The 144,179-nt window shown below is 47.1% G+C and overlaps 4 protein-coding genes and 4 pseudogenes across 9 annotated transcripts; 5 read left to right on the top strand and 3 right to left on the bottom strand.

Moving 5' to 3' along the window:
* The first annotated feature begins 36,586 nt into the window (after nucleotides 1-36,586).
* On the top strand, nucleotides 36,587-38,160 carry LOC136523046 (cysteine synthase-like; annotated as a pseudogene).
* A 217-nt stretch (nucleotides 38,161-38,377) lies between these two features.
* On the bottom strand, nucleotides 38,378-51,424 carry LOC136523045 (diacylglycerol O-acyltransferase 1-2-like). Of its 4 annotated transcripts, none has more exons than XM_066516827.1 (16): nucleotides 50,838-51,424; nucleotides 49,386-49,466; nucleotides 49,165-49,238; nucleotides 49,003-49,078; nucleotides 48,761-48,828; nucleotides 42,182-42,305; nucleotides 41,463-41,561; nucleotides 41,233-41,334; nucleotides 41,017-41,153; nucleotides 40,787-40,868; nucleotides 40,648-40,668; nucleotides 40,349-40,411; nucleotides 39,700-39,747; nucleotides 39,444-39,506; nucleotides 39,048-39,171; nucleotides 38,378-38,980 (listed from the first exon to the last, which is right to left on the bottom strand). In XM_066516827.1, the coding sequence occupies exons 1-16, from the start codon at nucleotides 51,111-51,113 to the stop codon at nucleotides 38,907-38,909; spliced, it is 1,512 nt and encodes a 503-aa protein (XP_066372924.1). In that variant the 5' UTR covers nucleotides 51,114-51,424; the 3' UTR covers nucleotides 38,378-38,906. The 4 variants fall into 4 exon arrangements, 3 of the variants coding, with proteins under 3 accessions (XP_066372924.1, XP_066372927.1, XP_066372926.1); XM_066516829.1 differs by having other exon boundaries at nucleotides 38,382-38,980; nucleotides 39,048-39,101; nucleotides 50,838-51,418; XM_066516830.1 differs by lacking the exon at nucleotides 39,444-39,506 and having other exon boundaries at nucleotides 38,380-38,980; nucleotides 39,048-39,101; nucleotides 50,838-51,421.
* On the top strand, nucleotides 42,957-45,296 carry LOC136521122 (uncharacterized). Its single transcript, XM_066514829.1, has 2 exons — nucleotides 42,957-44,892; nucleotides 45,126-45,296. Exons 1-2 carry the CDS (start codon nucleotides 42,957-42,959, stop codon nucleotides 45,158-45,160), a joined length of 1,971 nt encoding a protein of 656 aa, XP_066370926.1. The 3' UTR covers nucleotides 45,161-45,296.
* LOC136524122 (uncharacterized) lies at nucleotides 51,288-55,952 on the top strand (annotated as a pseudogene).
* Nucleotides 55,953-63,807: 7,855 nt separating this feature from the next.
* Nucleotides 63,808-75,155, bottom strand: LOC136519653 (uncharacterized; annotated as a pseudogene).
* LOC136521121 (uncharacterized) lies at nucleotides 66,740-67,891 on the top strand (annotated as a pseudogene).
* Nucleotides 69,891-71,050, top strand: LOC136521118 (uncharacterized). Its single transcript, XM_066514827.1, has 3 exons — nucleotides 69,891-70,765; nucleotides 70,842-70,928; nucleotides 71,010-71,050. Exons 1-3 carry the CDS (start codon nucleotides 69,891-69,893, stop codon nucleotides 71,014-71,016), a joined length of 969 nt encoding a protein of 322 aa, XP_066370924.1. The 3' UTR covers nucleotides 71,017-71,050.
* Nucleotides 75,156-110,149: 34,994 nt separating the features above from the next.
* Nucleotides 110,150-117,997, bottom strand: LOC136520730 (diacylglycerol O-acyltransferase 1-2-like). Of its 3 annotated transcripts, none has more exons than XM_066514379.1 (13): nucleotides 117,414-117,996; nucleotides 115,962-116,042; nucleotides 115,741-115,814; nucleotides 115,579-115,654; nucleotides 115,337-115,404; nucleotides 114,407-114,530; nucleotides 113,688-113,786; nucleotides 113,458-113,559; nucleotides 113,242-113,378; nucleotides 113,012-113,093; nucleotides 112,873-112,893; nucleotides 112,574-112,636; nucleotides 110,150-112,029 (listed from the first exon to the last, which is right to left on the bottom strand). In XM_066514379.1, exons 1-13 carry the CDS (start codon nucleotides 117,687-117,689, stop codon nucleotides 112,024-112,026), a joined length of 1,209 nt encoding a protein of 402 aa, XP_066370476.1. In that variant the 5' UTR covers nucleotides 117,690-117,996; the 3' UTR covers nucleotides 110,150-112,023. The 3 variants fall into 3 exon arrangements, with proteins under 3 accessions (XP_066370476.1, XP_066370474.1, XP_066370475.1); XM_066514377.1 differs by having other exon boundaries at nucleotides 110,152-111,972; nucleotides 117,414-117,997; XM_066514378.1 differs by having other exon boundaries at nucleotides 110,152-111,938.
* Nucleotides 117,998-144,179: the final 26,182 nt, after the last annotated feature.

Below are 144,179 nucleotides of genomic sequence, written 5' to 3'. Positions count from 1 at the left end.
GAATAGTTATAGAAAAGTAAATACAAAATTCATAATAGTTCATAGTAACATCTACCACGTCCCTCACTGTCTCCTACTCTTGCCCCTACCCTTGTGACCCAGAGCGCTGGTGCCTGGAGTGTAAGGGTCACGCGGACGGCGTCGCCTAGTGCCTAGAGGCGGTGTAGGATGAGTCGATGGAGCATCATGGAGTTGAGAGGGCCCAAGCTCATCGTGCCTCTTGTCCATGTCATCGGCCTCCTCGTCCTCGTCCCTGTCCCCTGTAGCTGCTTGACTAGAGGAACCCAAGGCTCCTCTTCCTACGGAAGGATCGTACATGTCATGCGTCGTGTTTGTCCTGCAACCACAACGACCAGCCGCACGGCGTAGACGACGTGACAGCCTCTGTTGTACAAAACTATGTTAACTAAAAGAATATAACGTATTAATGATTTGTTTGAAAGAATATTTTTAATCTTACATCTAGGAAGCCAAGTATGTAGTCATCATTGACTCTCGGCCAAACACGCTCGATCTCTTCAACTGAGCTTCTCAGTGTATTGCCCTGCAACAAAGTTTTCAATAATAAGACTTCTAAACAGATAGCGTTTAGTTTTGTTTTCTTTTGTACAAGAATGTAACTTATTATAAGGGTTATATGGCTCGAAGGTTGCAATAACTACAATAGATAACTCCTAATGTCGGTCCAAGAACGCCTAATGTATTGTTATGTAACTAAACGTAACAAAATAAGGCGATTAGCTTACCACTCTATCCAAGATCGGTCCTACCTCCACCTGCCTTCCTACACGAGTGGACCGGTCGTACATCATGTCTTCATCGTCAGAGGACTCGATGTCAGCATAGTCAGTTTTGGTCCACTGTAGCTTGAGTCTGTACCGTGTCGAACGCTGGTACCAAGCTTGGTACCGCCTGAACTCACGGTTCATGTGCGGCTCGTTGTTGTCGTCCAGGTTGTCGTGCATCTCCTCCCATTCCTCAATGTAGGACTGGTGGTGCCTCTCCCAGTCAAAAATCTTCTTGTTCCTCTAACGATCCAACCTGCACGTATGTCATCGTTACATTAATCCACGTACGTGGCACCATATTATAAGAAATGGATCATCATCATGAGACATTTGAAATATCAAAACACTTACTTGTGTAAGTCAACACCAGTCGAGAACAGAGGCATAGGCCAAAGCTGTCTCACTCCAAATTGGTATGCAACCCTATCTGGCAGGTGGTACTCGACAGCATAGAAGCATATTAGAGGGCACCTCATCCTATAGAAGTAGTCGTTGGCCCCATAGACGTTGCTCGGCTGAAAAGGAAGTGCGTCATCTCCACCATACGGCTCCCACTCCACCTGCAACATGTCCAAACAAGATGTTAGATGGTATACTAATCCTTTTAAAAGCAGCATGGAAAATAAAAATTACTTATACTAGACGCCATCAGCGAATCTAGCTCGTTCGTGTACTCAATGTACGCCCAGTCTATCCTTGTGTGCGGAACCCTGACCTGGTCCCAAAGGTACACCCACGTCGGCTGGCGACTTGGAGGCTGACCTTGGAACCACTCACGACAAGCCAGTACCTCTGGACGACTAACTAGAAAACGAGCCCACATCCACAGCTATAACAGGTACACGCATCCACCAAGTGATGGGTTCACCGTAGACCAATGACACCCCTCGCACAGCTGCCAGTATAGAAAACACAAGACTACAGAGCCCTAGCTGTACTGACCTACCTAGTCTTAGTCACTAAGGCAGTGGATCCACATCCAGGACGCATTGTCACCCGTCGCATCGGGAAAGAGAACGCAAGCAAAAAGGTGTAGGATCCACGCCCGGCAGTAGTATCCAACTGTCTCCTCATCTGCCTCCTCGGGGCACTGTGCAAACTCTGTACGTAGCCATGAGATGGGAACTCCAGAAGTGCGAGCCCCTTGCTCGCCAACCTCATGCCCAAGGAAGGCCTCCACTCGTGCTCTCCAGCCCTCTGACATGCACTGCCCGGTGACTGGGTTCCCATGAATCCTTAGGCCTAGCATCTTCTAACAGTCCTGAAGCGAGACTGTCATCTCCCCGAAAGGTAGGTGGAAGCTGTGAGTCTCCGGCTGCCACCTATATTTAAGACCAAGCAAGATTACTTGTCAAAAAGTCAATCGCATGAACAAATGGCCATGAATGGAGGCAATGATTCACTTTAATACCTGTCTACCAACGTAGTTATCGCCGCTGAGTTGAACTTGGGCAACCCACGATGAACCTGAAAGAAGATGACATCCAGGCCAGCTCTTTGCAGGAAAGGAGTGTACCTATCGTCGTACCGAATGTCCAAGAACCCACTGTGGGTCCTAGAACGAAGGTGCGGAAGGTCCTGCATCGAATATAACATAGTCACATGTTACTTCATGAACACATGTATGAATAAAACTTATAGATTATTACCTGCCCCAGTGCAACGAGACGTCCTCGGTGGGTCTCCTCGTACGTCGGGTCGAGCAGATGGGATTGCTCCATCCTACAAAAAAAGTGAATGAATTAGAATTGCAATGTACAATGAAACATGAACTTATAAATGTATAAGTAATTGACACAAATACAAGCATAAATTGAGACATGCATAATTAAATATATGATAAGACAAATATAAAATAATACTATAAACCAATAGTCCTACCTCACTAATCTGCCAACGGCAACTTCGTGAGTTGTGGCCAAGTCTACCGCACTCGTACCGCTCGAGATCAGTAACAAATGGAGTTCCTCTCCCACGCCTAGTTCTTCCGGGTATCTGATCCATAACCATCCTATGCCTCATCCTCTGCCTTGATCCACGCTTGTTCCAACGGTAAGCTGGATCCGCAATGTACTTCGGCCCATCATATGGAGGCCACTCTCCAGGGTCCCGGAAAGGCATGAAGCGGGGGCTCCATGTGTTCACAAGCGTGTTGACACTGAACTCATGAGGTATCCTCCTCTCGATATTATAGTTGCGATGCCTAGCTGCTGCCACCAAATATGAACATACAAAGTGGTATTGCCTTGGTTTACCACAAGTGCACTTGAAATCTTGGAGGACAACCACATGTATCCTCGACTCTCGGACCTCGCCGTCGGATGCTGTACTGCCCATATGCTTGACCTGATAAGTCCCTATGGCGTGGTCAAAGCATGCAACCTCATGTGTGCCAGCCCTTTCTCTTGCCTTCTCTAGGTGTGCCTTTGGTTTCAGAGCCATATCTCTCCATCACTCCTCAACTACAATGCATGGGTGTGTCTATCGTTGAACCATGCAACAAGCTTATAGAAGGTGAATTGAACAATTGCATTCATGGGTATACCACGTATCCCCAATAGCAACTTATTGAATGACTCTGCCATGTTACTGCACTGAAACTCGTACCTCCAGCCACCGCCGTCATGAGCTCTCGTCCATTTCTCCAAATCCCTCATCAAACCTATGAGCCATTGTCTACCTTCTGCATTTGATGCGGTTCTGACCTGCTCTAACTTTTCCCTAAAGTACTTGTCCTCAAGCTGTCGAGCAGCCTCCTAGAATAGATCAAAGTTTTTCTTAACACCGTCCTTCCGTAGTAGATTCTCGGCAAGGTGTCGAGTACACCAACGATGGTGCAAAGGTGCATACCCCTCTAACTGCTCTTGCATGGCATTAAGTATGCCCTGATGCCTATCAGATATGATGCCAACCTCCCTGCCAGGGCCAACCACGTGTATCTGGACTAGCATCAAGAACCATCCCCAACTATCATTGTTCTCCTTCTCAACCAAAGCAAATGCCAAAGGAACCAACTTATTGTTTGCGTCACAGGTGTCGGGTACCTTAGAATGGGGTACCCTAAGCAAAACATCAAATGGGTTGCCAAAGTCCCATCTAAAAATAATAAAAGCAAGAAGGTAAGTCGTGGGCCCCTCACCTGCCACGACCGAGCCCACTGGGTTCTCCCCCTCCTCGCCTCGAGCCTCAAGCAGGAGGTCTCGGCACCCTGACGCAAACTTCGCTTCGTGCAAGGCTCCCTAGGGAAGGCCTCGGTAGGGAACGCCGTCTCCGCCTCGCCCAAGACCCCCCACGGAAGGCCTCGGCAGGAGGCATGTTCTCCATATCGCGCGAGGCCTTTCGCGTAAGGCCTCGGTAAGGAGCCTGATCTCCGTCTCACACGAGGCCTCATTCTCCGTGTCGCTCGAGGCCGGCTCATCCACGGTCCATCGCCCCCCGCCTCGGCCGACCCTCCCGACAGCGTGTCATGTCTCATTAATGCTTCAACCACTCCCGCAATCTCAGCCGGACGGCGATTCAATGCCACAAAATGGCCGACGCGACCCGAGGTCGCATCAGCGCCATACCGGCCGGGACAGGGCATGGCGGGGATTACCGGCCACTGTGTCCTACCACTGTGCCCATGATCAGCGCCATACCGGCTAGGACAGGGTACGACGGGGATTACTGGCCACTGGGTCCTAATGTTGTACCATGATCGGCTGCCCGCCCAAGGCCTCAGCACTGTACACCAGGGCCTCGGCGATCTTGGGGTTCGTGCCTGCCAAGACCCCCCACCGTAGTGCAAGCCTCGGCACCGACCAAATCTCGGCCTCGCGTACAGTCCGTCCACAGTGGCTTGCACGCTCGCCGTCGCATCCACTCCGAGGCATTCCCAGGGCTCCCACGACGCACAGGATCTGATGGGACGACCACGCCGCCCTAGTACTCCAAGGATGGACCATTCCGACAACCACGCCGCCACAGGAACAGGCCATAGGGCTTGGACATGCCGTCCCTGTCGTCATGATGCCGCATAGTAATACATGTACTGTCCTTGTCCTCCCTTCAACTATAAAAGGAGAAGACTTGGGCCACTTAGAGGAGAGGACACCGGGTAACGCACACACACACGCACACATTCTAGCCGCTTGAGAGCAACGCCTCAGACGGCCCACATGACACCCTACCGAGACCTGGGACTAGTTCCCTCTCTCCCTTAGCTTGTAACCCCCTACTACAAGCACTTTGGTGCAAGGAATACAAGTTTGATCTCTCAGACTAGACGTAGGGCACCGATTGCCTGAACCAGTATAAATCTTGTGTCTCTTTGTATCACCATCCAGAATCGGGAGCACGCAGAACAAATTCACTAGTCGGTTGAGGACCCCCCCCCCCGATCTGAAACACCGACAGTTGGCACACCAGGTAGGGGCCTCTGCGTATCAGTTTCGTCATCCCAGCAGGTGCCGAATGGCAGACCCCGTACGACCATTGCATCTTGGCACCGTGGTTTGGTTTGGGAGCCTAGAGTTCATGTCCCTAGGGCATGAGTACGACATGGTACTCCTCACTCCTCGAGCCCCACCGTCCGACAATGAAGTTACGCACCGGCAGCCCAGGCGCAGGCGGCGCCCGGGCGGCTGCTCTCACCGCCGACATCCTACGACCAGCTGTTGGTACGGGGTCCCTGGCTGGGGACCTGTCTGGCCTGAGCTTGGACAAAGGAAAATCACTGGTGGCCCACGGCGATGCCCAGTCGTCTAGCTCCGCTCCACCACTCCCTGAAGAACCGACCCCGGCGGAGCAGAATCTGGCGACGGCACCATCCCCATACCCCTTTGGGTTGAGAAACGCCGCCGCTTCTTACGCTGCCGCTCACGAGGATCCCTCAGAGCGCTGCCAGCGCTTCGGTCTTGACCTAGACACCCACGCCGACTCCTCGGATGAGGATGAGGCATGGCCCAGAGTGGATTTCTCTGGGCTCCATGACCCTGGGGCTTTGCGCCAGTTCTTGACCGCAAGCGACTACTGCTTCGGTTACTCCGACTCCGACGATGAAGGCACTTACGACCCCACTCGTGAGTGTTTCCACGTCGGGCTCGGGATGCCGAGGGTAGGCGAAGAGGACGAGGTGGCAGGTAGCCGCTCCCCGCTTCACCCAGGGGCGGGCGCCACCACACCCCCACTTAATGTCTAGCCGGCCGCATGAAACGAGAACGTCACTCTTGCACGACCTCAGCGCCTAGACCTAGAGCAGCTCCGTGAACTCCAAGCCAAGGTCGAACAAGACCAACTCCTTCTGCAGCAGCTTTGAGACTCTCTCGAACAAGAGCAGCGAGGCCGCGGCGAAGGTGGAGGAGCCCGACGGAGGGCCCGTGATGTGCATCACCGCATCCATGACGACGAAGGGAGCGAGCAACCCCCGTTCTTCAATCGCGCTAGCCAGAATGTCACGACTACGGCAATGCTGGTCCGCGCAATGCCCGAGCCTTCTACCACGGAGGGGCGGCGGGTCCACGGTGAGCTCCGGGATCTCCTAGAGACCACCGCGGTTCAGCAGGCCGAGAGTTCCGCCTCCCGACGGCACGGGGGCGCATTGAACCTGCCCACGGCACCGCCTCGGTAGGACAGGGAAGCCCCGGCTCGTCCCGAGCCCGACTGAGCGCCAATAGCCCACAGGGTCCCCGTGCTCCTAGACTGCCTCGGCAACCGACATGAGGTGCAGGGAGACCATGAGGTGGTCAGTAGGCGACGACGCCACGACAACGAGGGGCCCACTCGGGGCTACCACCCACACCGAGGCTATCGCTACGATAGCGGGGAAGACCGCAGTCCTTCCCCTGAACTGCTAGGCCCTCGGGTCTTCAGCAGGGCCATCCGCGCTGCTCTTTTCCCCGCCCAGTTTCGGCAACCAGCCAATCTCGCAAAGTACAGCGGCGAGACCAACCCGGAGCTTTGGCTTGCCGATTACCGCCTAGCCTGCCAGCTGGGTGGTGCGGACGATGACCTGCTCATCATCCACAATCTCCCCTTGCTCCTATCGGACTCGGCGCGAGCCTGGCTCGAGCACCTTCCTCCCTCGCAAATCCACGACTAGCGCGACTTGGTTAGGATCTTCGTCGGGAACTTCCAGGGCACATACGTGCGCCCTGGGAACTCCTGGGACCTTAAGAACTGTCGCCAGAAGCCGGACGAGTCTCTCTGAGACTTCATCCGGTGCTTCTCCAAATAGTGCACCGAGTTGCCCAGCGTCGGCGATTCGGAGATCGTCCAAGCTTTCCTCTCCGGCACCACTTGTCGGGACTTGGTCCGAGAGTTAGGTCAGAATGTGCCGTGCTCTGCTGCCGTGCTTCTCGACATCGCCACTAGCTTTGCCTCGGGTGAAGAGGCTGTCGAAGCCATCTTCCCCGACACCGACACCAAGGGTAAGTGGAGGGACGAGGCCCCCGAGGCCTCAGCCTCCCACCTCCCTAAGAGAAAGAAAAAGGGGCGCCTAGGGAAGCAGGAGGTCCTGGAGGCTGATCTAGTCGCAGCCGCTGAACGCAAGAACCCCTGAGGCTTCAAAGGCCCCAGGCCCTTTGACGACATGCTCAAGAAACCCTGCCCTTACCACCAGGGCCCAGTCAAGCATGCTCTCGAGGATTGCACCATGCTGCGGCGTTACTACGCCAAGCTCAGGCTCCCCGACGATGACGCCAAGTAGAAGGGCGCTGGCGGCCGGGACGAAGACAAGGACGATGGGTTCCCCGAGGTACGCAACGCCTTCATGATCTTTGGTGGGCCCTTGGCCTGCCTTACGGCACGGCAGCGCAAGAGGGAACGCCAAGAAGTCTTCTTGGTCAAGGTGGCCACCCCCCAGTACCTCGACTGGTCTTGAGAGGCGATCACCTTCGATCGAGATGACCACCCTGACCATATTTTGAATCCCGAGCAGTACCCACTGGTCGTCGACCCGATCATTGGCAACACCCGACTCTCCAAAGTATTGATGGACGGAGGCAGCGGCCTCAACATCCTCTACGCCAACACCCTAGAGCTCTTGGAGATCGACCGGTCGAGGCTCCGAGGCGACGTCGCACCCTTCCACGGCATCGTGCCAGGGAAGCACACGCGACCCCTCGGGCGTATCGACCTTCCTGTCTGCTTTGGCACCCCCTCCAACTACCGCAAGGAAGTCCTCACCTTCGAGGTAGTCAGGTTCGGGGGAGCCTACCATGCCATTTTGGGGTGGCCGTGCTACGCCAGGTTCATGGCAGTGCCCAACTATACCTACCTCAAGCTCAAGATGCCAGGCCCTAGCAGTGTCATCACAATTGAGTCCACGTACGAACATGCATACGACTGCGACGTCGAATGCATCGAGTATGCCGAGGCTCTTCTAGAGGCCGAGACCCTCATCGCCCACCTTGACCAACTCAGTGGCGAGGTGCCTAACTCCAAGCGACGCGCGGGGGCATTTGAGCCCGCGGAAACCATCAAACTCATCCCGGTCGACCCCGCCTGCCCCGATGACCGAGCGCTTAGGATCAGCACCTCCCTCGACATCAAATAGGAAGCCATGCTCGTCGACTTTCTCCGTGCGAACACCGACATATTCGCATGGAGTCCCTCAGACATGCCGGGCATACCAAGGGAGGTCGCCGAGCACGCCCTAGACATCTGGGCCAGATCTAGACCCGCGAGACAACGCCTACGCTGCTTCGACGAGGAAAAGCGTAGGGCCATCAGTGAGGAGATACAGAAACTCTTGGCGGCCGGGTTCATCAATGAAGTGTCCCACCCAGAGTGGTTGGCTAACCCCGTGTTAGTCAAGAAGAAAAATGGGAAATGGAGGATGTGTGTAGACTACACCGGTCTGAACAAAGCCTATCCAAAGGTCCCCTTCCCATTACCTCGAATCGATCAAATTGTTGATTCCACTGCAGGGTGCGAGATGCTATCTTTCCTTGATGCGTACTCCGGTTACCATCAGATCAAAATGAAAGAGTCCGACCAGCTCGCGACTTCTTTCATCACGCCATTCGGCATGTACTGCTACGTGACGATGCCCTTTGGTCTTAGAAATGCAGGTGCCATGTACCAGCAGTGCATGACCCAGGTCTTCGAATACAACATCGGGTGGACCATCGAGGCCTACATAGACGACATTGTGGTCAAGACCAGAAAGGCCGAAGGTCTCATCGACGACTTGAGGATAACCTTCAAATGCCTTAGAGAGAAAGGCATCAAGCTCAACCCCGAGAAGTGTGTGTTCGGGGTCCCCCGAGGCATGCTCTTGGTATTCATAGTCTCGGAACGCGGCATTGAAGCCAACCCAGAGAAGGTCTCGGCCATAACCAGCATGGGACCAATTAGAGACCTCAAGGGAGTACAGAGGGTCATGGGATGCCTTGCGGCCCTGAGCCGCTTCATCTCGCGCCTCGGCGAAAAAGGTTTGCCTCTGTACCGACTCTTGAGAAAGTCTGAGCGCTTTTCTTGGACCCCCAAGGCCGAGGAAGCCCTCGACAGACTCAAGAGGTTGCTCACCAATCCTCTCGTCCTGATACCCTCGGCCATGGACGAGGTCCTCCTACTCTACGTTGCCGTAACAACCCAAGTGGTCAGCGCCGCCGTAGTGGTAGAGAGGCAGGAAGAAGGGCATACTCTACCCACCCAACGAACTGTTTATTTCATCAGCGAGGTGCTCTCCGAGACCAAAGCACATTACCCCCACATCCAGAAACTGGTCTACGCCGTGGTCCTGGCCTGGCACAAACTGCGCCACTACTTCGAGTCGCACCCAGTGACTGTGGTATCATCCTTCCCCTGGGCGAGATAGTTCATAACCGGGAGGCCTCGGGCAGGATAGCCAAGTGGGTTGTCGAGCTTATGGGGGAAACCTTGACCTTTGCGCCTCGAAAAGCGATCAAGTCTCAGGTCTTGGCTGATTTCGTGGCTGAATGGATAGATACCCAACTGCCACCTGCTCAAATTCAGATGGAGTGCTGGACCCTATACTTCGACGGATCCCTGATGAAGACCGGGGCAGGCGTAGGTCTGCTCTTCATTTCGCCCCTCAGAGTACACATGCACTACATGGTGCGGCTCCACTTCGCCGCCTCCAACAACATGGCCGAATACGAGGCCCTCATCAATGGCTTACAAGTCGCCATCGAGCTTGGGGCACGGTGCCTCGATGTCCGAGGCGACTTGATGAGGACATCGCCACGCTGGACACACCGACGCCATGGTCTTCCCCAAGTTGCAATTCGTTTCCAACTCAGCTGCCACGTCGTCCTCGGATTCAGCAGACACGTCGTTACTGTTTCGGTCATAACTTCCTCATACGACATCGAAACGGGCCGTTCTTGGATGCGTTGGAAAGGGGACGACGATGTCGTCGTTTTGGATCTGGTCCCAGCTCCAGAAGGTCCGTGGATCATTCTGTGTGACCACGGCAAGGTGCTGTGTCACCTATTTGGGCCAACTTGGCCATGTATCGTGTCGGGCCTTAAGCCCAAGTTGTGGGCGCCCAACCCCTGGCCGTCCCCAACCCTAGGTCGAGTCTTAGACTATAAACACAGCCGCCGCCGCTGCTACACAATTGGGTTTTGTTTAGAGTTTAGTTTTCCATCGAGAAACTGAATCGTTCATTGTAACTGTGGTGACAAATCCTTTTACAGTGATCCAGGGCCCCCATTCTTGATCTCCTCCACTGTGTCGATTAGTCCTTTGGAACCGAGTTCTTGAACCCTCTATTCATATTCGCGTCATTCATATTTGTAATTTCAGATTGCGTGTTTTACCTTCTTGCTTGTGCTCTTCGATTCGCTTGTAGGAAAAGCCTTCTTGGTGAGGTCAATCAAGTTGTGCTTGGTTGATAACCAACGGAGCAGTGGTGTAATGGTTGCAGGGTTCGAATCGTGTCTGATTTGAAGCTGGATCGCCAACGTCGAGATCTCCACCAATCGAACTTACCGGCTACCTCTCGGAAGATCGGGATTGTACTCATCAATTGGTATCAGATATTTTAGGTTTACCGTGAGGTATAATCTCGTTTGCCTTAGATTCATATTTGTTCATTACCTAGAGTCCACAAAAAGCCCAAAAATATTTCAATTTCCGCTGTCCTATCGCCCTTTGTGCCTTTGCAATTTCGTTTCAGATTCGTGTTGTTGAGTTTGTGTCCGTGGTCGAGTCTTGTTGCTGGTTTAGGATTGTGTTCGTGGTCGTAGTTCAATCGCCCGTTGCTGTGATTTTGTTTTCCGCCGCTATCCCATCCACCGTTCCCAAACAACAAGTCGAAGCCACCACATTACTCGATTTGCCCCGCTAGCCGCCTTGTGTAACTTCTCGCCGCCGCGCAAACCCTAGATAGGTTGCCAGCCGCTCTTATTTTGCCTGCATCGCAGCCCTCCTTACATCATCAGGCGAATACCTACTGCTGTGATCGGTGTTAGAGTTTAGGGACGCTTTTCCCTAACTGCCGCCGCCGTGTTGTGCCTCCCGGAAAACATACCTTGAGATACCTTCGGTAAAACAGGCATAACTTTTCGCTCGTTTATCAGAAAAATCTAAAATTTTTTGAGCAGCTTCTTGACACCATTTGGACCCGACCCAAACTCGGCTTCACCCTGTTTGGTTTCATCAGAATTGCCAAAAAAATTCGGGAAAATATAGAAAAAAATTGTCAAAGTTTTTTCACGCTTTTCAGAGAACGTGCTGAATTTCTGTAGACCACATCCCACCTCAGTTGTAGGTGCCAATTTTTGTGGTTGCATCTTTTGTGATCCTTGTTCAGAGAAAAGTATAAAAAAAATAGTAAAAAAAAAATTTGTTTCCTACTAGTGCCTTTTGGAAAAATCCGGGAAAAAATCAGGAAAAAGGAGAAATTCGGGTTATTTGCTTGTTCTGTGAGTTCTTTCGATCGTCCTTTGTTTTCACCTTGTTGCGCTACGTCTCAACACGTCTTAGCCAGCAACTGTGATTTGTACTTTGGATCCAGATTGAACAATCGCTACTCTGCACTCGTTAATTGCTAATCCTTGCTGTCATATTGTGTGCCTACCCATAGCTCCACATATTCTTCTGTCAGCACAGGTTCATCTTGCAACTGTTACCCACGCTCAACAACAGATTGCTTTGCCACTTTGGTTTTGCTCCTGTTTGGCGTTGGTAAGAATACAGGCAAGACGGTGGTAAGCCGCTTGTGATTTTGCATTCCACTTTCACCACCACCACTTGTTTCCTTTTAGTTGATAGGGATAATACTTTGGTGTTGTCTTTTTCTATCTTCTAACCATGGCAGGAACTCATGGCTCGTCATAGATCAAGTGATGAAGGAGTCAAACTGCCTCGACCCTAAAATGGAGGCTTACTGCAAGATGGTATGACACCTAGAAGACAAGTTCGACGGTCTCGAACTAAATCATGTTGCGCGAAAGTACAACGAGGCCATTGACGAGCTGGCAAAGATGGCCTCGGCACGAGCCCTAGTCCCCCCGAATGTCTTCGCCAGAGACCTCCACAAACCTTCCATCGGTTGCACCTCGACAACAGAGGAGGGCCAACCTATGGAACCCATGGCAAAGCCCAATGCCCCCTCTGCTGCCGAGACCCCCTCGATCGAGCCTAAGGTCATGGCAAAGCCCAACGCCCCCTCCGCAGACTGATCAGGACGTGGATTGGCGAGTCCCGTTCCTCGATTGGCTTGATCGGGGGGAGCTTCCGGACGACAGAACCAAAGCGTGATGGCTCGCGCGCCGAGCCAAGACCTACGCCCTCTACAATGACGAATTGTATAGGTGAAGTCCCTTAGGTGTCCTCCAACGCTGTATCAGTGCCAAGGCGGGCCGGGCCCTACTTTGGGACTTACATGCAGACGCCTGTGGGCACCATGCAGCGCCTCGGACTACTACAGTCGGCCAAGTATCAGTAGAGCCTGTGGCGCTATCAGGCCCGACACGTCTGAGGCCGAGACCTGAAAGTAGGCGACCTGGTGTTGAGGCTAGCATAGAGCAACAAGGGCCGCCACAAGCTGACCCCGCCATGGGAAGGACCGTACATCATCGCCCAAGTACTGAAGCCCGGGACCTACAAGCTGGCCAACGAGAAGGGCGAAATCTTCACCAACGCTTGGAACATAGAACAGCTACGTCGCTTTTATCCCTAAAATTCCAAGCATTGTATATGTCGTTTCTCAAAATACAATTAAAAAGCGTTCTTTAGTTGGTCTTATTTTTCGAGAAACCCCCCGAGCCCACCGTAGGTCTCGGCAGTACAATAACACGACAAGGGAGACCCGGCTCTACCCTAGCAGAACCTAGCCTCCCTCGGGGGCTAGATGGGGGACTCCCCCCAGGTCCCATGCACCATTCTTTAGTTGCTTTTCGCAAAAATTCCTACGCCAAGACTCTAGCAGGCTCTGACGAATCATTTGTGAAGACTCCTCGGACTAAGGTCTGTTTCCTAAGCAAGAGGCCGGTAGAGTCACGAGATGGCCTACGCCACCGGGCTATGGCACTCCCTCACTACCTCTCGCTCAAGGAACGGCTTAGGCCCCAAAGGGGTGCTTCGCAAACGAAATCTGATCAGAAGCAACAGAGGGCAAAGGCTCAGAAACATGAGAAAAACAACTAAGAAACACAAATACTTCAGAAATAAAGGCCTCAACGGCCACAAATGTTATGATACAAAAATAACCCCAATTCTATCTTTACATAGCCCTCGGGGCCTAGGTCAAGGCTCAGGGCCTTCAGCACCGGCAGATGGTAGGAGGGCACCACCTCCTCTTCGAAGAGCGTCGCCAGCGCCGTGCTAGGGCCTTCTGCCACCTCCATCAGCTTCGCAACCGCCACGTCGACCTCCTCGTCATCATCAGGCAGAACGTAGCCATCACTGACGGATGGGAGGTCGACACCAAGGTAGTGAGAGGAGATGACGGCCATCGCCCACTTGACACCCATGTGCAGCGCCCCTTGGAGCCGCTCGCGCATTTGGCTGCTCAGCACAATCAAGCGGCTCCCAAGGGAGCTGCCTGACTGAACCCCCTTGACCTCCAAGGCCTCGCAGGCAGAAAGGGCGGCACGTTTCAGCGCCTCGTGCTCCTTGATCTCGGTATCGAGCACTGTCTGCACCGTGCTGGAAGCCTCGGTGGCCCGGGTGAACTCCGCCTCTGACTCTGCACCGCAGAAAATGTAATGAGGTCGAGCCAGAGAAAAAACAACCTAAGTTAGGGATGGAAGCCCATGGAACTCACCCTTGGCCTTCAGCTCCTAGCGTCGGGTCTCGACCTGACAGTCCTCGGCCTTCTCCTTCAAACGCTAGGCCTCGACCCAAGAGGCCTCGGCCGCCCTGGAAGCTTCACTCCCCAGCTCTGCGTCATACAAGGAAGTTAGGAAGTGAACATAAGGAGAAGAAAACAAAACAAAGGGACTCAAACTCACCCTCGACCGTCCCCCTCAAAACCACAGCCTCGATTTGCGAGGCCTCAACCATAGCAAGGGCCTCGTTTAGAGCGCCTTTGGTCAGCCGGTGCGCACTCTCCTCTACCCCCAGCTGCTCGGTGAGGGCCTTGCCCGAGGCCATTGCTTCTTTAGCCCAGGATCTAAAGGCATCCCGATCGCTGACGGCGTGGGTAAGCTCCTCCTCCAGCTCCTTGATCTGCGCCGCCAAGGGGGCGAGCTGTGTCTGGGCTGCGGCCACCTCGACCTTTGCATCGGCACAGCGAAAGGCAGAGGTCCTCCACCTTCGCACTTTGTGCCGACAGAAGCTCGTTAGCATCGGCAAGAAGGCCCCTCTGCCGCTGAAGCTGGTCCCAGATTCCCCTCTCCCGCCAGAGGAAGACCGACTTCCTGAGGGACCGGGTCTCGAGCTCCTGAGGGGGCAGAGCAGAGGTCATGGACTACGACAAAATCAAGAAAAGAACAACGTCATGCGAGAAAGGAAAACACGAACCTAGGCGACTCTGGGCAGTTCGTCGGCCACCATGGACAGCGCCGTCCGTAGCAACCGCTCCACCAGCTCGCGGTACTGCTCGAAGGTACACCAGCGCCCGCCCTTGGCCATGTCCTCGAGGGTGAACAGGGGCTCCCCCTTAGGATCGTCCCGACTCCGCCATAGTACCCGCAGGTGATCCCACCCACGGGGCTCGAGTCGCACCCACATGAGGGCTGAGCTTCCCTCGTCCAAGAGCGGCGTCGGCTGCTCCACGGCATCGGTCTCCTCGGTGTCGACCACATCCTGCGCTCGGGAAGCATCGTCGGAGGAGATCGGATAGACCTCCGTCTCTCGGGCGCTCTCCCACAACAACAGCGGGCCCTGAGCCAAGGGCACGGCCGAGGCCTTCGCCGCTTGCACCTCCGCCTCTTGCATAGACGGCCTCGCCGCCATCATGATGGCCGTGGTGACCTCGGGGGCTCCGGCCTCTGCAATCACGGCCGCGGCGGTCTCGGGGGCTCTGGCCTCCGCCATTGTGGCCTCGGCAGACGCAGAAACACCGACCGTGGACACTGCGGTCTCAGTAGTCGTGGGCGCCGGGGCCTCCATCGCCTCAGCCCAGGAGGCCCTGGGAGCCTCGACAACAAAGGGCACGACAACCCTATTCGACCGTGCAAGGGCCGCCTCGGCAACCCCTCCTTGGGTGGCCGGTTCCTTTGGGTCGACCCTCGCCGACGCCGCGCCATGTTGGATGGCGGCTTGTGCCTCCGCCACCCAGTGGGCGGAGGAGCCGAGGCTCGCCTTAAGCGCCTTGAGGGGCGCCAAGGGGAGGTCGTCCGCAGGCCGCTTCCGACTAAAGAAAATTAACCTACAGGGTCAGCGCGAGACCAAAAAAGCAAACGGAAGACACTACGACCCTACCAAAAATACACTTACTTAGAACGGGGCGGCCCCCGCTTTGCCACGGCAAACCGCATCCGCAACGGCGGAGGCAGCGGTAGTGGCGTCGCATCCGTATCCATCGGCGCCGGTCGGTCCTTAGCGGACCCCGGCGCCCCTTCGGTCCTCTGTAGGGGCGGTGGCGTCGCCTCCACCACCACCTGCTCCACCGCGGTCGTCGAGCTTACTGGGCTAATGGTGCGTTTGCCTAACGCCCCGCGCCTCAGGTGTGTCGGCCTCGACCCCGGAGCGGGCAACCACCGGCCCCGGGTCTGCTTCTCCTCCCCTTCCCGGGGGTGTCGGGCTGCTTACCGACGCCCTGGGCACCACCTCCTCGACGTCAGGAAGGTGGTCTAGGGGACCTCACCCTCCCTCGCCCTTGTCATTCCCCTCCGAGGCCTCCGTCGACAACGACGTCAACGGGGATTCCTCCGACGGGAGACCATCCTTCCATTGCTGATGGCGGCGCTTATCCAATGCCTCGTGCGCAAGGATGTACTTCATGCACTTCGCCGCCTTAGCGTCCTTTCGCTTCTTCTATGCGTCGGCGTGAGCGCGGTTGATCGCCCACTGCCCCGCGTCCTCGGGAACGGGTGGCGGGGAGGAGCGCACGTCCCTCATCCCCTGAAGGAACGACAAACACGCATAAGGAAACAAGGGATAAAGGGAGATTGAGGAGGCTCAGAGGCTACAGCGGCACTTGACTTACCAGCGAAAGGAACCCCCGTGACGGTCGCATCGTGAAGGGGGTCAGGTTGCTGCCCCTCAACTTCGCATCTACCGTCTCCCCCACCCGACGGTGAATTTCCTCGTTGGAGAGGGCGGAGGAAGACATCCGGGTGCCTTCGACGAGCTCACCCGGCCTCATCTCGAACAGCCACCGCCGCCGAGCCATCAGTGGCAGCACCCTCCGGTGGTGGAAGGCGGCCATGACCACAGCGACGGTGAGGCCATGGCTCCGTAGCCTCGCCAGCCCCTCCAGGAGCGGCTCCAGCTTGGGCTGGTCGACCTTTGGGACACCCCACTTCCATTTCTCCAGGCAACTCCCCACAATCCGCCCAGTATAAGGGGGAAGTCCTCCGTCATCGTTGCGGAGGTAAAACCAACTCGTGTACCACCGGCAGTTGGAGGACGCGAGTTGGGCTGGGATGTAGAGGTGCAGGCAGTCCTGACGCACTTGGAGAGTGCAGCCTTCGGCCCTCGATGCCTTCCTCTTACCCGACGTGCCCGTCGGCTTGGTAGTATGCCCCGCCCGGAACAGGTGGAGCCACAAATCCCAATGGGGAGCGATCCCCAAATACCCCTCACAGACGGCAACGAAGATAGCTGCCTGAGCGATGGAGTTGGGATTAAAATTGTGGAGCTCCATGCCATAGTAGTGCGGGAGCGCTCGCATGAACTGGTCCGCTGGGACACTGAGGCCACGCTCGTGGAAGGAGACGAAGCTCACGACGTAGCTGTCGTGGGGCCTCGGCTCCAGCTCGCCGTATGGAGCAATCCACTTCGGCCTACTAGGGTCTGTCACCGGGCGGAGGAGCCCGCCGTCGACAAGCGACTGGAGCATCTCCTCGGTAACGTCCGATGGATCCCAAGGGTCTGCCTCAACAACGACGATGTTGCCAGCCATGGGTGCGATGGAGGAATCAGGCGCGGCGGTGAGTTTTTCTCTCTGCCTCCCATGCTCTCACTTTTTTCTCGCTTTCTCCCTAGGTTCACTCTTCTCTCCTCTTCTTCCCGGCACCCGCTGCTCTGGCGATGGCTCGGCGGAGGTGGCAGGCAAGGTAAGACAAGAAGGGGTGAGATTCCTTGGGTATTTATGTAGGGAGGAGGTGAAACGAGCGGGTGATGAAATCGGGGAGGTTTTTCCCCCGTCCGGCGCGGTTAACCACGAGCCGATTTTGGCGGCCCACGCACCCACGTCTCCCACATTAAATGCGAGGACAGTTACGTCCCGTCCATCACGTCGTGCCCGGCCACTACGGCAGCAGGCGTCGTTTCGCCTCCCCATGAAACCGCCTCAAAAGGCGTGCCACCCGTGGCTGAGCCGATAGGGAAGATATTTCCCGCGGCCTATTCCTTTCATAGGAAGGAACCAGGCTCTGAGCCTATTACAATCCAGGGGTTCGAAGGCTGGGCCCCAAAGGGTTTCGACAGCTACCCCAGGATAACAGAGTCAGGGGCGACTGTGGGCGAGCCTATACGGGGCCGAGACCCAAGCGAGCGAAACGCTTGGGACGCCCAAAGTTGTGTCCGAGACCGGCAGGAAAGTATCCGAATGGGATCCCACCGTAGGGAGGCACCGAGCCACTGAGGCCCAACGAACGGCCTCGGCACCCACTAGAGAAATCCTCTGGTACTCTTGGAGTGTGTCTCTAGACCGCTAGCCGTCCCCTAACGAATGGGGTTCGGGCCTCCACTCGGACTACCCGATAATAGCTCACCGGAAGTGCCACCGCTCGTGCCCATCGAGGGTAGCGAGGCACATTCCACCCCTCCTTCCGAGCGAAAAAGGAAGCACGAGGGTCGCATAAAAAGTTAGGGGAACCCCTGATGGCCTTCTCGCCCTATGCAGAGGCTAGGGGGCTCCTCCTGCAAATCTGCTAAGACCCCACGACCCGGGCTCGCGCCCAAAGGGGCCTCGGCAAACAAACCCTCACGCGCGAGGGGCGTATAAAAAGTCAAGAGAACTCCCGATGGCCCTCTCACGCAGAGGCTAGGGGCTCTTCCTGCAACCTTGACGAGACCAGAATGGGCTTGGCAAACTAACCCTTCGTCCAAACGAAAAGGACATGTGAAGATCAGATGAAAGGGCCAGAACACCCAAGACAAAGACAAACAGTCCAAAACCGCGCTAGAAGTTTCGCTACAAACACGATAAAAGGGCACCAAGCCCGTTACGGTCCAGGGGTTCGAAGGCTGGGCCTCCAAAAGGTTTCGACAGCCACCCCAGGGCAACAGAGTCAGGGACGACATTAGGGCGAGCCTACGAATGGCCCAGGCCCGAGCGAACGGTCGCTCAAGGCATCCTAAGTCGTGTCCGAGACTGGCGGAGAAGTATCCGAATGGGATCCCACCATAGGGAGGCACCGAGCCACCGAGGCCCACGAACGGCCTCGGCACCCACTAGAGAAACCCCCTGGTACTCTTGGAGTGCGTCTCTGGACCACTAGCTGTCCCCCAGCGAACGGGGCTCGGGCCTCCACTCGGACTACCCGCTAACAGCTCACCGGAAGTGTCCACGCTCGCGCCCATCGAGGGTAGCCTGGCATATTCCACCCCTCCTTCCGAGCGAAAGGAAGCGTGAGGATCATACCCAAAGTCAGGGGACCCCTGATGAACCTCTCGCTCCATGTGGAGGCTAGAGGGCTTCTTCCTGCAGCCTCGCTGAGACCCCCGTAACCTGAACTTACGCTTGGGGGCTCAGCAAATGCAATAAGAACTACTCGTTCAGACACGAAAATGAAGAAAGCCCCTAGAGGAGTAACTCCACTCCTTCGGGGGCTCAGGGGCTACACCCGACGGGTGCGCTCGCGCGCACCCACCGGAACCTCAAAAAACAAACCCCAATTCCTACGGGGCAGGCATAAACCAAGCCTCGGCGAACCCTCAGGGGGAGTGCACGCACTCCCCCTGAGGCCCGGGGGCTACTGTCGGGTACCTTAGAATGGAGTACCCCAAGTAAAACATCAAATGGGTTGCCAAAGTCCCATCTAAAAATAATAAAAGCAAGAAGGTAAGTCGTGGGCCCCTCACCCGCCACGACCGAGCCCACTAGGTTCTCCCCCTCCTTGCCTCGAGCCTCGAGTAGGAGGTCTCGGCACCCTGACGCAAACTTCGCTTCATGCGAGGCTCCCCAGGGAAGGCCTCGGCAGGGAACGCCGTCTCCGCCTCACCCGAGACCCCCCACGGAAGGCCTCGGTAGGAGGCGCATTCTCCGTATCGCGTGAGGCCTTTCGCACAAGGCCTCGGCAAGGAGCCTGATCTCCGTCTCGCGTGAGGCCTCATTCTCCATGTCGCTCGAGGCCAGCTCGTCCGCGGTCCGTCGCCCCCCGCCTCGGCAGACCCTCCCGACAGCGTGTCATGTCTCATTAATGCTTCAACCACTCCCGCAATCTCAATCGGACGGCGATTCAACGCCACAGAATGGCCGACGTGACCCGAGGTCGCATCAGCGCCATACCGGCCAAGACAGGGCACGGCAGGGATTACCGGCCACTGTGTCCTACCACTGTGCCCATGATCAGCGCCATACTGGCTGGGACAGGGTACGACGGGGATTACCGGCCACTGTGTCCTAACGCTGTACCCATGATCGGCCGCCCGCCCAAGGCCTCGACACTGTACACCAGGGCCTCGGCGATCTTGGGGTTCGTGCCTGCCAAGACCCCCACCACAGTGCAAGCCTCGGCACCGACCAAATCTCGGCCTCACGTACAGTCCGTCCACAGTGGCTTGCACGCTCGCCGCTGCGTCCACTCTGAGGCCCACGGCGCACAGGATCTGATGGGACGACCACGCCGCCCCAGTACTCCAAGGATGGACCACTCCAACAACCACGCCGCCACAGGAACAGGCCACAGGGCTCGGACATGCTGTCCCTGTCGTCATGACGCCGCATAGTAATATATGTACTGTCCTTGTCCTCCCTTCAACTATAAAAGGAGAAGACTTGGGCCACTTAGAGGAGAGGACACTGGGTAACGCACACATTCTAGCCGCTTGAGAGCAATGCCTTAGACGACCCACATGACACCCTGCCGAGACCTGGGACTAGTTCCCTCTCTCCCTTAGCTTATAACCCCCTACTACGAGCACTTCGGTGCAAGGAATACAAGTTCGATCTCTCAGACTGGACGTAGGGCACCGATTGCCTGAACCAGTATAAATCTTGTGTCTCTTTGCATCACCATCTGGAATCAGGAGCACGCAGAACAAATTCACTAGTCGGTTGAGGACCCCCCCCCCCCCGGTCTAAAACACCGACAATAGGATATGGCTATAAGAAGTGTGCCCTGGTATTTGCCAATCAAGAACGTACCATCAATAGAGAAGACGGGACGACAGTGCCTAAAGGCCTCGACACATTGAGGAAAGCACCAGAAGGCATGGAAAAATATCTACCTCCCATCCTTCCATGCATTAGGTTTTGGGATGTACTCATAATGCATGCCTGGATTCACCGCTTTGATTGCATTGAAAAGAACTGGCAGCTGCTCATACCCATCCTCCCAGTCCCCATATATCATCTTCCACACTCGCTGCTTAGCCCTCCATGCTTTACCATAAGTTATCACATATCCTCCATACAACGCCTCAACGGTCCTGATAATTGTTCTCACCTTCATGTTAGGTTCTCCCTACAAAATTCCCATCAACCGCTTGGCAATGAGGGTAGATGTCAACTACCAATGCCTCAGTGTCAGCTCATGGTCAGCATAATTGTGTGGCCCAACAACTTTTGTGATCTAACATTTTCCGGTCACCTATTGCTTCCTTGCACAAACCCTCCATGGGCAACATTCCTTGTCACACACAACTGTGTAACGATGCTCCACATATAAATGCAATACCCTGTAAGGCCTCTTTCGTATCACTGCAAAAGCCTGCAACCACCTCTTCAAAGCAGGGAGGTCATTGAACACCCTCCCCTCCTCAATTACCATATTAGGACCGGCCTCAGGAGCTTCTAGGAGCTCATCATCACGTCCTTCTACAAACACCAGATCGGAATGAGCAAGATCACTGAACTCATGAACTCTAGGATCACGGCGGTCGGGAAAGATACGCCTCATCATCTCAACATCACTCTCCGTCAGCTCTCCAATAGGACAATCATCATCAGAATCAAGAGCCCTAGCCATCTCATATGGCTTCAAATCATTCATAATTTTAACACTATTGGAGCCACGAAATCCATCTCCAAAGTGCACTTGCGTAGCAACATGGGGCACATCCATATTCTCAGGAATGTCTCCTGCAACGTCATTACAGAAATGAGGAAAGAATAAAAGAAATAGATGTAAGGAACGGGATAAGCTCACAAAAACCATGCGGTTAAGACACTTACTCGGATGATTCTGTGTCAAAGGGATCTCATAAGGAGGATCTGCCACGAAAACATGAGTATGACAACCATCTCCAAATAACGCATTGGGGGTAGATTGAGCATCAGGAACCATAGACGCAATCTGCACATGCAGGTAAGGTTCTGAAATGGGAGGGTTGATGTGTGCCGGATGACCCATTGCTAGGGTAAACCCATGAGGGATTGGATCAACTAACACCCGATGCACAACCACGTCCAAACATTGCAGCTGGCTCTTCATAGCCGATCTCACATAGTTGTCCCACTGATCCACACAACCAATTGAGATCATTCGCCTGAAGATGTTCGGAGGACAACCTAGGTGTAGTACACCATCAACTGCAATGTCATCATCTCCAAAGCAATGCAGCTCCTCTCGAGCCCTTGCAACCATCTCACTAAATGAAGGCCTATCATTGAATAGCACAGGCACGCTTTGCATGTCAAGAAACTCAACATATCCATAGCGATCGCTTTCAACCGTGCCTCCATGATATATGGTCACTAGGTTGTCCATTTATTTCAAAAACGTAACGAAACACATGTCCTTTAGTCCAAATTAGACGATAGATAGTACCTAACAAGTACTTTCTAACTACAAACTAAGTAATCAAGATAATAACTACGTATATATTTATAGTGTACTCACTAAATAGCTAGATCATATATAGTTAACTACAAATATAACTACATATCTAAGTAGCTATCTAACTATCTATTTACCAATGTATCTATGTTTCTATCTATCTACATATATATCTCACTAAATCAACTAACTAAGTCATCACAGTATAACTAGTAAATAACAAACACCAACTAAATAGGTACATTGCATATTCATATTTTTTACCTTTCCGGGTCAATGGACGATGGGCGTAGGTCAAGGCAAAGATCTGGGCCCGCGGTGGCGCGGCCAACGACAGAGGTGGCGCACGGCGGTCGCGGGGTGCCCGGCGCTCCGCGCGGTGAGACCGGCTCGACGGGCGCGGGAGGCGGGGTGAGGCGAGGGCGGTGGTGGACGTCGGCAAGGCGGGGCGAGGCCGGTGGTGGAGGGGGCAAGGCAGGGCGAGGTCGAGGCCGCCGGTGGAGACCAAGGCGAGGCTAAGGCGAGGACGACGGTGGAGGGCGTGGTGGCGCGGCGCTGCAGCCAACCACGGGCAACAGCGCGAGGGCACGGCGGCGCGGTGTGGGCTCAGGCGAGGGACCGGCGGCGGCGGCGTGGCGCGGCGAGGCCGCCGGAGCAGCAGAGACGATGCGGCGCGGCGAGGGCGTGGGCTCGGCCACCGGAGCAGCAGCGGCGCAGGCGGGCACGGCGTAGAGTGGCGCGAGCAGGCGTGGCATGGGCTCGGCGTGGGCGGGCGTGGCGCGGGCAGGCAGGCATGGTGGCGTGGGCGGGCGCGGGCGCGGCGGTGGAGCGGCGACGGCACGGGCAGGGGCGAGATGTAGAAGAAGAAAGGCCGGGGCAGCAGATATTTAGGGGGCTTGGCGCCATTCACTCTAGCGCCGAGCTCGGCGTCATTCACTCTAGCGCCGAGCCCCCTGGTAGGCCATTTCCTCGTGCCTAGGAGCTCGGCGCCAGTGACCGTGGTGCCGAGCTCGGCGCCACTCACTCTGGCGCCGATCCAAGGGTCCATTTCTGGAATTCTTTCCGCCAGGGGTCCATTTGTGAGAAACTTTCAAAAAAAGGGCCAAATAGTAAAAATTCGGCTTCCTGTAGGACGACGAGTTCAGGGCACATTTCCTGCAGGCCTACATCCAAGCGGCCCTCGGGTCTGTCAGGAGCGGGTTGGACGTGCACGGCTACTTCGTGTGGTCCTTCATGGACGTGTTCGAGTATCTGTTCGCCTATAGGTTCTACTTCGGCCTCTATGGTGTCGACTTCGCCGCCGAGGACCGCACCAGGTACGCTCGGAGCTCCGCGCGATGGTACGCTGGCTTCCTCCGCGGCGGCGACCTCACTCCGACGCCACCTCTGGGAGGCGGACACGGCTCCACCTGGTCGCCACCGCCGCCTCTGGGAGACGGACAAGGCTCCACCTATTTGGAGTGAAAGTCGACCGTGTGCGTGCGTGTGTGCCCACACGGAACATCCGGAACAGCCCTCCTTACAATATACATAGATTTGTCGCAAGAAAATTGGCTTATAAATCGTACTTTTTCAGCCAATGAATATTATAGCCATGCAGCCCGAGCCCGTCGACCCGGCATGAGGCCCATTTTTTTGGCCCGGACTAAGCACGCCTGGTCCGGTGGCGAGCACGCCCGGGCTGGCACGGCCCGAGGGAGCAGGCCATGCCTCGGCCGCTGCTCAGGCCCGTGGGCTAGCACGGCACGGCCTGGCCTTCAATGAGCGGCCCAGCCTCCCCCTCCCCCTCCTCACCTCCCCTCCCCACGGCTCAGCGCGGCCCACGCGCTCCCCGCCGTCCCCGGCCCGCCTCCCCCCTCATATATAAGCCGAAGCCGGCGCCGCGGACGCCCCCTCCCCTTCCCTCACGTCCGCAGCGGCTCTCCCTCACCCCGAACCCTAGAGCCGGCGCTGTGGACGCCCGCCCCCTCCCCTTCCCTCACGCCCGCAGCAGCTCTCCCTCTCCCTCACCCCGAACCCTAGAGCAGGCGCCGCAGACGCCCCCTCCCTTTCCTTCACGTCGGGCGAGGCGAGCGAGAGTGGACGCGGGACCGGGAGTCTAGGATGCCTCCTCCCTCTCCTTGGCGTCCTCGCATGACCTCTCCTCTCCTCGCAGCGTCGACGGCCGAACGCGGACGCGGACGCCCCCTGCCCCTCCCTCTCCTCGAGCGATGCCACTGCGGGAGCGAGCGCGCCGGCCCCGAGCTCCACCCCGACACAGATCTGGTGCCAAGACAAGCTCGCCGGCGGGCGGCGTGCACTACCATCTCCGGCCTCGCGCTGCCTCCTTCCTCGATCCCGCCACCACTAGATCTGCCCACGCTGGGTCTTCTCCACCGCGGATCCGGCTCCCCACCCTTGCCTCGACGCTGGCGCGGCGCCTCCTCCCCGTCCCTACCTCCCTCCCTCCCTCACTCTCCCTCGGCGACGCGTGGCTAGGAGCGCGCGGACGGACAGATCCAGCGGCCACCACCTCGCCTCCCCACGCGGCCGCGGCGCACGCTTCGGCCTCGAGCACGCCGGCAGACGCCCTCCTCCCCCAAGGCCCTCACGCGGTGGCTGGCCTCGAGCCCCCCGCCGCTCCTCCACGACCCCTGCGTCCTGGCGACGGTGACCCTACCTACTCCCAGCGACTCAAGTGGGCCTTGAGCTAGCACGGCCTGTGAAAATGGTCGTGCTCCTCGGGCTGGCCCGGCACGGAAATCGGCCCACAGGACCGTGCCTGGGCCGAAGGCTAGGCCCGTGGCCCTGTGAGGCACGGCCCGGGAGACACGACGTGCCGTGCCGGCCCGTTGGCTATCGGGCCGTGTCGGCATGGGCCCGTGCCGTGTTGGCACGGGCCCGTGCCGTGTTGGGCCAGGCCAGCTCATTGGCCATCTATGCTAACGAAAAATATTTTTCTCTCACAACAAATCAGCCAATAATACTTTCAGCCATGGCTTATCAACCAAGTAAACATGGCACATGTCCTTGTGCAGCCTTCCCATCAATTGTGTATTTATTTGGATTAGATTGGAGGAATAAATGTCAGCGCCGTCCCCGGCCCGCCTCCCCCCTCATATATAAGCCGAAGCCGGCGCCGCGGACGCCCCCTCCCCTTCCCTCACGTCCGCAGCGGCTCTCCCTCACCCCGAACCCTAGAGCCGGCGCTGTGGACGCCCGCCCCCTCCCCTTCCCTCACGCCCGCAGCAGCTCTCCCTCTCCCTCACCCCGAACCCTAGAGCAGGCGCCGCAGACGCCCCCTCCCTTTCCTTCACGTCGGGCGAGGCGAGCGAGAGTGGACGCGGGACCGGGAGTCTAGGATGCCTCCTCCCTCTCCTTGGCGTCCTCGCATGACCTCTCCTCTCCTCGCAGCGTCGACGGCCGAACGCGGACGCGGACGCCCCCTGCCCCTCCCTCTCCTCGAGCGATGCCACTGCGGGAGCGAGCGCGCCGGCCCCCGAGCTCCACCCCGACACAGATCTGGTGCCAAGACAAGCTCGCCGGCGGGCGGCGTGCACTACCATCTCCGGCCTCGCGCTGCCTCCTTCCTCGATCCCGCCACCACTAGATCTGCCCACGCTGGGTCTTCTCCACCGCGGATCCGGCTCCCCACCCTTGCCTCGACGCTGGCGCGGCGCCTCCTCCCCGTCCCTACCTCCCTCCCTCCCTCACTCTCCCTCGGCGACGCGTGGCTAGGAGCGCGCGGACGGACAGATCCAGCGGCCACCACCTCGCCTCCCCACGCGGCCGCGGCGCACGCTTCGGCCTCGAGCACGCCGGCAGACGCCCTCCTCCCCCAAGGCCCTCACGCGGTGGCTGGCCTCGAGCCCCCGCCGCTCCTCCACGACCCCTGCGTCCTGGCGACGGTGACCCTACCTACTCCCAGCGACTCAGTGGGCCTTGAGCTAGCACGGCCTGTGAAAATGGTCGTGCTCCTCGGGCTGGCCCGGCACGGAAATCGGCCCACAGGACCGTGCCTGGGCCGAAGGCTAGGCCCGTGGCCCTGTGAGGCACGGCCCGGGAGACACGACGTGCCGTGCCGGCCCGTTGGCTATCGGGCCGTGTCGGCATGGGCCCGTGCCGTGTTGGCACGGGCCCGTGCCGTGTTGGGCCAGGCCAGCTCATTGGCCATCTATGCTAACGAAAAATATTTTTCTCTCACAACAAATCAGCCAATAATACTTTCAGCCATGGCTTATCAACCAAGTAAACATGGCACATGTCCTTGTGCAGCCTTCCCATCAATTGTGTATTTATTTGGATTAGATTGGAGGAATAAATTCAGTATTATAGTACGTAAAGAAGCAGGAGGCTGATTTCCTCCTCGGCTAGAAATCAGTGCAAGTTTAAACGGGAATGCTCGGCCACGCGCTTCGTCTCGTGTGGACACGGCTCTCAGTTCATAACCACTTCTACAACATAGAGATACAGTAACACCTTGTTATTATAGGTTAAAAAAAGTGTTACTAGCTCTCTTAGTAGCACATTCTTTTTTTTTTTTGTGTTCTAATTCGTCATGTTACTATACACTGGTTTATTGTGACACGTTTACTTGTTTATAGGAACACTTGTCTAGTGTTACAATGATCGGCCTCTTAAAAAATCCGCACCCTCACGGTTTGGCTGCTCATCCGATCGCCCCGTTGTGGCCCCTTCCCCAACCACGCCTCAGTCCCCATTCATGTCGTGCCCTTTCCCCCACCACGCTGCATCCCATGGAGGACCGCTCCGCATCCCATCCCTCGGGATCAGACGACCTGGACGATTGCGGCCGAGCGAGCAGCAGTGCTAGAGTAGCAGCAATAGTGTCGCCGCCCATGGGCGTGAGCCTAGGCCATGAGCAGCACTGGGGAATCGCGGGAGGGCCGCACCATTGCTGCACCGGCGAGCTTCATGCGTCGTCACCGACCTCTGCGCCGGCGTCGAGTTCCACAATGACAAGCGTCAATTCGTCTAAGCAGCAAGGTAACATTTTACCGAAAGCGCATGTTGCAAGCATATGTTTCAGATGCGTTATCTGTATGCTGCAAGTGTTTCATCTGGATGTTGCAAAAGTAGATTGGGATGTTGCAAGTGTTTCAAAGGTACGTTGCAAGCGTATGTTTCCCATGTTTCATGATGTCACATATGTTTCACACATATGTTGCGAGTGTCTTATTTGTATGTTGCGTATGTTTTGCAATAGTTTTCAATTGTTTTTAGGTGTTTTTGCAAGTGTTTTAGACGCATGTTTTAAGTGTTTCATCTGTCTTCTTTGGTATGTTGCAAGTGTTACATCTGAATGTTTCAAAGTAGATCTGGATGTTACATATGTGTGCACGACATCAAGGGTACGTCAGGGATGGGTCACGACAAAGCAGGCACGAAGGTGAACGGGGGGGCGGCGGGGGACGGAACACGGTGGGGGATGGCATCGTGGCAGGGACGGGCCGCTGTGAGTGACGTGCGCGCTCCGTTCCATTACACGGAGACAGACACCCTCACTTGAATCGTTTTTCAGTTGCGGACCGGTTTCATCGTTTTTCAGTTGCGGACCGGTTCATGGGATGGGTGGAATCACAGGCTGCGTCCTAGCGCCGAACGTCCAGGAGCTACCTGTTCCCAAGTTTAAACGAACCTGCTAGATTTTGCACGTGAGACGTGACAATGCACACGTCTCTTTTTCTCCAAATAATGTTTAAGACAGTATATAATCCAAATGATTGTGTGGAAAGTGTATTCGTGTACTGAGCCATCTAGGTTTTGATTGTCTGGAAATCGTATTCAAGTACTCAACCATCTTGGTTCGACTTTTCTTCAATTTAAATTTAGGTGTACATTTTCTTCTTATTGAAAACGCATATACTACTAGAAAATAGAATATCCTTAGTAGGCAACAATTTTCTTGAAGGGCGAAAGTGAACCCTAAAAATATATCATTAATTTTGCTCCTACCGATACACAACGGTACCGCGGCTCTTGCGAGATTGGGCTGGCCTTACACCAGTGCTTTACCATGGAGCAGGTGAGGGGATTTTTTGCACCTCCACCCAACAAAACACACCCCATGAGGTTCGAACCTAGGTCGCAAGGGTGCCATCAATTCATATATCGATCACTACTTTACGTAGTCATTTAGAACGTTTTTTCTCATTTTTTTCCTTTGATCATAGATCAACTTTGTGTCGTTGTGTTGATCATTAGCACTCATCCCCAAACTTAGTTCATGGCTTCAATCTCTCCGGCGCCGCCTCCCCTCTAAGGTGGCCTGTCTCAGACATGAGTACTTAAATTCTTGCTATGTTGTCCATTCGTATTAATGCAGACTCCCCCCCCCCCCCGTATAGTGACTGCATAGCCTTTTCTCTGTACTGTATACTAACATGTTATGCTGACTTTGGGAGGCAGGTGGTCAAAGGGGCAGCAGTTGCTTCGATTTGGATGCCTATGTGATGTTGGAGCTTTCGTTGACATCATTTAAGGTTTATTTGAACAAAGTACATTATACAAAATGGTGCTTATACATTTGATTCGGTGTCTAGATACTTTTTTTTAACTATCTCTAACTTTGGTGGATCTATAGATGGCAACGGGCACATTACCCGCAGGTAGAAGACATGCATATAGACCCACACTCGTGGGTTGAATCCCAAACCCGCACCCGCGCCCGCAACTTGCCACAGGGTAGAAGTTTGCACCCACACCCGTCACCCGCGAGCACAACATACCCGCGGGTACACCCGCGAACCCACAAAACAACAATACATGCAGAGATTATAGAAAAGAATTTAAGTATGGAAACCAAAACTACCTAGCATTATACCAACATAAAATTGGTTCTCTTGTATTTAAATAGATACGACAGAGGGAATCATAAAGCTAAGTTGCTTCCTTTATATAGTAAGAGGGGACCTACATGTCACGAGGTTGGAGCAGGTGAAGCGGGCACGGGGACAAGTTTTCTATGCCCATTGGGTTCAACTACAAACCCACACCCACACCCATGGGCACAAAGCACCCGTACCCTCGCCCTACCGGATTTTTACCCGCGGGCACGCGGGTAATCTGTACCTATTGCCATCCTTAGGTGGATCTTCCCTAAAGTGTCCATTTTAGCCCAACAGGGCTATCTGAGGTCCCCTTCCTTTGTATGTCTTGTTCATTTGCTTTTAAGGGGAAGATAGCTAGGGTTTGAAAGAGGGGGGGGATGAGGCTTTGATCTTCCAAATACACCACTAGAGGAGTGAAATTTGTGGGGATTTAAAAGCCTCCCAAGCCTTGTTAGCTCACATCTTCATCTTCATAGTTGATTGCTTGCTCGTCGCTGCTTGTGGTTTTTCCACGCAAGAGGTTTCCACGTAAATCTTGGTGTCTACACTTGATTTGATATATTTATCTTGCCATACTTGATTAATTCCTATCCTGCTTGTTGTTGGTTCTATTTTGTTCAAGTTCATAGTGTATGGTTGAGATTCGGTATTTATGTTGCCATACATGGATTATTTGATATGTTATGATGGATATTGATGTGTTAGTGTGCTGATCTTGTAAGTATATTTCTTATTGTGAAGTTTAGACAACACCATGTTTGAAAAATTGATACTATGTGGCTGTTTTGTTGTATACACATAAGGTGTTTGACAAAATGCTTGTTAGTAATTAGCTTGTTAATTTTGATGTTTTTTGCTGTCTCTTTGCGCTCACACACTCAGAGTACATGCTATGGAGATGGCCACGTCCAAGTTACTTGCGCCCAAGCCGTGCAGGCCTCCGGCTCCACAATGCCAATGGTGTTGTGTGGTGGTCCGTGAGAACCTCAATGGAGGTGCCTCTAGCTCGAGGTTAGTACGGCCTATTTGCGCTGTCGAATTCAGCCCATACAAGAGGCACATGGGATTATGGCCTTAAAGCACCCACAGTGTATCCTCAAAACGATGCATTGTGCAGAGCGAGGCTTGATCCAAAAATTCTAGCGTCGTTGACTCTATAGGCATCGAGGCCTGACCAATAAAAAGAATCATTTCGCTGGCTCACGCTCTGCCCTGTTCGCTTGTCTTTTCAGCTGTACTTTTCCAGTGAAGGAACGGTGTTTTCTCTCACAACAAATTAACGAACAATACTTTTCAGCTTATCTTTTTAGCTAAGCTAATTTTTTTATCTCTTTATTTGCTAGAAGGCCCACTTTACCCGATGCTTAAACACTGCAGAAAAAAAAATATGAAACTGAACATTGGGGTATATGCAGAGGTAATGACGTTTAAGCCTCGACACACTGTGGGTGTTCTTACGGGAGACAAGCCTATAGCACGAGATGCCACTCTCTCTTGCAACTCATACCATTTGTTTTTTGGCTATGATCCTAACAAGTCTAGGGCGCATTTGGATGGCGGCCGCACCGCGCCGCAGTTTGGGCAGCGTTTGCTTCGCTACCGCAGTTGCGACATGCCACGCCCCTCTAGTTCATTTTTGCCGCCCAAACTTGCCGAAAATGTGGCTAACAATTTCAGCGCCGCCCTTTTGGCGCGGCCGCAGTGTCCGCGTGGCGTTGTGAGGCGCCATCCAAACGCACCCATAATGTACTTGATTGTGTCTACTTTGATGTTAACATCGAGGATCTACCAGTTTGGATTTTCTCGGTAAATAAATTTGTAGAGAATGATTAAAGGACCAACTAAAATACAGTGAGTAAGATAAAATATAAGCAAAGATTACACATAGGAGACCAAAGATTAAAAAAAAGCAACTCTTTTGCTACTAGAGTTAATAGAGAACAGACCAAAGATAGAAAACATGCAACTTTTTTGTTTTCCCTGTGAGTTGACAAACTGAAAGCGGAATATAATTAACGCGATGAATTCAATTGAATAGATCGTTACACATACTGCTGGTAAGCTAGGTTTTTCTTTTTTTGCGCCTTCAGTTTGGTTGATTGGTGAATTGGCGAGCCCATATTGAATTGGAGATGCTGGTTACAAACATATCTAGCTAGCCGTAGGTAAGTTCATAAGAGTAAGAAAAGGACAGTGATTTGGAAGAAGAAAAAAAGCACAGCGAAGAGACCATATATATGCATCATGGGATGGACTGATGGGTCACAGTCTTTTGGTAAGTGTGATTAGTGTCACCCGCCAGTCCGCCACGAGAGGGCTACGCTCCACCAAGACGCTGCGTCTCAGCAGCATCTGCGTGATCGTGAGGCCACCGCCACGCACTAGTGCACGCCGCCCCTCGCTCTGCCTGCACAAGTACTCGGTACAGTTGACTGGAACGGTGCCAATGCGCCATCACCGGGATTGGTTGGTCGTGGAAGACTTTTGCGATTCCCTTTGGACCACGACGATGTCAATAATCGCGGTGTGTGGATACATACTTTTTCAGCCGAACGAGGAATCAAGCCACCGGAGATTTGAGTTCTCAACTCGATCCCCGGTCAAGGGTACGTTCATTCCACCCGATCCCGATCCCAAGCCTAAATTGCATCGCTCCTTTTCCATTTCTGCTCTCATGGCGGGCACTCATGGGGGTTCGGGTGGGGTTGAAGGATCTCATGATCATCGCTGTTTTGAGGATGGGGATGGGGGAAATCATCATCTGCCTAAGATCAATTTTCCCCCATTCGATGGTGCTAATCCCAAGTTGTGGCTCGGGCGCTGCTTAGATTACTTTGAGATGTATTTTATGCCGCGCCGCCGCTGGATCAATGTGTCCACCATGCATCTGTCAGGAGCCGCCGCTTGTTGGTTGCAGTCAGTGGAAGAGGAGGTCCGCGCGGGTAGTTGGTAACACTTTTGCCAGCTAGTCATGAACCGCCTTGGCAAAGATCAGCACGAGTTGCTCATTCGTCATTTGTTCCATATCCATCAAACGGGCACTGTGCAGGAGTATATTGATAAGTACACCGGGTTGGTAGATCAGCTCGTAGCTTATGGCCGCAATACTGATCCGCTTTACTATGCTATGTGCTTTGTTGATGGCCTGCGTGCCGACGTTCGTGCTGCGGTGCATATGCAGCGTCCCAACAACCTCGATACTGCTTGTGTTCTTGCTCTGTTACAGGAGGAACTGGTGGAGCCTGTCCGTAAGAAGGAATTCCGTCGACCTGAGCCATTCACCTTTGCAAAGGCTCCGGTGCGTGGGGCGATGCCATTGCCCAACGCTCCACCACGAAGCTGTCCACCCTGCGTGATTATCGTCGCGCCCGCGGCCTCTGTTTCAGATGTGGTGAAAAGTGGTCTCGCGACCATCATCGCCCTGAAGCCATTCAGTTGAATGCTCTGCAGGAACTATGGGAAGTATGTTTCTCTGAAGATTGTCAGGATGATTGTACTGAAGAATGTGCCGAACCTGGCACAGAAGACGCTCGGTTGTGCTAGGCCATATCTTTGGCTGCTTCGGGAGGTACCTTGTCAGTTAACTCTATTCAATTCATGGGCTACATTCAGGGGCATCCGGCAAGGATTTTGATTGATTCCGGCAGCAGCCATACCTTTGTCAGTGCATCTTTTGCTGCTAACCTGGATGGCATGACCACCTTTTCTCCACCTCTGCGAGTTACTGTTGCAGATAGTTCTCAGCTGCTCTGCTCTTCCCACTTTCAGCAACTGACTTGGACGGTGCAGGATTGTGACTTCATTTCATCTGCCAAAGTCCTTCCTCTGTCATCAAATGAGTTGATCGTTGGAATGGATTGGCTCGCAACATATAGCCCAATGCAAATTGATTGGCAGCACAAGTGGCTTCTCATCTCTCATGGGCAGGAGCAGCGTTTATTACAAGGTGCTTTGTCTGCACTTCCCACTGGCTCGGTGGTGCAGATATCTGCTGTATTGCCGGATGACACTGTTCACCGTCAGGAGTCTTTGCCACCTGAAGTTACAGAGATATTGTCAGAGTTTCAGTCTTTTTTTGCACCGCCCACTGGTTATCCTCCAGCCCGTGACTGTGATCATACCATTCCACTATTACCAGGGGCCAGTCCATTCTCGGTTCATCCATATCGCTACCCTCCTGCTATTAAAGATGAGATTGAGAGGCAAATTGCTGAGATGTTGCAATCTGGTATTATTCAGCACAGTTCCAGCCCATTTTCATCATTTGTGCTGTTGGTTAAGAAGAAGGATGGCACCTTCCGTTTTTGCGTCGACTTCCGTCAACTCAATGCTCTCACAGCCAAAGCCAAATACCCAGTCCCGGTAATTGAAGAGCTGTTAGACGAGCTGACCCATGCATCCTGGTTTTCTTGTCTGGATTTAACTGCCGGGTACCATCAGATTCGTCTGCAATCAGGCGAAGAGTTCAAGACCGCGTTCCAAACCCACTCCGGTCACTATGAATTTCGAGTCATGGCCTTCGGCCTTACTGGTGCTCCAGCCACCTTTCTCAAGGCAATGAACACTACACTTCGTCCACTGCTTCGCAAGTGTGTGCTGGTCTTTTTCGACAATATTCTCATTTTTAGTCGTACATATGAGGAGTACTTGGAACATCTTCAATTGGTGTTTCAGTTGTTGCAAAAGGATCAATGGCAAGTCAAGATGTCAAAATGTGTGTTCGCTCAGCGACAACTTCGTTACCTCGGTCATGTTATCTCTGAAGCGCGAGTTGCTACTGATCCGGCTAAGATACAGGCACTTGTCCAGTGGCCTTCACCGCAGTCTGCGAAAGAGTTGCGCAGTTTCCTATGGTTGTCCGGGTACCACAGACGCTTCGTGAAGAATTTTGGCATCATATCTCGTCCCTTAACTGAACTCCTTCGTAAAGGTGCTATCTATGTGTGGACTGATGTTCAGGAACAAGCTTTTCTGGCTTTGAAGCAGGCATTGACAACAGCCCCGGTACTCGCCTTACCGGATTTCAATCGACCATTTTCAGTCGAGACAGATGCTAGCGGCACGGGCATCGGTGCTGTACTTATGCAGGGAGGGCATCCATTGGCATTTCTTAGTAAGGCATTGGGACCACGATCATTGGGACTATCCACGTATGAAAAAGAATACATGGCAATACTGTTGGCTTTAGAGCAGTGGCGCAGCTATCTTCAGCACGCCGAGTTTCAGATTGTCACCGACCATCGCAGTCTGGTATAGCTGACTGAACAAAGACTCCACACCCCATGGCAACAAAAGGTATTCGCCAAGCTTGTGGGATTACAGTACAAGATTGTGTACCGCAAGGGTTCAGAGAACGGGGCCGCTGATGTTTCTGTGTGCCAGCCACGGTGGTTTGAGGACGTCATTACTTCTTATGCTCAGGATGCTTCAACTCAGGAATTGATCGCCAAGTTGACAGTTCAGGCTGATGCAGTCCCACACTTCTCCCTTCGGGATGGGCTTCTACGGTACAAGAACCGAATTTGGGTGGGCAATGATCCAGCATTTCAACTTAAACTGATATCAGCAGTACACACTACAGCCATCGGTGGGCATTCTGGAGTTGCTGTCACTTATAGACGCCTGAAACAGAACTTTGCATGGCATGGCATGAAAACATCTGTGCACTCCTTTGTGTCGGCTTGTACCATCTGTCAACAAGCTAAACCAGATCGGTCCAAATTGCCAGGTCTTCTGCAACCATTACCCGTTCCTGACCGTGCTTGGACAGTTATTTCAATGGACTTCATTGAAGGTTTGCCAACCTCTGGGGGATTCAATTGCATCTTAGTAGTGGTGGATCTTTTCTCCAAGTATGCTCACTTTCTGGCCCTCAAGCATCCTTTCACAGCTGCTTCAGTAGCCCATACTTTCATGACCCAGGTATACAAACTTCATGGGCTTCCACAGGCTATAGTCTCTGACAGGGACAAGATCTTCACTAGCTCTTTCTGGAGGGAACTCTTTAAATTGGCTGGCGTGGAGTTAAGGATGAGTACGGCTTACCATCCTCAATCGGATGGCCAGACGGAGCGAGTTAACCAATGCGTAGAAACATTTCTGCGGTGCTTCACTCATGCCTGTCCTCGACAGTGGCGTCAACATTTGGATCAGGCCGAGCTCTGGTACAACACCAATTGGCACTTAGCTCTGGGGCGATCACCCTTTGAGGTTTTATATGGCTATCCACCACGGCACTTTGGCTTTTCTGCTGATCCTGATACGCCACTGACTTGGGCACCTGGTTGTCTGACAGAGCTCTTATGACAGATGTCATTCGTCAGCATCTCCACCGTTCCAAGATGTCATTTGTCAGCATCTCCACCGTGCCAAGCAGCGCATGAAGAAGCAAGCTGATGAGCATGGCTCCGAACGGCAGTTTCAGGTCAATGACTTGGTCTATGTTAAGATTCAACCTTACATCCAGTCTTCCTTCGCACAGCGTACCAATCAGAAGCTGTCATTCAAGTTCTTCGGCCCTTATCGGGTGCTAGCTCGAATTGGGTCAGTTGCTTATCGGTTGGAGCTCCCGGCTTCCTCTTCTGTCCACCCGTTTTTTCATGTTTCTCAGTTGAAGAAGTCGGTGGGTGCTCACCATTCAGTCACCGCTCATCCTCCATCCGACGCGGTGCTCTGGAGTGTCCCGAAACGTATTCTGCAGATCCGCACTGTTATCAAGGGTACGCGATCTCTTTCTCAAGGGTTGATCAAGTGGTCCAACTTGCCTACTTCTCTTGCCACATGGGAAGATTTGGAGTTTCTGAAGCAGCAGTTCCCTCGCGCCACCGTCTGCAGCCGGCCTGGCGCGCAAGGGGAGGGTGTTACGGCACGGCATACTATTCAGCGTCCGACAACATCGACTGAAGACTCCGCTCCTGAGCCTGGGCCGACGTCTCCAAGAAGGTCCAACAGGGCAAGGAAGCAGAACAAGCGGGTGACGGGCGCCGAATGGGCTACGGCGTGAACCAGCAGCTTACCGTAGATTCCTATGTATGTAATAGGCGAAAGGAGAGAGGATCATCATGATCATTGTAACAAACCATCTTGCCTTCTCCTGCAAGCTCTCTTCTGAACCCGTCCTCATGCTTTGCTTTCCCTTCCTCCACTCTGATCTACTGCTACTTGCCTAAATTCTGTACAAACCTATCGTTGGTCGTAACACACGGCTGGTCGGCAAGATGGAAACATACCAACCCCTTTGCTCGGTTAAGGACAGGAATGCTCTCCGGTGTGTTATTAAACTCACATACACTCCAACCATGTTTCTGTATACAATTAATGAATACGTGGCATATTTTTCCTGTAAATTTTGTGAAGAGGCATGCTAGTATTAGAAATTTTATAGATAATGACCACAAAAGTCTTGCTAGTATTAGAAATGACCACAGCAGTCACATGAGTGGATCCTGTCTGCTGCAGGATGATTGAAGATGCAGAGAAAAGGGGCCTCATCTCACCTGGCGTTACGGCCCTGATTGAGCCGACAAGCGGCAACCTCGGTATTGGATTAGTGTTCATTGCTGTCCAGAAAGGCTACCGGTTCATTGCTGTTATTCCGGCTAAGTATTCACTTGACAAACAGATGCTGTTAAGATTTTTGGGCGCGGAAGTAGTACTAACAGGTGAGATTGAGAAGTAGGATCTCAGGCTCAGCTACTATAAACAAAAATAACCCAGAAAGAATTGCCTCGTGTAGTATTTTTGTTTCAGCGATATTCTCTGTGGAATTTGCTGACATTTGTTCCTCTCTTTGTGCTTTCCTGGTTATATTAATACTATAGATTGTTCTTTCTCTTACAGAACATTTTCAGGTTAAACTTCCAGTGGTAAGCTCTAAGTAATGCCTGTCTTTCATTTGCTGCAGATCCTGCAGTTGGGTATGATGGAATGGTCGACAAGGTGGAAAAGCTGCTTAAGACCATACCAAATTCATATTTTCTGAATCAAGCAACTAACCCAGCAAATCCAGAGGCACACTTCAAATGGACAGGTCTTGGGTATCATAGATTGATATCAGAAAAAAGGCCATCTTTGCAATAACAACTGTAACTTTATCTTCAGTTAAGAGCCATTTAATTTTGTCTTGGAAACTAGTCTTGGGTATCATAGATTGATATAGTTGATGTGGTCATTTTCTGAAAACATCAGGACCCGAGATATGGAAAGACACAGCAGGCAAAGTGGATGTTTTTGTGGCGTCATTTGGTTCAGGAGGCACATTGACAGGCGTAGGAAGGTACCTGAAGATGAAAAATCCATCAGTAAATATAGTGTGCGTCGAGCCTGCAGAAAGTGCTGTAATTTCAGGTAACCACATGACCTCTCTGTAATTTCAGCTATCTATACTTGCTTGAGAGAACTGGACAGATAAAACTAAAAGGATCAACCAACAACTGGTTCATGCAGTAATTTCACAAATAACCCAACTTTCTGTCTATGTACTACATGATAAAACATTTGTTATACTGAGCAGGTGGCGCACCGGGGAAACACCAGATCCAGGGCACGGGGCCAGGTTTCATACCCGAAGTCCTGGACACTTCAATCATCGATGAGGTTGTGACGGTGACCACAGAGGAAGCCATGGTGATGGCAAGAAGGCTGGCCAAGGAGGAGGGGCTGCTTGTCGGCATATCTTCCGGTGCAAATGTCGCTGCTTGCCTGAAGGTAAAATGCTCGAAATCTCAGCAAGTGGTGTACTCCTCTTGGATTTGAACAGGCTGCTCTGGTACTATGAATATGCTGATTTTCGTGAGCCTGCTGCCTGCTAGATTGCTGGCGGGGAGGAGAACAAGGGGGAGATGATTGTCACCATGCTCCCGAGCGGTACATGAACTCCGATCTCTTTGCAGATGTCAGGGATGAATGCAGTGCCATGACTTTCTGGTGTCTTGGGCTCTTTGGACGGTTTGCAAGAAGTATGTAAGTTCTGCGTCGGGCATCGATTGGATTGTAAGTTTCTTGCTTCCACAATGATTCATTGAGCGTTTGAAAGTTCATTTTCCCTCTCCAACTCCCAGTATCAACGTCCACAAATGTAAGGATTCGAAAATTTTATTCTAAGACAATTTAAACAAGATATGACTTTTTTCACACAAATCGCAAGACCAAGTCACCATAACTGAGGCCATGAGTAAGGGCCGATTCATGCCTTCAACTGTGTGCAAATTTGGCCAAGACACCCAAATTTCTCGCAAAGAAAATACACACATCTGAAAGGGATGCTGATTCGTTATTCCTTCCAGCAATGTTTGTACAATTGTACTCGACGTGACAGTATCACAAGAAGCCATATGTCAGGGCTCAGAACAAGTTCATCAGGTTTTGATGTCTGTTAAGTCGTTCTCCCTGTATCCCAAGACGTGAGCCTTCTTTCATTTGGGAGCTCATTTTGACCTCAAGTCGTGCCATACATTGTATATATTACATCTAACACGACATTATGCACACAGCACTGCTGACATATAGACTGAAAAGTGTACAGGGTCCACATGTGATGAGCACTGCTTGATAACCGTTGACGTTGCATGGTAATGTACACGCTGCATCCCCAGCACGGCCGCCTGGAATAGGAGCATTTGCAAGCTGACTAGCTAGCTGATGGTAACAATGTCAAAGGGGGACTGCTGCTGCTGCTGATGCTTTCCTGCTGCGTCTCTCCAGTTGCTTCTGATAATTTGTGTTAAAAGTACATGTTTCTGCCGAACTATCTACTTGCCTGGGCCTGCCTGTTCATGACATCATGGTAGTATAAAAGGACACACATCGGCTGCCCGACTATACTGAAGAAGAACCAAAATATCATGTTGCCCACCTGCCAAGTAAGATGATGGTTAGGTAGTGGGAGAAGGCAATAAAAAGACATAATTGACACAGCATACCATTATATTCTTGAACGTAGCCTGGAGATATCTTGTCAAGAATACCAACGGTATCTGAGTCAGACATCAATGGTGTCAGCCAATGTGAAGAGTGGAAGTATTGTATCCAAGACGTAGTATTGTTCTTATGGATGCAACGAGGGATATCAAAACGTAAGGGAATAGACACTGATGGAACTCAAAAAAAAAACAGGGATATGAGGATTATACGTAGTACTCCATCCATTCCAAATTATAAGTCGTTCTAGCTTTTATTAGATATGTAGCTTTTGCTACACATCTAGATATACACAATATCGATCTAGATACTACAATCTTACTATGTATCTAGAAAAGCCAGAACGACTTAATAATTTGGAATGGAGGGAGTAGTTCATATTGGTGTTACTTCTATACCTGAAACATGATCCCAGAAAATGCCCAGAATTTGAAAATGTGGCAAGGCACCGCAATACATATCTGCGAATTCACAATATAAAAAGGAATGTCGTGATGATAAATTGGCACGTGCATACGAAAGGTCAAACATATTGCCGGTAATGTGCTGAGCGGAATTCGAACAAGAGCATGTCTAAGTAAAAAAATGAAATTGAAACGACCATAAACTAAGTATATACTGTTACATAATAAGACTTCTGAAGAACTTCAGTACCTCATGAAATACAGCTGAAACCAGAAATGAGATTAGAATAGCTACACCCTGCAGTGTAGATACAATATGAATTTGAGAAGTAGGCATGAGAAAATCATGTCAGTTCTGCAAAAATGAAAAATATAAAAGATCCACAAAATTTTATGTATGTTCATGTATTCACATTGTCTAATTTACATCAGTCAGTCGGCAGAAGGCAGCATGAAGAAATTGTTGCAAAGTCAATACCAGATATCCTTTGTGTTTTACTTAAAATCTTTATCCAATCAGTCTTCTAAACTTATCACTATTTGTTTCCAGTAAATATTATTTGCATAGTAAATCAATTTGGTAATGAGAATTAACTCTTGACCAGTACTATTCTGATTTTCTCATAACAGTTTCAGCCACTTGTTCAGTTGTCTTCATTGTTATTATGATGATTGAGTGCTAATGCTCTGTCAAACCCTGCTTCCCCATTTTCTAAAGAACAACATTTGTATATTGTGAATTCTATATATATTAGCATCAATGTGGAAAGTAAAGATATTACTTTGGGACTGTTTTGCATACATGGATTGAGTAATTGTTTCAAACTAAACTGCATTTGGAGAATTCAAAAGCAAAAAAGAACAAATGTAGAGTTTTGTAGACATATAGAAGCAATTACCCTGGAAAAGCCTTTCCTTATACATGGAAAATAGATGTGTCTGATGATCCACTTATGAACAGGCTGACAAAAAGTAGAGTAATTGTCAATTACTCAAAGTATACCAATATCAATTAATTAGACAAATATCTCGAGCTCAGTGACAGCGGTTATCAGTCACTACCATCACAACTGTCCTTAGTTAGTCTCCACTAAATAAAAGAGTATCACTAACATCACAACTGTCCTTCGTTAAGTAAGGAATTCTCAACTAAATGAAAGGGTATACAATCTGAAGATGGAAGTAAGAAGAAGATTACCATGTTCCACATCCTCCAGTACTGAGGTAGAGCCCCAAAATACCATAGCATTAAAGTGCATGACAATATAATTAATGTCAGTCCTATTTAAAGTTCTCAATCGGAAAGAAACGAACTCAGCTTTTAACAGGCATCTCACCTCTTCAACAGTTTTGGCATTCCACCAGTCCTTATAGAATTCACGGTCACCAAAACAGAGGAGTTCAGCTAGAATGTTCAGCCTGAAACCAAACCAAAAGAGCAAACAAGAAAACCATGGAAAACGAAATATCAAGGTCCAGTGCAGGTCAAAACCCAATTGACCTATTATATAAACCAATCACTATCTGACAAATTTAAGGTACTCTTGAACTGAAGCAAGATACTAACCATAAATGAAAAAAGCAATAGAACATGCAAAGCCATACATATAATGTTGGCACTGAGAGTTTTAAGACTCTTTCTATAGCATTCAAGAAATTCCCTTTCAGTGGATGTTTGGAATTCTTCACAATTGGGTTTATATACTGCAAAATAGAAGAAATTGATAATTTAATCCAAAGTTCTGTATAAATAGAAGTTACTGAAGGAATATAGAAGGCTCACTTGCTCAATTATGAAGCCCATCAAGCCTGTAAAAACCAGGCACTTTATAAGTTGTCGGGTCACCCAACCCTTCCTAATACATGTAGTTCGAGGATAAGTTGGCTGCATAACATGCCAAAGTGACATCAGGAAATTCACGTTTTGTCACTGGCATAACTAGATAGATGTGATGAAGAAATGCAGAATGCAGACATTAAAAACAAAGACGGGCACTGGTCCAAGAATAGTACCTGGTAACAAAGTGTTGGGGCCAACATGAAGTACGCTAGACTTTTAAAGGTTGGATCTTTCATACTCTCAGGCTCGACATAATTTCCATATGCAGCACCCTAAAAATAAGAATAGCAATGAAGGAATAAGCCTTGTGTTCTTGATATTTTGGAGCTCCATCTCTAGGATAAGTAGTAGTAGTTAGTGCCTATGTCATAGCACCTTATCTTCACTTTAGAATCTTATCTGTACTTTAGTTGTTGCAAGTTTGTTTTACTTTCCAGTTGCAAAAGCAGACCTCTGGTTCTATATAGAACCAAGAAGCAGCCATGGTTTAGTGTGGCTAAGTAATATTGAAAAAATTCCCAAACCTGTGTCTTTGCCAACAAGCAATAGTAGTTACTTGCATGAAAAATGACCTAAGAGTATATATGGTCAGCCTATGTAACAAAACACTGTATGAAAGCTAAGAAAAATGCTTGACCCTCCTGATGGTAACATAAATTGATTGGCACCACATTGCATCGTATGAAAAAATTGAAACTAGATAGAAAACATTCAGGAAATGAAACTGGAAAGAAGTTTAAACAGGAAGTGGAGCATATTCTAGCTTCAGAAAGATTTGGCCACCAAAAGGAGTTTTAAGAAAAGTTTGATTGTCAACAAATCAATTTTGAGAAATGTACATCCTGTTAACAAAATATTTGAACTGATTCAGATTAACATGTCAATGCATTACCTTTTCAGTATTTTTGGACAATACCCTTATATCATAATTTGTATGTGCATAAGAGACAAGCTTCATCCACATGATGCTCGCAACAAACATTAGCACGAATCCAGATAGCACTGCTGAGTCGCACCTGAAATTTTTTTGTAATATGACTGAACTGATAATCCAGAATTCATTCATGAGACACTATCTTTTTAAGTAACATTTCTTGGCAATCATAACAAACTTAAGCTAAACAGCATAAGGCATGGAAAAGCACTGACAATATAGACGATGAAAAGGTAACTTGCTCCTAATGCCTCTTTTTGAGAAATAAAAATGACTCAACCAAATTCTACTACTTGCACAGCAACATCAGAAATACTACAGTTTTTTTATTCAACTTCCAAGAATGTGAACAAATATGTCAAATTTTTGTTGTACAATGGAAGGATCAGCTTCACGTTAGGAAAAGGGTTTCAAGCTACAAGAAAGAAAAATATATGCATAATAAAATGTGTATCAATATTGATGGACTAACAAATCTTCCCAATTAGATGGCAGTTAGTGAACAGATCAAGACAGAGTAAGACAGCAAGGATTTCTTCTACTAGAGATTGTTGGAGTATGAGAGTATGTGTATTAGGCCCATGAGGCCCATGTATGACCAATATACATTGCTACCCTCCTTCTAGGGTTAGCCTGATGAAATCACAACTCTGGCATGGTATAGAGCTAGGCTTTCCTCCTCCCCTTCCCCACCCAGCCGCCAGGCGCCGCTGGCCGATTTCTTGCCGCCGCCATGGCTGGCCGCCCTCCCCCTCCCTCCCCAACCTACTTCCAGGTTTTCCCCTCCCTTCCCTACCCGTCCTGGGCCCAGCGCGCGGGCGCTGGCCTCCTTGCCGCGGACGCGGAAGGCCCGGCCGCCGCCGCTGTCGCTGCGGCCGCGGGCGCGGGTGCCGGCGCAGCCGCTGGCGCGGGCGTGGGTGGCCCCGCCGCCGCTGCGGGCGCAGGCGGCCCCGCTGCTGCGGGGTGCGGGCGCAGGCGGCCCCGCCGCTGCGGCGCGGGCGTAGGCAGCCCCGCCGCTGCGGGCGCGGGCGCAGGCGGCCCTGCCGCCGCGGGCGCGGGAGCAGGCAGCCTGGCCGCTGGCCCTGCCGCCGCGGGCGCGGGCTTTGGACAGCCTGGCCGCTGCCGCCGCCGCTGCTGCGGCAGGGGCGGCTCGGGCGCAGGCAGCCACGCCCCTGCCGCTGGGGGCGCGGGGGAGAACCTGGAGCCTTTCTTCTTCCCCGCTCCTCCTCCTCTGCCGCCCTCTGCCCCTCTCCAGACGGCAGGGGCCAGCTCCGCTCTCGCCGCTGCTCTCGTGGCTGCACGGGCTGCTGCTGCTGACAGCCAGGCCCGGGTGCGGGCGGCCGCCCTCGCTTTGGAGCGCGAGCGCGACGCGGCTGATGCCCTGGCCCGCCAGATCGCTGAGGCAGAGCAGCTCCTCGTCCTCCCTACATCCTATGACACCGCGGCCACCTCCTCAGGCTCGACGGGTCACCGCGCGTCTCACACCACGGTCATCTGGCACGACCCGGCCGACCCGCACGTCGCTCAGCTCCACTACCAGGCCGGGGGTGTCCAGAACATCCGACTTCTCGTCCCGGTCGTCCTCGAACCTGAGTCGCCCTCTTACGCCCGCTGGAGGGACCTGGTTCTCCTCACCCTCCGCCGCTACGCCCTCGACGACCACGTCCTAGTCGACGCCTCGGTCGCAGTCCAGACCTCATCGTGGCTGCGCCTGGACAGCGTCGTCCTCTCCTGGATCATCGGGACGATCTCCCTGGACCTCCACGACCTCGTCCGCAACTCTGCTGACGCTCGCCGGGCCTGGCTTGCGCTCGAGGGCCAGTTTCTGGGCAATGCCGAAGCCCGGGCCCTGCGTCTCGATGCGAGCTTCCGCACCTTCGTCCAGGGTGACCTCTCCGTTGGCGACTTCTGCCGGCGCATGAAGAGCATGGCGGACTCCCTCGGCGACCTTGGCTGGCCCGTGGAGGACCGCATCCTGGTCCTCAATGTCCTCCGCGGGCTCAGTGACCGCTACGCTCACCTCCGGACGTGGATCACCCGGCAGAGGCCCTTTCCCTCCTTCCTGCAGGTCCGTGACGACCTTGTCATGGAGGAGCTCACTCAGGGCGTCCAGCCAGGGTCCACCTCCACGCCAGGGTCCTCGTCTTCCTCGACTGCCCTGGCCGCTACTCCTCCGGCGCGTTCCCTCGCTCCACCGCCGTCGTCACTTCTTGGTTCTCCTCCTCCCGGGCCGGGCGGGGGTGGGGGGGGCCGTGGCGGCCGCCGTCGCCGTGGAGGGGGACGTGGGGGCCGCGGAAGCCACCACACACCGGTGCAGTCGCCCTCCGGAGCCCCTACGCCCGCGACCCCACGGGGTGCACCCTGGCCCTCCTTCCACAACCCGTGGTCGGGGCGCATCTACATGTGGCCCTTCCCGGCTCCAGGCGGAGAGCCTCGCCCACCAGCAGCCTTGCTCACTGGAGCTCCTCCAGGGTTTCACTCCCCGTCTGCGTGGGCTCCACTTCCCGGCGCATCTTCGTGGGTGCCACCTCCCGACATCTTGCCCGGGCCTGTCGGTTGGAACCCGGCGGCCTTGGCCAGATCCTTCAGCACCATGGCCCTGACACCGCCTGCTGGTACCGACTGGATTGCCGATTCGGGTGCCACTTACCACACTACTCCAGACCCTGGTATACTCTCTTCTTTTCACCCTCCTTCTTCCTCTCATCCTTCGTCCATCATGGTCGCGAATGGTTCGTGTATTCCAGTTACGTCCGTGGGTGCCGCCGGCACTCATGGTTCCTTTCGTCTTCCTGACATTCTTGTTGCACCCTCTATGGTTCACAACCTTCTTTCTATTCGTCGTTTTACAGCTGACAATTCTTGTTCTGTTGAATTTGACTCTTCCGGTCTTACTGTGAAGGATTTGGCTTCCCGGCGTCCTCTTCTCCGATGTGACAGCACGGGACCCCTTTACACCCTTCGGTTTCCGGCGTCTGCTTCCTCTTCGTCGCCGTCTACTTTGTCAGCTGCCTTCGCCGCCACTCCTTCTTCCACCACTTGGCACCGTCGGCTTGGCCATCCTGGACGTGATGCTCTGACGCAGCTTAGTCGCAGTTCCGACATTGGTTGTACTCGGGCTCACGATGAGCACTTGTGTCATGCGTGCCAGCTGGGCCGTCATGTTCGTCTCCCTTTTTGTTCTTCTTCTTCACATGCTACGCATGTGTTTGATCTTGTACACTGCGACCTATGGACATCTCCTGTCATCAGCATTTCTGGGTATAAATACTATCTTGTGGTGGTTGACGATTTCTCGCATTATTCGTGGACTTTCCCTTTGCGTGCGAAGTCGGATACTTTCACCACCCTTCTCCACTTTTTCGCCTGGGTGTCTACTCAGTTCGGCCTCACCATCAAGGCCGTCCAGTGTGACAATGGCCGTGAGTTCGATAACGGCACCTCCCGTGCCTTCTTCCTCTCTCATGGTGTCCAGCTGCGCATGTCTTGCCCGTATACCTCCTCCCAGAACGGCAAGGCCGAGCGCATGATTCGCACCACGAACGACACCATGCGCACCCTTCTGCTCCAGGCGTCGCTTCCTGCTCGCTTCTGGGCAGAGAGTCTGCACACCTCCACCTATCTCCTTAACCGCCTTCCTTCCGCTGCCTGCCCGGCTCCCACACCGCACCACGCTCTCTTCGGTACCCCTCCTCGGTATGACCACCTTCGTGTCTTCGGGTGTGCGTGTTACCCTAACACCACTGCCACCGCTCCCCACAAGCTGGCTCCCCGTTCCGCTCTGTGTGTCTTCCTTGGGTACTCCCCGGATCACAAGGGGTACCGGTGCTTTGACCTCACCTCCCGTCGGGTCATCATCTCTCGCCATGTGGTGTTTGATGAGTCTGTCTTTCCCTTCTCCACCACCACCACCCCATCTCCCACCCCCGATCCGGACCCCTTCTCTTTGTTTCCCACTGACACGGTGGTCCAGCCACTTTTACCGCTGTCTCCTGCAGGTACTGCTTCCCCGTGCCCCTCGCCGGGCCCGTGCCCCCGCTCGCCACCCACCAGTGACGCTCCTGGCCCTGCGCCCTGCCCGGGTCCGGAGGCGTCACCCTCCGGAGCTGCTCCTGCCCCTACGTCCGCAGCGGGTACGGAGACGCCGCCTGTCGCACCTCCTGCGCGTTTCGCCCAGCCGGTGCACGTCTACCGGCGCCGTGTGCCGGCGGCACCGCTGCCTCCGGCATCACCGGGGTCCCCTTCTCCACTGGTGACACCTACACCACCAGTGGCCCCTTCTCCGCCGGCGACCCCTACACCGCCGCCGCCGCCTCAGGCTGCCCGTGTCGTGTCACCGGTGTACCACCCGCAACTCCTTCACCGACACCCGCGACATGTTCACCCTATGGTGACGCGACACGCGGCTGGAACCCTGCGGCCCCGGGCTCTCGCGACGATGCCCGACGACTCGCAGATCTCTCCTGTACCCTCTTCCGTTCGCGACGCCTTGTCGGACCCTCATTGGCGCCGCGCGATGGAAGAGGAGTACGCGGCTCTCCTCGCCAACCAGACATGGGATCTGGTGCCCCGTCCACCCGGATCCAACGTTGTCACCGGGAAGTGGATCTGGACACACAAGCGGCGGGCTGATGGTTCCCTTGAGAGGTACAAGGCTCGCTGGGTTCTCCGGGGTTTCACTCAGCGCCCTGGAGTCGATTATGATGAGACTTTCAGCCCCGTGGTGAAGCCGGCCACCGTACGCACAGTGCTCTCACTGGCTCTCAGTCGCTCTTGGCCCGTGCATCAGCTGGACGTCAAAAATGCCTTTCTCCACGGGACTCTCACCGAGACGGTCTACTGCAGCCAGCCAGCGGGGTTTGTTGACTCTTCTCGTCCGGACATGGTATGCCGGCTCAACAAGTCTCTCTACGGGCTCAAGCAGGCCCCCCGGGCGTGGTATTCTCGGTTTGCTGCTTTCTTGCTGACACTGAGGTTTGTGGAGGCCAAGTCAGATACGTCCCTGTTTATCTATCACCATGGAGCTGAGACTGCCTATCTGCTGCTCTACGTTGATGATATTGTCCTCACAGCCTCCAGTCCGTCCTTACTCAGCCGTGTCATCGCCTCTCTTCACCAGGAGTTTGCTATGAAGGATCTTGGTGTGCTCCACCACTTCCTCGGGGTCACTGTTGAGCCTCGCCCCACCGGCCTTCTCCTTCACCAGCGGCAGTACACTCTTGATATCCTGGAGCGTGCTGGGATGACTAACTGCAAGCCCTGCTCTACTCCAGTTGACACACAGGGCAAGCTGTCAGAGGCCGTGGGAACCGCCGTGGCAGACCCCACTGCTTACCGGAGTCTTGCAGGTGCCCTTCAGTACCTTACCTTCACCAGGCCAGACATCACCTATGCCGTACAGCAGATATGCCTTCACATGCATGATCCCCGAGAGCCTCACCTCACTGCGCTCAAGCGCCTCCTCCGCTACCTCCGCGGCACTGTCGACCACGGCTTACTCCTTCAGCGGTCTTCCTCCACCGAGCTCGTTGTCTACACTGACGCCGACTGGGCCGGGTGTCCGGACACTCGGCGCTCTACCTCAGGCTACGCTGTCTTTCTGGGCGGCAACCTGGTGTCCTGGTCGTCCAAGCGCCAGCCGGTGGTCTCCCGATCCAGTGCCGAGGCGGAATACCGAGCTGTCGCTAACGGCGTGGCTGAGGCCTCCTGGCTCCGACAGCTCCTTGCCGAGCTCCACAGCCCTCTCTCCCGGAGCACGCTGGTCTACTGCGACAACGTCAGTGCGGTGTACCTCTCCACCAACCCTGTGCAGCACCAACGGACCAAGCATGTGGAGATCGACCTACACTTTGTCCGTGATCGGGTTGCTATCGGCGATGTTCGGGTCCTCCACGTCCCGACCACCTCCCAGTTTGCCGACATCTTCACCAAGGGCCTCCCGTCATCGACCTTCACCGAGTTTCGCTCCAGCCTCAACATCATTGGTGGCTAGTTGCGTCTGTGGGGGGGGATCGTGTGATCGTGTGTGCTTCTTTTCATGACCAGTCTGTAACTCCGCTGCGCCGGTAGTTCAGACTGCGGGGGGGTGTTGGAGTATGAGAGTATGTGTATTAGGCCCATGAGGCCCATGTATGACCAATATACATTGCTACCCTCCTTCTAGGGTTAGCCTGATGAAATCACAACTCTAGCAGAGATAAATGAACATTTGCAAGAGATTTTATCACCAGATACTTTTTTTCTCAAATACGCAGAAGCGCTGCATATCTTTCTACTATAGAGAGGAATCACCGGATACAATTAAATAGAAGTGTTATGTAACCACCTTTTTATCCATCCAATTTGCATAGTATAGTAGGTAACTAAAGGGAAAGACTAAATGTTTGAGACACAATAATGTAACCACCAGACCACGAAGTACAGCAAATTACAAATAAGGTAAATTGAATGTATTCCATACCATGAAATACTAGAGCTCAACGAATGTCAAAAGCAGATGCATCCAAACAAACTGCAAAGCAGAAAAGAAATGCTTACTTAAGAGTCACAACAACTGGATAGACAATGACAGATGTTGTAATAATGATATGGAGTAGAATAACCACCTGCAAGAGGTGTATAGAAGTCATAAACGGTAAAATGGCACTTGAAAGATGCAGAATAGAGGACGGTCTAGTTTTATACCAAATTCAATCTTCAACATTTATACCTAAGAAATAACAAAAGAGAACTTCTCTAAAAAGACTATACAATCCTGAGAGAGCGTGAGACAAACTTACATGTTCACCAATGAGCTTTCTTCTAATCAGCTTCTCAGCCATGAGGGCAACAAGTGGGAAAACTGGTAAAGTGAGGCTGCAATTCACAGATAGATTACTTCTGTAAGGCTTACAGCTCTTATTTGAAACCCATCTGAATAAAAAAATGATAAAAATATGTACCAGCACATTAGAAGGGGCCAGTCACCCAGCGATCTTGCACTAAACCAAAATCCAGCTCTTATCAATAGGCCATACTGCACCAGCAAATTTAAATAAAACATGGAATGTGTCATATTTACACTAGACAAATGCGCAGAAAGAAGACCAGATGTATTTCTGAAGGAGATGGACTGAGGGATCTGTAAATGAAGGTGAGGAAAATGAAAAAAAAAGTAATAAACCTTCATTAAATTCTCAATAATGAGTCTGCTGTTGACTGCAATCAGAACAACGATGCATAGATTCAGAAGACCAGCATGACTCTGCAATCGGAAGAACTGCTTAGTTTCAGGACTTCAATTCTCCATGGGCCATGGCAACCAAGAAATATGGCTTGCAAAATTAAGGATTCACCCTCAGTTAAAGAAGTATAAGATAAAATGACATATGGAATACTGATATTATAATCAAGCTGCATGGACTCAATTATGAAAGTGTTGTCCACTGTGTAATCCAGGAACCGTGTAGGAGGAATGTGATGTACAAATATTCAGGCAACTCACAGAGGATTATTTATCATCCAAATAAGCATTCATCTAAAACTCTACCTTCAATAGATTTAGAGTACGCGCAGAAACAACAAAGTCTAATAAAAGTATCACTGAAAAATTACATCTTATGTGTTTGTACTGTAATTTGAGCCCTGTTAAGAATACACTGGGAAAAGGCTCCTAGAGTAGCAAACAAAAATAATAAGTCAATGACAAGAAAAATTGTCCAATAATATGCCTATTCAAAAATGGAGGGCTAATCAGTTATTAAAACTTAAAAGTGGTCCAATACAGCAGTATGCAGATGCACAGTTATATGGTCCTCAACGAGAAGCAATGCCCCCAGCAGGAAAGCCAAGTAGTACAAACAATATAACACGCATTGTAGTTAGAAAAGTCAGCATTTGACACTGAAGGGCACTGCAGTTCCGAGTCTGAAGCATCTGGCTTTAGTCCCAACAACTGCCCGCATCAGTATAGTAGTAGCGCTAACAATGAATTCAATGACCCATTGGCTCATCCAGTCATCCGTTTCAACAAGCAAAAGCTCTTCCAGTGGTAACGGTTACGCTCGTTGCTGTATGCTGCTTGAGCCGGCCGATGCCAAATTCTGCTTGGCATGCATCTGGCACCGGCGCACTGGTCCCCCTGATCCCAAAACAAGCAAACACCGACCTCAATCGCAGCAGCGTATGCCCCCCACGAAACGAATTGCGCCCGTCCGAGTACACGCGCACAATCTATCCACACCCGTGCACGCGGGATGGCAACCGACGAGTGGCGGATCCATTGAAAAATATTTTAGGGGGCTGAAAAATGTGCGACAGCAACGTACCTCCGACAGCAGCTCGATCTTAAGTCATGATAAAACTTTACCTAAAAATTCATGGGGCTCAAGGGGCTCCAGGCCTCCGGTTCGGTAGGGGGCTCAGCCCCCCGCCCCACCGTTGAATCCGCCCGACGAGTATTAAGCTAGCCACCGATAGCACAAAGTGTGATTTGAACACAAAAAAACAAAGGCAGAGTTGACTGGAAGCAACAAAAAATTTGCAGGACTTCGCAACTGGCGTGGATTGAAGCACGAGCGCGGGGGTCAGAGCAATCGCTTACAAACGACGAGCCCATGCATTGGCGCCTCCTCACCTGCCGGAAGATGGCGTCGGAGCTGAGGGGGCTCTCCTTGACGCGGCGGTGGGCGGGCGCCGACGCTCGGTAGTATAGCATCTCATGCTGCTGCTGCTGCTCCTGCGGCGGCGGTTGCAGCTCGCCGTTCTCCCGCCGACCTCCGGAGGAATCGTCGGCATGGTCGCCGGCGTCGGCTGAGGGGGCTCGGCGGAGGCGGAGGGAGGACGACTCGCCCGCGTCGGCGCCGGGGCCGGCGCGATCGGAAGCGGCGGCCACGGAGGGGGGCGGGGCCATGCGAGGAAGGTTCCAGAAGGTCCGGGAGCGGGGGTTTGGGGGTGCGCGAGACTTGGGGGCGGCGGTGGCGGTGGCGGCCTTTGGTGCCTGGTGGGAAGGGGAGGAGCCGAGGTGCGGGTTTTGATGCGGGTGTTGGGCCGCGCGGCGGCTGACGCGCAAAAGCGCGGGGCGGAGATGGCGGCCTCGAAAAGGGGACACGTGGACGGGCGAGCTTGCCAGGCGTCCTCCTCCGTCACCGGCTTGGTTGGCAGGGTCCGGTCGGGCGAGTCGACGATCGACGCAGCAGGCGGCAGCCTGTCGGTCTCGTTTCATCGAGCGCTTGAGCCGCGCTGAGGATGGCACGTCCCGCCTGTGGAACGTGCTTCTCCGTCTCGTAATGAATGCATATATCGTTTCTTAACGAGTCAATTTTTTAAGTTTTATTATTTAAAATACAGAGAATCGTATCAACATTTATATGTCTAAATAAATTTATTATAAAAATATATTTCATTCTTATTCTATGATATTTATTATACATAAATATCAGTATATTTTTTATATTTATTTATTTAATTAAAGGTTAAAAAGGATTATTCTTTGATAAACAAGATGTGTGTTTATTTTAGACAGGAGGGAGTACCTGGAGAAAATCAAACTTGGCGATGGAGATTTGTGTGTTCCAGAAAATCTACAGTTGTAAGCACCACCTATAATTATTTATTTTTAAGGAATAATCCCAAATACATTTATATTTATTCTATTATTATAGTGTAATAACCAGTAAAATGCATATTGCTAGTTTGCTACGTTGAAATACTATTATATTACTGCTTTGAATTTTTTGCATTATAGTCTTTCGAGTATTCTCTGCCGTTATATTTTTGCATTGCAGTATTGCACTCACAAGAACTCTGCATATTTGTTAAAAACATATAATTTTGATTTAATATATTTTTCGATAGCAGACTCTCGGTGCTACCAATTTTGCAGCCCAGCCCAAGCCATCATCTAATCCTAATGTTACAGTATCGCATAACTTTTAGGGCTTCGATGAGAATCATGCTCTCTCGGGTTCAGGTCCATAAATTATACGGACTTACTAACGCCCGGACGTCTAATCCGGAGCACTAGCGTTTTCACATGCCCCACTGCGTGGGCCCTCATGCATGCGCTCGGTTTCTCATGCGCCTGTCTGTGCCCGCTCAACGGCGCCCCAACAGCAGACCGGCACCGCCCGAACGTCACCTAGCAGTTGCAGCATGTGGCTGCGGCAAGTGGAACCCATTACAGCAAGTGGAACACTAAATCTATTTTTGCAATACTCAGATAAAACACTTGCAACATATGTCTGAAACAGCTAAAACACTTTCAACATACACTGAAACACTTGCAAAACACCTGGAAAGCACTTGAAAGTCATTGCAAACATATGCAACATCCGGATGAAACACTTGCAATATACGTATGAAACACCTGAAACACTTGAAACATATGTTTGCAATATGCATGTATATTCAACATCTAAATCTACTTTTGCAATATCCAGATAAAACACTCGCAACATACGTCTAATACAAATGAAACATTCAGAACATACACTTGAAAACATATGTGTATAGCTATTGTAACATGTGCAACATCCCGACCTACTTTTATAACATCCCAGTCTATTTTTATAACATTGATATAAAACACTTCCAACGTAACTCTGAAACATTTGAAACATATGTTTGCAACATGCTCTTTCAGCGCAAACATCTTCGTGCTACTTTGGCCAATGGAGGCTCATCAGCGCATGGAGGTCACCAGTGTGCTCGTCGGTGGCACAGAGCTCGCGTGCAACGTGGGGCTAGGCGGCGGCGGCGTAGAGGGGGGGTGGGTGACGTGTGGATCAGATCACTGGTGTGTTTGTCGGCGATGCGGAGCTCGCAAGCAATGCGGCCCCCTAATTTAGGGTCCTCTGTGCATCATGTATCAGTCCCTGGATCAGTAGCTGATACGCACATTTCGAACAAGATTGATATCAAAAACCATACTTTATTGCTAAGGGGAAAACATATTACACGGTTCGAGTTTACATAGCTTAGGCCATTGGCCTTACATCGTATATTAGAGTTCTAAGACAGCAGTCCTATGTCGTCGTAGCTCTATTCCTACAGGCAACTTGGAGTGCGGGTATAACCCTAGACTTACTCCTCAAGCGTATTCCTATATCTCAATCGTCATAGTCCTAGCGTAACTCTCTCGTGTAGTCGTACGGCTCCGTCTTCGAATATACTCTGGGTGTCCTATCCTTGCGTAGTCCTCAATAGCTCCATACTCATACATTCTCCTATTGTCCTATCCTCGCGTAACTCCAATAGTCGTAGCGAGGTGCCTTTGGGTACCCAACTGAGCTTAGCACCCTCCAGAGCAAGGTGGGCGTACCGAACTGGTCCAAAAAGGTGCTGCTACCAGGAGGAAACACGGGCACTTACAATCCAATCGATGCCCGACGCAGAACTTACATACTTCTTGCAAACCGTCCAAAGAGCCCAAGACACCAGAAAGTCATGGCACTGCATTCATCCCTGACATCTGCAAAGAGATCGGAGTTCATGTACCGCTCGGGAGCATGGTGACAATCATCTCCCCCTTGTTCTCCTCCCCGCCAGCAATCTAGCAGGCAGCAGGCTCACGAAAATCAGCATATTCATAGTACCAGAGCAGCCTGTTCAAATCCAAGAGGAGTACACCACTTGCTGAGATTTCGAGCATTTTACCTTCAGGCAAGCAGCGACATTTGCACCGGAAGATATGCCGACAAGCAGCCCCTCCTCCTTGGCCAGCCTTCTTGCCATCACCATTAGCTTGATTTATTTTGGTTAATGCCATGGTTGCATGATTTCTATGCTTTGCTTCAAGGAATTTCCTGTTAATTATAGTGTGGAATGTAGTTGAACTGAGTCCTTGGAGTTAAGGGTTGCTCAAAGTGGTTTACCGCTAGATTGGATATCATCAAGCCAGCTTATGGACATGTGGACCACGTTTTTGCTGAGAGGGTACACATGTTCTAATGCAATATCTCAGACAATTTGCTTTTGCATAGACAATAGCTTTTGCTTTGGTTACCATAATTCTAGTTCTAGATATACAGATCGGCAATTTATTAATCTATTATGAGAATTACTTCATTATCATTTACTAACGACTTCGGATTTTAGGAACGCATCACAGTTAACATTATTTAATTTTACTGTGACACACTCTTGTGAATAGTTATGGATTTGCTTTAATTGAGCTTCTGAAAGTACATTGTTTGTCATTCTTCCTAGTGAAAGAGAAGTTCATGGTGTTATTCTCTTCAGAAAAGGACAGAGTTTAGGATTTGGTTCGGTTATTTGTAGTCCCGTTGTTTCTGTAGAGGAAGCCACATCTCCAGAGTGTTGCTATCCACCATTTTACAGCACTGGAGATCCCATTACATTTCAGATATACATGACTTATGTGTATTCTTGCCATTTAATATTACCGTGCAAACTAGTTAATCCAGTTCTGGTGTCAAAGCTCAAGTGTAAATTTCTTTTATCTTTTCCTTATCAGGCCATTCATGTTAGGTAATGTCCTTTGAGGTGCATTACCAGACAGATAGGTCCGTTACTGGTTGCTTTAGTTGGAAACAATCTATGAGGGCACGCACAACGTCGGTGCTTGCTTGGGCGCTTGCAGGCGGTTTCTGCCTTGCTGGTTTTCCGTGCCCTGGTGGTCAACGCCTCAACTAGCTTTTGCTGTGGCATCGCTGCTTAAGGGCATTTACAACGCCTATGCTTGCTTGGGCGCTTGGCGGTTACTGCCTTGCTGGTTTTCCGTGCCCTGGTGGACAATGCCTAAACTAGCTTTTGCTGTGGCATTGCTGCTTAAGGGCATGTACAACGCCGATGCTTTACTTGGGCTCTTGCAGGCAGTTACTGCCTTACTGGTTTCCGTGCCCTGGTAGACGAAACCTCAATGAGCTCTTGCAGTGGCATCACTGCTAGCTCAAGCACCGATGCCTGAGATCCTTTTTCAGCAAAACAACTAACAGTTGTGGCTTGAAAAAAATTGGAGATTGGTGTGAAAATTTAGTTGTTGCCATCGTAAAATTAGGACTCATATGTAGGCGCTTAATTGTTCTTTCTTTAAACGTCTATTTAAACATTCTTGCATTGTACATGCCCTAAGTATGCAAGTTGCAATACAAAGAGAAAGAGTATGTGGACTAGGCATTTTATAAGACCCAGTATCAGCATTTGAACATGCCCTGATGTGCTGAGTTTTTTTTCATTCTTTTAGCTGACCTGTCTGTCTTATCCAATGGTTTAGCATGTTTTTTTTTTCAGATCAGTGCATCATTGTCAAGCAAAGCAACCATAGATAATGCACAGTATCGTTCACTAGCATCATTCTTTTGCCCAATTCTCCTGAGTTGAATTTATACTAACATACTTTTACTTGGCTTTATAATATATGTTGCACAGGCTGGCCGGATTACTGGCGCACCAGGTTTTCAGGATTCAGAAAACCGCATTTCTTTCGTCTCCCCGCCGCAGACAAGTAGCAATCTTCCTACTACAGTTCTCGGTGCCTCCACCTCGGTCAAGCTTCCTGCTGAACTTCAGTTGCCAGAGGGCAGTGTCGTAGCGACCAATGCAGAGCTCCCAATGCCAGGACCAGAAGTTACGCCTTCAACTCTCAAGTCATCTGCTGATCCAGAACCAGCCGTGGAGGGCGATGAAATCACTGAAGCTCTCTACGGTGACAGTGGTCGTCGCAGGCTCCCCATTTTCAGGGAGATCTGTCCAGAATGAGTGTCAGCCAAAGCATTCTGAACATTGCTGATGGATGCATTTCGGCTCTAGCTGTATATTCTGTTTATCTATCTTGTACCCATAGTCTTGGTAGCTGGAGGGCCATTTCTAGTTTCCTAAAGGAGAATCTCTCTTCTATTGATCTCTTCATTAAGCAAGAAAGTTATGATATACATTACTTGAGTAAGCCGGCAATTGACCCGTTTTGCTTGCCGTTGGTTGGAGGTGAACCTTAGCATATATATATGAATTTAGCCTTTTTTTTGGCCCTCTGTAACTGAGTTGTAGGGTTTCCATACCCACTCGATGAGTGCCCCGCATCATACGCATACTAGCATGTGAAGTGAAACAACATGGTAAGCATGCCGAAACCATTGCTAAATGGTGAGTGGATATGTGAATCAGCTTACTGAATGAGGGAGTTAAAAACAAAGCTTACTGAATGAGGGATGACAGATGTACTAGCTACTAGCGTAATTAAACATTCCGGCAATTGATTTCTGCCAGCCAACAAGGTACACGCAAACTTTTTTTTTTGAAAGCCTCTCGTCTAGGTACAGCTGTAACATCTGTTCATGTACAGATACACACACTCACGCTACGCACGCACACCACCACACACACCACCGGATCTACAACTACACACAAATAACAACCGTGTCTTTTTTGGGATCATCGAGACCATCTATGGCTTCGTAGACGACGGGCACATCGTAATTCTATTGTAGCATCTGTTCATGTACAGATACACACACTCACGCACACCACCACACACACCACTGGATCTACAACTACACACAAATAACAACTGTGTCCTTTTTGGGATCACCGAGACTATCCATGGCTTCGTAGGCGATGGGCACATCGTAATTCTATTGTGGCTCCACGCGAGAAAGGTTGTTGATATTTATTTTGGGAAAAAAAAACCCGATGAGAAATCACGCGCCGAGCAAGGCCTGAACGCCCGACCGGTGGCGTCCGCACCCGGAGCGCTCACCAACCGAGCTACGGCTCGGTCCCCAGGTACACGCAAACTGTGTTTCAAGAGGTGAAAACAGGAGGATGTATCAGAATAGTCAAAGTTGATCCGCTGTGGATCTAATAGAACTAAGGGCTAATTTGAACCATATCATGATTAAAAAAAACTAAACCATGTCATTATAAATGTTATTGTTTGGAAATCTATCATTACTCAGCCTGTTCGGCTGGTGCTGATACGATCGTATATGATCGTTGATTATTACTGCTGGCTGGTTTGGTGTGAGAGAAAAATACTGTTCTGGCTGAAAATTTACGATCGTTTACGACCAAGTGAACATGTTGACTATTCATCTATTGGATACATGCTGTTACATTTTGCTATGTACCTAAGCCCCGTTGCTTATTTGGGTGCTGGCACGTGGTTACTGGTTTTCCGTGAGTTTTCAAACTATGTAGACAAAAATGATGATATGATAAAGAAATTTATAAAGAGAGAAGAAAAATGGGTTTCATTGGGATAAAATTGGATGTACAATGTTTCCAAAACTATGAAATATGTTCAAAATGGCACTGGGGTTTGAGTGTTTCATTTCATATGACCACATCCAATCCTATGCATTGTACGCTATTGGTAGCCTGTAAAACTCCGAAATGAAATGTGCACTATGAAACTCTATTTCATTCAACAGTCCCGACCGCTTTAGATAGTGTGGCAGTCTTGAAAATTGTAGCATAAAACTTGGCAATAATAGTGGTCTAAGGACCACGCCAGAGGTCCTTTTGATAACTGTGGCCCGAAAAGGTAAAAAATTGGTGTGAAATTTCAGTCATTGACATTGCAAAATTACGGCTATTCTAAGTGTAAGTGTCACGAAAGTTTCATTCTTACTAAATAACATGTCACATAAGTAAAACTGGTGACATAAAATGAAATTTATGACCGGAGAAAAGAGTTGCGTTTTATTAGGATAGAACCTGGTGTACACAGTTACCAATGGTTATGAATCCAGAATAAAACTTCACCGGGAGCAATTTGTTTCATCCTCAAATCTTTTACTCCCCGTTCACGTGCTTTTCAACCCGGCTTGATCCGCTTCTTTTTTTCATCCGAAACAGTGTTTTTCTCTCACAAATTCCTTCAGATTCATCTAGATTCCTCCAGAATTCCTCCAAGCGAACGGGGCCATAGCATCGTGAAAAATTTAAATGCTTTGGCCTAGCATGTGGAACCGAGATATAAATAAGCATTGAGAGATGTTGTTCCGTTCATCAAATTGAATCTTTAAAGAAGAGGCACTTTTGGAAAACACATAATGAAACACTCCACTAGAACTATTGAGATGAAGTGGCACTTTTGAAAGCCGCATAACAAAATACTCTACTGAAAATAGCCTTACGTAAACGTTTAATTATTTAACAGTCATGCACTGAACGTGTCCTAAGTTTTCAAATTGCAACACAAGCACTATGTGGAGTTGTGGACTAGTCATTCTATAAGCCCCAGCACAGGCATTTAAACATATCCAATCTTCGTATCACTGTCAGTCAAAAGCTCAAAGCAACCAAAGAGGCAAAGATAATGCACAATGTGGTTCACTAGCATCATTCTTTTCTCCAAATCCCCTCCTCCAACATTCATAAAAAAATCCCCTTCTCCACGGCGCCCCTTCTCCACGGCGCCCCCCTGCAGGTGAGCCGCCCGGAGGCCTCCATACCTTTGCTCCTGTCCTCTCCTTCTCCCTTCCGTCCAGCCTGCAAACCGCCCCGCGCACCACAGAGTTCGACATCGCCCTACCTCCGTCCGTGCGCCGACCCGCACCGCCGTATCCTCCGTGGGGCTATCTTCCTCGGCCAGTCTTGCCGCTCGTCATCAACTTTCGCCGCCCTGGTTCACTTTACCTCTTGCGCGGATGGCACCTCGGGTGACACGGGGGCCACGGGCACTGCCGACCTGGGGCGGCCGCCGCCGCAAGGGGGCTCCAAATTGTAGTTCTGGGGGCTCGCCATCGCGGGCTGTCGCCGTCTCCGGGGCCGCTACCGCCGCCGCTGCCGTCACACCCTCTTCCTGGCAGCCCCACCGTGAGCCCACGTTCAAATTGCCGGTTGGCCACGACTCATCAGCCGTCGTCGCCAAGGTCGCGGTCGACCACTCTTCGGCCAGCCCCCGATACAATATGAACAGGCTGACCTTCTTTCTTTGTGACCTTCGTTGCAAGGTAGGACCCGTGGTATGTTATGATGGCCTGGACGCGTGCCTCGTAATGCAGCTGCTTCACGAGTCTTTTACATGCTTTGGTTAGCACCACATCCGCCGTGTCCTCAAAGCCTTCCTGAAGTCTGAAGAAATCCTGCATATACACACGAAGTACTGAAGGATCTTCTTGGACATGATTCAGGAGAGTCGCGTTGCCCAGGGAAAGGTATGCTAAAGCTTAAAAATGATAAAATCACTAGTTTATATTGAATCCTTTATTCTGCTAAAGTTCACAATAATGGAGATATACTGTAGGATTATAGGATCAAACTGAACTGTTACTTTAGTCTATCTACTACTGCTAATGGTTTAGCACTAGGTGTCTGTTAGAGCTTGCCCAGGGAAAACTGTCTCTCTTTATTTGATACCTTATAGAACAAATGCAACTAGAAGAAGATTCAGCCACAGCAAGGCACTCTTCTGCCGCTACTGCGGAGGTGCTCCATTATTGTGCTTGTTCACTTTAATCACAACATTTTCAATAATACTGAAAAAGAACATGCTTGGTTCATATAAGCAATTGACAATAAGAACAAAAGAGGGTTAGGCATGCTTATATGACCCAAGCCTACACAATGTACTCACAAGATATGAAATAAGCATGAGTACATAAAGTAAAGCTCATTTGTATCAGAGTAAAATGCAGAAGCAAAGCAAATGAGCATAAGCAAGTGAAATGACATATATATATATATATATCAAAGTAGAGAGCACACATGTCACATAAGTCACACAATCACATATATATCACATATAACACAATGCATGAGAGTAAACATGAATGCATGAAGTATCACATACAAAAGAACGAGTCCATCTCACATGCTACCCTAAATCTAACATACTCGCTCCCTCTCCCCCTTTGGCATCAAGCACCAAAACCTAAGGATCAGATGGCGAGGTAGAAGCAGACGAGCCGGGTGTTGAGGTATGGTGAGAGATCTGAAACTAAGTAGCATCATCATCTGACTCTAGACTCAGAACTGTCGGACCGGCTAGAGCAATCGGCGACTGACCCTCTGACTCTAAAGTAGGAAGTGGAGCGGTCTGGGTCTGCTCTGCGGTCTCAATAACTAGGTCGGCTAGCTAAGAAGTAGAAGCTAAAGTTGTAGCCTGACCCTGTGGCTTTGAAGCTATCGCTGTAGGAAGTGGAGCCACAACTGTCTTAGTGACTATTCGAGGCGGCTCTGACAAAGCAACACAAGACAGGAGAGTCTCGGTAGTCCCTGTGACTAGAGCTGCTACTGTAGTAATAGTCACCTAAAGCTCTAGAGGTGTGGGGTGACTATGATGTCGCTAAAAGTGGCAGCCAAGCTCCTGGAGACCGTGGTATCTGTCACTAACACTGACTCGGACTGAGTAGGGGTGAATTAGATGACAATCGGAGTGAAGCCCTAAGTCTGTGTCCTTAGTGTAGCAAACCACTAAGAAACCTGCTCAATGGGCGAGGCAAACTATGGAGCTGTCTATCCCTGATTCTGAAACCCAATAGGCTGTATAGCTGGAGTCACTGGGGTACTAGTAATAGTCGACCAAGCTACAACTTGGGCCAAATAGGAGCAATCCCTATAGTTGTAAGGACATGCTTCATGAAGCCAAGAAGCTGCTGCTGAGTCTCTAGCTACTACTGCTGAATGACCTACTGATGCTGCTGGAACTGGTCCTGCCGGGTCTGCATCTGAGCAAGAGCTACAACTGTGGCCTATGCCTGACGTGTCTACTCCTGCTGCATCCTATGAAGTATCGCTATTAGAGCAGGGTTTGTCTGCAGTGGCTGACGAGGAGCTGAGCTAGAACCACTGGCCTCTCTATCGTGAGCCCGTGGGGGCATTCGTGGATTAGGCTGGTAGTCCTCATCTAAACTGTCAGACAGTGTCACACCCCAAAATTTTGGATTTTGGGTTGTGCATAGAAAACACTAAAGAAAATGAATTATTTTAATATTTGGATAAAATTTACCAAGTTTAGTTTGAGTTAGTGCAAATTTAGTCATAGGAAAAATGTGAATTTTGAAAGTTTTCTAATTTTGACGGGCGTTTGGATGATGTGATGTTTGCTTGTTGCTTCTTTGTGTGTTGAGAGTGAGCAAAGTCTTTAAAATGTGTTAGTAGGTCGATTTTCCTTCTCCGGCACGCCTTTCTCTTTTTCTACAATCAAATTCTTTGTTTCTCGGCTCAAGATTTCGTTGGGAGCTTCCTAAAATCTTTTCTTTGTAACGCAAATCACTCCTTTCAGTTCCTCGTTCATCCATCAATCTCTACAAACTTTTCGAGAATGTTTCCAGCTTTTTCTAGAACTTGTTCTTAGTTGTCTGTGAGCATAATTTAATTTTTAGATACTCCAAATTATCTTGAGCCGCGCCGTCCTGCTCCATTGTTGCCGTGTAGTCGCGACCTGCAGGAAGCCCGGCAATGCCATAGCAAACTGATTACGTCACCACTGGAGAATTGTTGCATGCACCTTCCAGCACTCGATGTCACTATTGCAAATTTCAAGGCGCCTCGATCCGTTTTGAGTTCATCGTCGCCGTGCTTTGGTAATAAGAAACACCCGCACGATGAGCTCTTGTCTATCTTGTCTGTTGGCTTCTCTGGTTGCTGATGCTATTGCTTCTCATCACATGCAGTAACCATGGAGATTCTGTCCACGTACGTGATTTACATGCTGAATATCTATCAACGGCAATCTGCCGATCTCCATCCTCATGATTGCCATTGCCCCAGTGATGTAGCATCGCCGATAAGTTGGAGGAGCCCGCTTGTGAAACCCGATCTCGCCGCTCTCTGCTTCAACGCTGACATCGTTGTTCCTCGTCTGGCATCAGTGAGGACCTCCGCATGCCTCTGGTCATCCCCGACATTGAGGCATATATCTGGCTAGGTGTCTCTTTAATGCCTTTGCCCTATTGCTTTACATCAGCTAAGTATAATACTCTGCTGATGTCATCCCTTCATCATACGTGTGCAATATTTTGGTTTTCTTTTTGGACAGCTGAATTTCATTTGCCGGTATATTCATCACGTGCACAGGGCCTTATCTCATCTTGCATATAATTAGCAAACCTCCTGGGTAGATAATACTGTTTCAGCTCTTGCATCTTAAATCTTCTACTGTTTTATCATCCAAACTCTGATTAGGTTCGTTCAAGTTGTGTTAGTTTTGTATTGTCGTGCTCTACGTGGTAGTGCCAATGTTTTTTCATGTCAACATGTTTTTCCATATATAGCTAAATATTAAATTGATTAGTATATTTGCACACTAGTTTTGAATTAAAAGCAATATAGGTGCTTAACTTTGATAATTTATACCTAAAAGTTAATATGATTAATTGTTAACTAAAAAGTGTTTCAAGAATATAATTTGATTAGTTGAACAAGATACATATGTGATAAGTACAAGTAGATGTTCTCACATGCTTATTTCCTTTGCGAAGATAAAGTTTAATAAATTATGTGACAACATTTATAAATGAAACATGATTAGCTTTAACTCCACTTTTAAAACTAAATATGTTGTGATTAATCTAAATAAATATTGCTCATACAGTTTTTCTTAGCTAACATAAAACAAGCTCATAGTTGTTTCTTTTATAATATAATATAAATCTTTTGATAGTGGTTTTCTTTTAACCGTAGCTCCTTTCTGAGTGTCTCTTGCGTTCTCCTAACCGTAGCAACGAGCCGTCTCTTTTAGCACGCTGTTTTCAAGCCTTTTGCCTATTGGTGTATTGTTCTTAGTCTACGTTGTTTGCTTGTATGTTTGTTCGAGTTATGTTTTCGCAGTAGTAGGTACCGAGCTAGGGAAGAGGACTTAAGAACTATGACTCATAGTTACTACGGACAGTTCATATAAACAACAAGAGAGTCCTGGGTATAATGCCTTTGTCCTCAATGTTTGTTCGAGTTATGCAGAAACTCATGCCGACTTTAAGTGCAGTCCTCTTCCCATCTAGTTTTATAACGTACATACCCACGGTCCAATAGGTCTTGGACTTGCCGCTAAATTTCCTTAGTCTCCTCAGGATTGGTTCGATAGGAAGCACGGTTGGGCAAGGTTGCTCCCAAAATCAAATCGATTTGATGCTCTATCCCTCTCATAGGTGGCAGCGCCGGGGGTATCTCAGCTAGAAAAATGTCCTCATACTCCTACAAAAGGTTAGTGACAGCAGGAGGTACCGAGCTAACAATATCATCAAGCGAAAACATAGCTCGTTTGGTGACCCCGCATACTCATAGTTTTACCAGCCTACAAACTCCTGTGATTGGCAATGGCCCAGTGAAATGAGCCTTTTGTAATGACTTCTGGAATGAAAAAAATGATGTTTTTGGCATGATTTCTGGAATGAAAAAAAGTGCTAGTAATGACTTCTGAAATGAGCCTATCTTCTTGACTGATTGAGTCATTTTCATGAATACTGTAATGAAAAAGTGCATGTCAAGAACTACATAGCTGTGAATTTTTTGCATCCAACAGTGAACCAAAACTTGAAAAAAAAAATCTGAGTAACCATTGGTTACTTCGGCTTTGAACCAAAACTAAAAAGAAATTATACATAAATTCCATAGCTGAACATGATCTCAAATACAAATTGAGGCTATCCATAGCTGAACATGATCTCAAATACAAACTGAGGCTATCTAAAATAGTAGAACATGGTCTCAAATACTAATTGGGGTCTCAAATACAAATTGTGCCTTACAACAGAATATTAAAACATAAAATTCCAACAGAGCCTTGCAGCAGAACAACTATTCATCGTCACTGTCGACCTCCATAAGTGTGTCGTCTTCTTCGTTAAAATACTCCATAAGTGTGTCATCTTCTTCATCTTCATCACCAATGACGACATTCACTTCTTTGCTGGACGCTTTCATCAACCGGGCAATTTCAGCAGCTTCAAAAACAGGGCCTGGCTCATCCTCTCTATTTAAAGGCTTATCATATATAATGTTAGAAACCGGTTGTCGCGGACCCTCCTCATCATAGCACTCGTCCTCTTGATATGCAGCAGCATTAACCTCAGTCTGACTTACATTGTAAAGATGCCTATGGTCAAATGTCTGTACAACTTGCCAATTTTCACCCCGCCTTGTATCTGGCAAATAGAAAACCTTTGTAGAATGAGTGGCCAATATAAAACAATCATTCTTGTACCACAGACTTCCTCATGCTTCGAAAAAAGCCATCATCTTTAAGTGCAGTCCTCTTCCCATCTAGTTTGAACCAGTCACACTTAAACAAAACTACGGACCTCTCCTCTAAGTTATAGTCCAACTGAATTATCTCTTTTATGTTTCCAAAAAAATCAATTATCTGTCCATTATGTGTAGCTTGTGACATTACTCCACTGTTTTGTGTCTTCTTGTTCTTGTCTCGGTTAACAGTGTTAAACCGCACACCATTCACTATGCACGAGGAGTATTTTCTAACTCTCAAATCAGGACCACATGCCAAGGAGAAGATATCAACATCCACCTCTTCTGGATTTGTACTATACTTCTTCAAAATCTGCCACATGCATGCAACACACATATATTAGAAAAATAGAAGTTAAATTATTCAATATATAACTTGACAATGAACACTAACATGGTTCCTAAACCAGGTCTGAAATCCTTGTCGAAGCATTCTTTCAATGTTAGGCACCCCTGTGTCTCTAACTCTTCTCTGAACAGACTGCAGAAAAATTATAAATTACTGTACAACACAAAAGTATCATATAGATGTCTAGAAGTAAGTTTATAGAACATACTTGACGTAATCCTCAACTTGGGCACAGTTGTTCAGCACAAACCACACCATTTGATCAATGCCATTTTCATCATATACATATTCAGGTGCAGAAGTAAAATTAACTCCATGCCCAAAAACATCAACACCATAAGCTTCTTCATTGGAGAAACCTTTATTTCTTGGCTCCCGATTAAATCTTGTTTCAACATCGTCCATGTATTTAGAGCAAAATGTCAGACACTCATCAGCAATATATGCCTCAGCAATTGAACCTTCTGGTCGTGACCTATTCCTCACATATCGCTTCAAAGTATATAGCCGCCTTTCAATTGGGTACATCCACCCATATTGCACAGGACCCATGAGCAATGCCTCATCAGGTAAATGTACAGCAAGGTGTATCATCACATCAAAGAAAGCTGGAGGGAAAATTTTCTCAAGCTTCACCAAAATTATAGGGATTTCTTTCTTCATTTGAACTAGCACATCCTTGTTAAGCGTTCTGCTGCACAATTCCCTAAAAAACCTCCCTAACTCAGCTATTGCTTCATAAATACCCCTGTCCAAAAATCCTCTCATGGCAGCTGGCAAAATTCTTTGCAAAAGAATTAGCCCTTGTACCGTTGTTCCCTCAGCATTTAAACATCTTGAGATGTTGGACGCAAATCCATCTGGAAACTTTACCTCCTGTAAAAAAGCACAGAAAGCCTTCTTCTGTTCAGTGGACAAGGTATATCTAGCATGAGGCATCTCTCCAACCTCTCTAAATTGCAGCTCCTTTTTAATACCCAAATCTTTCAAATCAAGCATAGCTATAGCTGTGTCTTTTGTCTTGCCCTTTACATTGAGAATTGTCCCAATTAGGTTCTCACATATGTTTTTTTCAATGTGCATCACATCAAGGTGTTAAGAGTGTTAGCGCACACGTTTTTAGTGATGTGCATGGGATCATGACAATGGCGTACACTCAGAAATGGCGAGTAAGGTAGTTTCCAGAAAACTGATTTTTTTCTTCCAAACGCTCCCATCAGGCGCTGCTACTGCATTGGGTCCAGTTCACCGGGAGAGAGGAGCCGCCCTACACGTTTGCCCACTACGCCAACGCCCCCGATGCTACAGATCTGCTTGGCAGGACATTCCCCAACAAGGCGGAGCGGGTGAAGGCTGAGCTGTGGGTAAGTCTTCTTCGCACTACATTGTTCAATACATCACATTCATTGGACATTTTTTTTGAAATAATGAATGAATACTTCGTGTGTATATGCAGGATTTCTTCAGACTTCAGGAAGGCTTTGAGGACACGGCGGATGTGGTGCTAACCAAAGCATGTAAAAGACTCGTGAAGCAGCTGCATTACGAGGCACGCGTCCAGGCCATCATAACATACCACGGGTCCTACCTTGCAACGAAGGTCACAAAGAAAGAAGGTCAGCCTGTTCATATTGTATCGGGGGCGTTGGCGTTTGGCTGATTGGCACGAAGGTCTCTCTCTTTAGGCACACCAGCAACATCTTGCATCACCGCCGCCCTTCAAGGCTCCAACCCTATCTTGTAGCTCCGCAGTGCCGCTGCCCTCCATTGCCGCACCAATGAGAGATGCCGAGTGCGGCCATGCATCCACCTGGTGACAAATCCAACTATTGAGTGGACTCCTACAGCCTCGAGCACGCCTGAAATCGTCAAACGCTAAGCAGCTGCCTCCTCTCCGAGGGGATCCCCATCTGCCTCACCTGAACTCCTACTGACAGCCAAGGTATATATCTCTTCTCTTTTTTTTGTTGATTTTGTTGGATGTAGCATTTGAATTATAGCAGTTAGCTCATTATGGTTTATCTACGACGTTTGATTAGATGGATAGAAGTTGGGTGCATAGCAAACTATTTTCCCCTGAATACATTGACGGTGTGAAAGAATTTATGAATTTCATTCAGGGGAAATTCAATGAGAATGTTGCAATTCTATGCCCCTGTAGCAGATGCCTTAATCAGAAGTACCGAAAATAGGATGTTGTGAGGAAGCATATACTGATGAATGGCATGGAAACTACTTATACTCGGTGGATTCATCACGGAGAGAGCTTAGATGTCAATGTTATTGAGCATCCTATTGATATGCATGAAGATGATGATGGTTCCACACATGGGGTCGGTGTGACAGAGGATGACAACTATGGTGATAGTTTGGAAGGGATTTTAGGAGACCTACAGAATGCAGCGGCACAGGCAAGGCCGGATGTAGAAAATGAAGTTGGTGCTGAAGAACCTTGTGATAAAGAGTCATTTTTGAAAACTGTCATGAGAGAGGCAAAGCGCCAACTTTATCCTGGATGTTCCAAATTTTCAAGATTCTCTTTGGTGGTAAGGCTTCTACATATGAAGTCATTATATAGAATTAGCAATTCTGCTTTTACTGCACACATGAAGGTATTGGCTGATGCTTTCCCAGAACACAATACACTCCCAAAATCATATGATGATGCAAAGGGTATTCTAAAGGAACTAGGTCTAGGGTATGAATCAATACATGTGTGCTACAATAATTGTGTGTTGTTCAGAAAGGAAAATGACAAGCATGACAATTGCCCGGTTTGTGGTCTCTCGAGATGGAAAGATGCAGAAAGAAAGAAGATTCCACAAAAAGTGTTGCGGCATTTTCCATTGGCACCTAGGCTAAAGAGGATATTTTCGACCAAAGAAGCATCAGAAGCGGCACAATGGCACAAGTTAAAGCGGCAGCCCAATGAGAAGAATATGAGCCACCCAGCTGATGGTGAGGCATGGCAAGATTTCGACCTCGAATATCTAGATTTTGCAAAGGATCCAAGAAACCTTAGACTTGGCCTAGCTACTGATGGGTTCAATCCTTTTTCAGAAAAGAACACAAAATATAGCATGTGGCCTGTGCTTGTTGTGCCATACAACCTAGCACCGTGGGAGTGCATGGAGGAATCAAACTTTATGATGGCTTTGCTTATTCCAGGTCTATGTCAATTGCTTATATGACTGGAGGTTTAGCACTCCCATGCCGCATTTGTCCATGTCTATGTCAATTGCTTATATGAACCAAGAATGTCAGCATTGATGGACAGTTTTCCCTAAAGAGTCGCATTGATGGACACCGGGGGGATATCGAAGGATTCACTAGCCACACGCCTAGACATGCAACACTTGGGAATCAGGAAGGAGCTGCATCCCGTGGAGCTAGAGAATGGCCAGTTCAAACTTTCAGTTGCGTCATGGACATTGAAGAAGGAAGAAAAGTGTGCGCTTATTTCTTTCTTCAATGATCTCAAAGTCCCGACAGGCTACTATGCGAACCCGAAGAGGCTAGTGAACATGAGAGAACTCAAGTTCAACTATGGCCCTATGAAGGCCCATGACTATCATGTCATTATGACTCAGCTGCTCCCTGTTGCCCTATGTGGTATTCTCCCCCCAAAGGTCCATGCCCCAATCATAAAGCTTTGCTCGTTCTTCAACGTGATCTCAAAAAAGGTCATTTATGTGTCCACGCTAGAGCAGCTGCAGCGTCCGAGGACGGACAAGCGTGGATGCATCTGTCCTGAACAGACAAGCGGTACATGCATGGCATCAGCCAGTTTATCACCGATGCCAAAGCCCATGCTGGGAATAGGAACCCTGTCTTCTGCCCATGCAAAGATTGCAAGAATCAAAGGAACTTTCATCAAATTGAGTCTTTACGATCGCACTTGATTACTAGGGGATTCATGCCAAACTATATGATATGGACTATGCATGGCGAGGTTGGTGTGAATGTTCTACAGGAAAACGATGATATGTGGACATGCCTAATGTAGTCATCCACGATGGTGACGAGGAACCCGATGTCAACACAGAACCTATGCCCACAGTTAATAATGTGTTTAGGAACACGCTAGCTGATGACATCGAGGATAACGATAGCATTTCTCAGCTGCTATGTAATGTAGAGACTGGATGTCTTAGTGAAAGATAGCTAAGAAAGCTAGAGAAAATGAGACAAGATGGCAAAACACCATTGTATAGGGATTGTCCAATAAGCAAACTGGAAGCCGACATCATGCTGTTAGAGTTCAAATCGACAAACGGATTGAGTGATAAAGACTTCGATCAATTGTTAGGTATAATAAGGATAATGCTCCTAGAAAAAAATAAGTTGCCAAAACCGACATACTTGGCTAAGCAAATGATCTGCCCCATCGGCCTCGAGGTTGATAAAATCCACGCGTGTTCCAATGATTGCATATTGTACCGTGGAGAAAAATACAAAGACATGGACAAGTGCCCCAAGTGTGGAGCTCCACGGTACAAGGAAGGGCCATCAGATGAGGGTACCAAGACCAGAGGAGGTCCCATAAAGGTCATTTGGTATTTCCCTATAGCTCCCTGGGTGCATAGGTGGTTTGCATGTGCAAAGTCAGCCAAGCTGTAGCGCTGGCATGGTGAAGAGCATAAGAAAGATACAATGATGAGGCACCCCACCGATGGGCATGACCGGAGGACTATCAATACTATGTTCTATAAGGACATCGGTGGAGACGTAAGGCACATTTGGTTTGCTTTGAGCACAGATAGGATGAATCCTTTCGACCAGGTTTGAAGCAATCATAGCACCTGGCCAGTGACGCTCTGTATATACAACCTTCCACCTTGGGTCTATATGAAGCAGTCATACTCAAAGATAGTTTATATGGGACACTGTAGGTTCGTACCTAAGGATCACCCTTACCGCAGGAACAGAAAATATTTCAATGGTACTATTGAGAAATGCTTAGGTCAAAAATATCAAGACGGGCCTACGATACTTCGAGAACTCAACAAACTGAAGGTTGTCCTTGGAAAGGGGGACAATGCAGTAGCAGCGCCTGATGGGAGCGTTTGGAAGAAAAAAATCAGTTTTCTGGAAACTACCTTACTCGCCATTTCTGAGTGTACGCCATTGTCGTGATCCCATGCACATCACTAAAAACGTGTGCGCTAACACTCTTAACACCTTGATGTGATGCACATTGAAAAAAACATATGTGAGAACCTAATTGGGACAATTCTCAATGTAAAGGGCAAGACAAAAGACACAGCTATAGCTATGCTTGATTTGAAAGATTTGGGTATTAAAAAGGAGCTGCAATTTAGAGAGGATGGAGAGATGCCTCATGCTAGATATACCTTGTCCACTGAACAGAAGAAGGCTTTCTGTGCTTTTTTACAGGAGGTAAAGTTTCCAGATGGATTTGCGTCCAACATCTCAAGATGTTTAAATGCTGAGGGAACAACGGTACAAGGGCTAATTCTTTTGCAAAGAATTTTGCCAGCTGCCATGAGAGGATTTTTGGACAGGGATATTTATGAAGCAATAGCTGAGTTAGGGAGGTTTTTTAGGGAATTGTGCAGCAGAACGCTTAACAAGGATGTGCTAGTTCAAATGAAGAAAGAAATCCCTATAATTTTGGTGAAGCTTGAGAAAATTTTCCCTCCAGCTTTCTTTGATGTGATGATACACCTTGCTGTACATTTACCTGATGAGGCATTGCTCATGGGTCCTGTGCAATATGGGTGGATGTACCCAATTGAAAGGCGGCTATATACTTTGAAGCGATATGTGAGGAATAGGTCACGACCAGAAGGTTCAATTGCTGAGGCATATATTGCTGATGAGTGTCTGACATTTTGCTCTAAATACATGGACGATGTTGAAACAAGATTTAATCGGGAGCCAAGAAATAAAGGTTTCTCCAATGAAGAAGCTTATGGTGTTGATGTTTTTGGGCATGGAGTTAATTTTACTTCTGCACCTGAATATGTATATGATGAAAATGGCATTGATCAAATGGTGTGGTTTGTGCTGAACAACTGTGCCCAAGTTGAGGATTACGTCAAGTATGTTCTATAAACTTACTTCTAGACATCTATATGATACTTTTGTGTTGTACAGTAATTTATAATTTTTCTGCAGTCTGTTCAGAGAAGAGTTAGAGACACAGGGGTGCCTAACATTGAAAGAATGCTTCGACAAGGATTTCAGACCTGGTTTAGGAACCATGTTAGTGTTCATTGTCAAGTTATATATTGAATAATTTAACTTCTATTTTTCTAATATATGTGTGTTGCATGCATGTGGCAGATTTTGAAGAAGTATAGTACAAATCCAGAAGAGGTGGATGTTGATATCTTCTCCTTGGCATGTGGTCCTGATTTGAGAGTTAGAAAATACTCCTCGTGCATAGTGAATGGTGTGCGGTTTAACACTGTTAACCGAGACAAGAACAAGAAGACACAAAACAGTGGAGTAATGTCACAAGCTACACATAATGGACAGATAATTGATTTTTTTGGAAACATAAAAGAGATAATTCAGTTGGACTATAACTTAGAGGAGAGGTCCGTAGTTTTGTTTAAGTGTGACTGGTTCAAACTAGATGGGAAGAGGACTGCACTTAAAGATGATGGCTTTTTTCGAAGCATGAGGAAGTCTGTGGTACAAGAATGATTGTTTTATATTGGCCACTCATTCTACAAAGGTTTTCTATTTGCCAGATACAAGGCGGGGTGAAAATTGGCAAGTTGTACAGACATTTGACCATAGGCATCTTTACAATGTAAGTCAGACTGAGGTTAATGCTGCTGCATATCAAGAGGACAAGTGCTATGATGAGGAGGGTCCGCGACAACCGGTTTCTAACATTATATATGATAAGCCTTTAAATAGAGAGGATGATCGCGGACTATATGATAAGCCCCACCGATGGGCATGAAAAATTATAGGCGACGTCCGACGTCTCCTTCAACCTAGAGGACCCGCCCAAGGCATACACGAACCTACAATACTATGTGACGCCGACTGCGAGAAAGACATCACAATGATTAGAAATTAGGTAGAACTGAGCATCACAATAGATAAATGAATTCGTGTACCCATGCTTGTTTGTATCCAGCAAGGCTGCGGCTACCTTGATAGTGTGTTGGACCTCATAGTTTGCTCGATTTCTAGGGGATTTCTAGGGGATGTATGTCTGCCCTATGGAGCAGAAACAATATTGTATCGGGGACGGTTCATATAATACTCATAGTTTCTGTCACATAATCCCCTCCTCCAACATAGACAATATGAACAGGGTGCACAATAATCCGATACAATATGAACGATACCTTATAGAACATAGTATATGCAAAGAAGAGCACTATGGAGGGAGGATACTTGCTATACTCACTAGTTATTTGATAACGAAGGTCACTGCAATGCGACTCTCCTGAGCAGGCCCCGCTTTCATTATTTTTGTAAATACACTATATATTCATTTAATTATTATTATTGATTGTGTTACTATGTCTTTATATATATATGTATGTACATATATTAATTTATTTTCCTTTAATTCAAACCTGTAGGCTCGATGGTTGGAGGAAAAGGTCATACGGCAAGACCAAATCAAAGCAATTCAAGAGTCTATAGCCGGATTTTTTAACGAGCAGGTCATCGATTACAAGGGCAAGTTCTACTTCAACCCAACACTGCCATGGAAGCCAAGCTAGAGGATGAGAGGAAATTTGTTATATCACAACAACTATAATGCAATCTTTTATAATATATGCACATGAAATAATATAATGTAAAATACATATATGCATGCATGCATGTAAATATATATATGATGCATGCATGCATATATATATATATATATTTCTATGCTTGAATTATGTGATTTAATACGTTCATTGTGCTTGAACCGAAACATACTATACGCGCGTATAAATGTATAATTAGCAGCGTACAATACGACTTCGAAAACCTATTTTGAAAAGAAAACAAAAAAAATAAAAAGAAAAGAAAAAAGAAAAAAAAACCTTTAGTCCCGATTCGTATTACCAACCTGTTTCTATACGAAGTTTTGTTCAATCTCGCGATCACCGTCCACACAACCGAGCTAATTATATGCAGAAGGACCTATAAATTATTGCCAAATGCCTCAGCAATTGAACCTTCTGGTCGTGACCTATTCCTCACATATCGCTTCAAAGTATATAGCCGCCTTTCAATTGGGTACATCCACCCATATTGCACAGGACCCATGAGCAATGCCTCATCAGGTAAATGTACAGCAAGGTGTATCATCACATCAAAGAAAGCTGGAGGGAAAATTTTCTCAAGCTTCACCAAAATTATAGGGATTTCTTTCTTCATTTGAACTAGCACATCCTTGTTAAGCGTTCTGCTGCACAATTCCCTAAAAAACCTCCCTAACTCAGCTATTGCTTCATAAATATCCCTGTCCAAAAATCCTCTCATGGCAGCTGGCAAAATTCTTTGCAAAAGAATTAGCCCTTGTACCGTTGTTCCCTCAGCATTTAAACATCTTGAGATGTTGGACGCAAATCCATCTAGAAACTTTACCTCCTGTAAAAAAGCACAGAAAGCCTTCTTCTGTTCAGTGGACAAGGTATATCTAGCATGAGGCATCTCTCCATCCTCTCTAAATTGCAGCTCCTTTTTAATACCCAAATCTTTCAAATCAAGCATAGCTTTAGCTGTGTCTTTTGTCTTGCCCTTTACATTGAGAATTGTCCCAATTAGGTTCTCACATATGTTTTTTTCAATGTGCATCACATCAAGATTATGTCTCACCTTTAGCTTTTTCCAATATGGTAACTTCCAAAAACTAACCATCCGGCTCCAAATTTCCACATGACCGCCTTCAGAGTTGGAACGCTTCCTTTTCCCAGTTCCTTGTGGCTTCCCAGGTCTGACGTCTTTAACTCTCTCCAATTCAGCCAGTAGCTCTTCCATACAGAATTTACCCGGTGGATCGTTGCTTTCATGAAGTCCGATAAACTCATTGTTTCTCCTCAAAGAATGTTCCTTTGGAAGGAAACGGAAGTGCCCAAAATAACCAATTTTGCTTCTTAGGGCATATGAAAGAGGATGCTTGTCACAATGGAGAAAAGCAAAATAGCCCTTTGTTGTACGCCCTGAGAGAGTGCTCAACGCTGGGTAATCATGGATGCACAACAAAACTGCAGCACGAAGTTTAAATGATTTGCCAGTAATAGCATCATAAGTATCGACACCTGTCCAAAGCTCAAGTAAATCCTCTACAAGAGGCTGTAGAAATACATCGAAGTCCTTCCCGGGTGATTTCGGACCTGGAATAAGCAAAGCCATCATAAAGTTTGATTCCTCCATGCACTCCCACGGTGCTAGGTTGTATGGCACAACAAGCACAGGCCACATGCTATATTTTGTGTTCTTTTCTGAAAAAGGATTGAACCCATCAGTAGCTAGGCCAAGTCTAAGGTTTCTTGGATCCTTTGCAAAATCTAGATATTCGAGGTCAAAATCTTGCCATGCCTCACCATCAGCTGGGTGGCTCATATTCTTCTCATTGGGCTGCCGCTTTAACTTGTGCCATTGTGCCGCTTCTGATGCTTCTTTGGTCGAAAATATCCTCTTTAGCCTAGGTGCCAATGGAAAATGCCGCAACACTTTTTGTGGAATCTTCTTTCTTTCTGCATCTTTCCATCTCGAGAGACCACAAACCGGGCAATTGTCATGCTTGTCATTTTCCTTTCTGAACAACACACAATTATTGTAGCACACATGTATTGATTCATACCCTAGACCTAGTTCCTTTAGAATACCCTTTGCATCATCATATGATTTTGGGAGTGTATTGTGTTCTGGGAAAGCATCAGCCAATACCTTCATGTGTGCAGTAAAAGCAGAATTGCTAATTCTATATAATGACTTCATATGTAGAAGCCTTACCACCAAAGAGAATCTTGAAAATTTGGAACATCCAGGATAAAGTTGGCGCTTTGCCTCTCTCATGACAGTTTTCAAAAATGACTCTTTATCACAAGGTTCTTCAGCACCAACTTCATTTTCTACATCCGGCCTTGCCTGTGCCGCTGCATTCTGTAGGTCTCCTAAAATCCCTTCCAAACTATCACCATAGTTGTCATCCTCTGTCACACCGACCCCATGTGTGGAACCATCATCATCTTCATGCATATCAATAGGATGCTCAATAACATTGACATCTAAGCTCTCTCCGTGATGAATCCACCGAGTATAAGTAGTTTCCATGCCATTCATCAGTATATGCTTCCTCACAACATCCTATTTTCGGTACTTCTGATTAAGGCATCTGCTACAGGGGCATAGAATTGCAACATTCTCATTGAATTTCCCCTGAATGAAATTCATAAATTCTTTCACACCGTCAATGTATTCAGGGGAAAATAGTTTGCTATGCACCCAACTTCTATCCATCTAATCAAACGTCGCAGATAAACCACAATGAGCTAACTGCTATAATTCAAATGCTACATCCAACAAAATCAACAAAAAAAAGAGAAGAGATATATACCTTGGCTGTCAGTAGGAGTTCAGGTGAGGCAGATGGGGATCCCCTCGGAGAGGAGGCAGCTGCTTAGCGTTTGACGATTTCAGGCGTGCTCGAGGCTGTAGGAGTCCACTCAATAGTTGGATTTGTCACCAGGTGGATGCATGGCCGCACTCGGCATCTCTCATTGGTGCGGCAATGGAGGGCAGCGGCACTGCGGAGCTACAAGATAGGGTTGGAGCCTTGAAGGGCGGCGGTGATGCAAGATGTTGCTGGTGTGCCTAAAGAGAGAGACCTTCGTGCCAATCAGCCAAACGCCAACGCCCCCGATACAATATGAACAGGGTGCACAATAATCCGATACAATATGAACTGGCTTACACAATGTACTCATGCCCGTGGACGGTTCTTCTTCTAGTTATATTCCCAGCATGGGCTTTGGCATCGGTGATAAACTGGCTGATGCCATGCATGTACCGCTTGTCCGTTCAGGACAGATGCATCCACGCTTGTCCGTCCTCGGACGCTGCAGCTGCTCTAGCGTGGACACATCAATGACCTTTTTTGAGATCACGTTGAAGAACGAGCAAAGCTTTATGATTGGGGCATGGACCTTTGGGGGGAGAATACCACATAGGGCAACAGGGAGCAGCTGAGTCATAATGACATGATAGTCATGGGCCTTCATAGGGCCATAGTTGAACTTGAGTTCTCTCATGTTCACTAGCCTCTTCGGGTTCGCATAGTAGCCCGTCGGGACTTTGAGATCATTGAAGAAAGAAATAAGCGCACACTTTTCTTCCTTCTTCAATGTCCATGACGCAACTGAAAGTTTGAACTGGCCATTCTCTAGCTCCACGGGATGCAGCTCCTTCCTGATTCCCAAGTGTTGCATGTCTAGGCGTGTGGCTAGTGAATCCTTCGATATCCCCCCGGTGTCCATCAATGCGACTCTTTAGGGAAAACTGTCCATCAATGCGACTCTTTAGGGACCCCTAATAACTAGTGAGTATAGCAAGTATCCCTAAAGAGAGAGAGGGAGTCTATAGAAGCAAAGGTTATCGTCTATAGGCCTTGTTTGCTCAAAAGTTACTGAAGTGATAAATAGAAGTTACTGAAGGAATATTTGTTTGTGCAAGCAATGCGGCCCCCTAATTTAGGGTCCTCTGTGCATCATGTATCAGTCCCTGGATCAGTAGCTGATACGCACATTTCGAACAAGATTGATATCAAAAACCATACTTTATTGCTAAGGGGAAAACATATTACATGGTTCGAGTTTACATAGCTTAGGCCATTGGCCTTACATCGTATATTAGAGTTCTAAGACAGCAGTCCTATGTCGTCGTAGCTCTATTCCTACAGGCAACTTGGAGTGCGGGCAATGACGGTTTAAGATACCAGTTCCTCTGCTCACATGGTCCGTAGTTTTGTTTAAGTCTTGCTCTCATGGTGAAGAAGACCGCCAAGATGCTAAAGATGCTAAACAAGAGTGGCATCAAGTTTGATGGCAAGAAGAAGTTTTTCACTAGCTCAAGAAGAAAGCCAATCTCTGAGATCTACCGCTTTCATCATGTCCAAGAAGAGTTATTATTGATTGCCAAACGCCCCCGATACAATATGCAGGATTTCAGTGATGTGCATGGGAGAGTCGCGTTGCCCAGGGAAAGGTATGCTAAAGCTTAAAAATGATAAAATCACTAGTTTATATTGAATCCTTTATTCTGCTAAAGTTCACAATAATGGAGATATACTGTAGGATTATAGGATCAAACTGAACTGTTACTTTAGTCTATCTACTACTGCTAATGGTTTAGCACTAGGTGTCTGTTAGAGCTTGTTTTGGGTGTCAATGTTATGCAATTGCACTTCAATTGTGCGTCTGATTATGGTTATGAAACTGCATTCTGCAACGTCATATGAACTCAAACAAATTTAGAAGGCATCCTTTCCAGCAAGATCTCCTAAAATTAGTTCACAAGTTTCATCTGATAGTATTGATGACTGCTCATGGACAAACTAAACCTCCTAAATCAGGGAATGCAGCAGTACTAGACAACTACATGTTGCAGAAACATTCATCACCTAATGCTGTTGAGATTTGAAGCATGTAATTACAGAACTAAGGTAATGCTGGAACGTAGTTCTTACCTCAGCCTGGGCGCAGCAGGTTCCAAGTGAGGAGGTAGCGACTTTAAGTGACTTATAATTTGGAAGGTGATTATACGTATGGGAGTTTTAGCGGCCCCTACAATACTATAGGGGGAGCTGTCGGCAGCTACAATACTGTTTGTGCCATGGTGGCTGTAGAGTACTATTTTGTGCAGGGTATGGTCCCTGGTACAGTGGTTTGTTCTTATGAGCCTTGCCTTGCCTTTCTCCGCACATCTTCTGGTTTCTACCGAACGGGGTGCCCTCGGTCAGATGGCTCTAGTCGGCTCCGAGTGCGCTGGTCGGAGAAGAGCGGTGAGTAGGGTTTCCACGAGCCCCGATTGTGGGGTCAGAGTCGAAAGTAGGGCTAGGGGCAGGCCTTCCGATCGGAGGCCGGCTAGAGCCTGAATTGAGCGATCCGTTCGGATAGGTGGGCCAAAGTAGCCGGTGAGCAGGCGTTGCTCTTCTTGGGCCTACCTTCTGGTTGGTTGCTGGACCGCCCCTTGCCCTATTGTTTTTAGATTTTTGGCCATGAAGGCGAGATGGTAGATATCTTGGGATGTGTGAAAGCAACCCCAATTAATGGAAGGGGAAGCGCCACTTCACTAATTCTGAGGGGAATGTGGTGTTGATGACTGAGAAGGAATTCGAAGGGTTTTGTGATAAAAGTTGTTTTCAGATTCAGTTAAGTCAGAGTAAAGTTAGAAATCAAAAATTGACTAATTCAAATTGGCTCTTCTAGCCAAACCAAAAGGTACAATTATCAAGGATGCTGTATATACTTGAACATTGAGGAAAACAACATTCCAGATGAACTGTGTACTAATTTTAGGAGATCTTGCTGGAAAGGATGCCATTATTGAGCCATTACAATCTATGTGCTCAGTATGGTGAAGAGCATAAGAAAGATACAATGATGAGGCACCCCACCGATGGGCATGACCGGAGGACTATCAATACTATGTTCTATAAGGACATCGGTGGAGACGTAAGGCACATTTGGTTTGCTTTGAGCACAGATACACTTGGGATATCGAGGTGATTGGCACAATAATGGGGCCGCTCCTCCCATGCCGCATGAGGAGGAACCGAAGGAGGAGGTGGCGCCCGTGGACGAGTCGGACGATGAGCTGGTTTGGCAGATGGACGAGGAGGAGGGGCTACATGAGGACGACGAGTTGGAGGCGGTAGGCACATGTTCCGCTTCCTCTGACTCCTCTTCGAGTGTCTACTTATGAGGTCCCGTGAGCCTCCCACAGGTTCCGCTTCCTCACCAACGCTCATTGATTCGCCCCGAAGGGCAAACGTAAGTAACTTTATATGTTATCACCACTACTTCATATGATATGACGTAAAAACTAATAATTTTTCTTAATCACTTGTGCAGGAACTAGGTGGTTGTGTTGGGTCGTTGCGCATGGCTAGTCAACGGCATCCTAGGTCTTCTGTGCAGGAAACACTTCCCCGACATTGTCACGTACGCATCGAAGACGGAGCCGGCCTACTCGTTTGACCACTGCGCCATTGCCACCGATGCGAAGTACCCCAACAAGGCGGCGTGGGTGAAGGTAGAGTTTTGGGTAAGTCTCCCTCGCACAACATTGCTCAATATGTTGCATTCATTGGACTTTTCTTGAAATAATGAATGGATACATCGCTTTTGTATGCAGACTTATTACAGATGCGAGGAGGGATTTGAGGCCAGGGCGGAGCAGGTGACTACCAAAGCCTATAGAAAACTCATCACCGACATGCATCACGAGGTGCGCATCCAGGCCATCGTAACCTACTACGGGTCGAAGCTTGGAGAGAGGAAAACTAAGAAAGACGCAAGAGAGATGCAGCTGACCCGGGAGCAGTACCTTGAGGTAAATGAAGAACATGAATATTAATTCGTTTTAAGATTAAGTTGGTTTAATTTGATCTTTTTATATGTCTAATACTTGATGATATGTAGATGATTCCCTGGTGGTGCCAAGTGTATCCTGAGTGCTAGGCGATGATGGTGGAGAGGTGGTTCACGGAGGAGTACCTCAAGATGCACAGGGATGCTTGAGACCGTCGTTTGCAGATGCAAGGTCCAACACACTATCAAGGTAGCCGCAGCCTTGCTGGATACAAACAAGCATGGGTACACGAATTCATTTATCTATTGTGATGCTCAGTTCTACCTAATTTCTAATCATTGTGATGTCTTTCTCGCAGTCGGCGTCACATAGTGGCCAGGCTTGCTCGGACTTCTAGGCATGGTGTATGGCCCACAAGGGCAAGGCGACGTCCGACGTCTCCTTCAACCTGGAGGACCCGCCCAAGGCATACACGAACCTAAGCATCCACTCCCGGTGGTGAGGCCACTCCATGGGTCAGACCACGATCCGAGCACCCAGGACTTCGATGGAGAGGCCATCATGAGGGCTAGGCAAGGCAAGAAGCATGGGCGGTTCTAGCTTGGCGACGGTGTCATCGACACGGCCTCTACTCCCTCTCTCTCCCAAATTCGAGCATGGAGCACGAGCGAAAGCTCGGCCATTCGCACATGGCCGACCGCTGCACAGCACCAGGTCGACGCACTCGAGGTTATTCCTGTTTTACTCGTCATACATTGATCTTTACATACCTTAATTAGCTTTGCATTACTAAAACATTGGAGTGAAATATTTTAGGCCCGGCTGGAACAAGAAATGAGGCAACGTCAGGGGCTGGAGGCCGGACACCAGAGGATGGTGGCCCAGCTAGAGGCCGAGCGAGCTGAGCGGGAGGCTGAGCGGTAGGCCCACTGAGAGTAAAGCAGGCTACTCTCCTACCGCTTTCCACGAACTCTCGGATGACAAGGGTGAGAGCGACGATTCCAGCATCAGCGATGTGGCACCCTGCCACCGTCCATCCTAGGAGTGCTGTATGGCGGATGCTTTGAGACAGCCACCGGTGGTTGTGGAGTCTGCGCAGGCTCACACCCCTCTGGACCCACGTGCGGGGGCCCTCACGTCTGTGCAAGCGCATGCTGAGGAATTACAACAACGGTGGTAGAACCAGCCACCGCCTGCGCCAACGCATTTGGTACAGCCCGTTGCGCCCCATACGCATGGCCCGGTGGGTGGCACCCGGGGTCGCACCCATCAAGTCCAACACAACATCATGAATGAGGGAAATGATCTCCCACAGTTCGCTCGGGATGACCAGAACATTGCTGCTACGGTAATGCTTCTACGTGGCATTCCTGAGCCCATCGACCCCTAGGAGCGGGCAGTCTACCGGAACCTCTGGGTTCTAGTAGAAGCCGTCGCCATTCAACAAGCAGAAAGCTCCGCGTCATGACTCTGACTCGTGCCCTCTCTCCCCACTGGGGGAACGGGGATGCGCCAGATGGATCGCTCCATTCGCTCGCCACTACAGCCATCAAGTGCGGCTTGGGGGGCTGCAGCCATGCCATGGTCGGACCTGGCACCTGCTCCACACCAACCATCGGTACACAAGCGGCCCGATCCACACCAGGACACTCGTAGCATCATCAGCAACTGGCATCGGGCCCGACACGATGATGTCCACCGTACGGCGGTAGGCAACACAGATCCTGACCAAACCATCGAGGAGAGTGGTGAAACATGACCCTAGCGTGACCGGAGTCCTAGCCCTGAGGGCCTGGGACCACGGGCCTTCAGTCGGTGTATCCAGAGAGCACCATTCCCATAGCGTTTCTGACCACCCACCAACATCACCAAATACACCGGGGAGATAAACCCAGGCATTTGGCTCGAAGACTTCCGGCTTGCCTACCGAGTCGGAGGAGTGGATGATGACTATTTCATCATTCAGTATCTTCCCATTTTCATAGGGGAACATATTCGGGCATGGCTTGAATTCCTCCCGCACGACAGCATCTGCGACTGGGCGGACCTCAAGAGGGTCTTCGTCGGGAATTTCTAGGGGATGTATGTCTGCCCTAGAAACTCCTAGGACCTCAAGAGCTGCTAGCAGGAGCCCAGCGAGTCCCTATGGGATTACATCCGTAGGTTCTCCCAATGATGCAACTCCCTCCCTGATGTCGTCGACACAGACATCATGAGCGCATTCCTCTCTGGGATGAACTGCGAGTCCCTGATCCACAAGCTTGACTGCCTAAAACCCCATACCACCCGCAACCTGCTCGATGTCACCACTAACCACGCCTCTAGTGAGGAAGCGGTCGGAGCGGTCTTCAGCGAAGGCCAGGACAAAGGCAAGGTCAAGCGCGCAGACCAAGATGAGGGCCCCTACTCATAGAGGGGCAAGAAGAACAAGAAGGATCGGCGCCGCTCGAACAACACCATGATGGTTGCCATGGCTGATCGCACGGGCAAGCAGCCCCAACAGGGGCTGCCTGACCACTTCAACAAACTCATGGATAGTCCATGCACCAACCACGCCTACCCCGTCGAACACCTCTACAAGGACTACGAGCTCCTCAAATGTTTCCTCCAATAGGCCAGCGGGCCAAAGGAGGGAGACGACAAAGAAGTGGCAGCCCAGAAAGGAGGCACGATAGGCAAGGACAGAAATGGCTTCCCTGAACCTGAGGAGTGCATCATGATCTTTGGCGGCTCCGACGCCATCTGGACAAAATGCCAACACAAGGTGAACTATAGGGAGGCATGCGCCACCGAGATGGCCGTCCCCTCCTTCCTTAGCTGGTTGGAGTCTCCGATCACCTTTGATCAGAGGGACCATCCCTCCCACATTGCAAGACCAGGACGCTACCCACTCATCGTCGACCCTATCGTCCGTAAGAAGCACCTCACCAAGGTGCTGATGGATGGAGGCAGCGGCCTCAACATCCTCTACATCGACACCCTTGATGCTATGCGCATTCCCTAGTTGGAACTCCACCTGGCGGGTTCCCCCTTCCACGGGGTGATCCCAGGAGTGTAGGCATACCCACTCGGGTAGATCGATCTTCCCGTCACGTTTGGCAAACAAGCCAACTTCCACTCGGAGGTCCTCACCTTCGAAGTGGTGGACTTTCTAGGGTCCTACCATGCTATCTTGGGGCGTCCATGCTACGCCAAATTCATGGTGATCCCCAACTACACCTACCTCAAGCTAAAGATGCCAGGACATAGGACTGCTGTCTTAGAACTAGGGGATTTCTAGGGGATGTATGTCTGCCCTATGAATTTCTAGGTCCTAGGAGTATCCTTTAGCTCGGTACCTACTACTGCTAATGATACCCTAGAAACTTTATTTGCAGAGGACAAAGGCCAAGAACTCTGTCGAGGCACTATAAGAAGAAACCTCAAGCTAAAGATAATGAAGAAGTCCTAAATTCTTGTTGTTTTTGCTGTATATAATTAGCTCGGTACCTAAATCAGGGAATGCAGCAGTACTAGACAACTACATGTTGCAGAAACATTCATCACCTAATGCTGTTGAGATTTGAAGCATGTAATTACAGAACTAAGGTAATGCTGGAACGTAGTTCTTACCTCAGCCTGGGCGCAGCAGGTTCCAAGTGAGGAGGTAGCGGCTAGAGCTCTGAGGATGGGGCCCGGCGTGTGGATGGTGACCGGGGAGGAGGACGGGGACGGTGACCGAGGAGGAGGACGGGGCCCGGCGTGTGGACGGTGATCGCGGAGGAGCTCGGTGGTCGGCGCTAGGGTTCTAGGGACGGGGCCCAGTAATTGACAATAAGAACTCAAATGCTACTCCAATGCAACCATCTAATGATGAAAGTGAAAATGAGAAGAAGGTGTCCACTCTTGTGCTATCCTAAAAATGATGAAAGTGAAAATGAGAAGAAGGAGTTACTATAATCAAATCACAATACTAAAGTATCCTGAAGGACTCCCTCTCTCTCTTTAGGGAAAACTGTCCATGTTGACTAAAAAGAAGGTGTCCTCCTTCGCCTTTGTGTGCACCCGCAGTGAAAATGAGAAGAGCCAATCACAAGAGTGGACACCTTCTTCTCATTTTCACTTTCATCATTAGATGGTTGCGGAGGACAATGTTCTTTTTCAGTATTATTGAAAACAAAAGGCTACTCCATACTATTTTGAAGGAGAGGATAAATACAGATGGAACCAAAAGTATGCATACCTCAAGAGAAATTACAGCATCGAACAGCCTTTTCTCTTTTACCAGTTCCTCTGCATATACACAGTTCTCATATAAGTTTCCTCCAGTCATAGTCTGCTCCATAAAGTTTCTGTAATGAATCCCCTAGTAGAGGAGGTCCCATAAAGGTCATTTGGTATTTCCCTATAGCTCCCTGGGTGCATAGGTGGTTTGCATGTGCAAAGTCAGCCAAGCTGTAGCGCTGGCATGGTGAAGAGCATAAGAAAGATACAATGATGAGGCACCCCACCGATGGGCATGACCGGAGGACTATCAATACTATGTTCTATAAGGACATCGGTGGAGACGTAAGGCACATTTGGTTTGCTTTGAGCACAGATAGGATGAATCCTTTCGACCAGGTTTGAAGCAATCATAGCACCTGGCCAGTGACGCTCTGTATATACAACCTTCCACCTTGGGTCTATATGAAGCAGTCATACTCAAAGATAGTTTATATGGGACACTGTAGGTTCGTACCTAAGGATCACCCTTACCGCAGGAACAGAAAATATTTCAATGGTACTATTGAGAAATGCTTAGGTCAAAAATATCAAGACGGGCCTACGATACTTCGAGAACTCAACAAACTGAAGGTTGTCCTTGGAAAGGGGGACAATGCAGTAGCAGCGCCTGATGGGAGCGTTTGGAAGAAAAAAATCAGTTTTCTGGAAACTACCTTACTCGCCATTTCTGAGTGTACGCCATTGTCGTGATCCCATGCACATCACTAAAAACGTGTGCGCTAACACTCTTAACACCTTGATGTGATGCACATTGTATCGGGGGCGTTTGGCAATCAATAATAACTCCCCCGATACAAGCTCTAACGAACATGCCTCGTAATGCAGGGAAAACTGTAGACTCCTTCTAGTTATATTCTAAAGCTTAACAGACACCTAGTGCTAAACCATTAGCAGTAGTAGATAGACTATTCGATGATAAATGGAGCAGAGGAACTGGAGGTTTAGATAGACTTCTTCGTTATTTGATAACATGCCTCGTCCACGGGCACAATAAATGGAGCACAATAATGGGGCCGCTCCTCCCATGCCGCATGAGGAGGAACCGAAGGAGGAGGTGGCGCCCGTGGACGAGTCGGACGATGAGCTGGTTTGGCAGATGGACGAGGAGGAGGGGCTACATGAGGACGACGAGTTGGAGGCGGTAGGCACATGTTCCGCTTCCTCTGACTCCTCTTCGAGTGTCTACTTGTGAGGTCCCGTGAGCCTCCCACAGGTTCCGCTTCCTCACCAACGCTCATTGATTCGCCCCGAAGGGCAAACGTAAGTAACTTTATATGTTATCACCACTACTTCATATGATATGACGTAAAAACTAATAATTTTTCTTAATCACTTGTGCAGGAACTAGGTGGTTGTGTTGGGTCATTGCGCATGGCTAGTCAACTGCATCCTAGGTCTTCTGTGCAGGAAACACTTCCCCGACATTGTCACGTACGCATCGAAGACGGAGCCGGCCTACTCGTTTGACCACTGCGCCATTGCCACCGATGCGAAGTACCCCAACAAGGCGGCGTGGGTGAAGGTAGAGTTTTGGGTAAGTCTCCCTCGCACAACATTGCTCAATATGTTGCATTCATTGGACTTTTCTTGAAATAATGAATGGATACATCGCTTTTGTATGCAGACTTATTACAGATGCGAGGAGGGATTTGAGGCCAGGGCAGAGCAGGTGACTACCAAAGCCTATAGAAAACTCATCACCGACATGCATCACGAGGTGCGCATCCAGGCCATCGTAACCTACTACGGGTCGAAGCTTGGAGAGAGGAAAACTAAGAAAGACGCAAGAGAGATGCAGCTGACCCGGGAGCAGTACCTTGAGGTAAATGAAGAACATGAATATTAATTCGTTTTAAGATTAAGTTGGTTTAATTTGATCTTTTTATATGTCTAATACTTGATGATATGTAGATGATTCCCTGGTGGTGCCAAGTGTATCCTGAGTGCTAGGCGATGATGGTGGAGAGGTGGTTCACGGAGGAGTACCTCAAGATGCACAGGGATGCTTGAGACCGTCGTTTGCAGATGCAAGGTCCAACACACTATCAAGGTAGCCGCAGCCTTGCTGGATACAAACAAGCATGGGTACACGAATTCATTTATCTATTGTGATGCTCAGTTCTACCTAATTTCTAATCATTGTGATGTCTTTCTCGCAGTCGGCGTCACATAGTGGCCAGGCTTGCTCGGACTTCTAGGCATGGTGTATGGCCCACAAGGGCAAGGCGACGTCCGACGTCTCCTTCAACCTGGAGGACCCGCCCAAGGCATACACGAACCTAAGCATCCACTCCCGGTGGTGAGGCCACTCCATGGGTCAGACCACGATCCGAGCACCCAGGACTTCGATGGAGAGGCCATCATGAGGGCTAGGCAAGGCAAGAAGCATGGGCGGTTCTAGCTTGGCGACGGTGTCATCGACACGGCCTCTAGGGGATTATTTGCAGTAGTAGGTACCGAGCTAGGGGATTCATTACTACGGACCAAGGATGCCTCGACAGAGTTTCTGCATAACTCATGAGTTAACGGGCTAGGGGATTCATTACTACGGACCAAGGATGCCTCGACAGAGTTTCTGCATAACTTAATAATTACTGAGTCGAAAGGTACAATTGCAGAGGAACAAACATTGAGGAGCAAAAACAACAAGAGAGCTTAAGAACTAAAAAAAGCTACAAAAACTAAGCTTTAGGACTTCTTCATTATCTTTGCTTTCGACTTGTCTTGATCTTGCGTAGAAGCAACTCTCCACCTCATACGTCTTCAAGCGGCTACATTCATCTAGTGAAGATAGCACCCATCGTAGGAGTAACTCTCCACTATCATATAGATGTCCGCTAGCGTCTAAGACCTCTTGGACCTCATGCTCGTCTAGCGGGTAGGGATGTGGGAGAAGCCACCACACCGAGTCCCATCGGCTGAGTGTAGAGCGCAGCATGCAGTGGAGAAGGTGCAAAATGGCAAGGAACATGACAACGCTTCCCCACTTCTTTTTCATTTCTCATTGAGAGACTGTATTCCCTCCACAATCCCAAGTCTTGTGTAACCTCCTCTTCCTTTCTTAGTCCCTCTCTGGTTGAACTTCGATTGGCTTTAGTTTATTGGTACAGTAGCAAGTGAAACAAAAAATAGTGACTTCATCAGTTTCTAGTTATTAGGGAGGAGAAGTGAGAAAAAGAGATCATGTTTGCTGTCTTTCACTTCTGCAAAGTATTGTAGTGACATGAACAGTGCACCATTAGGTGAAGACGAGGCCCCTAAAAACTAAGCCAAAGAGGACTTTAGGTACGACTTCTGCCGCTATTTTGCAAAGAAAAAATACTTTGCAGGTATCAGATTATCTCTTTTTTTCTCAAACATGTAGTAGAGCTGTGTATCACTATATATTAAGAAGAAAAGGGGTATAAAGTCCCAAAACCCAAACAACAACAACACACCACAGCTCACTCAAATAAACACTACTCGCCTACTACAGCAAAAAAATTGGCCTCAACCGAGAAAGAGCCCTAGTTTGCACTTGGGACTAGAGCAAGGAGATGGAAAATTCCTCTAGCCCCAGCCAGACTCCATAAAATGGGAAATTCCTCTAGCCCCAGCCAGACTCCATAAAAGTAACTCCTCTGTAATGAACCTATCGGGGACCTAATACCGGGGTACCCAATGAGGTGGAACTAATAACCATCGAACGTTGACACTTCCGGTCAGACAAGAACGCTACTGCGCTTATTGCCCGAACGACGGAAGATTGGTTCCGCCTCGCCCGACCACCAAGGGCTAGACTCCGCCTCGCCCGACGTCCAAAGGGCGGGCTCTGCCTCGCCCGACATCCGAGGGCGGGCTCCTCCTCGCCCGACGGCTAAGGTCTAGACTCCGCCTCGCCCGACCCCCGAGGGCTAGAATCCGCCTCGTCCAACCCCCGAGGGCTAGACTCCGCCTCGCCCAATGGCTAATGGAGGGCTCCACCTTGCCCGACGGCTATGGGCTAGACTCCGCCTCGCCCGACGCCCTAGGGTGGGCTCCGCCTCGCCCGACGCCCTAGGGCGGGCTCTGCCTCGCCTGACGTCTGAGGGCTAGCTCCGCCTCGCCCGACGATTGCACCCTGATCCTTCATAAAGAAGAGCACAGGGTACGACAGGAAATTCGAGTCAACCACAGTATCGAGGGCCATGCCTAGTATGCCTGTGGGAAGGTACCGCCAGGATACGATGGGACGGGCGCTTTAAGCCCTTTCCGATCTAACAGTGCTCGAACAGTGTTGTAGGCGCCAACTTTTGTCCCATAGTGTTGTGGGCGCCGCCATCAGTCCTCGAACGCGGATACTAACACAAGCATGCACAACCACTACGATCCATTTGGAAGAAAAAATCATTTGCTTAAACGTTGAGATCACGTTACTGAGTGTTTGGAAGCATCTGTCCATCAAGGTGTACGCCATTTCTGAGTGTTTGGAAGCATCACTAAAAACGTGTGCGCTAACACTCTTAACACCTTGATGTCCAAACGCTCAGAAATGTGTCCATCAAGGTGTTAAGAGTGGATGCATCTGTCCTGAACGGACAAGCGGTACATGCATGGCATCAGCCAGTTTATCACCGATGCCAAAGCCCATGCTGGGAATAGGAACCCTGTCTTCTGCCCATGCAAAGATTGCAAGAATCAAAGGAACTTTCATCAAATTGAGTCTTTACGATCGCACTTGATTACTAGGGGATTCATGCCAAACTATATGATATGGACTATGCATGGCGAGGTTGGTGTGAATGTTCTACAGGAAAACGATGATATGTGGACATGCCTAATGTAGTCATCCACGATGGTGACGAGGAACCCGATGTCAACACAGAACCTATGCCCACAGTTAATAATGTGTTTAGGAACACGCTAGCTGATGACATCGAGGATAACGATAGCATTTCTCAGCTGCTATGTAATGTAGAGACTGGATGTCTTAGTGAAAGATAGCTAAGAAAGCTAGAGAAAATGAGACAAGATGGCAAAACACCATTGTATAGGGATTGTCCAATAAGCAAACTGGAAGCCGACATCATGCTGTTAGAGTTCAAATTGACAAACGGATTGAGTGATAAAGACTTCGATCAATTGTTAGGTATAATAAGGATAATGCTCCTAGAAAAAAATAAGTTGCCAAAACCGACATACTTGGCTAAGCAAATGATCTGCCCCATCGGCCTCGAGGTTGATAAAATCCACGCGTGTTCCAATGATTGCATATTGTACCGTGGAGAAAAATACAAAGACATGGACAAGTGCCCCAAGTGTGGAGCTCCACGGTACAAGGAAGGGCCATCAGATGAGGGTACCAAGACCAGAGGAGGTCCCATAAAGGTCATTTGGTATTTCCCTATAGCTCCCTGGGTGCATAGGTGGTTTGCATGTGCAAAGTCAGCCAAGCTGTAGCGCTGGCATGGTGAAGAGCATAAGAAAGATACAATGATGAGGCACCCCACCGATGGGCATGACCGGAGGACTATCAATACTATGTTCTATAAGGACATCGGTGGAGACGTAAGGCACATTTGGTTTGCTTTGAGCACAGATACACTTGGGATATCGAGGTGATTGGCACAATAATGGGGCCGCTCCTCCCATGCCGCATGAGGAGGAACCGAAGGAGGAGGTGGCGCCCGTGGACGAGTCGGACGATGAGCTGGTTTGGCAGATGGACGAGGAGGAGGGGCTACATGAGGACGACGAGTTGGAGGCGGTAGGCACATGTTCCGCTTCCTCTGACTCCTCTTCGAGTGTCTACTTGTGAGGTCCCGTGAGCCTCCCACAGGTTCCGCTTCCTCACCAACGCTCATTGATTCGCCCCGAAGGGCAAACGTAAGTAACTTTATATGTTATCACCACTACTTCATATGATATGACGTAAAAACTAATAATTTTTCTTAATCACTTGTGCAGGAACTAGGTGGTTGTGTTGGGTCGTTGCGCATGGCTAGTGAAACAAAAAATAGTGACTTCATCAGTTTCTAGTTATTAGGGCAGACATAATTTGGATGATGACTATTTCATCATTCAGTATCTTCCCATTTTCATAGGGGAACATATTCGGGCATGGCTTGAATTCCTCCCGCACGACAGCATCTGCGACTGGGCGGACCTCAAGAGGGTCTTCGTCGGGAATTTCTAGGGGATGTATGTCTGCCCTAGAAACTCCTAGGACCTCAAGAGCTGCTAGCAGGAGCCCAGCGAGTCCCTATGGGATTACATCCGTAGGTTCTCCCAATGATGCAACTCCCTCCCTGATGTCGTCGACACAGACATCATGAGCGCATTCCTCTCTGGGATGAACTGCGAGTCCCTGATCCACAAGCTTGACTGCCTAAAACCCCATACCACCCGCAACCTGCTCGATGTCACCACTAACCACGCCTCTAGTGAGGAAGCGGTCAGAGCGGTCTTCAGCGAAGGCCAGGACAAAGGCAAGGTCAAGCGCGCAGACCAAGATGAGGGCCCCTACTCATAGAGGGGCAAGAAGAACAAGAAGGATCGGCGCCGCTCGAACAACACCATGATGGTCGCCATGGCTGATCGCACGGGCAAGCAGCCCCAACAGGGGCTGCCTGACCACTTCAACAAACTCATGGATAGTCCATGCACCAACCACGCCTACCCCGTCGAACACCTCTACAAGGACTACGAGCTCCTCAAATGTTTCCTCCAATAGGCCAGCGGGCCAAAGGAGGGAGACGACAAAGAAGTGGCAGCCCAGAAAGGAGGCACGATAGGCAAGGACAGAAATGGCTTCCCTGAACCTGAGGAGTGCATCATGATCTTTGGCGGCTCCGACGCCATCTGGACAAAATGCCAACACAAGGTGAACTATAGGGAGGCATGCGCCACCGAGATGGCCGTCCCCTCCTTCCTTAGCTGGTTGGAGTCTCCGATCACCTTTGATCAGAGGGACCATCCCTCCCACATTGCAAGACCGGGACGCTACCCACTCATCGTCGACCCTATCGTCCGTAAGAAGCACCTCACCAAGGTGCTGATGGATGGAGGCAGCGGCCTCAACATCCTCTACATCGACACCCTTGATGCTATGCGCATTCCCTAGTTGGAACTCCACCTGGCGGGTTCCCCCTTCCACGGGGTGATCCCAGGAGTGTAGGCATACCCACTCGGGTAGATCGATCTTCCCGTCACATTTGGCAAACAAGCCAACTTCCACTCGGAGGTCCTCACCTTCGAAGTGGTGGACTTTCTAGGGTCCTACCATGCTATCTTGGGGCGTCCATGCTACGCCAAATTCATGGTGATCCCCAACTACACCTACCTCAAGCTAAAGATGCCAGGACATAGGACTGCTGTCTTAGAACTAGGGGATTTCTAGGGGATGTATGTCTGCCCTATGAATTTCTAGGTCCTAGGAGTATCCTTTAGCTCGGTACCTACTACTGCTAATGATACCCTAGAAACATTGAGAACAAAACATAACTCAAAAGTTTCTGCTCCATAGGCCAAGGATGCTGTAGGATTATTTGCAGAGGACCTCATCAAGCGAAAACATAGCTCGTTTCTCATATACACAGTTCTCATATAAGTTTCTGCTCGATGCATGGGAGGTGATTATACATATTGCCCGTATCATTAGCAGGAACCGTCCACGGGCATGAGTTCATATAAGCAATTGACGCCCCCGATACAATATGAACAGGATTCAATATAGTTGGCAGCATCCTTCAGGACACAAATGCTCAGGAGGTGATTTTCAGTATTATATAGAAGCAAGCACTAATTTGGCAAGCAAAGTTATTCGCATTGCAGTGCTAGGGTGACCACAGAGTATCATGCACACAGGACCCTAAATTAGGGGGCCGCATTGCTCCCTCTTTTCTTCATGCTCTAGGAGTCCTGTTAACTAGGTCTTCTCCATTGAGCAAACAAGACCCTAAATCGGCTATTCTTTAAGAACACTCTGAAGCCAAGAGAAAGTATCAGTGAGATGATGGAAGCTTCTATAGTTTTTCAATTGGGATCAGACCTTCCTTCTTTTTGCCTGCATGAATGAACAAGAGCTACCTTCTCCTCAAATTTGTTTGATTCCTGGTAGCAAGAATGGCACTCTCACATCTTTTGCAGTCCAATTCATCCCAACTGTTTAGCCTTGGATGAAGAATTTGCTTATGATAGTGAGGTAATTTAGTACTTTTTCTTTTAGAAGGATTATCTAACATGTTCTCCTATCAATTCATCTAACAAATTCTTTTGTAGGATACTGAATTTGATCCGCCAAGCATGGACAGGAAAGGGCATCCCATATAATATTATCCACCATGTTCAACCTCAAGAATGGGATCAACTGCACCCACTCTGAAAAAGTTGATGAAAACCCTAGCTGCCCTAACAATACTCACATATCAGTCTTCAAAACACAAGGCAACCCAAGGTGTACCTTAGAAAACCACCACTGGGAAGAGACTTCATAGAACAAAATCATCAATTGCTCAGATAACTTAACTTATCTTCCCTCTTAAGATGATAATCAACTTCTAATTCAATTCTTTTCTTGCAGCCATCAACAATTGCATCTCAATTTGCCTTCGGTGCTCAATTGTTGTCCTAGACATTTGAACCGTCATCTACCAACCTTTCATCGGCTAATCCTCCTAAGGAGCCAATTACAATAACCGATGCTTCTAACAGACCCAAAATAGCAAAAGATGAGAACCTCTCTACTTCACCTCCTAATGCTACCAAGGTATCTCCTCAAGCCTTTTAATCTTATGTAATTCTTGCTCTTCTTTGATCATTCTCCTTTATCAGACACCACCTGAGAAAACATCTGCACAAGAGCAAAGGTCTAACAATCCAATGGTTGAAGGTGATCCTGTTGATGCTGATACCCAAACCGTTGATTCTCCAACTCAGCAAACAATTGATGGTAAGAAATTCATATGATCATTCTTGTCCTTCTATAACAAACATAATCCGAAAAACTTTTTGATGCTTGCAGACACCAACATCATAAGTCTAGAGTCGATTCAACCAAATGTTGAAAAAGATGTTGGCACATCATCTACTCTTCCTTCTCCTCAGCCAGAGTCTCTTCCAGAAAAGGTATTGTGTTCCCTTCACCATTCATCTCATTGTCAACCCATTTGCCATTTCTAATAAGATTCCTTTTGTTCACATGTAGGCACTTAATTCTCCAGCTTTGAGCTACTCCTTCAACTTTGAAGAATACATAGACGAAAGTGAGATTAGCTCATCAGCCATTTCTTCCCAAGAGACTTTATCAGATGAGACCAAAAATCGGCTAAAAGACATGCTGCCAATGCTCGAGAGAAATATAGCCGATTTGATCTAGGATGTAGACCCAATGAGAAGAATCTTCTTGGCCATCAAGGATAATCTAACCCCAAATCTCGCTGGGGCCTTAATACCTATATCCAATATTGAAGACCAAGCTCCCAAGGTGAAAAAGGCTCAAAGAAATCTGATTGACCATGAAGCTTTGATGGTCAAAAAGAATTCTAACAAATAGGAAGCCAAAGAATTAGCACAGCTGATCGACAATTTAAAGAATTCTTCTTCCAAAATTAAACTAGAACTAAATCAGCTAAGAGTTAGGCGTGCTGAGCTTGAAAAAGAACTAGAAAGTGTGAGAGCCACCATCGAATGTCACGAGTCCAACTTGACTCAGATCCCCAATGCTATCAAACAGAAGAAACAAGAAATGCTGACCAAGGTCAAAGAAGACAAAGCTATTCATAGCAGTCTTGAGAGCATTCCCGGATCAGCTAAAGAAGATAAACAACAAATTGTAGAAGTTGATGCTATTCGGCTAAAAGCACTATGAGCAATTCATGATGCTCTTAACTTGTAATTTACATTCCAATATCTATAGCACATAAACATGATGATAATTGTACCTTTTGGTTTGGCTAGAAGAGCCAATTTGAATTAGTCAATTTTTGATTTCTAACTTTACTCTGACTTAACTGAATCTGAAAACAACTTTTATCACAAAACCCTTCGAATTCCTTCTCAGTCATCAACACCACATTCCCCTCAGAATTAGTGAAGTGGCGCTTCCCCTTCCATTAATTGGGGTTGCTTTCACACATCCCAAGATATCTACCATCTCGCCTTCATGGCCAAAAATCTAAAAACAATAGGGCAAGGGGCGGTCCAGCAACCAACCAGAAGGTAGGCCCAAGAAGAGCAACGCCTGCTCGCCGGCTACTTTGGCCCACCTATCCGAACGGATCGCTCAATTCAGGCTCTAGCCGGCCTCCGATCGGAAGGCCTGCCCCTAGCCCTACTTTCGACTCTGACCCCACAATCGGGGCTCGTGGAAACCCTACTCACCGCTCTTCTCCGACCAGCGCACTCGGAGCCGACTAGAGCCATCTGACCGAGGGCACCCCGTTCGGTAGAAACCAGAAGATGTGCGGAGAAAGGCAAGGCAAGGCTCATAAGAACAAACCACTGTACCAGGGACCATACCCTGCACAAAATAGTACTCTACAGCCACCATGGCACAAACAGTATTGTAGCTGCCGACAGCTCCCCCTATAGTATTGTAGGGGCCGCTAAAACTCCCATACGGTAAGCCCCCCACGTGTCTCTAGACATCGATCGCGGTATGGGCACTAGGATTTGCCATATCGGGTGAACATAGCGTGACTCCTCACATGCCCCTAGGCATCAAATAGTATTTGTAGGTACTGGCGTCCATCCTTCCTGAAGAAGATAGCACGACCTCCCATGCGCATCTGACATTCTACAGCAACATCAACAGTGTTGGGGGCGCCTACCATTATCCAATCCTCATCAGCGTGGGCAGCAAGGCATAAAAACATTCATACCCTCTCCCTCTCACCTATAGAGCCATCCCCTTCATCTATAAAAGGGGATGTGCTCCCTCCAATAAGGGGACCACAGAGATGGACAAAGAGGGAGCAATATTGAAGAAAAGAGATGTATCAAAATTCTTGGACAAGAGAAGCACACAAGTAGGGGGAGCAAGCTCATGAACTTTGATTGATTGCATTTGATATGTGCATACTCATGTGCTTGCTTGCATTGCATAAGCTTTCAAATTCAATATGCATGCTTGTGTGGTGTATGCTAGTTGTAGAACTTGAATGATGATTTGATAACTAGCATGCATAGGATAATAGCTAGACACTTGGTATGCTTTTTCAAGTAATGCTAGTACCTTGCTTTTAATGTTGATCTCACAAGGTATCTAGTGCTTTTATTTCCAAGTGATATCTAGCTAATCATGGTGCTAAGGATGAATTTAAAGGTGCAACTCCGATTAATACACGCTTCAAAGGTTTATTCTATACACATTAGAATCATTTGGTAGTAATTACTCTTCCACAATTTAAATCTATGCATATGTGCAAGCTTCAAATCAAACACTCTAGCACATATATAGGGGGAGCTAATACTACCATCTCAGGTTTATGGTACTTGTCCAAAATCATTTTCACATGGTAAAATTGCTTGGGTAAGCAACATGAATCTAAAAGAGCTTAATTTTCATATCTTTGTAGAGTTGTCATCAATTACCAAAAAGGGGGAGATTGAAAGGTCCTTGTGTGGTTTTGGTAATTGAGTGACAACCTAGATGGACTAATTGTGTTTATGTGAGATACACAGGTGATTAGTCCATAGGTACATATGTGTGAGCAACATATGCCATGAAGGTGAAAATAACTTGGAGATGTTGCAAAGCTCACACATGTGATGATGAAGGAGCTCATTGCACATGATACATGACATTGAGTCATGTGATCAATTTGGAGAAGATCAAGACAAGACTTGGCTTGATGGACCGGTTGCAAGCGTGAAGGACAAGTCGAAGGCTTTGGAGCAATGGACCGCGTGGCGGTGAAGCTTGAGCAAGACTTGGTGCCGATGGATGAAGGCAACGGTGAAAAGCAAGTGAAGTCAAGATCGATGAACCAATATGATCACATGATGATATGAAGTGGATCATATCACTGTTGATCATATTGGCGCATGTGTTGCATCAACATTGGAGGAGATGAAATAGAATGCGCAAGGCAAAGGTATAACGTAGGGCATTTTATTCCACCAGTCATAGGTGTGTAGAGAAGTTGATGACCAGGTTTAGGATAGATGGCCATACTATCAAGAGGGGCAAACTTGTTTGCATATCGGTCATCTAGTGCCACTCGAGTGATCTAACTTTGCATCGTTGCTAGGATCGAGTGACATGGCAAGTTGAGTGGCTAATCCTTTAGGAAATGATTGTGAAAATGCTAACACACATACACATGGTGGTGTACACTTGGTGGTGTTGGCACATTTATTAAGGAGATAAAGTTGGAGTTGATGTGGATCAACTCGGCGATGGAACGGAGGTGAGAAGGGTTTGAAACTCCACTGGTGGAGTGTCCGCCCGTAGAGTGTGGATAGTCCAACGGTGCCACTGGCGCACTAGACAGAAAAGATAGGGTCTCATAGAGTGCACTGGATACTGGTCACATGGTGATCGGACGCTGGGTTCTAGCGTCCGGTCAGTGATGGCAGACAGTGTGCAGGCATCGGTCATCGACCGGATGCTGGCGCTTGAAGTGACCGAACGCTGACTGTGTGTGTCCGATCAAGGTGATGTGTGGTGATGTAGGCAGAGCAGAAATGCCAAAGAGTGACCGGACGCTGGTGCTGCGTCCGATCGCGATCGACCGGACACGTCCGGTCATGTCTGGTACCTTACTAGAAACGACCGGACACTGGGGTTGCTGCGTCCGGTCAGTTCAAGCTAGAGCGTTCGGTCATCAGATGACCGTTGAGATCGGATGAACAGCGTTTGAAGAAGGGGACACGTGGCGTGCATCGCACGACCGGACGCTGAGGTCCAGTGTCCGGTCGTCCTGACTTTTGCCCAGTGAAGGGGTAACGACTCTATTTGTTTGTGGGGTTATAAATAGAATCCATGGAGAAGTTACTGAAGCAAGCAAAGGTTATCGTCTATAGGCCTTGTTTGCTCAATGGAGAAGACCTAGTCTCCGATCTCTCCCTACACGTGCTATGGGCTCCATGCTCTGTGTTATGGGTGGTCGGCTATGGTTCCTTGGTCACACCTATTCTGCCTACATGTGCACGGGCTCTACGCTTGACATTATGGACTATGGGCTAGCCAAGGCCAGGAGCATAGTAAGGAACTAATTGCTCGGATGCCACTTATACTACGTATATCTCCAAGTTAATTTGTCAACCGCCGAGCAGCACACGTGTCGCTCTATTCTCTATGGAGAAGACCTAGTCTCCGATCTCTCCCTACACGTGCTATGGGCTCCGCACTCTATGTTATGGGTGGTCGGCTGTGGTTCCTTGGTCATGCCTGTTCCTCCTACACGTGCACGGGCTCCGCGCTCAATGTTATGGACTATGGGCTAGCCAAGGCCAAAGGGTTCAGTAATGAACTAACTACTCGGACGCTACTTATATTAGGTATAATTGCGTTAGGGTTAACACTACAACAATTCTTCAACAAAAACTGGCAAATTGCATAAACATGCACATGTCAATTTATAGCATTTCCATACAAATGTATGTCTACACCCTTGCGCATTTTAACTTCTCTCTCTAGTTATTATAGACTTTCCTCCGAGTAGATCATCAGGCTTCACCATCGCCATCCATCTCGCTAAACAGGTCGATGTCACCGGCCAGCTTCTTCGCCGCGTCTTCCACCTCATCTTCCAACTACTGGTGCTCCGTCGCGCCCATTCCTCCGGTGAATCTAGCCCCTATCGCTTGAAGGTCAATGGTAGGGTAATGGGACTAGACCACTGCCAGGGCGTGTGAAACAGCGATGATGATGGCATCACGGTTGAAGCTCTTGAAGTTCTCCCACGCTGCTTTGCACCTTTTGATGATGGTGTCTGGACATGGCGGCCTGCCATCGGGCTGAGGAGCCACCTCTAGGTCGACATAGTCAAGCACTAGTTTGACTTTGGCAACTACGGCATTGAACTTGTTCCTCTGCATCCTAGCCTCCTGCTCCAACACATCAAATTATGCCTTAACCCTCCGATGATAGTCTGCAAGCATCACAAGGATCCATCAAGCCAAGAAATTATTCCCACAGTAACTCCGACCACGAAGTACTCACCTTTTAGCTCCTTGGCCAGTTTGTTCGCTTGCCCTGATTCCTTCGCCTTCTCTTAGAGTTGCTGGATGGTTTGGCATAGCTGGCCGAGCTCTGCATCTTGCTCTACAAGTATAACGGTCGTCAGCAACAATAATACTTCAGCAATGCCAACCAAGTTCGCCGATACGCCATACCTTTCCTCTACTCGGAGACACTTCTGAGCTACTCAGACATGTGTTCCAGCTGCTTAGCAAGTCTCATCGCCTACTTAGAGATAGTGGCTAGATTCTCGGACTTGCCCTACAGCTTCTCGGACACGGTCGCTAGCTGCTCAAATAGGATGCCCTTCGGGTATTCTAGGTCCCATGCGTTGGACTCAGCAAGGTCTCACTCATACTGGGCCCTCTAGATGTTCTTCTCCATAAGCTTCATTGCCTCTTTGAGCTTTTCATTCTCCTTGGTGAGGGGCTCCATCCTTTTTATCAGCTAGCGGCGCTGCTCGGTAGTCCGAGTTATCCCCTTCAAACACATAATGATTTTGAATAACCCCAATCTCCAACGATAAAGACGAGCATTCTAGGCATAGTACTGACCTTGATTAGCTTCATCACTCTAGAAAGGGCAGACTCTAGACCCCTGAGCTCCCTGGTGGTGTCCTCCTCCACAAGGACCACCACTTCGTCACCTCACTTGCGAAGGATTCAGATAGGTTGAGGTCATGATTCCTCAAGCTCGATTTCTTCCACCTCATCCTCCTCCTCCGTAGAAGGAAGCACCACTAGGGGGGCTTCGTGGCTGGACAACATGTCCAACCACGGCCTTTGACGCTTTAGTGCATGCCGTCTGCTCCTTCGGCACCATAGGTTTCTTTGCCCTAGACTTCGGTGCGGCACCGGCATCTCCAACATTTGTTACTGAAGGCCCGGTGGTTTCCGCCATTGTCCCAGGCATCACCGCCGACCCATTCACCATCTGAAGGCCATCGTATGAGAGAGGAGGTAGTGAGACCACATCTGGAGGGTTTCGATGCTGATGCCGGGGTAGCGGACATGTTAGATGACTTTCACGAAGCACAATATGTTGAAGGACGTAGGTTGGAGGAGATGGATGCAACAACAAAGGCATTCTACGACATGATGGAGTCAGCACAGAAACCCCTGCACGATAGGACAACGGTTTCTCAACAAGATGCCATTGGACGTGTAATGGGGTTCAAGTCCTAGTTTAGCCTGGGTCGAGAAGCCTATGATGGTATGTTGGCCCTCATTGGCAGCCTGCTTCCTGAGGGCCACATTCTACCAAAGAGCATGTACAAGTCTCAAAAAGTGCTTTGTGCACTTAAAATGCCGTATGACCAGATAGATGCTTGTCCGAAGGGGTGTGTCCTATTTAGGAAAGATCACAAGGATGCAAAATACTGTCCAAAGTGTGAATCCTCCAGGTACCTTGAGGTTGACTCTGGTGATGGCCAGAAGAGGCAGATTTCTATCCCGTTGAAAGTCCTTCGGTACCTTCCGTTCTTACCGAGGATGCAACGTCTATATATGACCGAGGAATCCGTGAAACAGATGAGATGGCACAAAGAGGGCAAATGATACAATCCAGACAAGATGGTACATCCCTCCGATGGTAAAGCATGGACCCACTTTGATTGCATTCATAATGACAAAGCTGAAGAGGCTCGTAATGTACGTGTTGCGCTGGCAACAGATGGGTTCAATCCTTATGGTCAGATGTCTACTCCGTACACTTGTTGGCCCATCTTCGTTATCCCCCTCAATCTCCCCCCCCCCGGCGTCCTCCTTCAACGACAGAACCACAAGTACTGGAGTTTTTACGGCCGAGTTGAGACAGGTTGCCAATGGCTTTGCTTATAAGGTGAAGTCATTTACTAGTTATGACGTGAATGGATATCGCTTTCGCACATCAAGCTACGAGCAGAGTCAGCCCAATCGAAAAACCACAAGTACTGGAGTTTTTACGGCCGGCCAAGATAGGGTCGAGTATTATAGAAGACTTGAAGAAATATACGAACTCAGCTTTCATGGTTGCAGGCCTCTTAATCCTGTTATATTCAAATGCCATTGGTTTGATCCTGTAGTAACGAGACGGACTTGGGCTAGTCTTGGGGTAGTTGAAATTTGACAAGATTCCGTCTTACTAGGAGATGATTTCTATGTTGTGGCCCAACAGGCCACACAGGTTTATTATCTCCCATACGCATGCCAAGACAAAGAGAATCTTAATGGTTGGGATATTGTGCACAAGGTATCACCACACGGTAAACTACCTTTGCCAAACGATGAAGATTATACATTTAACCCAAACACATATGATGGAGAATTCTTCCAAGAAGAGGGGTTGGAAGGAAGGTTTGAGATAGACTTAACCGAAGCGATTGGAATGGAAGTAGACAATGAATGGGTTGATGCAGGCAACGCTGGAGACGAGGTGCTAAATGAGAAGGACTTACAAATGCTTGACCGATTACAGTTAGGCCAAGATAATGTTGACAACATCCCCTTCGGATAGTGTCGAGTATTTTGACATGATTGATAGTGATGATGAGACTTATGATCCAGCTAATCCCGATCATGAAGATTATTTTTAATACATGTAATAATATGTTATTTTGTAATTTTAGTTTGTTCCTTTTGCCTTTATGTAATTATGTTATTTCTAATACAACATTGTTTTTTTGTTTTTGATTGCAGGTGATTGATCAAAGATGGCGGGCGGGCGTCAAAATAGGAGGGTCAGCTCGATCTACCAAAGAACACGCCCGGTAGACACCATTGCAGATGAGGACCTATCGATGCCGTCGCAGAGGAGGAGGAGGAGGAGCAGCACCGATCACAGGAGGAGCAGTTGCCGCTGCCGCAGGAGGAGGACGAGCGGGTGGAGGACGAGGAGGAGCGGGTGGAGGACGAGGAGGATGAGCGGGAGGAGGACGAGGACGGGGAGGAGGAGGAGGTCGAGGAGGAGGCAGCAGCGGGTTCGGCTTCCTCTGGTACGCCGAGTGTGTACTTGCGAGGTCCCGCGAGCCTCCCTACTCGGCCGATACCTTCTTACAGACGCCCGAAGATTGCACCCGACGGAGAAACATAAGTAAATTAACATGTTTTCACTACTTCAAATGATATGTTCAAAAATCACACTAGAAGCTAACTATTATTCTTAATAACTTGTGTAGGGGCTGGACGGTTGTAGAGTCTGCAGGATGTCACACACGCAAGGTCAGTGGCATCCTTGGCCTTCTGGTCAAGGAACACTTCCCTGGCTTGGTCCAGTTCACCGGGAGAGAGGAGCCGCCCTACACGTTTGCCCACTACGCCAACGCCCCCGATGCTACAGATCTGCTTGGCAGGACATTCCCCAACAAGGCGGAGCGGGTGAAGGCTGAGCTGTGGGTAAGTCTTCTTCGCACTACATTGTTCAATACATCACATTCATTGGACATTTTTTTTGAAATAATGAATGAATACTTCGTGTGTATATGCAGGATTTCTTCAGACTTCAGGAAGGCTTTGAGGACACGGCGGATGTGGTGCTAACCAAAGCATGTAAAAGACTCGTGAAGCAGCTGCATTACGAGGCACGCGTCCAGGCCATCATAACATACCACGGGTCCTACCTTGCAACGAAGGTCACAAAGAAAGAAGGTCAGCCTGTTCATATTGTATCGGGGGCATTACTTCAGTACATCACTAAAAGCGCCTGATGGGATACGCACGGGGCCTGCTCAGGAGAGTCGCCTGGGCCTACCGCTCAGCCCGCTCGGCCTCTAGCTGGGCCACCATCCTCTGGTGTCCGGCCTCCAGCCCCTGACGTTGCCTCATTTCTTGTTCCAGCCGGGCCTAAAATATTTCACTCCAATGTTTTAGTAATGCAAAGCTAATTAAGGTGTGTAAAGATCAATGTATGACGAGTAAAACAGGAATAACCTCGAGTGCGTCGACCTGGTGCTGTGCAGCGGTCGGCCATGTGCGAATGGCCGAGCTTTCGCTCGTGCTCCATGCTCGAATTTGGGAGAGAGAGGGAGTAGAGGCCGTGTCGATGACACTAATCGAAAAAAGCCTCCCGTATCATAGAAATCCAGGACAAAGGCATTATGAGGACATATAACTATGAGTCGTTTTCCTCAATGTTCAAGTATACACAGTTCTCATTATAACAGCAGCAAGGCACTCTTCTGCCGCTACTGCGGAGGTGCTCCATTATTGTGCTTGTTCACTTTAATCACAACATTTTCAATAATACTGAAAAAGAACATGCTTGGTTCATATAAGCAATTGACAATAAGAACAAAAGAGGGTTAGGCATGCTTATATGACCCAAGCCTACACAATGTACTCACAAGATATGAAATAAGCATGAGTACATAAAGTAAAGCTCATTTGTATCAGAGTAAAATGCAGAAGCAAAGCAAATGAGCATAAGCAAGTGAAATGACATATATATATATATATCAAAGTAGAGAGCACACATGTCACATAAGTCACACAATCACATATATATCACATATAACACAATGCATGAGAGTAAACATGAATGCATGAAGTATCACATACAAAAGAACGAGTCCATCTCACATGCTACCCTAAATCTAACATACTCGCTCCCTCTCCCCCTTTGGCATCAAGCACCAAAACCTAAGGATCAGATGGCGAGGTAGAAGCAGACGAGCCGGGTGTTGAGGTATGGTGAGAGATCTGAAACTAAGTAGCATCATCATCTGACTCTAGACTCAGAACTGTCGGACCGGCTAGAGCAATCGGCGACTGACCCTCTGACTCTAAAGTAGGAAGTGGAGCGGTCTGGGTCTGCTCTGCGGTCTCAATAACTAGGTCGGCTAGCTAAGAAGTAGAAGCTAAAGTTGTAGCCTGACCCTGTGGCTTTGAAGCTATCGCTGTAGGAAGTGGAGCCACAACTGTCTTAGTGACTATTCGAGGCGGCTCTGACAAAGCAACACAAGACAGGAGAGTCTCGGTAGTCCCTGTGACTAGAGCTGCTACTGTAGTAATAGTCACCTAAAGCTCTAGAGGTGTGGGGTGACTATGATGTCGCTAAAAGTGGCAGCCAAGCTCCTGGAGACCGTGGTATCTGTCACTAACACTGACTCGGACTGAGTAGGGGTGAATTAGATGACAATCGGAGTGAAGCCCTAAGTCTGTGTCCTTAGTGTAGCAAACCACTAAGAAACCTGCTCAATGGGCGAGGCAAACTATGGAGCTGTCTATCCCTGATTCTGAAACCCAATAGGCTGTATAGCTGGAGTCACTGGGGTACTAGTAATAGTCGACCAAGCTACAACTTGGGCCAAATAGGAGCAATCCCTATAGTTGTAAGGACATGCTTCATGAAGCCAAGAAGCTGCTGCTGAGTCTCTAGCTACTACTGCTGAATGACCTACTGATGCTGCTGGAACTGGTCCTGCCGGGTCTGCATCTGAGCAAGAGCTACAACTGTGGCCTATGCCTGACGTGTCTACTCCTGCTGCATCCTATGAAGTATCGCTATTAGAGCAGGGTTTGTCTGCAGTGGCTGACGAGGAGCTGAGCTAGAACCACTGGCCTCTCTATCGTGAGCCCGTGGGGGCATTCGTGGATTAGGCTGGTAGTCCTCATCTAAACTGTCAGACAGTGTCACACCCCAAAATTTTGGATTTTGGGTTGTGCATAGAAAACACTAAAGAAAATGAATTATTTTAATATTTGGATAAAATTTACCAAGTTTAGTTTGAGTTAGTGCAAATTTAGTCATAGGAAAAATGTGAATTTTGAAAGTTTTCTAATTTTGACGGGCGTTTGGATGATGTGATGTTTGCTTGTTGCTTCTTTGTGTGTTGAGAGTGAGCAAAGTCTTTAAAATGTGTTAGTAGGTCGATTTTCCTTCTCCGGCACGCCTTTCTCTTTTTCTACAATCAAATTCTTTGTTTCTCGGCTCAAGATTTCGTTGGGAGCTTCCTAAAATCTTTTCTTTGTAACGCAAATCACTCCTTTCAGTTCCTCGTTCATCCATCAATCTCTACAAACTTTTCGAGAATGTTTCCAGCTTTTTCTAGAACTTGTTCTTAGTTGTCTGTGAGCATAATTTAATTTTTAGATACTCCAAATTATCTTGAGCCGCGCCGTCCTGCTCCATTGTTGCCGTGTAGTCGCGACCTGCAGGAAGCCCGGCAATGCCATAGCAAACTGATTACGTCACCACTGGAGAATTGTTGCATGCACCTTCCAGCACTCGATGTCACTATTGCAAATTTCAAGGCGCCTCGATCCGTTTTGAGTTCATCGTCGCCGTGCTTTGGTAATAAGAAACACCCGCACGATGAGCTCTTGTCTATCTTGTCTGTTGGCTTCTCTGGTTGCTGATGCTATTGCTTCTCATCACATGCAGTAACCATGGAGATTCTGTCCACGTACGTGATTTACATGCTGAATATCTATCAACGGCAATCTGCCGATCTCCATCCTCATGATTGCCATTGCCCCAGTGATGTAGCATCGCCGATAAGTTGGAGGAGCCCGCTTGTGAAACCCGATCTCGCCGCTCTCTGCTTCAACGCTGACATCGTTGTTCCTCGTCTGGCATCAGTGAGGACCTCCGCATGCCTCTGGTCATCCCCGACATTGAGGCATATATCTGGCTAGGTGTCTCTTTAATGCCTTTGCCCTATTGCTTTACATCAGCTAAGTATAATACTCTGCTGATGTCATCCCTTCATCATACGTGTGCAATATTTTGGTTTTCTTTTTGGACAGCTGAATTTCATTTGCCGGTATATTCATCACGTGCACAGGGCCTTATCTCATCTTGCATATAATTAGCAAACCTCCTGGGTAGATAATACTGTTTCAGCTCTTGCATCTTAAATCTTCTACTGTTTTATCATCCAAACTCTGATTAGGTTCGTTCAAGTTGTGTTAGTTTTGTATTGTCGTGCTCTACGTGGTAGTGCCAATGTTTTTTCATGTCAACATGTTTTTCCATATATAGCTAAATATTAAATTGATTAGTATATTTGCACACTAGTTTTGAATTAAAAGCAATATAGGTGCTTAACTTTGATAATTTATACCTAAAAGTTAATATGATTAATTGTTAACTAAAAAGTGTTTCAAGAATATAATTTGATTAGTTGAACAAGATACATATGTGATAAGTACAAGTAGATGTTCTCACATGCTTATTTCCTTTGCGAAGATAAAGTTTAATAAATTATGTGACAACATTTATAAATGAAACATGATTAGCTTTAACTCCACTTTTAAAACTAAATATGTTGTGATTAATCTAAATAAATATTGCTCATACAGTTTTTCTTAGCTAACATAAAACAAGCTCATAGTTGTTTCTTTTATAATATAATATAAATCTTTTGATAGTGGTTTTCTTTTAACCGTAGCTCCTTTCTGAGTGTCTCTTGCGTTCTCCTAACCGTAGCAACGAGCCGTCTCTTTTAGCACGCTGTTTTCAAGCCTTTTGCCTATTGGTGTATTGTTCTTAGTCTACGTTGTTTGCTTGTATGTTTGTTCGAGTTGCTTGGTGTTTGCTACGGGTAGAAAGAGAACCGTACGTGAGCGCTGGAGACTAGAAGCAGCAAAATAGAAGACCAAAGGATCTTTGAGGTGTTGGCTATATTGACTAAAAAGCAAGTTCAAGCCAAGTATAGCATGGAATTATCCTTGTTACCTATTCATCTTTAATCATTTAAGTCATACTGCATGTGTCTACCTTAGACTACCACTAAGGATGTCCTAGTACTTTGTTTCCCTGTACCTTAATACCTTTGGGGTATTGCATTGGGTAGTATTACACTAGTGCTTAAACTAAAGCCATGATCTTGTAACTTGACTAATGGAATATGCAATAAACATTAAAAGATGGTTTTAGCAACATGGAACAAGAGGGCTAGAGCATCGGGCTGTTTTTATGGTGCTCTAGATTCCTCTCCCTATGGACTTATCTGTAAGTGATCATCCGAGACTTATAGTACAACCATGAGGACTACATGGCTCTGGTCTTAGTCTAGTATCTTACTATTTCTAGTTTGTAGCAGTTTACCGAAAGGGCAAGAGGGGCACACCAGGCTAGGTATGGGCCTCATCCCCAGGGTGTGTACTATGCTGCATGTATAAGTGCCACTTCTGGAGATGACTCCATAACACTTGGGAGATGGAATCCTTAGCGGCTTCTCCTTATTAGAACGACTGGGCAAAAACTTTGTAGTGTACCCTGCCTGCTCACCTTGGAAGTGTTTTGGGAGTTGCTAACCCAGACATATGGGTAACATGACTCATGGTGAAAGTATACAACCTCTGTAGAGTGTAAAACTGATATATTAGTCGTGCTCACGGTTACGAGCGGCCTTGGAACCCTTACGGAATAGATGATGAACACTAATGATACTGATGATAAAGATGCTCACTAATGATTATTATTTATGCTTTTCATTATTCATGTTTACCTAATCATATGTTTATGGGCTTGTGATAAACTTGTTGCTACTCAATTGCTAAAATCATGACTCGTTAAAAGCTAATCGTAGTTAAACCAGTATCAGCCTTTTGAGCCTCATGAACCCCATGTTATTTTTGTTGAGTACGACATGTACTTATGCTTGCTTTATTTTTCAATTATTTGGATAAAAATCCCGGATGGGTACAAGATTGCTAGAGTTTGGAGGAATTAGGCTTACGATCAACTAGTCAGTTGTCCCTGTGGAAGTAGAGTCTTCACCCAAAGATCGGAGTTGTCTTTCCGCTGTTTGATATCTAAGGTTATATTCTTTATACTAAGTACATTATGTATTGAGCATTGTCTATTGATATTACCCTTATTTGTAGCTATAGGTGAGATTTAACTTCATGGACTCACATATGGTGTGTATCTGGTTTTGTCCTTAAAACCGGGTGCTACAAAGTGGTATCAGAGCAATGCTGACTATAGGACGCAAGCCTAGTAGAAACTGGTCGTTCTAAGGTTTAGAATTTGCTACAAAACTACTTTTTTATCTCCTTGACTAGTTGAAATTATTATTTCTTATCCTTGTCCTATTTTCTTCCCACCTTGATAGCTTCCTTTGAGCTATTGCTTCTTATCTTTTTCATTTTTATTTCTTTGGCTTACTAAAGTTTTCTTATCTCATCTTATTCAAATTTGCGATGGCCTTTCATCATAATCCACTCCTTAGGATGCCCGCCATTGCTACAGAAGCACGTGTAGTTTCGATGTTGTGATGCATGCTTGTCTTGTTTGGTGTGTTGCTTGTTTGTTATCCCTATCTTTGTGATCCAAAGGAAGGCCCTGAAGACTACACCAACACGAGGATCTTCGTATGGAATATTCAGAGTTTAGCAAAACTCTTGTTAAGTGGGGTAGCATCCTCTACAAAGCATCATTGACATTTATCTTCCTTGCTATCATGTGCAACTCCCAAATCCACTTTATCATGCAAGTTCATTCCTTTATCTCATGAATCCCGAATCAAGGAAGTGTGGAGGCGTGAAGATCTTCTTTATCTTTCTCCCTAGTCTCTATGAATCTCGAGGCGAGATTCCTGTTAAGTGGGGTAGTTTGTCACACCCCAAAATTTCTAATTTTGGTTTGTGCATAGAAAACACTAAATAAAATGAATTATTTTAATATTTGGATAAAATTTACCAAGTTTAGTTTGAGTTAGCACAAATTTAGTTATAGAAAAAATGTGAATTTTGAAAGTTTTCTAATTTTGACGGGCGTTTGGATGATGTGATGTTTGCTTGTTGCTTCTTTGTGTGTTGAGAGTGAGCAAAGTCTTTAAAATGTGTTAGTAGGTCAATTTTCCTTCTCCGGCATGCCTTTCTCTTTTTCTACAATCAAATTATTTGTTTCTCGGCTCAAGTTTTTGTTGGGAGCTTCCTAAAATCTTATCTTTGTAACGCAAATCACTCCTTTCAGTTCCTCATCCGTCAATCAATCTCTACAAACTTTTCAGGAATGTTTCCAGCTTTTTTTGGAACTTGTTCCTACTTGTTTGTGAGCATAATTTAATTTTTAGATACTCCAAGTTATCTTATCATGGGTTCCAAATACTTTATTGGGGTTCCTCATGTTCCATAATGTCTTTGGAAAATTTCCCCGAATTACAGAGCTTTTGGAGTATTTTTCGCGGCTTAAATAATAATTCTAGACTTTTCTGGAATTATTTTATGCACGAAATTAATTAATTACAAAAATAATAAATCTCTCATTTTTCCCAACACTCAAAGCCCATGTGCAATAATCCTAATAAATCCTAAATGCCCATGCATTTATTTACTAATAGGCTTTAATGATTATTTAGGCCCATTAGTAAATGTGGAGGGTGCAACATCAATTAGTACCATATTACTAGTTGATATAGATGTGAGAAGTTTTTCTCCCTATAAATATGTACTAACCTCTTGGGCAAAGCACACCAAAACAACATAAGGGGAGCCCCTAGTTTGGGAAATCTCTCGTGTAGTAAATTAGATTTTTTCTCCTCCTCGTCTCGCCGCCGTCATCGCCGCCGCACTGCCCAGCCCGACCATCTTCTCGGCAACAAGTAAGGCCGCCTGCCATGTTCCTGCCGATCTCCAACGTGGCTGCGTCCGATCGAGTCTTTGTTCCTGGCAATCTGCTATTTGCTGATCAACAATCACAAGGTACCTCTCTTCATTCTCTACATCTTAGCATCCTTGTTTGTATCAATCCGCCGCCGTATGACTGTTTCCCCTTTGTTTTCTTTTTTCTGTCCATGTGCCACGTGAGCCCCTTCTGCTAGCCATATATATATATATATATATATATATATATATATATATATATATATATATATATATATATATATATATATATATATATATATATATCTCGTGGTGAAGGTCGTGTCCTCTTCTTGTTTCTTTTTCTCACAACAGAACAGATGGACTCCTACTCCCGCCCTAGATAACAACGTCTATCACCGCTCGTGCTGGCTATTCTCACCTTGAGCCGCGCCGACCTACTCCATTGTTGCCGTGTAGTCGTGACCTGCAGGAAGCCCGACAACGCCAGAGCAAACTGATTGACGTCACCATCGGAGAATTATTGCATGCACCTTCCATCACTCGATGTCACTGTTGCAAATTTCAAGGCGCCTCGATCCGTTCCGAGTTCATCGTCGCCGTGCTTTGGTAATAAGAAACACCCGCACGATGAGCTCTTGTCTATCTTGTCTGTTGGCTTTTCCGGTTGCTGATGCTACTGCTTCTCATCACGTACAGTAACCATGGAGATTCTGTCCACGTACGTGATTTACATGTTGAATATCTGTCAACGGCAATCTGCCGATCTCCATCCTCATGACTGTCGTTGCCCTAGTGATGTAGCATCGCCGATCAGTTGGATGAGCCCGCTTGTGAAACCCGATCTCGCTGCTCTTTGCTTCAACGCTGACATCGCTGTTCCTCGTCTGGCATGAATGAGGACCTCTGCACGCCTCTGGTCATCCCCGACGTTGAGGCATATATCTGGCCAGGTGTCTCTTTAATGCCTTTGCCCTGTTGCTTTACATCAGCTAAGTATAATACTCTGCTGATGTCATCCCTTCATCATACGTGTGCAATATTTTGGATTTCTTTTTGGACAGCTAGAATTTCATTTGCCGGTATATTTATCACGTGCACAGGGCCTTATCTCATCTTGCATATAATTAGCAAACCTCCTGGGAAGATAATACTGTTTCAGCTCTTGCATCTTAAATCTTCTACCGTTTTATCATCCAAACTCTGATTAGGTTCGTTCAAGTTGCATTAGTTATGTATTGTCATGCTCTACGTGGTAGTGCCAATGTTTTTCATGTTAACATGTTTTTCCATATATAGCTAAATATTAAATTGATTAGTATATTTGCACACTAGTTTTGAATTAAAAGCAATATAGGTGCTTAACTTTGATAATTTATACCTAAAAGTTAATATGATTAATTGTTAACATAAAAGTGTTTCTAGAATATAATTTGATTAGCTGAACAAGATACATATGTGATAAGTACGAGTAGATGCTCTCACATACTTATTTCCTTTGCGAAGATAAAGTTTAATTTGTTTAATAAATTATGTGATAACATTTATAAATAAAACATGATTAGCTTTAACTCCACTTTTAAAACTAAATATGTTGTGATTAATCTAAATTAATATTGCTCATATAGTTTTTCTTAGCTAACATAAAACAAGCTCGTAGTTGTTTCTTTTATAATATAATATAAATATTTTGATAATGATTTTCTTTTAACCGTAGCTCCTTTCTTAGTGTCTCTTGCGTTCTCCTAACCGTAGCAACAAGCCGTCTCTTTTAGCATGCTGTTTTCAAGCCTTTTGTCTATTGGTGTATTGTTCTTAGTCTACGTTGTTTGCTTGTATGTTTGCTCGAGTTGCTTGGTGTTTGCTACGGGTAGAAAGAAAACTGTACGTGAGCGCTGGAGACTAGAAGTTGCAGAATAGAAGACCAAAGGATCTTTGAGGAGTTGGCTATATTGACTAAAAAGAAAGTTCAAGGCAAGTATAGCAATTTACAAAGGTTATCGTCTAGCAAGCAAATTAGTGCTTTTACAAAAATCATGCTCTAGGAGTCCTGTTAATTATACTCATGTCCAAGAATTTTGATACATCTCTTTTCTCCATTGTTCAAACTGGGCCTTGTTTGCTCCTCAATGCAACTATAGGTTATGTGGCAATAAAAGCAGTTCACGTTCGACCAAATTTCTAGTGAATAGTATTCATATTTATGGCGCTAAATCAATTTATTATAAAATATATTTCGTAATTGATCTAATGGTATTTATTTGATATCATAAATATTGATGTTTTTTATCTATAATTGGTCAAACTCAAGATACTAAAATGTGACAATGTGCTAAAATTGCATCTTTCTTGGATGGAGGGAGTATATAGACATACGTTATATTTAGATGCATATAGCAAAAATAAATGTACTAAAAAAATTAAAGCGACTTATAATTTGGAACGGAGGGATTAGTACATTTTGTGTGCTCCATTCCAAAACGCTAATACCCTGATGCTACCGAGGCATGTTCGTCCGGACGACCTGTTACTGTTCTCGAGCTAGCACAACGACTGAGCCCGCAATAGGCCCATCTACGCTCTCTCCTCTATACTGCGACAGCCGATAGAAATCCTCAACTCCTTGCTCTGCTCATCGTGGCTCATGCGCCGTCTACCCGCCCCAAGCCGCCACACGGCGACGCCCCCATCCCGCGTTGAGCCGCGCCACGTTTACCACCGTGACGTGCTCCATCCCTGCCGCGCCTGCTCCGCCTCGTGCACCGTGCCCAGTTCCCGCCCCTGCGAGCCGTGCCCCATCCCTCACCGGGTCGAGGTGCTACTGATGCCGCCGTTCCTCACTAAGAGGTCGTGCCCGTTGTCGACGTTGGTGTCGTCACGACGCTTGACCTCAGCTCGTGACATCACGAGATCCAGAGTGGCTAGACCTAGAGCGGGCTTCTTTGGCTGCACCTCACGCCCCCTTCCTTCCTCGGATGTTGCAAGCGCATATTGTAAGCCTATGTTTCAAGTGTTTCAGATGTTTTAGAGATATGTTACAAGTGTTTCGTATGGATGTTGCAAAAGTAGATCGGGATGTTGCATATGCTGCAATGGGTGTACATGTATGTTGCAAAACGTCTGTTTTCAATGTTTTATCTGTTTTTTCAGACGCATGTTGCAAGTGTGTTTATCTAGATGTTGCATATGTTTCACACATATGTTGCAGGTGTTTTATCTGGAAGTTACATATGTTTTGCAGTGGTTTTCAAGTGTCTTTCAGGTATTTTTGCGAGTGTTTCATACGCATGTTTCAAATGTTTGGTCTGCCTTCAGACGTATGTTTTAAATGCTATATCTGGATATTTCAATAGTAGATCGAGGTGTTTTGCACATGTTGCAACCTGCTGCAGCTGCCGGCGGACACGAGGGGTCGTGCGGGACGCAGACAGCGTGCCTGGTCGGGCGGGGGCACAAACACCGCGTGGGGTCAGGTGGGACACAGACGCCACATGGGTTCAGGCCATGCGCGGCAGACGGGGCAGTCATGGGTGTCCAGACGGCCCATTCCAAAATCCAAAAGCCCAAACAACCGGGAGTGCAATTGACACGTTGGAACCAAACCCGTCGTCTATAGGTCTATGTGGTCCCCAAAAGCCTCGTTTATCAGTTCAAAGCACATGAGTATAATTAACAGGACTCCTAGAGCATGATTTTTGTAACGAGACCATAAACTAAGTATATACTGTTACATAATAAGACTTCTGAAGAACTTCAGTACCTCATGAAATACAGCTGAAACCAGAAATGAGATTAGAATAGCTACACCCTGCAGTGTAGATACAATATGAATTTGAGAAGTAGGCATGAGAAAATCATGTCAGTTCTGCAAAAATGAAAAATATAAAAGATCCACAAAATTTTATGTATGTTCATGTATTCACATTGTCTAATTTACATCAGTCAGTCGGCAGAAGGCAGCATGAAGAAATTGTTGCAAAGTCAATACCAGATATCCTTTGTGTTTTACTTAAAATCTTTATCCAATCAGTCTTCTAAACTTATCACTATTTGTTTCCAGTAAATATTATTTGCATAGTAAATCAATTTGGTAATGAGAATTAACTCTTGACCAGTACTATTCTGATTTTCTCATAACAGTTTCAGCCACTTGTTCAGTTGTCTTCATTGTTATTATGATGATTGAGTGCTAATGCTCTGTCAAACCCTGCTTCCCCATTTTCTAAAGAACAACATTTGTATATTGTGAATTCTATATATATTAGCATCAATGTGGAAAGTAAAGATATTACTTTGGGACTGTTTTGCATACATGGATTGAGTAATTGTTTCAAACTAAACTGCATTTGGAGAATTCAAAAGCAAAAAAGAACAAATGTAGAGTTTTGTAGACATATAGAAGCAATTACCCTGGAAAAGCCTTTCCTTATACATGGAAAATAGATGTGTCTGATGATCCACTTATGAACAGGCTGACAAAAAGTAGAGTAATTGTCAATTACTCAAAGTATACCAATATCAATTAATTAGACAAATATCTCGAGCTCAGTGACAGCGGTTATCAGTCACTACCATCACAACTGTCCTTAGTTAGTCTCCACTAAATAAAAGAGTATCACTAACATCACAACTGTCCTTCGTTAAGTAAGGAATTCTCAACTAAATGAAAGGGTATACAATCTGAAGATGGAAGTAAGAAGAAGATTACCATGTTCCACATCCTCCAGTACTGAGGTAGAGCCCCAAAATACCATAGCATTAAAGTGCATGACAATATAATTAATGTCAGTCCTATTTAAAGTTCTCAATCGGAAAGAAACGAACTCAGCTTTTAACAGGCATCTCACCTCTTCAACAGTTTTGGCATTCCACCAGTCCTTATAGAATTCACGGTCACCAAAACAGAGGAGTTCAGCTAGAATGTTCAGCCTGAAACCAAACCAAAAGAGCAAACAAGAAAACCATGGAAAACGAAATATCAAGGTCCAGTGCAGGTCAAAACCCAATTGACCTATTATATAAACCAATCACTATCTGACAAATTTAAGGTACTCTTGAACTGAAGCAAGATACTAACCATAAATGAAAAAAGCAATAGAACATGCAAAGCCATACATATAATGTTGGCACTGAGAGTTTTAAGACTCTTTCTATAGCATTCAAGAAATTCCCTTTCAGTGGATGTTTGGAATTCTTCACAATTGGGTTTATATACTGCAAAATAGAAGAAATTGATAATTTAATCCAAAGTTCTGTATAAATAGAAGTTACTGAAGGAATATAGAAGGCTCACTTGCTCAATTATGAAGCCCATCAAGCCTGTAAAAACCAGGCACTTTATAAGTTGTCGGGTCACCCAACCCTTCCTAATACATGTAGTTCGAGGATAAGTTGGCTGCATAACATGCCAAAGTGACATCAGGAAATTCACGTTTTGTCACTGGCATAACTAGATAGATGTGATGAAGAAATGCAGAATGCAGACATTAAAAACAAAGACGGGCACTGGTCCAAGAATAGTACCTGGTAACAAAGTGTTGGGGCCAACATGAAGTACGCTAGACTTTTAAAGGTTGGATCTTTCATACTCTCAGGCTCGACATAATTTCCATATGCAGCACCCTAAAAATAAGAATAGCAATGAAGGAATAAGCCTTGTGTTCTTGATATTTTGGAGCTCCATCTCTAGGATAAGTAGTAGTAGTTAGTGCCTATGTCATAGCACCTTATCTTCACTTTAGAATCTTATCTGTACTTTAGTTGTTGCAAGTTTGTTTTACTTTCCAGTTGCAAAAGCAGACCTCTGGTTCTATATAGAACCAAGAAGCAGCCATGGTTTAGTGTGGCTAAGTAATATTGAAAAAATTCCCAAACCTGTGTCTTTGCCAACAAGCAATAGTAGTTACTTGCATGAAAAATGACCTAAGAGTATATATGGTCAGCCTATGTAACAAAACACTGTATGAAAGCTAAGAAAAATGCTTGACCCTCCTGATGGTAACATAAATTGATTGGCACCACATTGCATCGTATGAAAAAATTGAAACTAGATAGAAAACATTCAGGAAATGAAACTGGAAAGAAGTTTAAACAGGAAGTGGAGCATATTCTAGCTTCAGAAAGATTTGGCCACCAAAAGGAGTTTTAAGAAAAGTTTGATTGTCAACAAATCAATTTTGAGAAATGTACATCCTGTTAACAAAATATTTGAACTGATTCAGATTAACATGTCAATGCATTACCTTTTCAGTATTTTTGGACAATACCCTTATATCATAATTTGTATGTGCATAAGAGACAAGCTTCATCCACATGATGCTCGCAACAAACATTAGCACGAATCCAGATAGCACTGCTGAGTCGCACCTGAAATTTTTTTGTAATATGACTGAACTGATAATCCAGAATTCATTCATGAGACACTATCTTTTTAAGTAACATTTCTTGGCAATCATAACAAACTTAAGCTAAACAGCATAAGGCATGGAAAAGCACTGACAATATAGACGATGAAAAGGTAACTTGCTCCTAATGCCTCTTTTTGAGAAATAAAAATGACTCAACCAAATTCTACTACTTGCACAGCAACATCAGAAATACTACAGTTTTTTTATTCAACTTCCAAGAATGTGAACAAATATGTCAAATTTTTGTTGTACAATGGAAGGATCAGCTTCACGTTAGGAAAAGGGTTTCAAGCTACAAGAAAGAAAAATATATGCATAATAAAATGTGTATCAATATTGATGGACTAACAAATCTTCCCAATTAGATGGCAGTTAGTGAACAGATCAAGACAGAGTAAGACAGCAAGGATTTCTTCTACTAGAGATAAATGAACATTTGCAAGAGATTTTATCACCAGATACTTTTTTTCTCAAATACGCAGAAGCGCTGCATATCTTTCTACTATAGAGAGGAATCACCGGATACAATTAAATAGAAGTGTTATGTAACCACCTTTTTATCCATCCAATTTGCATAGTATAGTAGGTAACTAAAGGGAAAGACTAAATGTTTGAGACACAATAATGTAACCACCAGACCACGAAGTACAGCAAATTACAAATAAGGTAAATTGAATGTATTCCATACCATGAAATACTAGAGCTCAACGAATGTCAAAAGCAGATGCATCCAAACAAACTGCAAAGCAGAAAAGAAATGCTTACTTAAGAGTCACAACAACTGGATAGACAATGACAGATGTTGTAATAATGATATGGAGTAGAATAACCACCTGCAAGAGGTGTATAGAAGTCATAAACGGTAAAATGGCACTTGAAAGATGCAGAATAGAGGACGGTCTAGTTTTATACCAAATTCAATCTTCAACATTTATACCTAAGAAATAACAAAAGAGAACTTCTCTAAAAAGACTATACAATCCTGAGAGAGCGTGAGACAAACTTACATGTTCACCAATGAGCTTTCTTCTAATCAGCTTCTCAGCCATGAGGGCAACAAGTGGGAAAACTGGTAAAGTGAGGCTGCAATTCACAGATAGATTACTTCTGTAAGGCTTACAGCTCTTATTTGAAACCCATCTGAATAAAAAAATGATAAAAATATGTACCAGCACATTAGAAGGGGCCAGTCACCCAGCGATCTTGCACTAAACCAAAATCCAGCTCTTATCAATAGGCCATACTGCACCAGCAAATTTAAATAAAACATGGAATGTGTCATATTTACACTAGACAAATGCGCAGAAAGAAGACCAGATGTATTTCTGAAGGAGATGGACTGAGGGATCTGTAAATGAAGGTGAGGAAAATGAAAAAAAAAGTAATAAACCTTCATTAAATTCTCAATAATGAGTCTGCTGTTGACTGCAATCAGAACAACGATGCATAGATTCAGAAGACCAGCATGACTCTGCAATCGGAAGAACTGCTTAGTTTCAGGACTTCAATTCTCCATGGGCCATGGCAACCAAGAAATATGGCTTGCAAAATTAAGGATTCACCCTCAGTTAAAGAAGTATAAGATAAAATGACATATGGAATACTGATATTATAATCAAGCTGCATGGACTCAATTATGAAAGTGTTGTCCACTGTGTAATCCAGGAACCGTGTAGGAGGAATGTGATGTACAAATATTCAGGCAACTCACAGAGGATTATTTATCATCCAAATAAGCATTCATCTAAAACTCTACCTTCAATAGATTTAGAGTACGCGCAGAAACAACAAAGTCTAATAAAAGTATCACTGAAAAATTACATCTTATGTGTTTGTACTGTAATTTGAGCCCTGTTAAGAATACACTGGGAAAAGGCTCCTAGAGTAGCAAACAAAAATAATAAGTCAATGACAAGAAAAATTGTCCAATAATATGCCTATTCAAAAATGGAGGGCTAATCAGTTATTAAAACTTAAAAGTGGTCCAATACAGCAGTATGCAGATGCACAGTTATATGGTCCTCAACGAGAAGCAATGCCCCCAGCAGGAAAGCCAAGTAGTACAAACAATATAACACGCATTGTAGTTAGAAAAGTCAGCATTTGACACTGAAGGGCACTGCAGTTCCGAGTCTGAAGCATCTGGCTTTAGTCCCAACAACTGCCCGCATCAGTATAGTAGTAGCGCTAACAATGAATTCAATGACCCATTGGCTCATCCAGTCATCCGTTTCAACAAGCAAAAGCTCTTCCAGTGGTAACGGTTACGCTCGTTGCTGTATGCTGCTTGAGCCGGCCGATGCCAAATTCTGCTTGGCATGCATCTGGCACCGGCGCACTGGTCCCCCTGATCCCAAAACAAGCAAACACCGACCTCAATCGCAGCAGCGTATGCCCCCCACGAAACGAATTGCGCCCGTCCGAGTACACGCGCACAATCTATCCACACCCGTGCACGCGGGATGGCAACCGACGAGTGGCGGATCCATTGAAAAATATTTTAGGGGGCTGAAAAATGTGCGACAGCAACGTACCTCCGACAGCAGCTCGATCTTAAGTCATGATAAAACTTTACCTAAAAATTCATGGGGCTCAAGGGGCTCCAGGCCTCCGGTTCGGTAGGGGGCTCAGCCCCCCGCCCCACCGTTGAATCCGCCCGACGAGTATTAAGCTAGCCACCGATAGCACAAAGTGTGATTTGAACACAAAAAAACAAAGGCAGAGTTGACTGGAAGCAACAAAAAATTTGCAGGACTTCGCAACTGGCGTGGATTGAAGCACGAGCGCGGGGGTCAGAGCAATCGCTTACAAACGACGAGCCCATGCATTGGCGCCTCCTCACCTGCCGGAAGATGGCGTCGGAGCTGAGGGGGCTCTCCTTGACGCGGCGGTGGGCGGGCGCCGACGCTCGGTAGTATAGCATCTCATGCTGCTGCTGCTGCTCCTGCGGCGGCGGTTGCAGCTCGCCGTTCTCCCGCCGACCTCCGGAGGAATCGTCGGCATGGTCGCCGGCGTCGGCTGAGGGGGCTCGGCGGAGGCGGAGGGAGGACGACTCGCCCGCGTCGGCGCCGGGGCCGGCGCGATCGGAAGCGGCGGCCACGGAGGGGGGCGGGGCCATGCGAGGAAGGTTCCAGAAGGTCCGGGAGCGGGGGTTTGGGGGTGCGCGAGACTTGGGGGCGGCGGTGGCGGTGGCGGCCTTTGGTGCCTGGTGGGAAGGGGAGGAGCCGAGGTGCGGGTTTTGATGCGGGTGTTGGGCCGCGCGGCGGCTGACGCGCAAAAGCGCGGGGCGGAGATGGCGGCCTCGAAAAGGGGACACGTGGACGGGCGAGCTTGCCAGGCGTCCTCCTCCGTCACCGGCTTGGTTGGCAGGGTCCGGTCGGGCGAGTCGACGATCGACGCAGCAGGCGGCAGCCTGTCGGTCTCGTTTCATCGAGCGCTTGAGCCGCGCTGAGGATGGCACGTCCCGCCTGTGGAACGTGCTTCTCCGTCTCGTAATGAATGCATATATCGTTTCTTAACGAGTCAATTTTTTAAGTTTTATTATTTAAAATACAGAGAATCGTATCAACATTTATATATCTAAATAAATTTATTATAAAAATATATTTCATTCTTATTCTATGATATTTATTATACATAAATATCAGTATATTTTTTATATTTATTTATTTAATTAAAGGTTAAAAAGGATTATTCTTTGATAAACAAGATGTGTGTTTATTTTAGACAGGAGGGAGTACCTGGAGAAAATCAAACTTGGCGATGGAGATTTGTGTGTTCCAGAAAATCTACAGTTGTAAGCACCACCTATAATTATTTATTTTTAAGGAATAATCCCAAATACATTTATATTTATTCTATTATTATAGTGTAATAACCAGTAAAATGCATATTGCTAGTTTGCTACGTTGAAATACTATTATATTACTGCTTTGAATTTTTTGCATTATAGTCTTTCGAGTATTCTCTGCCGTTATATTTTTGCATTGCAGTATTGCACTCACAAGAACTCTGCATATTTGTTAAAAACATATAATTTTGATTTAATATATTTTTCGATAGCAGACTCTCGGTGCTACCAATTTTGCAGCCCAGCCCAAGCCATCATCTAATCCTAATGTTACAGTATCGCATAACTTTTAGGGCTTCGATGAGAATCATGCTCTCTCGGGTTCAGGTCCATAAATTATACGGACTTACTAACGCCCGGACGTCTAATCCGGAGCACTAGCGTTTTCACATGCCCCACTGCGTGGGCCCTCATGCATGCGCTCGGTTTCTCATGCGCCTGTCTGTGCCCGCTCAACGGCGCCCCAACAGCAGACCGGCACCGCCCGAACGTCACCTAGCAGTTGCAGCATGTGGCTGCGGCAAGTGGAACCCATTACAGCAAGTGGAACACTAAATCTATTTTTGCAATACTCAGATAAAACACTTGCAACATATGTCTGAAACAGCTAAAACACTTTCAACATACACTGAAACACTTGCAAAACACCTGGAAAGCACTTGAAAGTCATTGCAAACATATGCAACATCCGGATGAAACACTTGCAATATACGTATGAAACACCTGAAACACTTGAAACATATGTTTGCAATATGCATGTATATTCAACATCTAAATCTACTTTTGCAATATCCAGATAAAACACTCGCAACATACGTCTAATACAAATGAAACATTCGGAACATACACTTGAAAACATATGTGTATAGCTATTGTAACATGTGCAACATCCCGACCTACTTTTATAACATCCCAGTCTATTTTTATAACATTGATATAAAACACTTCCAACGTAACTCTGAAACATTTGAAACATATGTTTGCAACATGCTCTTTCAGCGCAAACATCTTCGTGCTACTTTGGCCAATGGAGGCTCATCAGCGCATGGAGGTCACCAGTGTGCTCGTCGGTGGCACAGAGCTCGCGTGCAACGTGGGGCTAGGCGGCGGCGGCGTAGAGGGGGGGTGGGTGACGTGTGGATCAGATCACTGGTGTGTTTGTCGGCGATGCGGAGCTCGCAAGCAATGCGGCCCCCTAATTTAGGGTCCTCTGTGCATCATGTATCAGTCCCTGGATCAGTAGCTGATACGCACATTTCGAACAAGATTGATATCAAAAACCATACTTTATTGCTAAGGGGAAAACATATTACACGGTTCGAGTTTACATAGCTTAGGCCATTGGCCTTACATCGTATATTAGAGTTCTAAGACAGCAGTCCTATGTCGTCGTAGCTCTATTCCTACAGGCAACTTGGAGTGCGGGTATAACCCTAGACTTACTCCTCAAGCATATTCCTATATCTCAATCGTCATAGTCCTAGCGTAACTCTCTCGTGTAGTCGTACGGCTCCGTCTTCGAATATACTCTGGGTGTCCTATCCTTGCGTAGTCCTCAATAGCTCCATACTCATACATTCTCCTATTGTCCTATCCTCGCGTAACTCCAATAGTCGTAGCGGGGTGCCTTTGGGTACCCAACTGAGCTTAGCACCCTCCAGAGCAAGGTGGGCGTACCGAACTGGTCCAAAAAGGTGCTGCTACCAGGAGGAAACACGGGCACGGCCATCTGTGTCAAAAAGGGATGCAACTCTCGTTAGAGGATTACTTTGTTGAGAGATGGAACTTAATAATTGGAATAAGCAATTATAAGGGAGGGAGTAATGCAATATGAATGACATGAGTGAATATGATGCATGCTCGTTTCGTACGTCCTCACAAACCTAAGAAAATTTAAGTTCTAGCAGGATATATGGTGGCATACATACGTTCTCTCAATTAGCGGTAACTAGTCGATCTACGCGGTGTGTTGTTAGCGTACCTGCAAAAAAATTCATTACAGCCCAACCCAACAAGATATAATGCTAATAATGAAAGTAGTAACTAAGATACTCTCCATATATACATCCCTAGATATATATACTTTGGTATCCAAACTACCCGACAGATGTACCTAGAATTAAGTACCTTCATATATATATGTATGCAACATGTAAATACTCTAGTAACCACAACTAACTCTCCCCTAGATCGACAGTTGGATGGTCATGCTCTCACAACTCACACTTACCTTAGCGTAGAGGCAATTGATCCATACATTACCATTTAAGCGAATGGCACCCATGCAATAGCACGCCACATGGACGACAAAATAGAAACAACCAATTTCCCCCAAGTTAGTAATTATATATAAGCCACCTAGAAGTCCTTAAGTGGGCTACAAGGGATGTGATCACCAGTACAATATAAATTTTTTTATTTTTGAACACTTATATATAACTATAAGTTGGAAAACCGTTTTCACAACAAAATCTTTTGTTTTAAATACCCGTATGACATGTTTAGTGTTGAATCTAGCTCTGATACCAGCCGTCACAGAACCGACCAATTTATAAGAGCACAAGTATAAAATCAATCACCGAAACGATTAAATTCTTGCACTTAAGCCCATATAAACCCGGTAGTCAACTGAAACCACGAAGGATTTCAAACTAACTTGGATACAACTAAGATCACAGTAATTCAACATAACATATCATACATTATAACATTTCATAGATGGTTTGCAATTAGGTTACAACACCTCAGAGTCATCGTTATTACAAAACAAGTCTTGTAAAGTATGTGGAAGCAAATAGTTTAACTTACACACCCGAGTTCAAATACAAATACCAGTTTACTGATCACAACCCATAAAAGCATTCGGATAAGAGAAACAGAGATCATGCCCATGATCTAGTCTTCGTCACCCGCCGGGTGGAGACAATACTTGCATAAGCCATGTATAGAAGGTCATCTGCAACAAGAGGGAATAAATCCTGAGTACGAGAATGTACTTAGCTAGACTTACCCGTTGGAAACCAAATAAATGACACCAAGGATTATGCATAGCTTAATTTAGTGGATCTGGCTGACACTTTCTCTTTACGGAAAATCATAAGTAATAATGATCAACTCTTAACCTAAACTAGCAGTGACTTTTAGCCATTAACCTGTCATTATATTAGCACCTGTACTAAGCAATCATTTGATTAAGATACAAACATTAATAACCATAGCAGGTATAAATTGTGGCAACATTATCATCATCATCCATTTAACCATATCGTTAAATTAATTGAATCCACGTTGCCGCTGCTCAGTTAAGTTCTCACTATCCGGGAGAGACAACGATTCAAATCGATTCATGTCCAGCTGGAGGGGTATTCCTAAACACAAACCCTGCTTCCCCCGTCAGGGTCGCAAACAAGTCACCTTTGGCACAATTCAGGAGTCGCGAGTCCGAATAGATCGGCATTCTCAGAGAACCACTCTACCAAGGTTGCTCAGGACTCTAACCCGCTTTGGACTTATGCCAATGGCTCTCCGCACATCCTTACTACCTCCAGAATGCATGCCACTGCTCGTGTTCCTGACCTGAGTCGAGCTACTAGGCTTCATGGTCGAAATGAGTTATCCGGGCAGCTAAGTGTTAGGCTACGTTCAACATAACATGAGGACGTACAGTGTATTGGTCCTTAAATGACACAGATGGAGTCACTATGTCCAACCCTATACAAGACTCCACCCGGTCTTAATTCATTATTAACATGGTTCTTTTCCACAATAGCAAATATAGCCAACCGTGACCCACCTCATCCTAAAGCTCGTAGGTGACAGGAAATCACCTGACTTCTACCACACTAAGCAAGGCTAAGCATTTAATTCATTCCTGAACTTAAATAGGATTCAAGTGCGATATCTGGACAAGGATAGATATATAATGCAACAATTGGTTTCAACCAATTCCTATACTTAATGCATCATCAATGATAAAAGATACTCAAGATATTTGTAAAAACATAGAAGATTTAATATACTCTAGGGCTTGCCTTTTAGGAAAGAGGAAGGACAGTGGTCAGGGCACTCGGGCAATTCCTCCTCGGCGGCTGCTTCGTCGATTGCCTGCACCTCAGGCTCCTCCTCCTAGCTCGCTCCCTCAAACTCCAGAAGCGTCACTCCCTCCGGCACACCTATTGCATGTATGTGCAAGATAAATATCATGAATGCACATGAACAAAGTTAGAAATGCTCGGGGAATGCACATGCTTACGACAGTCCTCATTTTCCGACTTAAGCTCTATTCAAATTACTTTAACTTACCAAGTTTATACAATCTAATGTACAATTGCTCATCTTTAGTTAAGGACCTAGCACTTGCACCTAAGCATATTCTCAAGTTAGGCTAGCACCTAAACAATCAACAAGAACATCGCAACTGAGCACACACAATCTTCGTATTTCAGCAAAACAGGAACTTATATAGCGGTATAGTAAACTGACCAAAACTGGAGATCTACAAATTGAAATGACAGGCAACAAGACAATTTGGAAAGCTTATGAAATTGCCTACAATTCATTTTCAGACCTCAAGGCATGATTCCAACTTTTACCAGGTCAAATTTACAGAACCACATAATCAGGTCCAACAAGACAGAGAGCAAGCAAAACTGTGATCTAACTTTGAACGACTGTAGCTCCTAAACAACTAGGCCAATTGCCACCAAATTTTGACAAAAGCTAGATACATAAGTTATCTACAACTTTTGTATTCATCACATTCTCGGCAAACCAAATTATCCTGGTGAACTTTGTAAAGTTTCGAGAACTATCCAGAAAGACATAATGTAAGGAAATATTTATTAACTTATGTTGCAAACAAATAATTAGACAAAACTAACTTTACTCACTTATCACACATATCACAAGAACACCAGAAAGTAAATTGTTCACCACCAATTCATTTCTTTTAATGCCTTTCTTAATTTATTTAATTAATTAAGAGAAATGATAAACATATATGAGAACTACACCATTTAATCTACAAAACTTATAGTAGGTACTACATGCTCCAAGTAGACTACTATAAAAATTTCACATCATTTGAGCAAGTATAACATCCTACACAAAAATGACAAGACATAAAGGCTTAAAATGACATAATTAGGAAACTCTAGTGAAAAGTGTCAAGCAACAGATTTTATATTTTTCCTAGCATCCTTAAGGTACTAGGACACTCTCCAATAAATTTCATGGTCATTGGATTCATAGATAAATTATTAAAATTCACACAAGGATCATTCAATGATAAAACGAAAATCTATAACTCAAAAACCATGCATGCAATGACTCTCAAATTTTTACCAAAGCTTCTACAAAGCCAGAAGAGCTCCCAACAAAATTTCATAATTTTTGGAGCATAGGAACTCAAGATATAATTTAAACAAGTTTGCATGTATTTAAAAACACAATTCAAGTTTCTATTTAATTCATCCAAAATTTCCACTACAAGTGTTCATGTTATATTTTTCCGAAATACTACACTTCACTATGATCCTAACAAAATTAGAACCACCCAATTTAGATTTATAAAACTGGAGATACATTTTTTACAAAATAGCATCAAATCTAGAATAAATGAGCTAGCTTTTGAATACACAGTCGCTGTCAGGCGGGGTCCACATGTCAGCTGGCCCACACGTCAGCGATACAAAAAACAGGGAAGGGAACTACCGTGGCGCTCCGGCGAGCTTTTCCTCACCGCCGCAGAGGGCTCTGGCGGTCGCGTCATCATCGACGCCATCTCTGAGCCGAACCGCGTCGAGGGAGGTACGGGACACGGCGGATGGTCCCTCGGAGCATGGACGACGGCGGCCATGGCGGACAGCGGTGATGCCCGATGGCACGCCGGCCAATTCCAGCCATGGTATAACCTGGCAAAAGGCGCTAGAGCTACCTAGAGACCTAACGTAGAGGTAATCTAAGGTAAGGGCGGCTAGGGTAGCGCTGGTGAGCTTGGCCACACGCATGGTCACACAGCGGCGCCCCGAGCATCACGACAGCATTGATGTTCTGGCTCAACGGCGGTGAATCCTAGGACTATGTCTTTGAGGTAGATACTATGGCTCATACGGGTCCTCATGCGCACACTAGAAGAGGCAGGAAAGGTTCGAAGGTGGCCAGCCACAATGAGCTCATGCTCGCGGCCATGGCGGACACGGTGAGGTGCACCGGAGTGTTCCCAAGCACACGCTCGGTAGCGTCTAAAGCTATTCCTACCAGTGCATCAGCAAGCTAGTGCGGTGCTGGATCGGAGGAAGAGGCAGTGCATGGTGTGGTGGAGTGCCACGACCACATGAACCGCAAGCACGGCGTGCTCCGGTGAAGTCCCTAACGGCAGAAATCAAAATGTGCCTTACCAATGGTTCAAAGAGATAGAGCAAGAGGTTCGGGAGGTGAAGTGGAGTAAGATGCAGTGATGGCCGAGATGGATTGGCCAAAGGCATGTCATTGAAGGTGAGCAACGGTGGCGAAGCTAGCGGCGTCGGCAATGGCGAGCAGCGGCTTTGCGAGAGAGAGCAAGCGAGTGGGAGGCAGAGCGTGTGCGGCCGAGCGGAGAGGCTACAGGGCGTCCTCCACTTCACGCCGGCCAGCACGTAGCATGGTCAAGGCAAGCTGGGCATGTGGCGTCCATGCAGCGGCCACACTCTGGCCTCGGTCGGCCATGACCGGCTTGATCAGCGCTACCATCAGGCCTGATGGAGCCGACTGACAAGCGATCTTCAACGATGCTTAACTCCTAATCGGCTCAACCAAATGCTAATCCAGTTGAACTACGTGATAGAGCTAAGTGAGTACTCCAATTAACTCAACATGAGCTCAAGCTAATTCACCATGGATTTCAATTTACAAGGCTCCAAAGTCCCCTTCATGAAACTGGAAAACAGCCCCAACACTTAGAAAATTTCTAAGTGTTGGAACAGCATTGATTTCTGGCTTGGGGGCCCTATTTGAGCATGTTCTGCACATTTTCATGACTTGGCTCCTAAACAAAGTTTGTTCCTTATAAAATTTTCTACAACTTTGCTTTAGGTTGCTCAGACATGCAAACACTCTAAGCTATACTTTTTAAATAGTCAAACCTAGGGGCTCTAGGGGTCCACAATAGTCAAACCATGACTTGGAAACCTAATTAGGCAAAATGACCAACATGAACATTGTTTCTAATGACCTTCTAAGTATAACTAAGTTTCTTAAGAGGATAATTAGCCATACCACACATTGGTCACACCAAACTCAAGCATCACATGTATTGAAACAAGGAAAAACAAGTGACTTTGTTACTTCTATTTCAAAACCATGTTTCATGTGTTTTATGAGTTTGTGGCATTATACTAGCTAACCATGTTTCACTAAAGTGTGTTGCACATGTTGCACTTGAGTGTTACACACTATGCATTTCCTAAAACAATCACACATAGAATGTAACAATATGTTGCAATGTTTCAAAAGCATGTTTCATACAATTCTAAAGTCAAGAATGGATGAATGATGCTCATGTTTATGAAATGCAAGTGCAAATATGGAAGCCAAACACCTGGGGTGTTACAACTGGGTTTAGAATAGATGGCCATACTATCAAGAGAGGCAAACTTGTTTGCATATCGGTCATCTAGTGCCACTCGAGTGATCTAACTTTGCATTATCGTTAGGATCGAGTGACGTGGCAAGTTGAGTGACTAATCCTTTGGAAAATGTTTGTGAAAAGCTAACACACATACACATGGTGGTGCACACTTGGTGGTGTTGGCACATTTGCAAAGGAGAAGAAGTTAGAGTTGTTGTGAATCAACTTAGAGAAGAGAAATGTTTTTCGGTGTACTTTGAACTATAGGATGGTCCTTGGATTGAAATACTGTTTTGATACATTTTGATTTGGATCAAGTATGCATGTGGGATATGTAGCCCTCTGAGGAAGCTTTCCAAAATGTCCAAGATCATTGAAATCGGAGTTCATAGCTAAGAGCTATAGCCGTTTTAGCACTGAAAGGATTATGACCGGACTCTGCGACCTACGCGTCCGGTCAGCACCTGCGAGTCCGGTCACAGCGTCCGGTCAGTGTTTTTAGCATGTCCAGAAGCGACCCGATGCACGAAGAGTCCGGTCAATGATCACTGGATGCGTCTGGTCGCTGAAAAACATCTCTAGAACCTCTCTGTAAGTGATCGGACGCTGGAAGAGTCAAATCCGGTCGTAGGAGAAAGGCGAGTCCGGTCAGTTGTGCAGAAATGTATTGGTAACCAGACTCGGCCTTGGCACGTCCGGTCAAGAGTATGCGCATGCAGGAGCTAGCCGTTGAAGCCCAATGGTCGGCTTTGAAAGGAGGGGACGCGTGGCGTCATCCTAGCGACCGGACTCTGCGACCTACGCGTCTGGTCGTTATGACCTGCGTGTCCGGTTAGTGCGCATTTTGCCCATTGAAGGGGTAACGGCTATTTTAGCCTTTGGGGCTATAAAAGGAGTGTGTGGCCGGCCTTGGGCTGGTTGCTAAGCACCCTCACGCCTATGTGGCTTGTGTAGGAGTGCTTGGATGCCCTCTAACTCACTTGTGCTTGCAAGAGTGCGAATCAATTGCGAGTGAGTGTGATTCTAGTGTGTTGCATTGTGAGATTGCATCGAGTGGCACTAGGTGATCGAGTTGCAAGCCGGAGGTGCTTGTTACTCTTGGAGGTTGCCACCTCCTAGATGGCTTGGTGGTGGTCTCCATCGAAGCCCGCAAGAAGCTTGTACGGTGCTCTGAACAAGTGCTTTGTGAGGGGCATTGTGCCCGCCCCGCGAGAGCCGCGAAGAGCAACTCTAGTAAAGCGTGTCATTGAGCTACCCTCACTTTCAGGGTAGGTTGTGCCCGACGTGCGGGCTTAGCGGGTAATGCCAATTAGCCGCTGAACCACCAAGTGAGCGGTCGACACAATGGGGACTAGCGTGTTGGCAAGCACATGAACCTCGAGAGAAAAATCACCGTGTCAACTTTGTTCTTCCCGTTGGTTGGCATCCTCGTTACACAAGCTTGTAATTACTTTCATATACATTGTGCTTGTGTAGTTGCTCTTGTAATTAGTTTTCTTATATAGCTCACTAGTTACCTTCTTGCTTGTGTAGCATAGAAGTAGCTCCCTTACGTGACTATTTTGGTTTGTGTAACCTTGTTAGTCACATTGCTTAGTTTGTGTAGCTAAGTATTTGCGCTCTCTAATTTGGCATTAGTTGCCTTGTTATTGAGCATTGCTAGTGAGCTTAGTTGGCTTTGTGCTTTTGCTTACTAGCATGTGTAGAAGCTCCCTGTTGCGTAAAGTACTAGTGGCATAGGTTCGTATGACCTTGCTTCTAGAATTGGTTTGGTGAGCTCTAGCTAGCCTGGCACCTTTGTTGCTTAATTAGGATCTTTGCAAGGTGCTAGAGAACATAGATAGAGGGATATAGTCTTGGCTAGACTAATTGTTATAATTTCACATTTGTTTCGGTTAGCAGGCGTGATTAGATTTTAATAATGACTATTCACCCCCCTCTAGTCGCCATCTCGACCTTACAAGTGGTATCAGAGCTAGGTCTCTCATTTATGGTCTTCACCGACCCGATAGGATGGCGACTTATGGTCTAGATGTTGATTGTCCACATAGCTTTGATGGCACACACTTTGTACGGTGGAAAAATTGGATGATATGCAATTTTAAGTTTATTTGCCCTCAAATGTGGTGGATGGTAGATGTAGGCTTTTCTCATGTGTTGGATGAAAATAATCTAACTCAAGCACAAGAGAAATGCCTAGATCTCGACACCCAAGCAATTGACATTATGTATAGATCTTTGGATGATAGCATATTTGGAGAGATCATTGACATGAAGACCGCCCATGAGATTTGGAGTAATCTCAATGAGAAGTATGGGGCAATCTCCGATGATGATGATGAGCTCAAGAAGGAGGCGCATGAGTGTGTTGAGCATGACCTCATGGTCAAGTGATGATGATGATCATACCACAAGATCACTTGACAAGATCAATGATGATGCTACTCCATGCACACTTGATGGTGATAATGATGGATCATGCTCGGGCTATGAGAGTGATGTTTCTTCAAGCTCTCCAACTACATCACATTGCTTCATGTCACAAGGTGACACTAAGGTATCTAATGCAAATGTGATTGATCTTGATTCATAGGAGGAGCTTCTAGATAGATATGGTTGCATGATCAAAGATTTAGAAAAAGAGATGGCTAAAACCGAGAAATTGAAAAATGATAACTCTTTTCTAAAGAACACATGTGAACAACAAAAGCATCTACTTTATGTTACTACTTGTTCACATGAGGAGCTAAAATTGGCTCATGAGGAACTTAGTGTTGCTCATGATAACTTGGTACAAGACCATGCTTTTCTCACTAAGGAGATTTCTAATGAAAAAACTAAAACTAATGAGAGCTCATCACATGGGTCAATTGATCAATCACATATTGTTGCTAACCCTTGTGATGTAGGCAAGAAGCCTATATCCACCTCTTGTGATGATTTATTAGAAATGCCATGTTCTTCACAAATAGATGCTTGTTCTACTTCTATGTCTTGTAAGACTAACCTTTTGAAGGAGAACAATGAGCTCAAAAATGAAGTGAAGAAATTGAGCAACAAGTTAGAGAGGTGCTACAACTCAAAAGTCACCTTTGAGCACATGTTGAAGACTCAAAGAAACTATGGTGACAAGTATGGCCTTTGCTTCAAGAAGAAGATGACAAAGGGCAAAATAAAGAGAGAAAGAAAGATGAAGAAGCTACAACAAAGAAAGTTCTCTCATACCATGTGCTACCGGTGTCATGAAGTGGGACACCTTGCAAATAGTTGCCCTAACATTGAGAAGCTCAAAAAGATAAAAGAAGAAGAGAGGCTCAAGCATGTGAAGTGCTTCAAGTGCCACACTTGGGTTCACCTTACCTCAATATGCCCAACCAAGCAATTGGTGAAGCAACTAGAAGAGTCTCAACTAAAACCACAAGTTGAGCAAGAGAAGACACCCCAAGAGCAAATCAAGATCAACCATGAAGATAGTGGTAATTTGATGATAAAGAAGAAGAAAACAAGAAGGGGTGGAAAGGCAAGGCATACAATGCAAACTCAAGATGCCAAGATGATGAGCAAGAATGAAGATGAGAAGAAAGATTATGCTTACATCAAGTGCTTCAAGTGTAGAAGTATGGGACACTTTGCCTCTAAGTGTCCTACCAAGCTTGAGAAGAAGGCTCAAGCAATCCATGAGAGGTAAGGCAATGAGAAGCACCACATAAGCAAGGAAGAGAAGGCTCAATCAAAGAGAAAGTGCTACTCATGCCAGGAAAGGGGACACATGGCACATTCATGTCCTCTAGGTAACACTCCTAAGCCTATTTCAATTGATGATGATTCTATGCTTAGGAAGGATGATAATGGTACCTCTATAGTTGCCATTGCAAAACATCCTGCTACTCATACTAAGGCTATGCCTAAGTATGTCGCTCCAAACTTGAGAGGACCCAAACTTGTTTGGGTACCATCAAAAAGTGGATGATTGATTATAGGTACCATCGGCATTGGAGACTTGATTCAATTGATTTCATATTGATCATCATATGTTGAGTCAAGATATAAAGCCTAGTGCACATCCAAACCCAATGCCAAGTGAAAATTGAGTGAAGTCCAAGTGCTATCAACATACAAGTGTCATATTCAAGTTGTTGGTGATTCATTGGATATATTTGATGACTTGCAAATAATTGAGTTGAAGCTTGCTAGTTGGATGATCATGAGCTAGCCAAGGTATATCTCTTGTTGATCATTTCATTTGGGTGCATATGAGTTGATTGAATTGGATAAATATGCAATGTTGCTTGCTATAAGATGATTGAATGGATAATTGATTAGTAGTCAAGTTTGGATTGATTTGTATTGGATAAGTTTATAAGATGATATTTAGTAAGTAGAGTGAATGGATTTATGTCTTGTAAAAGTATCCAAACGAGTTAGTTTCAAGTTTGATTCATATTTGATGAAGTATAGCTCAAATGATTAAGATCTGTCCTATATTGCAAAATCTGAGCTAGATGTGATCTTAGCCATGTTTGAGTGATCAAAACTTATTGGATTGGCATAAAAATTGGTGTACATGCTCTAGACTTATGGTATAAGATTCTGTACAAATTTCATGAAAATTAGATAAGAGATGCTTCAGTTTTGGAGTGAATCTTGTCAGCTATAGTGCAGCAGTTTTTAGCATGTAGCGGGGGTGGAAGAATTGAAATCTGGTAGCAATCTAGAAATCAAATGAAGCTTAAATTTTTACAGCTGCTAGATAACTTAGTGAAGCACATATCCACCAAATTTTATGGTATTTGGATATGTACTTTGGGAGATATTCATTTTTCTTTGAAGAGTACAGAATGTGCCAGAAAAGTGACAATTATTGGATTTATTTGGAGTCACTTTGATTGAAAGGTCCTCAAATTGGAAACATGTTTACAAGTAATTGATGCACCTAAGTTTGGTTTTGAGATGATCTAAAAGCATACAAGGGCATTTGATTATGGAGAATAGTTTGCACATATTTGGTACTCAAATTGAAGATCAAGACCAAGCTCAAGATAAAGATGAAGTTTAAGTTCTAATAACTATTAGAAATCATTTGGTAGGAAGAAAAGGACTTAAAGGAATCAAAGTTACTCATCAAGTTAAGTTCATCACTTGGATCAATCAATCAATTCATTTCAAATGAGTGTCAAGAATGGTTCTTAGAGAAAGATCACTTCTCCCTAGTGTAGGGGCTTGCAGCCTATGTATAGGTAAACCAAGTATGGTACTTGGAAGGCTAACATGGAAGTGATAATCCGAAGGACATTTGAGATGCTTAGTTGAAGCAATCAAAAGGGTTGATCAAGAAAAGCAAGTAACACCCAAAAAAGAGCTAATCATGATATTTCAAGTGGTACTCTCACATTGATGCTCTCATGCAAGCATTGATCAAAAGATGAAGCAAGCCAACCACAACAAGAAAGTGCACTTGATCATAAGTGGTATTCATTTCATATGGGTGAAGAATGGAATTCAAAATGGTATCTATTGGTCTTCACCAACCTTAAAATTGGACTTCACATTGCTATTGGAGTAATAAATTGGAATCTGTGTGACTATCCTCTACTCTAACATAGCAAATGTATTATTGTAATGTGCATGATCATTTCATCCCTTACTAGTATGCGATTAGTGCATATAGTACATACTTCATAGGATCATGTATAACAAATGAAAGTTTTAAATTCATAGCCTACCACTATTGCTTGAATGATTGATTGATCTAGTGGTTAGTATATGAATTTGTTCATGAGCTAGTGAACTAAAGTACTTGATTTAATTTGGATTGCTAACAAGTGACAAGTACAACATTGGCAAGATAACTCTTGTAAGAGGTGTGAAGAAGCTTGTCATTGGTTCAAACCAAACTTGGAAGCTTAGGCAAATCAATTTAGTTCAAGTCAACTTAGATGCTCATGATCAATAACAAGAGTACAACCACAAGACAACAATGCAAATGGATATCTAGTTTGTTTGTTTCAAATGGTATCTAGACTCAAGTATTTCATAAAATTCACAAGTGATGTCTAGATCAACTCACAAGTGATATCCTATAAGTGGCACTCATGAAGATGGCAAATATTCAAGAAATAGCTTTTATTAAAAAAATCCAACAAGTGGTTCCATACTAGAAGATTCTTTCAAGTGGTATCACATCTACACATGGTATCAATCATGCAAGGCAATGGCTCCATAAGTGATCCTCAACTTTAAGTGATCATCAAATAAAGAATACATCCCTCGCCTACAAGAGCTCAAGTGTATCAAATGGATGACCCATGCTATCACATAGGGGGAGGTGTCACACAAATTGATATCAAGATCAAAGATCCTATGTGTGGTATCTCAAGAAGCCCTACACAAGATACAAGTGGTACAAGTTACAAGTGGTATCTACAAGTGGTGTCATTCTAACAATCAAGTGATGTCCATAAAAAATGCAAGATTCAAGTCTCAACCATCTACCCCAAATGCATATCTTTGCATCAATGAGAAGCACACCTTTTATGGAAATTGATGACAAAGGGGGAGAGATTGTACAAAGATATGAAAGCTTTAAGATTGAGATTTTACAAGGGGGAGAGATAAGATATGAAAGCTTTGGGAGAGATTGAAACAAAGAAGTAGAGGTTTGACATGGACATGGACAAAGAGGGAGCAACATTGAAGAAAAGAGATGGATCAAAATTCTTGGACAAGAGAAACACACAAATAGGGAGAGCAAGCTTATGAACTTTGATTGATTGCATTTGATATGTGCATATTCATGTGCTTGCTTACATTGCATAAGTTCTTAAATTCAATATGCATGCTTGTGTGAGGTATGCTAGTTGTAGAATTTGATTGATAAAATGAAAACTAGCATGCATAGGATGATAGCTAGACACTAGGTATGCTTTTCAAGTAATGCTAGTACCTTGGTTTCATTGTTGATCTCACGAGGTATCTAGTGATTTTATTTCCTAGTGATATCTAGCTAACCATGGTGCTAAGGATGAACTTAAAGATGCAACTCTGATTGGTATCACGCTTCAAAGGTTTACTTTATACACCTTAGCATCATTTAGTAGTAATTACTCTCCCACAATTTCAATATATGCATATGTGCGAGCTTCAAAACAAACACTCTAGCACATATGTAGGGGGAGCTAATACTACCATTTCAGGTTTGTGGTACTTGTCCAAAATCATTTACACATGGTAAAATTGCTTGGGCAAGCAACATGAATCCAAAAGAGCTTAATTTCCATATCTTTGTAGAGTTATCATCAATTACCAAAAAGGGGGAGATTGAAAGGTCCTTGTGTGGTTTTAGTAATTGAGTGACAACCCTAGATGGACTAATTATGTTTATGTGAGATACATAGGTGATTAGTCAACAAGTACATGTGTGTGAGCAACATATGCCGTGAAGGTGAAAATGGTTTGGAGATGTTGCAAAGCTCACACATGTGATGATGAAGGAGTGATGGACCGCGTGGCGGTGAAGCTTGAGCAAGACTTGGCACCGATGGACGAAGGCAACGGTGAAAAGCAAGTGAAGTCAAGATCGATGAACCAATATGATCATGTGATGATATGAAGTAGATCATATCATTGTTGATCATGTTGGTGCATGTGTTGCATCGACATTAGAGGAGATGGAATGGAATGCGTAAGGCAAAGGTATAACCTAGGGCATTTCATTTCACTAGTCATAGGTGTGTAGAGAAGTTGATGACCGGTTTAGGATAGATGGCCGTACTATCAATAGGGGCAAACTTGTTTACATATCGGTCATCTAGTGCCACTCGAGTGATCTAACTTTGTATCATAGCTAGGATCGAGTGGCGTGGCAAGTTGAGTCACTAATCCTTTGGAAAATGTTTGTGAAAAGCTAACACACATACACATGGTGGTGCACACTTGGTGGTGTTGGCACATTTGCAAAGGAGAAGAAGTTAGAGTTGTTGTGAATCAACTTAGAGAAGAGAAAAATGTTTTTCGGTGTACTCCAAACTATAGGATGGTCCTTTGATTGGAATACTGTTTTGATCCATTATGATTTGAATCAAGTATGCATGTGGTATGTGTAGCCCTCTGAGTAAGCTTTCCAAAATGTCCAAGATCATCGAAATTAGTGTTCAGAGCTAAGAGTTATAGCCGTTTTAGCGTTGAAAGGTCTATGACCGAACTCTATGACCTGCGCGTCCGGTCAGCACCTGCAAGTCCAGTCACAGTGTTCGGTCAATGTTTTTAGCGTGTCTACAAGCGACCGGACGCACGGAGAGTCCGGTCAGTGATGACTGGACACGTCTGGTCACTGAAAAATGTCTCTAGAACCTCTCTATAAGTGACGGGATGCTGGGAGAGTCGAGTCCAGTCGTAGGAGAAAGGCGAGTCTGGTCAGTTATGAAGAAATGTGTTGGTAACTGGACTCGGCCTTGGCGTGTCCGGTCATTGGACCTAGGCGTGTCCAGTCAAGAGTATGCACACATGGGAGCTAGCCATTGAAGCCCAACGGTTGGCTTCGAAAGGAGGGGACGCGTGGTGTCATCCTAGCGTCTAGACTCTGCGACCTGCATGTCCAGTCGTTATGACCTACGTGTCCGGTCAGTGCGCGTTTTGCCCAGTGAAGGGGTAACAGCTATTTTAGCCCTTAGGGCTATAAAAGGAGTGTGTGGCCGGCCTTGGGCTGGTTGCTGAGCACCCTCACACCTATGTGGCTTGTGTAGGAGTGCTTGGATGCCCTCTAACTCACTTATGCTTGCAAGAGTACGAATCAATTGCGAGTGAGTGTGATTCTAGTGCGTTGCATTGTGAGATTGCATCAAGTGGCACTAGGTGATCGAGTTGCAAGCCGGTGGTGCTTATTACTCTTGGGGGTTGCCACCTCCTAGATGACTTGGTGGTGGTCTCCGTCGAAGCCTGCAAGAAGCTTGTGCGGTGCTCTAGAGAAGAGCTTTGTGAGGGGCAATGTGCTCGCCCCACAGGAGCCGCATAGAGCAACTCTAGTAAAGCGTGTTATTGAGCTACCCTCACTTTCGGGGTAGGTTCTTGCGGTGCCCAACGTGCGGGCTTGGCGGGTGATGCCAATTAGCCGCTGAACCACCAAGTGAGCGGTCAACACAACGGGGACTAGCATGTTGGCAAGCACGTGAACCTCGAGAGAAAAATCACCATGTCAACTTTGTTCTTCCCATTGGTTTGCATCCTTGTTACACAAGCTTGTAATTACTTTCATATACATTATGCTTGTGTAGTTGCTCTTGTAATTAGTTTGCTTGTGTAGCTCACTAGTTACCTTCTTGCTTGTGTAGCATAAAAGTAGCTCCCTTATGTGACTATTTTGGTTTGTATAACCTTGTTAGTCACATTGCTTAGTTTGTGTAGCTAAGTATTTGCACTCTCTAATTTGGCATTGGTTGCCTTGTTATTGAGCATTGCTAGTGAGCTTAGTTGGCTTTGTGATTTTGCTTACTAGCATGTGTAGAAGCTCCCCATTGTGTAAAGTACTAGTGGTATAGGTTCGTGTGACCTTGCTTCTAGAATTGGTTAGGTGAGCTCAAGCTAGCCTGGCACCTTTGTTGCTTAATTAGGATCTTTGCAAGGTGCTAGAGAATATAGATAGAAGGGTATAGTCTCGGCTAGACTGATTGTTATAATTCCGCATTTGTTTCGGTTAGCCGGCGTGATTAGATTTTAATAACGACTATTCACCCCCCTCTAGTCACCATCTCGACCTTACAGTGAGGCACCACCTAGCTGAGACATGTTGATCTCATCCTGCTGCCAAGGGTCCCACTGGTGGTGCTGTATGTGGAAGCCTGGGGGGCCATCGTTGTTGTCGTCATCGTCGTCCACATCGTCCTTGTTTGCATGGTCCTTCCCAGCGCTATAATGTGGTGGTGTACGCACAGCGCAAACGGCACCTGTCACTGGCTGAGAAGAGCCAGCTGGTATCCTCAAAGATCGAGAAGACATGGCACCCGACTGTGCTGGGTAATCAGGTTCCACCCAAGGAGTGTCTATGCAGCTCAATTTCTGAGCTAGCTTCCTGTAGCTCCACTTCACCTTCGACATGAATAGACATTAAAGTTAGTGCATTTTCCAAATGCATATGCACTAAAGAAACATTTTTAGAATGGATGAGTTTATGTTTACCTCCACAAAATCCTTGAGAACGCCTAGCCCCTGCCCTCTAGACTTGTGAAGTCGAAACGCTGTTTCGTTGGACAACCTTGACAATTGTGTCGCCTGGGTATAGAAACACGGTTAGATAATTTTAGTACACATACTTAATACCAAATGGATAATAAATTGTACCATTTGAGTATCTTACCACATATCTTTGAAGCGGGGCTCTCGTTAGTTATGTGTCGTCCCTAGTGGCAACGTCGTACACATCTTCGATCACATCTTCCTCGTCGTCCTCATCAATCGCCTCCTTAGTGTACGGGGGCTTGACATGTGTCCTCATGAAGCCACCGCAGGTACTCGTCGAAGGTGTGCTAGTCATGTGGGGGACCCGCATCGATCAGCTGCCGGTCCCTGGTCTGCCATAACTGGATGTATGCGTTGTGTGTCATACGCCAATCCTTGGTCTTGTACCTCTTCCTACGGTCATACCTACAACAAAATGATTGTTAGTTGTACCATACACACCTCTAAATTGTAGCTTTGTTATTAATCAATAATGCACCCGTGTAATTCTTGGTTGGTGGAGTAAAGTGGTGGTGGGTAGCCTGTCATTCTTCCAAACTGCCTACAAACCCTGATGGGCAAGTGAATCTCAACCATGTGGAAGAAAATAAGAGGGACGTTGTAGTGATACTTGTCTGACTCATCCCTAGTGACAGGACTCAGATAGTCCTAGACCTCCGGAGCATCCCAAGAACACCAATGCATCTGAACATTTCGTAATTGAGTTAGGTTGTGATATAGTGTACATCGAACAAGACACATGTATGATAGTAAAGAGAGCATAACCCGGTGTTGTGTCAGGACATCGAGACACTCCGTGTACTCCCTATACTTGCGCCTCACATTCTCTCTAACTAACTCTGCTTGCATCCAGATATACAGAGCTATAGGTAGTGTATTCTACCCATTCCAATGCTGCATTGAACACGATAATGAATTAGCCATTAATAATTTCATCATATATACCTGCCTCGAAGAATATAGTGAACCAAAGTACTTACAGGGAAACCAGTAACAAGGGGCCTCCCAACGGGCCATCATTCCCAACACCAAACCTGGAGTAGGTAGGAGCAACCCCCAAGGTTAGCATACCCTAAGGTGCGATGGTAGGCAACGCATAACTGTCGATACATCCATGCCAGGACTGCACTGCCCTAGCTATACACTGCTATGTTATCCCATGGCTGGCGTAGTATGTCAAGAAAGATCCAGCTAATGGTGTTGCTCGAGGCATCTAGGAATAGGAAAGCACTAAGAAAGTGCCAGAGCCACACTCTAGTGAACCTATCAATCTGAGCCTCATCAGCCTGTGGGTCCAAGTAATCAAAGCGCTCTGTGATCCACGACGATGAAACACCGAAACTATTCCTAAAATTCACCAAAGAAAATGAGACCCGATGGCTGTAGGAAAGCAATGCAAGTATTAAATAGGCTTGAATTGCTCACTTATTTTTCTAGGAAACCTCATCGTCCGATGGAAGAAAGCCAGTGAATTTAGCCACCAGCTCCCTTTAGTGATCGTTGTTAACTATACCTGTCACTGGAAGTCCCCCCAACCAAAGGCCAAAGATAGCCTTTATGTCCTACCTGGTCAAGGTCATCTCGCCGCAAGGTAGGTGGAACATGTGGGTCTCAGGCCTCCACCTGTTAAAAGAATAGAACGACTATTAGTTACCTCAAATTTGTTATAAGAATATTTACATACAATGAAGGCACTCGCACATGTCTACAGCTACAATAAGTAGTGCTGGGTCAAGGGGCGGAAGACCATAGTTGACAACACATACAAGCTCGAGGAAGCGGGCACGCCGTATGTACGGCATGTAACGCTCGTCCCACTAGTGCGCCTTGGTGTGCGTGTGGGGCCTCAAAGGAGGCAAGGGCACCTCTACGTCAGTGTTAGTCAAGAAGTGTGCTCGGTGTGGGTCGTCGTACTAAACCTCAAGAAGGGGTACAACTGGTGCTACGTGAGAGGAGCCATCTTGTTACAATTTGATAAACAAAGGGTTAGAGTATTCAAATTAACAATATTTAAATTAACATTATGTAGCATTGCAAAATTTGAACTACTTGTTATGCAATAGGAACATAATATCAAACCACATGTATATATTCAAAGTAACATTAACAAACATATTAAACAACTTCACTAGGAAATAAGCAACTTCTATGTATGGACCTACTGCCCTCATCTTCTTTGCCTATGGGCGTCCGTGGCGCGGTGGGCGGCTGGAGGGGGTGGCGCGCCGGTGTGCGAGCGCAGCGGGCTACCGGTGGCCGTGGCGTGGCCAACGCATGCGGGCGCGGCGGGCGCAGCGGGTGCCAAAGAATAGGGCGGCAGCATGGCTTCTTGATACCCCAGCGGTGATTTGCTCGCTTTGGGGCGGAGACCAGGCGAGCACATAGTAGGGCGGCGGTGTGGCTCCCTTTTGTGGTCGTCGGCAAACTTGTGAAGGTGCCCGATGATGCCATCTTAGTTCTTAAGGTAAGTGAAAAGCGTCTTACCGATCTTAGGGTTGGGGATTGTTACAAAATTTGGGTAATTTGCATTCCTAGGGTTTAGATTTGGACAAAAACACGAACTTAGTGTTGAAGTCGATTCGACTCCCCTCCTTCTCGATGCTTAAGCGAAACCCTATATTCTGATTTGGCTTAAAGAACTTTGAATCAGACAAATCTGAGGCTATTTAGATCTTAACCAAACACTAATTAGGTCTTAGGGTTCAAGAATTAGGCTAAGCGGCTTCTCTGATACCAATTGTTAGAACTTATACTTAGACAAGATCTTAATTAACCTAATTACAGGTACGCCTAAAATGAAAATAGCACTTAATTAGGACTTTAATCGATCTTACTCGCTTGAAGATGCACCTAGGGCCACGATGACCTTCACTTGCTGGATGCAGGCGCACTGTCATTGGATGTAGAGTTGCGGTATGGTTCTGGCCATCGTCGCTAATGTGGCATGTGGGCGTGGCAGGTGCAGCGGGCGGCCGGTGGTCGTGGTGCACCGGCGTTCGTGGCACGACAAGCGTGGCGGGAGTGGCACGCCGATGTGCATGGTGCGGCAGGCGGCGTGTGGCTGCGGCCAGCGACAAGTGCGGCGAGCGGGCAGGCGCGGCGACAGGTAGGCAGACAGAGGGAGGGCGGCTCACGGGTGATATTTACCTAGGACTGCCGCGTCGTGAGAGATGGTGCGGTAGACCCTGCCACATCACCGGTCAGTGCCCCTATTGTCGTCACATCATCCCTCTCGCTGCGCCACCATGCATGGCGTGGCACAGACATTTTGCCGTGCTAGGGAAATAGGCATGGGCAAAAGTGTTAGTTTAAAAAAAATAGTGTTAGATTTAAAATTAGTTTACAAAAAGTGTTAAAAATTAAAAAAAATCCACGGGTAGGCATAGGCGACGCGGGCATGTGGGAGGAGGAGAGGAGGAGAGCGATAGGCAGACCTTGATAGGGTGGAGGCGAAGGTCGATGTTGCATCAACAATACGGGCACTAGCACGGCGCACGGGCAGAGATGGGCACATGAGCCCATGGTGCCCTCGGGCACAGGGGTGAGGGGTTAAAGAGGCCCTAGAGGCCAACGGGGTGGAGGTGGAGCCCGACGCATTGGAGTTTGGCTTTGATATGTTTTGGATGAGCTCTGCCCCATCCTCACCACACAAGCTCGCTTTGCGCTAGCTCAGGGGCTTCGAGCCTAGCACTGCCAAAAAAAGGAATGGACTAGGGCTTCAAGCCTAGTCCTACTAAAATAAAGGAAAATGGACTACTAGATATGTTCCATGTTTCAAATTGTTGTGGGCTTCTTTGTTGTATTGTGCAATTCTAAAAAATAAATTAAATCGGACTTGCTAGTGGCTGGACGTCCAATCCAGGATGCTAGCATCGAATGGTACCCGATCAGCGAGCGAGTGAGCACCCCAGCGGCCCAGCGTGTCAAGCTTGTGAAGAAGCGCCTCAATAGTGGGCCCACGCTGCCTCAGACATCACCCGCGTTGCCCTGGATGTAGCCTGCACCGCCAGTCGCTTCCCACGCGCATCCCATGTGCAACATCCAATTTACTTTTGAAACATACATATGCAACAGTTGCAACATACAAAATAAGATAGATGCAACACTTGAAACATGCATCTAAAACACTTGCAAAAACACTTAAAAACCATTGCAAACATATGCAGCATCAAGATGAGACATACCTGCAACATGCTTGTATATGCAACATCCAGATCTATTTTCACAACATCCAGATGAAAACACTGGCAACATACGTCTGATACAGATGAAACATTTGGAACATACACTTGAAACATACATGCATAGCCATTGCAACATGTGCAACATCCTGATTGACTTTTGCAACATCCCAATCTACTTTTGCAACACCGATACGAAACACTTGCAAGAAACAACTGAAACACCTAAAACATATGTTTGCAACATGCGCTTTTAGTGCAGCACCTCCTTGCTACTTGGGAATGGAGGCTCGTCAATGCGTGGAGTTCACCGGTGTAGAGCTTGCCGGCGTAGAGCTCACCGCTCCGGTGGAGAAGACCGTGGCGGGTTGCTCCAGTGGAGAAGGTGGACAGTGCTAGAGAAATACTGTGAAGCAAAGTGGGGCATGTGGGGGAGATGGAGCATGGCATAGCGGAGGACGCGGTTGTAGGGTCGAGATGGCGACTAGACGGGGGTGAATAGTTGTTTCTAAAACTTAATCATGCCAGCTAACCGAAACAAGTGCGGAATTAAAACTATCGGTATAGCCAAGACTACACCCCTCTATCTATGTTCTCTAGCACCTCGCTAAGGTCATAATTAAGCAACAAAGATGTTGGGCTAGCTAGAGCTCACCTAACAAATTCTAGGAGTAAGGTCACACAAACCTATGCCACTAGTTCTTTAAGCAATGAGGGAGCTCCTACACATGCTAGTAAGCAAAAGCACAAAGCTAAGCTCACTAGCAATGCTCAATAACAAGGCAACCAATGCCAAAGTAGAGAGCGCAAATACTTAGCTACACAAACTAAGCAATGTGACTAACAAGGTTACACAAACCAAATTAGCCACGCAAGGGAGCTACTTCTATGCTACACAAGCAAGAAGGTAACTAGTGAGCTACACAAGCTAACTGATTACAAGAGCGACTACACAAGCACAATGTATATAAAAGTAATCACAAGCTTGTGTAAAGGGATTGCAATCCAACGAGAAGCATAAGGTTGACACGGTGATTTTCTCCCGAGGTTCACGTGCTTGCCAACACGCTACGTCCCCGTTGTGTCGACCGCTCACTTGGTGGTTCAGTGGCTAATTGGCATCACTCACCAAGCCCGCACATCGGGCACCACAAGAACATACCCTAAAAATGAGGGTAGCTCAATGACACGCTCAACTAGAGTTGCTCTTCGTGGCTCCCGTGGGGCGAGCACAATGCCCCTCACAAAGCTCTTCTCTGGAGCACCGCACAAGCTTCTTGTGGGCTTCAACGGAGACCACCACCAAGCCATCTAGGAGGTGGCAACCTCCAAGAGTAACAAGCACCACCAGCTTGCAACTCGATCACCTAGTGCCACTTGATGCAACCTCAAGATGCAATCGCACTAGAATCACTCTCTCACACAATCATATGATCACTATCAAGCATATGTGAGATGGAGGGCTCCCAAGCACTCTCAAGCATGGACACAAAGTCCCCTGAGGTGCTCAGCCCTAGCCATGGCCAAGACCCCCTTCTATTGATAGCCCCACAGGCTAAACTAGCCATTACCCCTTCGTTGGGTGTTTTTTGGGTTGACCGGACGCGCCGATCATATCGATTGGACGCTGGACCTCAGTGTCCGGTCAACAGATGCTCGCCACTTGTTGCCTCCATTCAACCTTAGGTGCTTGATCTCAATGGTCAAGTGATGACTGGACACAGCTGCTCAAAGTGACCGGACACAGGACCCAAGCGTCCAGTTGTTTCTAGTAAGGTTCTAGTCGCAACTGGACACGTCCGGTCGGTCATGATCAGACGCAACATCAGCGTCCGATCCTTCTCCAACTTCTCTACGTCACCTACATCACCGTACATCAGCCTGACCAGACGCACCCTACCAGCGTTTGGTCACTTTAAGCACCAGCGTCCGGTCAAAGACCAATGCCTGCGCGCTCTCTGCTGCCACTGACCGGACGCAGGACCCCAGCGTCCGGTCACCACATGACCAGTGTCCGGTCCACTCCGTTGGACTATCCGCACTCTACGGGTGGACACTCCACCAGTGGAGTTTCGAACCCTTCTCGCCTCTGTTCCATCGCCGAGTTGATCCATATCAACTCCAACTTCATCTCCTTTATAAATGTGCCAACACCACCATGTGTATGTGTGTTAGCATTTTCACAATCATTTTCCAAAGGATTAGCCACTCAACTTGCCACGCCACTCGATCCTAGCCATAATGCAAAGTTAGATCACTCAAGTGGCACTAGATGACCGATAAGTTTACCCCTATTGATAGTACGGCCATCTATCCTAAACCTGGTCATAACCTTCTCTACACACCTATGATCGATGAAATGAAATACCCTAAGTTATACCTTTGCCTTGCACATTTCATTCCATCTTCTCTAATGTCGATGCAACACATGCACCAACACGATCAACAATGATATGATCCACTTCATATCATCACGTGATCATATTGGTTCATCAATCTTGACTTCACATGCTTTTCACTGTTGCCTTCATCCATCGGTGCCAAGTCTTGCTTAAGCTTCACCGCTACGCGGTCCATCACTCCAAAGCCTCTGACTTTTCCTTCATGCTTGCAACTAGTCCATCAAGACAAGTCTTGTCTTGATCTTCCCCACCTTGATCACATGACTTAATGTCATGTCTCATGTGCAATGAGCTCCTTCATCATCACATGTGTGAGCTTTGCAACATCTCCAAGCCATTTTCACCTTCATGGCATATGTTGCTCACACACATGTACCTGTGGACTAATCATCTATGTATCTCATATAAACACAATTAGTCCACCTAGGTTGTCACTCAATTACCAAAACCACACAAGGACTTTTCAATCTCCCCCTTTTTGATAATTGATGACAACTCTACAAAGATATGGAAATTAAGCTCTTTAGGATTCATGTTGCTTGCCCAAGCAATTTTACCATGTAAAAATGATTTTGGACAAGTAACACAAACCTGAAACAATACTATTAGCTCCCCTTACATATGTGCTAGAGTGTTTGGTTTGAAGCTCACACATATGCATACATTAAAATTGTGGGAGAGTAATTACTACCAAATGATGCTAAGGTGTATAGAGTAAACCTTTAAAGCGTGATACCAATCAGAGTTGCACTTTTAACACTATCCTTAGCACCATGAGTAGCTAGATATCACCTGGAAATAAAAATCACTAGACACCTCGTGAGATCAACATTAAAAGTAAGGTACTAGCATTACTTAAAAAGCATACCAAGTGTCTAGCTATTGTGGTAGAACCTCCTAAGAAATCAGGCCCATGTGCACCTATCGTTGTCTTAACAGACCTCGGATAGCGTTCACGAGTTCCCAACAACTCAATAGGTCTGTCGGGTGTCCTCGGGAAACCCAAATCATCCATGATTCTCTTTTCAAACAGGATCCCAATCACAGACATTGCAGATTACAACAGTTTATTCAAATATATACATTAGAGTAAAAGATAGCGGAAGTCTTAAGATAACATAGTTTACAAACTAGTTGTTTTCAAACTTACAATACCATAAGTGTCATACAACCATAGTAGCGGGATAATATTACATTAACTTTATTTATCATACAAACTAGTGCCTTGTCCAAAGGCCATTCATCACTCCTCATCGTCACTGACTTCAAACACAGACATGCAGCAGGGACCAAAACAAGCCTGCGCATGCGACTCGCCTGCAACAAGGGTTAACAAACC

Source organism: Miscanthus floridulus, chromosome 18 (assembly GCF_019320115.1).
Source record: "Miscanthus floridulus cultivar M001 chromosome 18, ASM1932011v1, whole genome shotgun sequence".
Lineage (NCBI taxonomy): Eukaryota > Viridiplantae > Streptophyta > Magnoliopsida > Poales > Poaceae > Miscanthus > Miscanthus floridulus.
The sequence above is the reverse complement of the archived record's forward strand: the minus strand, read 5'-3'. Positions and strand labels throughout refer to the sequence as shown.

Bases quoted from the DNA above. Each gene is read 5' to 3' on its own strand.
- LOC136521122 (XM_066514829.1), top strand. From the start codon at position 42,957: ATGGCTGGCCGCCCTCCCCCTCCCTCCCCAACCTACTTCCAGGTTTTC. The intron at 44,893-45,125 runs GTATACTCTCTT...CTTACTGTGAAG, and splicing joins CCACACTACTCCAGACCCTG to GATTTGGCTTCCCGGCGTCC.
- LOC136523045 (XM_066516827.1), bottom strand. From the start codon at position 51,113: ATGGCCCCGCCCCCCTCCGTGGCCGCCGCTTCCGATCGCGCCGGCCCC. The intron at 41,562-42,181 runs GTAATGCATTGA...TCTTATTTTTAG, and splicing joins TGTCCAAAAATACTGAAAAG to GGTGCTGCATATGGAAATTA. The intron at 39,748-40,348 runs GTAATTGCTTCT...TCTACACTGCAG, and splicing joins TAAGGAAAGGCTTTTCCAGG to GGTGTAGCTATTCTAATCTC.
- LOC136521118 (XM_066514827.1), top strand. From the start codon at position 69,891: ATGCACATTGAAAAAAACATATGTGAGAACCTAATTGGGACAATTCTC. The intron at 70,766-70,841 runs GTATGTTCTATA...ATTTTTCTGCAG, and splicing joins CAAGTTGAGGATTACGTCAA to TCTGTTCAGAGAAGAGTTAG.
- LOC136520730 (XM_066514377.1), bottom strand. From the start codon at position 117,689: ATGGCCCCGCCCCCCTCCGTGGCCGCCGCTTCCGATCGCGCCGGCCCC. The intron at 115,655-115,740 runs GTACATATTTTT...TGTGAATTGCAG, and splicing joins TGGCCCCTTCTAATGTGCTG to CCTCACTTTACCAGTTTTCC. The intron at 115,405-115,578 runs GTAAGTTTGTCT...CACCTCTTGCAG, and splicing joins GAAAGCTCATTGGTGAACAT to GTGGTTATTCTACTCCATAT.